The sequence below is a fragment of the Vigna unguiculata genome, chromosome 7 (assembly GCF_037176805.1).
Source record: "Vigna unguiculata cultivar grain cowpea cultivar isolate G323 ecotype 2 chromosome 7, ASM3717680v1, whole genome shotgun sequence".
NCBI classification, from domain to species: Eukaryota; Viridiplantae; Streptophyta; class Magnoliopsida; order Fabales; family Fabaceae; genus Vigna; species Vigna unguiculata.
In genome coordinates, this window is record NC_140798.1 from 36,588,734 (window position 1) to 36,712,934 (window position 124,201).

The 124,201-nt window shown below is 30.2% G+C and overlaps 11 protein-coding genes across 17 annotated transcripts; 7 read left to right on the forward strand and 4 right to left on the reverse strand.

Annotated features, from left to right (window-relative positions):
• The first annotated feature begins 11,162 nt into the window (after positions 1-11,162).
• Positions 11,163-15,279, forward strand: LOC114189516 (uncharacterized). Of its 4 annotated transcripts, XM_085665121.1 has the most exons (5): positions 11,206-11,352; positions 11,657-11,762; positions 12,215-12,705; positions 12,925-13,095; positions 13,378-15,279. In XM_085665121.1, the coding sequence occupies exons 3-5, from the start codon at positions 12,231-12,233 to the stop codon at positions 14,880-14,882; spliced, it is 2,151 nt and encodes a 716-aa protein (XP_085521247.1). In that variant the 5' UTR covers positions 11,206-11,352; positions 11,657-11,762; positions 12,215-12,230; the 3' UTR covers positions 14,883-15,279. The 4 variants fall into 4 exon arrangements, with proteins under 4 accessions (XP_027933901.1, XP_085521247.1, XP_027933902.1 ...); XM_028078100.2 differs by lacking the exon at positions 11,657-11,762 and having other exon boundaries at positions 11,163-11,352; XM_028078101.2 differs by lacking the exon at positions 11,206-11,352 and having other exon boundaries at positions 11,382-11,808.
• Positions 15,280-25,376: 10,097 nt separating this feature from the next.
• Positions 25,377-30,156, forward strand: LOC114192240 (calmodulin calcium-dependent NAD kinase-like). 2 transcript variants are annotated; one of them, XM_028081893.2, is made up of 9 exons: positions 25,377-25,629; positions 25,728-25,901; positions 27,345-27,562; positions 27,875-27,936; positions 28,080-28,289; positions 28,610-28,739; positions 28,947-29,260; positions 29,349-29,493; positions 29,592-30,156. In XM_028081893.2, the coding sequence occupies exons 1-9, from the start codon at positions 25,617-25,619 to the stop codon at positions 29,832-29,834; spliced, it is 1,509 nt and encodes a 502-aa protein (XP_027937694.1). In that variant the 5' UTR covers positions 25,377-25,616; the 3' UTR covers positions 29,835-30,156. The 2 variants fall into 2 exon arrangements, with proteins under 2 accessions (XP_027937694.1, XP_027937695.1); XM_028081894.2 differs by lacking the exon at positions 25,377-25,629 and having other exon boundaries at positions 25,728-25,897.
• Positions 30,157-35,581: 5,425 nt separating this feature from the next.
• On the forward strand, positions 35,582-40,542 carry LOC114192213 (calmodulin calcium-dependent NAD kinase-like). The gene is made up of 9 exons (XM_028081857.2): positions 35,582-35,707; positions 35,833-36,045; positions 37,579-37,808; positions 38,391-38,452; positions 38,650-38,859; positions 39,161-39,290; positions 39,517-39,857; positions 39,945-40,089; positions 40,193-40,542. Exons 1-9 carry the CDS (start codon positions 35,698-35,700, stop codon positions 40,427-40,429), a joined length of 1,578 nt encoding a protein of 525 aa, XP_027937658.2. The 5' UTR covers positions 35,582-35,697; the 3' UTR covers positions 40,430-40,542.
• A 92-nt stretch (positions 40,543-40,634) lies between these two features.
• On the reverse strand, positions 40,635-47,889 carry CFM3A (CRM family member 3A). The gene is made up of 9 exons (XM_028081856.2): positions 46,921-47,889; positions 45,452-45,941; positions 45,245-45,375; positions 43,280-43,630; positions 42,264-42,420; positions 41,708-42,000; positions 41,339-41,398; positions 41,124-41,213; positions 40,635-41,036 (listed from the first exon to the last, which is right to left on the reverse strand). The coding sequence occupies exons 1-9, from the start codon at positions 47,731-47,733 to the stop codon at positions 40,926-40,928; spliced, it is 2,496 nt and encodes an 831-aa protein (XP_027937657.2). The 5' UTR covers positions 47,734-47,889; the 3' UTR covers positions 40,635-40,925.
• Positions 47,890-56,648: 8,759 nt separating this feature from the next.
• On the reverse strand, positions 56,649-59,842 carry LOC114189737 (protein SIEVE ELEMENT OCCLUSION B-like). Its single transcript, XM_028078407.2, has 7 exons — positions 59,581-59,842; positions 59,383-59,460; positions 58,753-59,162; positions 58,538-58,626; positions 58,309-58,442; positions 57,622-58,104; positions 56,649-57,490 (listed from the first exon to the last, which is right to left on the reverse strand). Exons 1-7 carry the CDS (start codon positions 59,755-59,757, stop codon positions 56,897-56,899), a joined length of 1,965 nt encoding a protein of 654 aa, XP_027934208.1. The 5' UTR covers positions 59,758-59,842; the 3' UTR covers positions 56,649-56,896.
• Positions 59,843-63,683: 3,841 nt separating this feature from the next.
• Positions 63,684-66,845, reverse strand: LOC114189897 (protein SIEVE ELEMENT OCCLUSION B-like). The gene is made up of 7 exons (XM_028078621.2): positions 66,519-66,845; positions 66,347-66,403; positions 65,835-66,250; positions 65,525-65,613; positions 65,284-65,432; positions 64,607-65,092; positions 63,684-64,457 (listed from the first exon to the last, which is right to left on the reverse strand). Exons 1-7 carry the CDS (start codon positions 66,729-66,731, stop codon positions 63,870-63,872), a joined length of 1,998 nt encoding a protein of 665 aa, XP_027934422.2. The 5' UTR covers positions 66,732-66,845; the 3' UTR covers positions 63,684-63,869.
• Positions 66,846-74,538: 7,693 nt separating this feature from the next.
• On the forward strand, positions 74,539-80,473 carry LOC146884849 (uncharacterized). Its single transcript, XM_085675632.1, has one exon. It carries the CDS (start codon positions 74,652-74,654, stop codon positions 80,028-80,030), a length of 5,379 nt encoding a protein of 1,792 aa, XP_085531758.1. The 5' UTR covers positions 74,539-74,651; the 3' UTR covers positions 80,031-80,473.
• A 242-nt stretch (positions 80,474-80,715) lies between these two features.
• Positions 80,716-84,467, forward strand: LOC146884850 (uncharacterized). Its single transcript, XM_085675633.1, has 2 exons — positions 80,716-80,835; positions 81,275-84,467. Exon 2 carries the CDS (start codon positions 81,275-81,277, stop codon positions 82,583-82,585), a length of 1,311 nt encoding a protein of 436 aa, XP_085531759.1. The 5' UTR covers positions 80,716-80,835; the 3' UTR covers positions 82,586-84,467.
• A 12,920-nt stretch (positions 84,468-97,387) lies between these two features.
• Positions 97,388-100,432, reverse strand: LOC114192797 (protein SIEVE ELEMENT OCCLUSION B-like). The gene is made up of 7 exons (XM_028082615.2): positions 100,140-100,432; positions 99,857-99,925; positions 99,354-99,763; positions 99,163-99,251; positions 98,917-99,059; positions 98,309-98,791; positions 97,388-98,229 (listed from the first exon to the last, which is right to left on the reverse strand). The coding sequence occupies exons 1-7, from the start codon at positions 100,341-100,343 to the stop codon at positions 97,630-97,632; spliced, it is 1,998 nt and encodes a 665-aa protein (XP_027938416.1). The 5' UTR covers positions 100,344-100,432; the 3' UTR covers positions 97,388-97,629.
• Positions 100,433-109,906: 9,474 nt separating this feature from the next.
• NRPE7 (RNA polymerase Rpb7-like, N-terminal domain-containing protein) lies at positions 109,907-112,016 on the forward strand. 2 transcript variants are annotated; one of them, XM_028078991.2, is made up of 2 exons: positions 109,907-110,080; positions 111,286-112,016. In XM_028078991.2, exon 2 carries the CDS (start codon positions 111,308-111,310, stop codon positions 111,848-111,850), a length of 543 nt encoding a protein of 180 aa, XP_027934792.1. In that variant the 5' UTR covers positions 109,907-110,080; positions 111,286-111,307; the 3' UTR covers positions 111,851-112,016. The 2 variants fall into 2 exon arrangements, with proteins under 2 accessions (XP_027934792.1, XP_027934793.1); XM_028078992.2 differs by having other exon boundaries at positions 111,289-112,016.
• Positions 112,017-115,123: 3,107 nt separating this feature from the next.
• Positions 115,124-118,621, forward strand: LOC114190216 (Thioredoxin superfamily protein). 2 transcript variants are annotated; one of them, XM_028079013.2, is made up of 3 exons: positions 115,124-115,588; positions 117,844-118,012; positions 118,148-118,621. In XM_028079013.2, the coding sequence occupies exons 1-2, from the start codon at positions 115,190-115,192 to the stop codon at positions 117,994-117,996; spliced, it is 552 nt and encodes a 183-aa protein (XP_027934814.1). In that variant the 5' UTR covers positions 115,124-115,189; the 3' UTR covers positions 117,997-118,012; positions 118,148-118,621. The 2 variants fall into 2 exon arrangements, with proteins under 2 accessions (XP_027934814.1, XP_085531557.1); XM_085675431.1 differs by having other exon boundaries at positions 117,844-118,458.
• Positions 118,622-124,201: the final 5,580 nt, after the last annotated feature.

The following is a 124,201-nucleotide window of genomic DNA, read 5'->3' on the forward strand; positions in this document are numbered from 1 at the left end:
ATTCTTTTTAATTAGTCATGTCATGTACAACACGATATATGCACAGTTTAGTTAACTTATATCTGATCTGCTTATAAGTTTATACCATTAAAATAAAAATTATCTGGCAAAAGAATTAATCTCAGGAGTGACACAGTTTCTAAACTTACAATTTATTATAATTTTTTTACTTTTAATTTTTTTTATAAGTTCTTCTTAAAGCTCACTTCATATTTTTATTAAAAAAAATAATTACTAAGCTGCTAATTCACCTATCTATATTAAGATGACGATACAAAAAACGAGTCATAATAATAACCGGCTTTAGATCTTTCCTATATAACCTCCACATGAGTCATTGACAAGACAAACTAACCCGAAAAAAAAAATTATATTTTATTTAGATAAAACTCTTTTATTTTATTTTGTTATTCCTTCCCTATATACTTAAATTCCTAAATTAGTTCTATTGCGTACGTTTAACATCAACTAATTGCTATAGTTTTTTAATAGTTTAGACAATAATTTATTTTTATATGAATTCTCAACCTTATGCTTACTTAGTTCATTTTGATTTTATATACTCATGGAGAGTAACAAATATGTAAAACATTCAAATAAGATTCTTTGTATAATTTTTTTCTTAAGATTTTTTATTACTTGACTAATTAGGGCCAATCATTATGTGAGGTGAACCAACAAAATTAGCTTATAATTCTTATGTAGGTCCATTTTTTTTTTTGACAAATGCGAGAAAGACCAAAACAAAACAAATTAACTTGCATTTTTGTCTGTAATCTACGTTATACACAATTTTAGTTTTTTGCAACTATTTTTTTGAAAAAACTAAAGTTTTCAAATAACCAATTATTTCTTTTAACTTTTATTATCTTAATAATTATTTTTAATAGTTTTTACTTAACATTTTAGTCTAATGATAATCTTAAGGCTTCAAATGTTAACATGGACATGTTATATATTTGTAAATAAAATATATAAAAATTTATTGGAGGAGAATTTCGTTAGTATTTTATTATGAGGATTTTCTTGAACTCACATTCAAAGATGTTATAGAGATACTAATGACTGTTAATGCGGTATATAAGCTTAAATATATGATAATATGAACATCATCTTTCTAAAAAAACATGTATACTTTGGCGAAATAATTCTCACAAAGATAATTTAGGACTGAACCTACATATAGCTCAAGACTCACTACTAGAGATGTTAATGGGACGAGCAGGGTACGAGTAGTAGTTCCCCGTATCCTATCCGCTGGATAACTATCTATTCCGTATTCGTATCCATATATGTCGGGCATCCGTTATCGGATACTTACATAATTTTTTACTATCCATAGATATCCACGGATACTCACGACTATTTACAAAAAAATATAAATAAATATTTAACAACATATTTTAATTGTAAATTCAAATAAAATACAATACATAACATTCATAAATTTTAAACAAAGTCCAAATAACTCATTTAATTAGTATTGAATGACAGTTTACAAAGAAATGGTTTTTTTTTTTTAAACTAATTGATAAGAAAACAAATCATTCAAAATCAATATGTTAATATTTTAATCATGTTGTTTTTTACATTTTTTATTTAAATTAGAGTATAACGGGTACGAAAACTATGATACCTGTACCGCCCCGTTAAAATGCGGGTATTAAAAATACACGTACCCATTACCTGCGGATATCCATTTATAGTATCTATTTTATACTCGTTGTGAGTTTTATCCACGGATAGTTGTGGGTACGAATTTTTTTGATATCTACCTTTAAAGAGAAGTTAATATTAACTGGTTATAGGTCTATAAATAACTTTCTAGATTAAAAAAAAAAAGGAAATTGAATATTTTAACTTTAAAGTCTCTTAATGTTTTTAATATAAACCAAAATAAATTGCAAATATAAACTAAAAAGGATGATTATATATAATTTTATTAAATTAAAATGTTTTTGTCAGCTCTTGAAAGATATATCATTTATTCATTTAGACAGTTGTGAATTATAGTTCTGAGTCTCTCAACCTAACCTTTGTATCCTGGGGTGTGATATTTCTAAGTCAAGGAATATAAGATGTCTATCCATATCCATGAATATCATGTGAATACTTCATTAGCTGGGTTTAACTACACTTCACATGACTAAATTATTGAGAACTCAAATCTCGAGTGATATTAAAAAGTGGTTTTATTACTTTATAAAATGAAATAAAAGTGTTAGAGAAAAGAATAGTCAAATTCCATTCAATGGAACAAAAATACACCAATCTAGTTCTTTTTTTTTTTTTCACCGACACATACAAAAGGCTCTAGTTTAGAAGAAACACATAAAATATAACGATCAATTGTTTATATAAAATAAAATGGTTTTGATATTAGGCGATGAAGTATGGGGAAGTTTCTTTGATTGGCATTGTGAAGTGTTGTGTTAGATGTTCTGATTTGGTGTCCAGTCTACAATGATGAGTCCGCATAATCTCGGGTATCTACAAGAAAAGGATGGGTGAGAGTGAAAGAACTGAGAGAGTGACCCTTGTTTCATAACAAAGGGTTATTAGCATAACATTTGTAGGGTTGAGAAACTGAGAATGCACATTGCAGAGTATAATCTTAAGCCATGAAAATGTGAAGAAGAAGAAAGCAATTTGATGGTGTTTGAGGGTAGAGGGTCCATCGTCCTTCTCAAGTTCCATGACATGTTGCTATCGTCCTTTCACTCTTACTTTTTGCATGTGAGTTTTATTTCCTTTCATCTTCCCCCGCATCATCAGTTACTCATCTTGTTTCCTTCTCCCTGTTTTTATCGTTTGTTATTCTCCAATTTAACTGTCCCACTCCCAAGAGGACAAACACCTTCATGCTCAAAATATTTTATTCATTCTTTCTTTTTTCCACTGATTGCTTCTATCATTACATTCCCTTACTTCACAACTTTCCTCAGTTTCCTTCCAAATTCTTTCGTTCCTTCCATTCTTTGCTGGACCAGTTTTTGGGTGCTGCTGCAAGTGTGCCATTGCATAATCTCTAAACGTTAATAGTCAACGTAGTGTTTCTGCTTAACTTCTAGGTCAAACTCTCGGTTACATGCTCCTCATCCCTAATCAATTTTGGGATTGTTTCGGTCAATGTGATGATGCTTACTTTGCCTAACTGCATTTTTCTTTCCCTTTTTGCCCCATTAGGACCACACCATGTTTACAACTTGATGGAATTATAAGCTCCAAACATGTCAAGAAATTCAAATCCCAATATAGTATATTTGTGCACATATATCAAATACAGTACTCACGGCACCTACACTTTTTGCCCTCGCTTTTTCAGTAATTTTTATTTATTTTCCCTTCAAAACATGTTCTGTTTTACTGTCCACTGTCCACTTTTTTCCACTTGCCACTACCAATGCTTAAGATTACATAGGAGTGGCACTAACAGTATTTGTTTGTATGTAAAGCTTGGATTGACGCCATTGGGAGTGTCATTCATCAATGAAAGAAGCTATTCACTCTTCATTTGCCCCTTTTTCTAAGTGGAAAGCAAAAGAGAACCCCTTTAAACACTCATCTCAATACCATGATACACAATAATTTGTGTTCTATGCTTAAGTCACTCTGACAACATCAACCCCGTAAGCAAGAAAGAAACTATACGTCTTATTATTTATTTTACAATAATGCATAAAAAGAAAGCAATGACATAATTTAGAAAATGTACAAGTAATTGTACCTAAGTTTTTTGCAAGGAACAGTTTAAGGTAATCTTAAGTTTTTTGCAAGGAACAGTTTAAGGTAATCTGAACTTAGACGGAGCTATTAAGGTCAAATGAAACAGCAAGAGAGGGTTGTGTCGATGGTATTAAGTCTTCCAAGCAATAGGATTATACTGTTGCTAGCCACGTCTGTGATAAGACTTGGCGGTGTTGTTTGGTAAGAGATTGGCAAGGCAGGTAGGACTTAAAGGGAACTTTGCTACTCAGCCTTTAACAGATGCTAAAAGATCTGTTTACTTTTGCATCACTAATCCACCTTAACCTTTATTGATTTGAAACCATTTACCATCACAATAACCAAAATAGACCTCATTTAACTCCTTTTTTCATTTTCCAAGACATAATTAGTATGTTTGAATTTTCAAAGATATCTACGTCAGATGTATAACTTTGGCACTACTATACACATGGAATGAAGAATAACAACGAAAGTGAACAGTCATTTAGGTTGTTAGAACACCAAGAGGGAGGAACGTGAGTAGATATTAAAGCAGAAGGTAAGAAGTAAAAATCTTTTTTTTTCCAAAGGAGGTTATGTTATAGTACTTACATAGATCATTTGAGCTAAAAACCAGGGTAAGATATTGTATAATACACACTTAAAATCTGTGTGAAAAGCTTGACAAGATGGGGGAGCCATGGCATGTGGGACACACCGTTTTCTGACCCACACATTCCCCATCTTCACGTATATAAGGGCCCATGAAAAACAATGCATGGCCAAATCAAAATCAAACAGTCCTCACTGCTTCTGTCTCAAATCACACTTTCTCTCCCACAATTTTTTCCACACAGACGTATGAAGGAGTTGAGGGGAATGGTGTCTGGTTCGAGACCATTCATTCTGAAGCAAAGTTCATCCATTACCTTGAGAATGATCTCGGACCAGGCTTCATTCCCCCTAGCTCAAAGTATCTGCTGTCATCTTCTTATTAACAATCTAATTCATGCTCTTTTCCATGATCTAGCAACTAACCATTTAACATTCATTCTTTCGTCTCCAACAGAATTCAATTGCCTAGTAACGTGTAAGTTAAAATCTCTTTTCTCTAGTCTTTTTCATCGAAGTTCATGCGTTTCTTTCTTGAAATTTGCAGAAAAAATTACATGGATTATGACATAATCTGCTGGATACTCAAAGATTACCTCATTGGTTTCGTTTTAATTCTCTTTAAATTATGTTTGTGCATCATATTGGTCAAACATGAAATTACTATGTTTCGAATAGTCATTATAGTCCTTCTGTTTGTGTTTAGCTCTTAAATGCTAACCAATATCCAATCTGCTTTCATTACTATATATATTAATTGGGAAAATCAGAATGTGGTTAAATAAAACAAAACGGTGATCATTGAGTTTTGTTTGGAATTGGTATGTGAAACACGGTCCTGATTGCCGACCCTTGTGTTGTTTTCACCAAACTCGTTGAAAAACAGAGTTGTTGGTGTGAAATGAAGACTGAAAAGGGAAAATGCAATAGATATGTAAAAAAGTTGAGGCTTATCTTTTTAAAGTTGAATTTTTGTCGATTGGGTTTGCTTGTGGAGAGTTGCAAAGAATATAAGATTTAGAGCTTTCACTTTATTTGTTGCAAGGGTAGGGTAGAAGTTCTTTTAGAGTACCAAACTCATCAAAGTGAAGCTTTGAATTTTAGTCTTTTTTGAAGCTTAAGACTGCCATCATAACCATTGCCTTACTCTTAGCCCATTCCTAACTTTTAATGCCGTGTGGGTCATAGATTGTGCATGAAAACCTCATAATACCATATGGGTCAGACTACTATACATCATTCATCAAACCCTCATAATACCATATGGGTCCGTTCAACTTCATCTTATTCTCAACCCTAACGTAACCCTCTATGCTACAATCCTCACCCCACGTGAATTTCATTCATTCCACCTTTGCTCATACACTCATACTGCACAAATCTCTGCTACAGAGGATACCATTAAATTACCTCAAATAGTCATTCATCAGTAGTAGTACATCTTTTATACAGTAGAAACTATTGCGCAATCTTCATAATTTTCAAGCTTTAAAAAATAAACAAACAAAGAAAATGTAAGATAATATTTTTTATTATTTAATGAGTTTTAAAATAGTGAAATTAAAAAGTACTCTGAAATGACATTTATTCGTAAGAATCTTGTGTGTTTTGTCTGACAAACTACCAGAAAACTGCATTATGCAGCTATTTTTATTTTTATATATAAAATAATCAGACATGGTATGCAACTCAGATTTTTTTGCTATAATTAGTGTGTTCATTGAAGAGATACCTCGTATAACCATGATGAGTGTTATAAATAAATGTCTTTGACTTTGAGTAAGGTAATGTGAATGACATCACCTCATATATAGTACCCAGTGAAACCAAGGCACACCATAGTGGTCAAGGTTTTTGCACCACAATGGTGCACAATTTGTAAAGTAAATTATGAATGTGGGTAAATAATTTTTTTTTTAGTATTTGGATCATGTATACCATACAAATACTGTTTTGAATTTTTCTTTTAAATTTTTAACAGTAATTAATTTTTAATAATGACGGTTTCATTTATATATATATATATATATATATATATATATATATATATATATATATATATATACACACACGTTAATGCATTGAAGAAATCGTGCATAGCAGTTACTATTTCAGTTTTTATTTTCTTAAATTTATTTGAAAACGACTTCATAAAACGACAACTTCTATTTATTATTTACTGTAATTATAGGAAGTCTTTATGGCTGGGACAATTTTTTCTACCCTTAGAAAAAATAATAGTTGTTTATATATAAAAAAAAACACAAATACACCAAGACAACAAAACAGTTAATCTGTAGGTTAATTTCCATAAACAGTGTAATTTTAGTAATGATATATATAAGGTTTTTGTTGTAAAGTATTTAAAGATGATGTTGATGGGAAAAATAAAGAGGAGGTGAAATAGTAGATACGCAGAAGAAAAATGAAAGTGCAGGTTGGGTGCAATGATGATGAAGGAAATAAGATGAATATTGGCACACAAATAAGTGTAATTGGGATTTGAGAGAAGAGGAGTCAAAAGATAAGAGAGACACATTGAGTATGTGATCACAAACACAAAGATAAAGTTGATCCCTATGCTCGATAAAGCCCATTAACATACTAACATAAAGCATTCAACACAACTCTCCAACAACTTTCAAAACCTAACTTCAAACGACTCAAACACAGATTTTGTTGCCAATCACTGTCACACAACTTTTCCCACACTCCAAATCCTTCATTCACTATGTCACTGTTACCTTAATATTCATACCATCTTTATCTTCATATTTTTAATTGTTTCTTCTAATCTTCTATTTCAAATTGATTAAGTTACCTAATTACGGATGTTCAAAACAGTTTAACTTAATTAAATTAGAATTAAATATCTTCTCAGCAAATGTTGCGTGGAATGTTTAACATTAGATGCAAAAAGTTTCACCAGAAATATAACATTTATGTGACTTTGATCAGATGTAAACAAAATAAATATATATTTAGTTCAGGAACAAAATACACCTTTTACAATAATTTTAGATAAAAACATATTTAACTTTTGATTTACGATGCAAAATGAGATAAAAATTAATTTCATATTTTATTTTTAATTGATTTAAATTTATATATAAATTCGTTTATAAGAAATACACTGTCTCATTTTTGTGGTGGAAATCATATATAATAAAATAATGTAAATGGAAATCTTAATAAAGAAGAAATAAACTAATACAAAAGGTAAAATTTCCAGTTCAGTAAACAAAATGCCACCATTATACATTATGGGTGTAAATATTGATTGGACATATTCTTCAATTAAAACAAATTTTAGCGATCAAATTTTACAACTTGAATTTAATTAAGTTAATAAAAATTATATGAAAACTTACATGAAAAACCACTTCAAAAACAAATAATACACAATTATGTGAATAAATTTGTTTTTAAGTGTTTATAATAATTTGAATAGTGCATCAAATAATTATTTTAATTTAGTTTTTTAAAGATAAACTATAAACTAGTTTAATTCAGTTTTTTTTTAAATACGTTAATCATGTTAATCATAGTAGTGTCTTGTTTAATTTTGTATTTTTGTATCCCTCCTCCCATTAGGGATGACAATAGAATAGAGCGGGAACGGATTTCGCTATCCTATACACATCTCCATAAATAAAATTCATCCTTATCTTTATACCTAAACGCAATATATATCAAATTTTTGTCTCAGTCTCATTCCTATCGAGTAATATGTGCGTATCTACTTTCTTACTGCCTCAATATTAATTAACTACTTTTTATAAAATAATAAAAATTATGGTAAAGAAAACATAATATTATCAAATATTCAATATTAAAAAGAAGATATTTTTGTTTCTTCAATATAAAATATTTACAAATTATAATTGTATACATTTTAAATTTAAATACTAAATAAAATTTCATTTGACTCAAAACATTTATTAAATTTGCAAACGTTAATGTTACCTAGTTGATAAAATTTAAAAATATTTTTAAAAAGATATAAAAGGAAAACAAATATTTAAATTAAAAAATACATTAAATTTATTTTTTTTTTAATTTTTTAAATTCTAATGAAATCTATTTTTTTTACACTAATAAAAATTATAATACATCATTTTGATCAAAATCATTCCAAGAACAAAGATTAACTAAAAATAATTCAACGTTAACCTAGATCTTTCATCTTTTGAATTTCAATATATGTTAGATGGTGATAAAAAAAAATCATGAAAATTACACTAAATTATTACATTAAATCACTAGAATTGGCATAGAAAGTGAGAATGATGACATTCTCATATTAAAGTACAAAACTTTTTATGTTAGTTATTAATAAAATCGACATAAAAAATGGATGTAGTGACAATTTAATAACAAAGTAGAGGATTTTCTATGTTGGTTATACTTAGAACTAACATAACAAGTGGATGCAATATATTATTTTAAATTTAAAAAATAGATGTCATGTCAGTTCTAGGTTCTTCATTATAATGGACATAAGATATTTAGTTTTCATCTTCTCTTTCTCCACCTCATGCTACACTTAATTGTTTTGCTTGCACTATTATCCTCCCTCGTAGTGCTCTCCCTCTCGTTGGTGGCTCTCATCTTCTCCCACATGTTGCACTTGGTTGTCACTCTCGTCATCTCCCTCTCATTGGTGGGTACATCCGTTCTTGTAGAGGTTGATCTCGCGCTCTTGCTGGTGTCGCTCTCGCTCGTCTTTGTAGACCCTTAGTGTTCTAGCAATCGCCGACGCTGATGTAGGATTTGGGTATTTCCTATCTTGAAGGCATTCCATAGGTTTTAGTCTTCATCGCAGTGGTCTCGTTATTATCCTTCGTTGTTGTCTTCTACCTCTCCCTTGCTTTATTTCGCTTTTTCTAATTTCTAGTTATGAGATTTATGAGATTAGTTATATGATGTTAAGATATGTCAAATATTGTATTAGCCATAATTTAGGCATTATTATCTCTTTGAGCAAATCTGTGCACTCATTCCTTTAATAGATGAAGAATTATACCACTCTTGTATGTATATATATGATGGTACCCTATTCTTTGAAATAATACATCAGAATTATTCTTTAAATCTTTAAATAATACACCTAGAGGCATGACACTAGGTGTATGTGAACTTTTGTGGATTAAAAATGTGCTATCAGATTTGGACTTTAAACAAAATGAAACTATGAGTTTGTACTGTGATAATACGTCGGCTATAACAATTGCTCATAATCTGATGCAACACGATAGAACAAAGTATGTGGAGACTGATAGACTTTTCACCAAAGAGAAACTTGAAGCTGGAATAATTTCCTTTCCTTTTGTAAGATCAGAATTGTAGTTGGCTGATGTTCTCACTGAAGGAGTGTCAAGTAGAGTGTGTAATGAGTCTCTATTCAAGTTGAGAATGTGTGATATCCATGCACCAACTTGAGTGGGGGTGTTAAGATATGTCAAATATTGTATTAGCTATAATTTAGGCATTATTATCTTTTTGAGCAAATTTGTGCACTCATTCCTTTAATAGATGAGAAATTATAGCACTCTTGTATGTATATATATATGGTACCCTATTCTTTAAAATAATACATCAGAATTATTCTTTAAATATTTTCTATATATGATAGCATTCAACACTTCACTATTTCTATATCTATTGATTTATGAAATCATGTGTCAAATACAATAATGAAGAGTTGCGGGAAGAGGAGTAGGGAGTGAAGGGCATTGGCGATGTTGAGAGTTTAAAGATACCGAAAAATGATGGAATTATAATTTCATGAAAATTTTGAGATTGAAACTTTTTATGTGGGTTGTGTCTAGAATTGACATGAAAAATTGAAATTTTCTATACCAGTTGTATATATGCCTATTCCAAAATCGATATAAAAAATATTTTTTAACTGGTATATAAAGTTTTTGTTGCATTATCGAGTATTCCATTTTCCTTTATTACACTCAACATTATATGTTAAACATGTATTTAACTACATTCAATGTTAAACATATAGTTAAGTACGTTAAATATTCAAATGATCAATTGAATGTTCATGAATCAATTTTAGAAGACATTCAGTCATGTCCTCAAAATTTACACTATATTAATTTAAGGCATGATATGAGATGAATGAGATATGAAAATTTGATTGTGTGATTACTATATCATTTATTTTAATGGTAACTAAAGGCCAAAAATTAATTGGTGAAGAAAGTTAGATCAACATTAATGATAAGAATGTTGAAAGGGTGATGTTTGACCTAATCAATAAATACTCATTGTCACATCATAATCCTAGCTAAATCTTCCTTCCCAGTGGCGAGACACCATCCCTATTTGTTGTTTGATGTAATGCATAATGAATGCAGGGTTGATATCGCTATCTGCAACTTGTAAAACGGGTCAATTAGGCATTTGAATTCACTGAAATTGCAAAGTGGTCCCTGAATGTCACACCCACCCTCATAATACGGTACATAAAGCATTTATCATATACAAATTAAAAATTAATGATAATTTTCAAATGGTTGATAGAGAAAAGGAGAGTAAAAACTATATAATATGATAATTAGAAAAGGAGAGTAGAAAATAATATGATAATTAGAAAAGGAGATATGTTTAAAAGAGAAAAGGAGAGTAAAAAAAAATCCAAGCTATATAAGATTATACCAGTAAATATTGATAAGTAGAATAAAACGGACCATCCCAACCTTGTATATATGATAAGTATGATAAAACAAGCACTTGTGATAGATCACATTTTTGAAGAAAAAAAGGACTAAAAGCAAATAATGGAAAGTTGGTGAAGGTACACTACACCTACTCTATAGTGTAGAATAACGTAGGGGTGTGAGTGGAATGGCATGTTTCTACGTGGCAGATAGTACACCTCACATGAACATCTTCTGGTGACAGCTAATGCCATTCTAGGATGTTTGGCAACTTCAATTGGATTCTCCTCTTTCTCTAACGGCCACACACACCACCAAACCAAATTTTCTTTTTCCGTTTTCTAATCTACAACAGGTATGTTTCTTTTCAATTCTTTCTTAATTTTCAAAGTACCTTGTTTAATGTTTATCTTCTTGTGTTCTGTTAGATTCATATGTACAAGATGACGGTCTTCTCATATGCAATAGTTATGTTCAGCTTTGTATGATATAAAACGTATAAATTTCCTATTTTGGAAAGTGAATATCTTTTCTATTTCCTTTTTTTTTTCGATTACTTCTTTTCACGTGATTATAGGGTGTGCATGTGCATCACGTTCAATTTTTTATAACTATAAGTTTGTAATATTTGGTCTTATATGCAATGGATATGTATATAGAATTGACTGAATGAGCTTTGAGGCCTTGAACTTGATCACATCTAATCATTCACTTCTTCCCTGAACTTATTGATGTCCACCTGTAACGAAGAGAAGACAACACCAAGTTTGTACCTATCTTTGCTGTTCCTGCATTTTAAGCATTATAAATAGTAAGTTCACTCAAAACAATGTTTTAGAGTGCATAAAATCGTGTTGATAATGCATTCTTTGAGCTCTGCACATCACATAGATGATAACCGGAATTTAAGAGAATAGAAAAAGGAATATATGGGAATTTATTATATTAAAGAGTGAAAACATCAAGAGTTGATTGTATAGTATTTTATTTGGGAGGATTAGATTTTGCAAAAATGTTTGATGGCATCTATCTATATGCATGTGTTCGACATGCCTTGTTAGATGCATCTAAAAAATGACTTGAGTAACCTATAAATCAAGTAATTTGATGGCACACTTAGTGTTAAGGAGCTAGCTGTGTTGCTGTTCATACCCTACATACAATTTTTATTCAGATGATTACTTAAAAGGCGATCTTTGATCATTATAATATTGCAGGACCGTCATCTACTGAATGGTGAAGATGAGTTCAGAAAACAAGAAAATAAAACCAAAGACTGATTTTGAACTCGTTGTAAACTATACTAATCCACGCATTTGGAAAAATTTGAAAAATGATTCCGGTGCAGGTGCAAATGCAGCTTGTAAAATAGACAAGACATTTTCTTCCACCGATCCCTTGTCTGAAATAGTTTGGTCTCCAGATAAAGGTTTCAGTCTCAAATGTGTTGATTCAAGTTACACAAATAAAAAGGCCTCCATGTTTGGGGATTTTGAACCAAGCAGTATGGTTCTTGCTCTGCTCCAAAGCGTTACTGATGGAAGTTCTGCAACGGATAAACCAGTAAATGACGTTTTTGTAGAACCTATTGCAGTCATATGCTCAAACAATGATGTTTCCTCCGCAGATACTTCCTCTAGGCACCCATCAAGTGATTCAGTTTTAGTCATCCCCGACCATAAAACATGTGAAGGTGATAATGGTACAGGTAAAAATAACATCTACTGTGATTACTGTAGTGTAGGGGAAGGTGGATTTACAATAAATCTTTGAGTTCAAGTAAGCTTTAATGAAGGTGGAAAAATCTTGTGATCGTAATTATTTAAATAGTTGATTAATTGGAACTTCTCAATTTGTTTGGTTTACTTATTATCACTTTTTCCTGTAAACTACATTTGCTCAATCCCCCAGAACAATGATCTGGCAGGATTCGGTGATGATAACATGGAGAAAATGAACATTGAAATAGAAACACTTCAGTTGTCAAACGATCAGAAGGAGAATCTGATGAATGATTTGGAGAATAATCTTTGTGCTCAAGCTGACATTGGAACAGCTATAATATCTGAGGGAAAGGGAAATAAATCTACTTTTTCAGGTATGTGCTGTAATCATCACTTCTATGATACTCACAGGACTGGAATTTAGCCATTTTTGGAAACTTTTCTTACTCTTTCTCGGTACATGTTCTGCATTCTTGTTCTTCGTAAACAGATTATATCAATATTCCTGGATCATATAAAACAATTCTCATCATTCTGGCAGTTTTAAGTTTCTTTTGTGTTTAAAGGGTACAAGCTGAAACTTTTTGTTAAAGAAAATGCAAGTTCGTTCTTTTGTGCATCCCTGAAATATCACCTGCATCATGATTTTCCTACAGGTCAGATTGGCGGAAGGCCAATGCATAATTTATTACTTCAAACAGATGAACCTAAATGTGGCTTGGAAGAAAATCCTTCAATGAAACATTGCAATGGAGGCACGGAAACTGGTGTTCTCAACAAGGTAGTTGAAATAGAAGATGGATTATGTACTAGGGTTGAGCATGTAATCGAATGTAATGGTTCCGCTGCTCACGGAACAAGTTTAATATCTTCTGGCGTCAACCCTTTACCAAAACTCGAATCATCTGCGGAGAATGATTTGCAAACTTTCAACTGTGAGTCAAAATCCAATGAGAACAAAAACAAATCCACGGGAAATGAAATGATGGTGCTATGTAGTAAGAACCCTCCAATCATTACTTCTCCATGTAATAGCAGGATTCGTATGACAAGAAATGAAGGTAAGGAGAAGTCACTATCGGATCGAGATTCCAATGTCAGTTTACCAAAGGAGGATGACTTTCATTTGAATGTTGAAAGTTGCCGTAGTTCTGGGTTACTTTTGGCAGGTAAGAAGAGAAGCAACTTTCAGCAAGTGATAATTGGGAGTAAAAAACTAAAAAAGCAAATTCAAGAAACTTCATGTTCTAAATCCTGTGTTCAACCGGATAGCTCATTCATGAACTTGGTTTCAAACATGCTGAAAAGATGCTCACAATCAACTCAAGATGAGAACAAGTCTTTGGCTCTTAACCTCGAAAATCCTCATCACCATCTTCAACAGACCGATCAGAAACTTCTCACATGCAACAGGAGTCAAGATCCGAAGCTAAAAAATGCAGGGTTCAGATCCAATTTTCAGTCGGTGGCTGGTGCAAAATTTAAGAATGTTGGAGCAAGAAAATTTCAAGTAGGAGATGGTTCTAAAGATTTTGAGGTAGGAAATAAGGTACATGGAATAGATGTTGCTCCAATTACCTTCTATGCAGAGAACAATAGCCTTTACAGACAGTATTTTCCATCAAATAAACTTGAAGTATCCGAAAGGAGACTTCATACCAGTCCTATAAATTCTCTCAACAGTCATGAACACTGGGTAAATAACTCATTGGAGAATGAAAATTATTACAAGCTGGGGATAACTAAGGAGAAGGAAGGAATGGCATCACTACCACTACATTCACCCTCAACTGGACAAAAAAGAAATGATAATGAGAATGCTGAATCGAATGAACTGTATGAGAGAAGGGAAATCTGTCATAAAAGTGAAACTGTGGAAGGACTCTGGATAAATCGTTTTTTGCCAAAGTCAACTTCTCCCTCGATAGTTTTTGATCAGCTGAACGAGAGAGGTGATTCTGAAGACCATTCCACCTATAAACATATTTCTCTGACCAATAAAGAGGATTCCACTGTCCTTAAGGATAAGGGAAGTGAATATCAGTTTGCAAAGCATGAGTCGAACTCCATTACACCTTTCCCAGGATTGAGAGATTCAAGACCAATGGTGTCCATGTTTGCAAGAACATTAGGTGCCATCAAACAATGCCATAAAGAGTAATCTACCACAGATAAACATGTCTTTCTTCTGGTTACCAGAGGTCACCAACTTGTGATTTACTAAAGGTTACAGGAAATAATTCATGAACTTATAAAAATAGAAATAGATTTAGGAGAATTGGAGTATCTCATTGTCTATAAATTTCTATGTATTGTTGTTTTAATACTCCTTTTTCTCTTGTTTCTTTGGTGGCAAGTGTGATGAATAATGCTTTTCTCATCATGCTTGAAAATAATGCTACATTTATTAGAATCCCTGTACTTAGAAGAGTAGGGTCTGAAAAGTTTGATTGTGTAAATATCCATACATAGCAGCTTCAAGCAACATTTGGATAATTGTATAATAGCTTACACGGTGATATTGTAATCAAATAATATATTGAAGATTTTAACTTTAAGTCATTATGAACCAATTTTGTAATAATAAATAATTTATAAAATATTTAAGTTATTAATCGTTGGAACGAATAACTACCGTTATTGTATTTGATCATGTGCAAGGGAATATTTTTTTTTTTTCTCTGTGGATTCTAGAGATGTCAAAGGAACTTTTTAAGCAATATATCAAAGCAAATCCTCGGTCAACTCAATTTCTTCGATTGAAATATTGTGTCACGTGAACAAAACAATCGAAGTAAAAAATGAGGAATTGAAACATTAAAACAAGTCCGTGGTCAAGTCAATAATAATTTAATAATGTTTTATAGCTGGTGATGCCGAAGAATACGGTAAGGTCGAGTGAATTCGTAAACTTTCAGTGACTTGCAAAAGAAAATCTTAATGTTTAAAATATTTATTCTTTCACACATCATTTTTATGTGTTCCTAACTATAATGTGAAACTTTTTGTTCTCCACCATCATCATGCGTGGATGAGAACAACAGTAAAGTTAACTTTTGCTTTTTCTCGGCACATTCTGTCAATGGTCGTGTCTCAGAAAGTTCACGACCTAGTGGTGTTGCTTTATTGAGAACCAATTACGATTGTGTTCCTTTGTTTCCACTATTTGATTAGAAAAATTAGTTAATCATATCGTGATTTACATGAGCAGTTAATTCACTTTGCTGAGATTCCAACTGATGAAGATCCAGTGAAAAAAAAAAAAAAGCAAACTAAGGAAATGATAGATATCCGATTTGAAGGGGAATTATTTATAGCATTAAAGTTAAAAGCTGGACTGGAGTTTATTCTATCTTTTGTTGACAAAGTTTGTTTCATTTCTTTCTTATATAATTATAGTTGTGTGTGAAAGGAAGACGCTTAAAGTTAAAGGCGTTTCACCCAACCACCCAACATGGTCATCAAATCCAAGAAATTGCTGTGTTTGAAATGAAATTAAGTAGTGCAATTGTACCTTACTTTGAGCTGAAATTTATAATTTTGTACGTTGCTTGTGAATAAGACACTTTCACGTGGTTTCTTCTATATTGGCATTTCATAAAATATAAACTCAAACTTGCTTTCTAGAATTTTTTTGTTATGTTATGAGTAGTTGCTTGTATATTTGGAGGGAAGTTCCCCGAAGCTATAGTAAAGTCCTTTTAAATTAGTTATGTCATATTATTTATTAGTTTGACTCCTCTAAGTCCTAAAGTTTTTTTTTTTTTTTCTTTTTTTGCTTAGCGACTTGCGTCCAATAGGTTTCTTTTTTTGTTATACGGAACTTTCATAAAAGCACTTGGTTGTTATGCTAACTCTGAAATATTAATAAAGTTTAAAAATTATTTTGGTTTTACATAAGGAATGAGTCTTGATATTAGTTTGTATTATTTATTTTCTGTTTATCATGATTATAAAATTTGAAAGTAGTGTTTTTTCCTATAAAATGAAGAAATATTAGTTTCAATTCTTATGAAAATTAGTTTTCATCCCATTAAAATTTGAACTAACTATATTATTTTTATTTTTAACATTCATTTATAATAAATAAATCATATTTATTTTAGAGACCTAAAATTAACAGCTAAAAGTATATCATTTAAGATTATAACAACCTTCCTTAAGCAATTAACGAGTGCTTTATAATGCTAGGGACTAAAATAATTAATTAATTCATACTAAAATAATTAATTCAGATCCTTTTCACAATAAAAATAAAAAAATTATAAAATCTAAAATTAATATTTCTAATTAATTAAAATTTTAAATATATGTAAGTGTACGACAATGATAATAATATAAAACAATTATAATGTAACATATTTTGTTATCTCATACTCATCTTTAAAGAAAAAAACTCATATTCTTATCCATGTACTCAAATTCAACTATATCAAATCTTTGTTTTAACCTCATCTCCACGAGATAACAAATATATATTCATATTCGCACTCTTATCCATTTTCTCACTATTTTCATATCAATTAATTAAATTATATAAAATAATATAAAAATTACGACAGTGACCATAATATTATCAAATATTCAATATCAAAATGGAATATTCTCGTTTCTTCAATCTCAAACATTTAGAAAACAATTATAATTGTGTATGTTTCAAATTATAATACCAATAAATTTTGATAAGAACCAAAACATTTATTAAACTTTTAAACATTAATGAAACTTAGTTGATAAATTTAAAAATATTTCTAAAAAATATAAACGGGAAAAAAATATTCAACTTGAAAAATATTTTAAATTTCTCTTAAATCAATTTTTAAAATTCTAATGAAATTTCTTTTTTATATACTATTAAAAGTTATAATACATCACTTGATCAAAATCACACAAACAATAAACATTAAACTAATAAAAATTTAAATTTAATATCAATATTTCATCTTTTAAACTTCAATATATGTTGGACGGTATAAAAAATATTCATTCCATTAAATTATTGTGTTATAGTAAATAAAATTTATTCATACAATTATAGTAATAAAATTACATTTATGATAATGAATTATAAATTAAAAATATTTATTAAAAAATATCAAAACAATATTTTATATGATAAATAAACAAGTAAAAAATTATCAAATGTGTGCCTTAAAAACAATTTGATAGACCATATAAATAAATATATAACTAATGGTAAGATAAGATGAGAAACACCTTAGAAATTTAAGAAAACTTTTCAAATATCAATTTAGTTGAACTCTTAGAAAGATAATGAAAATTGTTTTAGCGAAATAAAAGAGTCACTCAAATGAAATAACAAAAATGTTAATACTAAGAGAATAAAGAATATAATTTTTTTTATATTACCTAATAAACGAAAATGTTTATACTATTCAACACTTAAATTAAGAGTTAATCATTCTCACACATGAAAAAAAAACACAATAAATAAAAATATTAAAATGTGAGAAGTAAAAAATATTTAATTGACATATATTATTTGAACTTAATTGCATAACAATCCAAACAAATAGAAAAATAAAAATAAAAAGTGTGTAGTATATATATATATATATATATATATATATATATATTAATAATTCAAATGAAAACGGGATGAATATAGGACGAATATGAGAACTAGAACGGATCGAATATGTACATACTCATCGTCATCTCCATATTCAATTGAAAAAATTGGATATTATTCATATTTATATTCAGTCAATACAAAAAAAAAAAAGACGATTAAGATGATACCCAAAGATACAAATTTATTTATCATCCATACCTCTATTTAGTACGAAAAGTTTATACTTCACCATTTATATTTATGATATCCAACACAATTTATATTTATCCTACTTTTTAAAATTATTTATGCGATTACTATTTCTTATATTTTCTTATTGTTTCTAGTACAATTTTTCACTATTATTACCATTATTTTAAAATAAAAATAATTAATAGAAAATAAGTAATCGATTAAATTTTATAAAAATAAAATTACTTTTAGTTTGAATTTTATAAATAAGGAGAGAAATAAGAAAGAAAACATAATCCAGAAAAAAAGAGATGGTGTGAAAGAGGAGTAGTTCCATCCACGACTTACTTTAAGAAACACTTTGGCTCTTCAGCTTTGAAACTTCTCCTTTTGTTTGTTTAATCTTCCCAATAATTTTTTGGAAATTCTGTTGCATCTATTGTAGTGGTTAGAACAAAAAGAAAGTGTTATCCTCTAAAAAAAAATAAAAGTGAAGAAAGCCACACCATTACCAAATTTATGTCTTGTGCAATGCCACTTATAAAGGAGAATCATAGACAACTATCTCATGAATTGGCCACCAACATCATCGTCATCATCTTATACCGTCACCAATGACATCATCTCACCTAATACACTTCTGCAATTCTATATGGATGTTTACATAATTTTTTAAGACAAATCATATAAAATATAATAAATTTCTCCTTAGGTAAAAAGTGAGTGGATCTCAAAAGATAACCAGTAAAATACTAGTTACTCAAATAACTGAGGGATGATGAATGAAATACAAACAAACATGTAAAGAAGAAGAAAGAATACGATGATGAAAACACTTGTATATCGAAATATTTTTGGATAAAATTTGTGATAAATACTAAATAAATATTTTAATAAATAAGTGTAAGCATTTAATTATTTTTTTATAATGGGACAAATACACATATACTTGTATTTTTTTTAAATAACTATTAATGAATTTTATTTGAATATTCTTTAAAATTCAAACGATTATGATTAAATCATTAGTAAAAAAGTAATAATTATTTAAAATTTGATTTAATATATTTTTTAATCAATAAAATTAAAATTATTTAATAAAAAATTTAACTTTTAAAAATTTATATTTTCATACAGCTCGTTTAAATTTATCAAATTTATATTAATATTTTATAGAGTAATTTAATTTAAATTGTACTTCAATATTAATTTTTTTATCTAAATTTATATTTGAAATATATTTTTTTAATAATTTTAATTAAAACTTAAAAAAGTTAATTACAAAAATATTGATGAATATTAATGGATACCTCGAATATAGAAAATAGTAATATTTTTCACGGATGTTGAATGAATAACAAACGAGTAAGAAAATGAATTATTTTAGATAGGATGAGTTGTGGTTGAACTATTTATATCCAAGTCAATTCATATTGTCATTTTTAAGAAAAAAACATAATTTGATCATATTCTATTTTTGGTCGGGCGTTCATGTTTTTCTCTTTCTTTTTTTCCTACTATTTTGTTCAACTTTCGTCCTCTCTTTACTTTTTTTTTCCGGAATATTTTCCTTTTACATAATCAGATAACTTATTTCACTGAGAAAAAAAAATCTTCATTTTGAAGAAAACCAAACCATTCATCATTTTGGACATGATTGAGTGTTTTTTGTTTAATCACTTTGTTACTCTCTCCTTGTTTAAGCATTTTTGGGTTTGTTTCTGTTGAGTGAGAATCTCGCACTGATCATGTTCTTTTCTATCCAAGACTAACAAACATTTGAAAATGACTCAACACTTTATTGATTTTTATTAACATTATGAATCTTAATAAAAAATTATAATAAAACAAGACTTACAAAAAAAAAAATCTGTTGACTTTTAATAAAATTAAATATTTACGTATCTTTAATATTTTTACAAAATATAAATAGTAGGTGAAATTTTCTTTGTAATAATTTTCTTTTAAGTTATTATTAAATATTAACTGGTTAAGCAAATTTGGCATTTATTAACAAATTTAAAAATAAAATTTAAAGATATATAAATATTGATAAAATAAAATAAAATCTCAGAAACTAAAAAAAATAAGAGAGTGAAAGAATGTAGCAGTAGGATAAAATAAGGTATGTGAGGCACGAGAAAGATACTCTTAGTGCAAATCTTATGTATAGATGTTGCTGGAATTGCATTGTAATATTCTTATGCGTAAATCTTATATTCACTTCTACTTCTTGGGTATTTATTTTTGCTTTCATTCAATTGTTTGTGGTTTAATTTATGATTAATGATGACTTGATCACTCATTTATTTAACGCGTTTGGATTGAGTTGGGAAACCGATCTCAAACTGTGGTTCAATCAAATCATGATACTTGTACTTGTGCTTATTTAAGTAGCCAGATGAGATGCTGGAGGAGAGAGTCTCGCACATTAAAGCCATGATTCATTCTACCAGGAGTTAAAGAATCACACTGGGTTTGAAGTTCTTAGATTCTAGTATATCAGGAATGAACCTAGATCTAAATAGAAAGAGTACTCCCAGGACATTAAATGATTTGTAAAGTAGGTAAACAAAATGGTAGTGGTGTAGTAGAAAAAGATGAGATGAAATCAATTCATAATCCTTAATCCACTCAATCTATCTAATTACTATTATCTATTTTTACTTAAACTTTTTATCACAAACCAAAAACCCAAAAAATAAAACTACCAATATACTTGCTAAATTCTTGTAGATACGAGACTTGTTGAGACCACAATGTATCAGTACAGTTGTTTCGAAATGATTGTTGAGAAACCATCATGAATGCATTTTTTCCATCTTCATCAGAAGTCTTCCTCTTGAAAGAAGAATCAATTCTTTTACTCTTTATCGTAATTTTTCTAATATAAATTTATTACCTCTCACTTATTTAGAAAAAGATAAAATTTATTTTCACAAATCACAGTTATCATGTTGCAAAACATCATAAAACTCATACCACTTTAACTAAATAAGCAACACTATATTCATTAACAAGCAATTTTAGTGACTAAAAGTTGTTAGTCACTACAATGTTTTTAGTCACTAAAATGACCAATTTAGATAGTAATTTACAGAATAAAAAATTATTGATTACTAAAATAGTCACTATTATGAATAAAAAATTATAATTGATTTCTAAATTGGTTTCTAAAATTTAGCTATCAAGGTTTTGACTACAAAAAAAAATTAGTCACTACACATTAGTTACAAAGGATTTGGTTTTTAAATTAGCCTCTAATTAATTAATGACTAATTTAACGAGAAATTATAATTTTTTTATTCATAACTGTGACTATTCTAATAACAAATAATTTTTATAGTGTAAATTGTTAGCTTAATTGTTCACTGTGACTAACAACTTTTAACAATTAAAATTGATTGATAAGGCATGTTCATAGTATTTGTCTCTCTTTCTGCTTTTACACTTTGATGATGACTTAGTGTGTGAAAGAACCTTATAATTAGAGAGAGATAAATAATCAATTTTATTGATCAATGTTTTCATCAAATTAATTTTTATTTTATATTTATTTAATTTTTTTATTATAACTATCCATAAAATAAAATTAATATAAAAAATAAAATAATATATTAATATAATTTTAAAATATGTATAAATATATAAAAAAATAAAATTAAAAGACTTTTGGGGAGTCTTGGCTTCCCTTAATCATAACTATGTTTTGTCCCTGTTTGACACATATTAGTTAATATTGAAGCAGAGATGTGTCAAAAACGTAAACAACTCAAATGTTATCATGAAATAACTAACATTAGAGCAAAAATATATCAAACAGGATAAACAATTCAAATCAAATCAAATCTTATCATAGAACAATTAATCTTGAAGCAGATATGTGTCAAACAATGTAAATATCTTAAATACTTCATGAAACGCATCTTGAAACGTCAACTTAATAAAATTTTGTTAAAATGACTAAATTCATATATTTATAAAATTTAGGGCTAAATTTGGTCAAAATTTTAAAAAATTAAGAGATAAAAACATATTTAACCCTAGAATATAAAATGTATTATATGTATTTATTTTATCTATTGTCCGAAACAAAGAATTTGGCAGAATTTTGTTTTAACTATTCATGCCGAATATTTATAAATACGAAAAAAAGAGTAGATTGCTGAAAGGAATATAAGAAATTAAGAGAAGGTTCCACACAGATAGCAAAGATCATATTCATTAATGAAAAGTTTTTTTGTCATAAGGAGTATTAATGGTAAGTTTATTACTTTCAAACTCCTATTCTTACAATTTTTTTCCAAATTGACAGAATTTATTTTGAGTGGAAGCTATTTCATCTTTCTTTATTTTCGTATTTTCTTTGTAGACAATTCACATTTTTTTTAATTTTTTTTTTCTTATCAGCTGTCGCATATTTTTTATCATTGTGATCTTCCTTCACTTTCACTCTTTTTTTTGTTTACTTTTCCGAACAAAGGGCAAGCACATATATGTGTTTGATTTAAGAAAAATAAATAATGAATTATTTTTTCCTTTCCATATTTTTGTTCTCTACTAAATTCACTCACCTTTTCGTCAAGTATTTTTTCATCTTGTTGCCTATCAACTTTCACGTCCGAAGCCGAAGTAAAGTTTACGAATATTTTCTCCCACTATTTTTTTTTTGATAAATGATAATTGGGGTATCAAAATTTAAATTTGACATTTGAAAAATATGAAATTTTATTTTATTACTAAATAGAAAAAGAGCGTGACATTTATGTCTTTTGTAAAATTATATTGTGAAAAATGATGTTTTTAAGAAAGATAAATTTAACATTAAATTTTAAAATTATTTTGTAATATTATATTTTTAAGAAAGATAAATTTAACATTAAATTTTAAAATTTAGAGGTAAATTTATAATTGTTTTATACTTATAAGCTAAATTAAATTTATCATCATCATTATTAGTTTAAATGTTACTACAGAAAAATTATTAAATAATTACTAATTTTAAAGATAAAAAATATAAAACCAATTTATAAATTAAAAATTATTACTATTTAAAATAGTATCTATTATAAAAAAAAATTATAATTAATTGATCGAACTAAATATCATAAACTAGTTTAAATGACTACTTTAAATTCCCCACCCCAAATAGTTTAACATTGAAACTTAGAAATCCATCAAATACAAACTCTCATTAAATTTTTATCTTGCTTAAGTTGTCAACTCATCTTAATAATAGTTTATTCTCCAAGGCATAAAGATGTCATATCATATATAGCAAAACTAAATAAATTACTCCTAAAACTCTAATCATCTGTAAACATGCAAAATATCAAAAATAAAATATTGATTTTGATGAACATCACCTTCTTATTTCATAAAATTTGTGATATCTCTAAACATTCACATAAAAAACCAGAAAATATTAAAAAAAAATACATGAAGTTGAAATAAAATTTATTTTACCATAAATTTTATATGCTTATAATTGATATTATCACTTTTTTATTTTTTTGTTAATTATAAAATAATTGTTAGGTTTATAGAGCGAGGATGTTTATTGGAGGATACAATACTAGGTATTGACATCACTCTCGACCTAAAATTTCTGTTCTTCTTAAATTTCTATTCTTCTTAAGCTTACCTGGAACCATTTACCAGAAAGACTTTCGATATAGGAACATGTACTCGTTTGAGTCGGTTTTAACCATTGGCTTTGATACCACTTGTTAAGTCTATAGAGCGAGAAAGTTTACTAGGGGATACAATACCAATGAGACCTGAGTTCAACCACATAAGACATTGATACCACTCTCAACCCAAAACCTTAAGGCAATGAATTTATAGGTTTTTATTCTTATATCGTGTTTCACTTCCTCATTTGGATTCCTAATAATAACATGTTTTGTAAACAAAAAACTAATTAATTAAAATTTTAATGTGCTTAATATAATTTAAAATTTTAATTTTTATTAGTTTTTTAAATCATTTCTTCCAAATTGAAAGAAAATTTTCACCTTGTTTTAGAGGATTGAAAAATTGATATAATAATGTACTTACATTTTATCTGATCACTACAACAAAAATGATTTTAAACAACACTAAACGAGACCACGAGTATAAAAATGTGGTCTAAATATAGTAAAGACAACATTTTTGTAGATGTGGCTTAAAAACTATGTTAAACAACATTTATATAAATGTTGCTTGTAAAAGTGTGGGCTAATTCATAAAAATGTGGTGTAAAATACACTAAAAATTAAAGCTTTTAGATTAGAAATATCCCCTCACTCCTTTTTTGACTGAAAATATAAAATTTAGTTTCGAAAACGCAACAATTTAAATTTCTTCCCTCTTTTTGATTTTAGACTAAAAATGTCAAGAGCTCACAATGTTCAAATTGTGAAATTTTAAAAGACACGTACATCAAAATCGTTTCTTTTATGAGGATTTTAAGTAACAATTTTAAAATTTTTGGATATTGAAAACCGTGACTTATTTCTTATAATTACGTTCATCTAGACTACGCGAGTCTAAATAATTGTTCTCTAAATTTTAGTCCTATTATTTTTGTGGTTTAATTCACAATTTTATATTATTGTTGTCTAAAGTAATTTTTGTTACAGTGAATAAAAAAAAAATTAAACTGTGATATTTATAGATGTTCATCGGAATTCGTTTCAGAAACTAATATGTGAATTGTAGAATAAATTCGAACCCATGTTTCTAGAACAATATTAATACAAAATACTTGATTACATAATCTAAAAATATTAAATAAATACAAATTCTTAAAATTGCAATAGAACACAGTCCTGTCCGCACCCGCTAAAATAATAGAATAAGTCGGAAGTACGTGTTTGGTTTACTTTTGAAAAGTTATAGCAAAGACCAAAAACACGCTCGCAATAAGCACGTTAGCAGTGCAATGACTTTTGTTTATCGTTTTCATTTCATTTAAATTCATTTGATGCAATCCTATTTTAGTAACAAGGAGAGATTGATAGAAACAATAAAATAAGGTTGGGTAGCCACGCCATCATTGGCCCCTTCGCTCCACTTCCCTTCACTCTGCTTCTAGCCATCCATCTCTCGTTCATTCCAAATTCAATCTTCAACAACAACAACATGCAGTTGCAAGGTATGTCTTATCATAGTAAAAACCTACCTATGTTTGAATCGTTAAAGCCATACAGATTCATAAACCTAGCTTTCTCTCTGTCTGTTTCTTTGTTTCAGATGGTTCTGTCGGTAAAATGATAAGCTTCATAGCCTCACATGTCGTCACTGCGTCCTTCGCCGGAATAATTTCTGAGCAGTCAAGGGAGGTCGTAGACCACAACATCATTCCCCACCTACGCACATCAGATTCTGGCCGTCTCATCAAGATTGAGAAGTTCTCTCACTATGTCGGTAATTACTACTTAATTATCTCTTAATTAATTCTCATGCTATTCTTTCAAATCAATCCTTCCATATTCTTGAAACCCAACTCCTGATAACATCAATGGATGCCAAACACTCCCACCTAAAAGTAAGAGAACGGTTTGGATAAGAAATAAGTGATCAATGTTTTTTATGAAAGTGAAATTATTCACCTTTTTCTTCAAAAACCGCAGAATAATTGTGCCAAAGCAGGAGAATAAATTTTATTTTGTAATTTTTTTTTTCTAAATTAGACATGTTTTATATTTTAGTATAAGATTATGTTGGGAAATACATTAGAACTTATCTTATTTAATTTAAATTAATTTTAAGCCCCGGTGAATGGAATGACTCATTTCTCCTTCAATTTCCTTTCATGTTCACGTATCGTCTCAATTTCTCGGCACGAGAGAGTCTTTTTTCCAGCATTTGTCGTTTCAATTAGGCAGTAATCTCTTCGAAAATAAATGTTTTTGCAATAACTCGTGTTTCATAAGTTTTTAGTTTAAAGTTAATTTTGATAGAATTATATGTATTACAAAGAAATAATAACCAAGCGCGTGTTTGATTTCATGTTCTAAAACATTACACCCACGTTCAATTCAAAGCTACTATACATATTTTTAATATTTTTGAATTGGTTGGATATGGGAAAGTTCAAAATTAAGCGTGTTAAGGACGTTAATCAAACACATTAAGAAGAAATTTACACCCACTCTCTCTGATATTTAGTTTGCTCCCTTCATTTCTTGTTTTTCAGGGGTTAACAGCGAACTAGCCTTGTCCGTTTCTCATTATTACATAAACTTTATCGGCAAAGATTACATCAACTTTATTGCACAATAAAGCGATTAACCTACTGTTTTAGAGCTTAAACTTAATGATAGTTTATACATGTTGAGATAACGAAAGGAAGAGTACACATTAAAAATACTTTTTCTTTGAATTTATTTGATCCAATTTTTTTTTCTTTTACTAAAAGGGAAAATTAGTATTAAACTGGTTGGAGTCATCTAATTTATACACATAGATAACCACTCAAATCAGTTTTCATTTTCCTTCTTTTCCCGAAAAAAAGAGAGAGAGAGAGAAAAGAATGAGACGTGAGCTTAGGGCGGTCACGAACTATTACTACAGTATATATCGTTTTCAACGGGACATTAAAGTCCGATGCGGTCATAATTTTTACAATATTAAAAGAAGGAAGTGCTGCTGAAATTTGTCGTGTATGCACACCCCGTTTGAAATTCTATATCATGCTTTGACTTTTTCTTTCTGTGGAGAATTATTTTTACTACAATTCAAACCATGTGATTTTGTTGATTATAATTAAAAAAAAAAGGAAAGAAAAACAAGTATAATTAAAAAAAAAAAAAACAGAAACATAGATGATGAGTTTGTTGAAGGGTGAATGTGTGCTTTGCATTGCAGCTAGGCAAATGGGATTGGAAGAGAGCGAGGTTCCAGCACTGTGCAGATTGGCAGATGAATATCTGATAAAGTGGAAGGAATGTGAGGAAAGTGTTGTTGAATATTTTGCTGATCAAAAGGACCCCACTTTATCAGGAAAATTGATCGATGAGTTTGAGCGATGCATCCTCAGTTATCTTGCATTTCATTGGGACCACGCTTCTTATGTCATTAGTCAGGTATATTTTCATTATCTCTACTTTTGTTATCCCATTATTTACTATATGTAATGTGAGATATATCGAATAGGATTTTAAGGTATTAATTAAAATCCATATATTCAACGTATCTAATTAAATATAAAAATAAATGTTAAATGTTTTCTGAAATGCTGAATATAAAATTATTACGAAGAGTTATGATGAGGTAGTGGTGGGAACAGTGCTCAGTGACAGAGTTACATAAAGTGCAGAGGCATAAGTATATACTGCAATATTATAACATTCTTTTGTGAAAGATACTTATGTTTAATTTCCTGGTCTCAATTGCAGGTATTGAACGCCGAGTCACCGCAGAAAATAGAGCTAAAAAAGTATGTATTGGCGGCTACAAGGTAAATTTAGTAGACTTATATATAATCTATTTAACGACAAAAAAGTTGTTAATAATAATAACATTGAAATGTATAAATTGGGATATTAATGAATTATATAGATTAAATTAGTTGAAATAATGGTGGTGGTTGTCCGTGTACAGAGAACAGAGGTTTGAGAGAGTGAGCAGAAATCTGAAAGTGACAAGAGTGTTTGCTACTTTAGTCGAAGAAATGAAAGCAATAAATGTCGATTCACAAAAGACGAATGACACAACCTCCGGCGTCCAGAATGAGAGAAGTCCGGTGCTTTTATTCATGGGAGGTGGCATGGGAGCTGGAAAAAGCACAGTTCTTAAAAACATTCTTAAAGAGTAATCAACATCTTAACCCTACTATTTCAGTATTATCATTATTCAAATTTACCACATGTCTTTGGGAAAAAACTCACAATATGAAAAATGAATAACTAAAGGATATTTCTCATCAAATTTATGGTTTTGTAAGTTATGCAAATACAAAGCTAAAAGTGTAATGTTACCTATATAAATTCAACAATGTACGAAAAGATCTACAGAAAGATATATATGTCAGTAACAATATCCTAAATGTATGAATGTCTCTGGATAAGATAATTCAAGGTTACAAACATGATTAAATTGGCCTAACTTTGCAAATTTACATGGTTTCACAGGTCATTTTGGTCGGGAACAGCTTCAAATCCTGTGGTAGTCGAGGCAGATGCGTTTAAGGAGCGTGACGTCATATTCAAAGCCCTTAGTTCTAGAGGTCATCATGATGACATGCTCCAAACTGCCGAACTTGTATGCTTCTGTTTGAAAACTCTTTCTACTTGTATTACTATCATTTTTGACTCCAAATTTCACCATTTTATATGAAGTATGCATGTTGAAGCTATCTACAAATAAAAAATAAACTAGAAAAATGGTAATTTAGTTATGACTAAAGATTACATATCCTTGACCCTTATAAGCTACTTTTAACTAACAGTTGCTTTGAAATCTGAATAGGTGCATCAATCATCCACTGATGCTGCATCGTCTCTGCTGGTGACAGCTTTAAATGAAGGTCGAGATGTTATTATGGATGGTACCTTATCATGGGAACCATTTGTGGAGCAAACTATTGCTATGACAAGAAATGTTCACAAATATAAATATCGAATGGGAGTAGGGTATAAAGTATCAGAAGACGGCACGATAATTGCTGAAAATTACTGGGAGCAAGTAAACGAGGGACATCAACCACACACACGAAAGCCTTATAGAATTGAGCTAGTTGGTGTGGTTTGTGATGGATATCTTGCCGTTGTTAGGGGGATTAGGTATATACGTTTGTGAGTTCTAACATAATACTAGTTTGGGAATTAGTTTGTGGATGTGAGTTCTAAACATTTCCTATTATTTTGACAGGAGAGCTATCATGACAAGGAGGGCAGTGAGGGTCAATTCACAGTTGAAATCTCACCAAAGATTTGCCAATGCATTTCCTAAATATTGCAAACTTGTGGATGATGCCAGGCTTTATTGCACAAATGCTATTGGTGGTCCACCAAAGGTAAATTCAAACATTTTTGGAAACTCTTGTGATTAATTATATACTTTAGTAGAATAAGCGTAGTGTCAAAAAGCTAACAAGCTAGTAACACATTACAGCTCATATGGTGGAAGGATGTTGATCATGATGCGCCAGATGTCAACGAAATAGATTGCTTGAAAATGATGGACAGAGTCAATGTTGAAGCTGATTCCATCTACGAACTTTACAAGGAACCGAGTCTTATAATGAGACCGGGTTCTGTTTGGAAAGACATTGTTCTTTCGCCTTCAAGGTCTAATGATCAAAAGAAATTAAGGAAATCCATTCAGAAAACAGAAAAATCCATCAGAAAACAATAACTAATGTTGTTGCATCATATGTTCCCCAAAACCAAATTTTGGAGTATCAAACGAAGTTTGGGGTATCAACTTGTCTTATATTGTCATTCCTATGGTTTAGCGGGCGAAGAAAACAAGTGAGAAGAATGAGTGAGTACTGCAATGAAATCGTTTTGTCGTCATCAATATATGGTCATTAAAGTTTGTTAATGTACATATGTGTAAACCTTTGAAACATGCTGACTTCATTGGAGGATTTTTAGCTGTATATAATACTCTGATAAATCGAAGCCTGGCGTTGTAACCTAAACAAAAATAAACAAAGCAAGTTGTTCTCAATAAATATGTTCATGAATCCATAGGTTGCCTGCGTGCAGAGCCACTAGAAGAAGGTTCAATCAAGGGTTCAGGACATGTTATCAAAGACTATATAGGGAGATACGACACTGTAAGAGTCTTTCACCTACATCTTTTCATTTCAATGTGTCTTCCATATCTTAAGAGAGACCCTTAAGTCTATCTAACCGAGTTACTTCCCATTCAAACTAACCTCTCCACTTCACATCTCCATCTTCCAAAATTCACTATTGCACCAGATTTGTCAATGGAGTTGGCGTATAATCTTGGAAAAGGTTGCTCCAGAATACATATATCATCCCAGAGTTTAATTTTGTCCCCTTTTCCCCTTTCCCCTTTCCCCTTCATTTGTAGCTTTCTTAATAGCCTGCCACCACAAAGATTTGTGACTTTTGTGAATCCCTTTGTTAGGATTTTTCCATTTTTCATATTTTGATTACAGAATTACTTTCCATAAACCTTTCTTTTTCTTGCTAACCTCCAACTCCATTTTCATTATATTTTCCTAGTAAAGCAATGTTGAACATGTTTAAATCTTTACTGCCTAATCCTCCCTCTTCTTTTGCTTACAACTAATATCCCATTTTACTCAAATTATCTTCCTACCTTCGCTGGTTCAACCCAAAGGAACTTTCTCTAAATTTTCTTGATATCTCTTTCCACCTTTGTGGGAGTTTTGAAGAAAAGACACAAAATAAGGGTAATGCAATTTAGCACCGATTTTAGCATACATGTCCTTCTTGCAAGCAAAGGACATTTTTCTTTCCATTTAGCCAAGTCAAACGTTTCCTAACCTTCTCCACTACCCCCTTTCCACATGTTATAACTTCTAGAGTTGTCTTCTATGATCATTCCCAAGTAAAAGGAAGATTCGTGATTTTACAGTTTAGCAACTATGCATATCTAAATACCATATTTGCATCTAAACCCACTCCTCTTATAGAAAAGTTAACCTTGAGTACGACGACTAGTTCAAAACACCTCAAAATGCTCTTACATAATATTTTTTTGTGTTTGTAAATAAGGTATAATCGCAAATTAGGGGCATATTCACTAACACTTCTCTATCCCGTACCTTAACTTCATGTAGTAATTTTTTTTTTTTGCTGTTATCCTAACCATTCCAACCAATCTTTCTGTCACAATAAGGAACAAAAAAGGGGCTAAAAGGTCTTTGATGTTTTGTAAGGCTCCCCCATTAACTAAGACTCTGATCGTGGAGGACTTCAAATTAGGGATGACAATGTGGACTTGGTTTGGTGGGGTCGACCTATCAAGAGAAGACAGGGCAGACTTAGATATTGAGCCTATTGGTCTGCAAAAGTCCAACCCATATAACCTGTAGCCTGCGCAGGCTAGCCTGCGTTCTGCATAAAAAAAAAAAAAAAAACTTGAACTTATGTATATTAGTTATTTCCTTCTAAACTTCTGCCTGAACGTTTCAAACTCTTGTATAAATGAAAAAAAAAAAGCAAGTATTATATATTTTTTAATGTGCTAAAATTTGAAAAATACATTGTTATGTCAAAATATGAATATGAATACGATAAAAATATTAAATTATCAATTTATCATTTAACTCCCCAAAGTCTTTGTTTAATTTTTGTGAATTTGTAAAATTTCTAAATTTGTTGAACATGGAAAGCTTTATCATAAAAAATTTGAAAAATAAAAAAATGGATCAGCTTGTTGGCTAGAACTTATACAAGGCGGACCAGACTTTTCAGTCCACATTTTTAACATGGGACCGGTCAACTTGACCTACAATTTATGGCCCAAATGCGAAGTAGACTTGAATAGGTTGGATCAACTCACATTGTCACCCCTAATCAAACACATGCCTTTATACGATTAATCTATATATATATATATATATCTTTTCTATCGTATAAAATAGAAATTTTCATCTAATAAAGTCAAAAGCTTTCTAGTACTCAATCTTAACAAATAAACATTTTTTTCTCTTCTTTTAATTCCATCTATAATCTACTTGCAACCACCACAATATCAAGCATAGATTTGCCTTCCAAAAAAAAGATTGGGAATAATTTGTAATTTTATGTAGAACTCTTTTCAACTTAAAGATAAGATCTTGGATATAATCTTTTAAACACAACCTAGTAAATAAAGAAATGGGCCTATACTTCCCTAAATTTTGTGGGTTGTAACCGTTAAGATTGAAGCATTTCCACCTCTACCATTTTCCATAAAATTGAAACCATTCAATCTCAAACACTTTCATAATTCCACACGCACACCTAACTTCCTCTTGAATAATCTCTTTAACTAATTTCAATTATCCTCTTCATCTATTTGGTAGAACTAAACATCATTGAGATTCATAATATAATAATAAAATAAATAAATAAATAAAATTGGTGAAGAAACATCTCAATATATAATAAAATATGAAACAAAAACATTTTTTTTGTAAATTCAAAATTGATTAATTATATGTAACAGGGAATCGATTGCTTTCTCAGTATATTATATTTTTATATAACTAATTATTATTAATTCATTAATATATATATATATATATATATATATATATATATATATATATATATATATATGTAATAAAATAAATATAATTAGTAGAATAGAATTATATATCGAAAATAATTAAATAGAAATCATTATAATAATAATAATAATAATAATAATAATAATAATATATTAGCAAAGATTTAGAAATAAAAAGTTAAGAATAAATGGGGAAAATAATAATAATAATAATAATAATAATAATAATAATAATGTGATAATTTAAAAGATTTAAAGTCTGTTTTTATTATGCAAAAACGTTTTTTATTATAAAAGTAATATATTTTCTATTTTTTTCAGTTTATTTTTTTTGTAATATATTTTAGTATTTTTAAATTTTATCATTTTAATGTTTTGTTTTCTTAAATTAATTTTACTTTATTTAATTTAATAGTTTAATTATTTAGCCGAAATTGAATGTTGAGAAAGAAAACGACATAGGTAGATTTGAATAGATAACATTTGGGGTGATATTATGAACATGACGATTATTTTTTTGTAAATAGTTCTCCATCCACTATCATATAGATCATGACTCTTGTTATGTTTTATCGGACAAGTCACTGATTAGTCAACATTGAGAGTATTTGGGTGTCGTACTTGACCCACTGGATTATAATCAATTATCTAAAATCTTGACAGTGAATCTTAAAGAATAATTTAAATTTTAACTTATAAGTTAATTCTAATTTTTTTTATAAAAAAAATATTTTAAATTTCAATAATTTGTAATTTATATAATAATATGTAATTTAGTGGCAAACTATTTTAATGGGAAGGAGGGCATTCACAAATAGGCTAATTTACATTTATATTTATATTTATATATATATATATATATATATATATATATATATATATATATAAATAAATAAATAAATGTAAATTAGCCTATGTTATCTTTTTTCTTTTTTCTTCACGTATTCATTGCTCCAAACTGTAGGTCAAGTTGTACACTAATTTAAGTTAAAATATTATCTTTGTGATCTTCATTATTATAATTACCTTCAATTGAACATATTATTATAGGTTCATAATGTCTTCCCATCATCAGAATGAATCCCTTTAAACTAAAATTGTTTGTTTCCATACCCACAATTTTGAAAAGAAAAAAAATACAAACCAAATTCATACTAATATGCACAACTTAAAAAAAAGAAAAAGAAACTCATAAATCCAAACACGACTCTAAAAAAAAGTAAAAAAAAAAAAAAAGAGTAGAAATCGCAATTCAGAACACCCACTTAATAATTTGATCAAGAGCAAAGTCACGTTTAAAATAAAAATGTATTCATCATTTTAAAACCGTGGTTCTAAACATAGTTTACAGATTTTAATAAAAGTTTTAAAATTTTCTTATTATATTAAATTTCATAAATTGATTATTTAATTTTAATTTTATAAAGATATATGATTTTCGGTTTCTTAAAAAAGTAGTAAAATGAAGCTTCAATTTAAGTTTTCGATTTTCCCGTAAAAGTTGAAAAAAAAAAAATGATGGTGAGAATTTAACGTAGAGAATAAAAATATTTGGAACCAAATTTTATTCTACTAACTTTGCTGGCAAATATGCCATGTGGGAAAAAATATCTCAGGAGATCATGCTTCAAAGAAACAAGAATTTATTCAAATTATTAATTATATTATTAATTCCTACCCATCATTGTGGTCATGCTTCACGTTTTTGTTTTTAAAAACAACAGGGCATATTAAAATCAATCATAAGTTGGGATTGATGTTACTTATTTAATATAAAATGAATAAATTATTAAAAATATTATTTTGAAATCAAACAAAAATAATATTTAAAGGCATACACCTACCTCTTTTATGATTTTATTATAACATGTGTGGCTTGAGAGGGAAGAATATTTTAAAGGATAATCATAAACAAGCTTCGTGGCTGAGATCTGGAAATCGTCAAATTTAGAATTTTATAAGAAAGAAAATTAAGAAAAACATTTGCCGTTGGATTTTAACTGCAACAAGATATAAGTAAAGCTGCAAGACTGACAGAGTCTTTGTCAGTTTTGTCCCCATCTCTCCAGCATTTATTAAACCTAAACCTACCAGTGGCTAAGATTGGAATTTAAAAAAAAAAAACATGTGGCCATGTAGATTAAATTAAAATAAATTATACCTCTTTGCTTTAAGTTCTTATTATGTATATAAATTATTAAACAAAGTCTTCAGTACAAAATAAGATATTTAAGATATGAAAAACGTACAAATATTTTAAGATGTATTAAAATATTAAACAGCACATTCTCTAAAAAAGTGTAGAACCTTTTAAAAAAACTCAGAATATTAAAATTTTATGGTGATAGTTGATTATTTTAAAAAAATGATAAGTGTGACCATTATGTTTTCTCACTTTGAAGTATTTAATCCAACATTTTAATACTATGCTAAATTTAAATACTTAAATTTGTTAATATCTTTAATATTATATTTTTATCATTTTCTTTTCACTATACTTATTAATTTAAAGTATTTATCAGGAAACAAATTATAAAATGCTTAAGAAAATATAAACTTGAACTAAAAGAGAAAAAATAATTTAGGATTAAATATATTTTGAGTTTACACGAAATTATAATTCTTTTTGTTTTAAAATTTAATATATTTTGTTCATAAAATCTTAAAATAAATTAATATAATACTTTTAACTTAATTAAGTTAAACTTTTTAATTTGTCAAAATTTGTCATGATAGCTTGTTTGATACGATATAGTCTGAATGTTAACTAAAAGGTGTATTTAATATATTAATAAAATCTAATGTAATTTAATTAAAAATAATATATTATTAAAATCTAACCACACAACAGCATGGTAAAAGTTAATGTTTTGGACATGCTCCATGTTTATTTTCTAGACAGTTTTATTTTTATTGTACTGTTGTATCCATTTAAGTCAATATTTAAGCATGTGATGACTTACAAGAAGCAGTCCTTTCTCATTCTGAAAACCCAATAAACATGGAGCAAGGTCAGTGTCTCTCTCTGCTGCTCTTTCCTCGGTTTTCCTTTACAATTTCTTCATTTCATTCATGCATAAGTTTATGACATCTATGTCATTTTTTGGCAAATAAATACTACAACAAAAATTTTCAGACAGTTGTATCGGAAAAGTAATGAAGTTGTCACATGTTCTTGCTGTCTCGACGGCGGGTTTAATTGCCGCCGTCACTGCCACGGCCTTCAGCCACTACTGGTGGAGGGAGAGGGTAAGAGGAGAACATAGGAAGAACAACAAGGTGATTCCACTACTGCAAAGGACCGAATCTGGTCGTCTTGGAGAGATCGAAAAGTTCTCCCACTATTTTGGTAAGACCTTTGCTTTGGGGCTTTCAATTCTCTACTCTCTCTCTTCCATTCTTATGCCCTAAATTCAAATCCACACCTCCTTTTCCAGAGCTAGAAATTTTCGATTCTTGTTGATTTTTATTTTTAAAATAAATAATCTCAAACTAGTATAATATTCCACGTCAAACTCCTTCTAGGTTCTTCTACTGAGAAACCAATAGTCCACACATTTAACATGGAACAAAAAATCAGACAACAGAATGGGGTGGGAGAATGTCTTTATCTCCTTGTATTTTTTTTTTCAGTGTTTGAAAGACCATTTCTGTAAATATTTTAAAAACTTAAAGAGATTGTGATTTTGCCTCCGAAATGTTCAATTATTTAATAAAATCGTTTTCAAAACTGTGTCAAAAAGAAAAGTAAGCCATCTTCTAAGATGAAACTTGTTTTAATAATTTAAAAACAATAACTACTACAATAGCCATTTATTGACTTAAAATGACACGTTATACTATTTATGTTGAAATTAACAGGTTTTTTAGGTGTTTTAAAAGTTATTTGACAAGTCAATCAATGAGCAACCCATTCTTCCTCGGGACATTTGAGTAAAAAACCAGTTTTTATTTTAAATTTTGGAATCTATTTTTGAATTGCTCTTATTTTTTTATTTTAAGAATTAGTTTAGTTATTCTAAAATTAAAAAATAAAATATAATAGAAAAATGAGTTTTTGTTTATTTAAAAATATTTGGTATTGAAATTAAGGGTCCATTTATAAAATTAAAATAGATAATTATTTGGAATTAAAAAAATAAATACTTTTAATGTAATAAAAAAATTTTAGACCACCTCCATCTCGACTGTTATACGAAAAGATCTTGAACGATGAGTCATTTCTAATAATGTTTAAATCAAGAACTATTTAAAGTTCAGTATATGTCGTTATTAGTCTTAAATGCTTACTTCATCAAATAATTATATATATATATATATATATATATATATATATATATATATATATATATTCCAACATGTATATGAAATGAATATAATAGATGTGACGATGGTTGAACATATTTACAAGCAATAATAACATCCAAACAAGACACTTATAGTTTCTAAAATATTTGTCCTTATTTATAATAAAAAATAGTTTATTTTATTTGTAGACATATATCTAATTTTCTTAATCACCTGTTTATTAATTAATTTCAATAATTTTTAAAAAAAATCTTAATAATGAAAAATAAAACTTATTTTACAATCTTTATATATTTATTTATCATAAAACTTAATTCTACAAAAGTAAATATTTATCACATATAAATAGAGAGACTAAAATATCATTTTATTTTCAAGGAAATCATCCCGGATGGACATCAGTGATTAGAAGACCTACTAATGTAATAGCATAAAAAGGGTTTTCTTTTATTGATATGGTTGTAATAATTGAAATGAAAACGCTTATATCGCTAACAAACATAAATAACTAAGTTTGTGCGTAATATATGTTTGGTAATGTTTTTAATACGCGATATAATTGATCTGGTTGTAGCAAGACAAATGGGATTTGAAGATCCTAGTGAGGTTCCTGAACTATGCATATTGGCCCAGGAGTATTTGAGAAAGTCCAAAGAATATGATGAAAACATCTATGAATATATTTCCCAGATCAATGATGACGACACTGATTCTCTGTATATGAAATTGGTTGACGAGTTTGAGCGATGCATTCTCAGTTATTTAGCATTTCACTGGAACCAAGCTACATCTCTTATTAGTCTGGTATATATCTTAACTCTTCTTGTCCATTCATCTTTTTTTTTTGCTTTAAAAAAATATTTTAATAAAAATATAGAGATAGCTTAATATTACAAATATCTATAAACTTCATCAATCAATTTCAAACAAATATTCATTAAAATATAAAATTAGCACTCAAAGAATTTCCATTCACAAATTGAATAATAATTACAAGCACACTCACATGCTCATGGTTATATTAATATTAAGCAGAATGTTGGTGGGACTCTTGCTTTCGGTGGAGAGTGCTTCATTTATTTGATAAAATACGTGCTAAAACAAAACCTTAATCACATGTGAAATTAATAAAGAAAACATATGTCCATGATGGTTGTTAGCTAGTTACAATCAATTGTACCAAATTTTAATATAAGGTTGGTTTGAAATTTTGTCATAAGTGGGGTTTGAGTTGCTATAATACAATAAATAATAACAATAAAAGTTCATATTAGCTTCTTCAAAGTGGTAAAACATTATCCTTTTTTCCCTTGCTTTGCTAATGGTGCTTTTTCTTTTTAACTAATTTTATATTAATCATTAAATTTTTATTGGTTTGATTTATAGGCTTTAAGTGTCGAGTCTCGACACAAAAAGAAACTCAAAGAAATTTTATTGGCAGCTTCAAGGTAAAATTTTATTTTCTTTCCTCTATACAAATTCCTTTTAAAATAGTACAAATTAATGTCACAATATTGTAATGAAACTAAAGGTTTTCAAAGTTTTGATAACATATTTTGCTTCTAAGTAGTTGAGGAATGACCTATGGAAGTAAATATACATGTATTAAATATTTGTTATAGCCAACATGATGCTATGTTTGCAGGAAACAGAGGTTTGCAAGAGTAAGCAAGAATTTGCAGGTGACAAGAGTGTTTTCTACTTTGGTGGATGAGATGAAAGCAATAAACGGTGACTTGCAACATTCAGACGTGATGGTGCCCATGGCCTTGAGTGAGAGGAGTCCAGTTTTGTTATTCATGGGAGGTGGTATGGGAGCTGGAAAGAGCACTGTGCTTAAAGACATTCTTAAAGAGTATTATCACTCAACCTAATTCTAATCTTGCATTATTATCATTTTTCTAATACTAATAGTTTATAAAATTTGTCTCAACGCAAAATAATAAGAATGTGTACTAAAGGTAAGAATAACGAGTAAATGATGATGAACAACCAAATTTCAAAAAATATTACTAATAACACTGGTCTAACTATTTTTTACTAGTAAATGTGATGATTTGACTTACTAGAATTCATTATTCAATGTTCAAGTGTGAAAGGAATTCTTCATACGGAATTAAGTAAGATTATTTATACATATCAAATGGCTTTGGCAGGCCATTTTGGTCTGGGGCAGCTTCAAATGCTGTGGTGGTTGAGGCAGATGCATTTAAGGAGAGTGACGTCATATATAGGGCTCTTAGCTCCAGAGGTCATCATGATGACATGCTCCAAACGGCTGAATTGGTAAACTCAATCATGTTGTTATTCTCACTTTTCCTTTAAACTCAATCATTATTATATGTGCAACATGTTACGAATGATACATAAAACAATCCAAAATAAATGATAAGAACTTTCGCAATTACATAAAGTATTCCTTTATAATTTAGATATGACGAAATGGTTTTGTTAGATCCTTATTAGTTATTTTTAACGAATGACAGCTTTATATTTATCAAATTCCATACAGGTGCATCAATCTTCCACTGATGCTGCATCATCTCTGTTGGTGACAGCTCTTAATGAGGGAAGAGATGTAATCATGGATGGTACCTTATCATGGGAGCCATTTGTGGAACAGACTATTGACATGGCAAGAAATGTTCATAAGTACAGATACAGAATGGGAGTAGGATATAAAGTAGAAGAAGATGGAACAATCACTGAAAATTACTGGGAGCAAGTAGATAACACAGAAGAAGATCAATCAAAGGAAATGTCTAATGGAGAATCACACACGCGGAAGCCTTACAGAATTGAGCTAGTTGGTGTGGTTTGTGATGGCTATCTTGCTGTTGTTAGAGCCATTAGGTATCAATGTTAGTTCTACCAAATGACTAGTTAGGTAATTGGTTTTGTGGATTTGACAGCGAACATTTCACATTGAAATTTTGACAGGAGAGCTATCATGACGGGAAGGGCAGTAAGAGTTAATTCCCAGTTGAAATCTCACAAAAGATTTGCTAATGCATTTCCAGGATACTGCAAACTTGTTGATAATGCCAGACTCTATTCCACAAATGTTGTTGGTGGTCCACCAAAGGTCAATTTCAACAATCTTACACATGGTCAAAGTTTGATTTTAGTGCCAATATTAAAATGTCATGAAAATAATTTTTTCATTTTTTTTTTGTAATACATTACAGCTTATAGGGTGGAAGGATGGTGATCACAATCTACTTATAGATCCTGAAGAATTCAAATGCTTGGAAACATTACGCAATTTGAATCCTGAAGCTGATTCCATCCACGAACTTCATAAAGAACCCAATCTCATAATGAAACCTGGTTCTGTTTGGGGTGATATCATTCTGTCACCTTCAAGGACAGCTGTTCAAAAAGAATTGAGGGAATCCATTAAGAAAATAGAAAAACCATCCTAAATATTTTTAACCAAATTGTTGCATGATACATTGGAACAATGTTAAACTATCACTTTTGAGTTTTGAAGTTTAGTTTTTATATCTATTAATAGTATAGTTTTATCAAGACAGAAGATTACTGTGCCGTTTTCGTGCTGAAATCTAGTAGTAAATTACCCGATGCAACTTATAAACTCCATGAAACAAAATTCTAAAACTCAGCAGATATTAACAGACCCGTGGAATTAATTCAATTCCAGAGAATATCGTACGAACAAATGTATATACATACATCTCACGGAAACTTCAATGCTTCCTATTAGATTCAGGACCGTATCTAATTGTGTGCCCTATAACAATATCATTGAATCTAGCATGTTCTTCTCGGTGGTTCGATCTGAAGCTGTAATATTCTTTCTCGATCAGCATGTGGTCCAGTGAATTAATGATTCACACAAGCGATTGGAGTCTCCTCAAATCGCATGATTATTGGCTTCGACTTCGTGAGGCAAATTCCTCAGATTGGAGAATACATATTATCATTTTCAACTTCACTTTGAATTTCACTGTCATTTTCGCTATTATAGGTCTCGAGATATGCCTCATCTTCGTCCTCACCATCCTCCACCTATAGATTAAACAATCAACACACCAAACCATAATGAAAAACAGTTTCATAAGATTTTTGGTGGGAGTTATTATGGCAGAGAGTAACCTCAGAGTTCTCATCATCAGTAGCATAGGCAGAATCCAATTTGTCATACAAGGCTTCATCTCCTTCGTCCTTTACCTTCTCCATTTGTTCCTATGAAAAGTGATTTAAGCCATATGAAAAGTGATTCAAGCCAAATAACAGGAAACCGGTGTTCCATAAAACATACGACTTGGCTTGAAAGAAATACTAAAAATCTCAAGATCAGTAAAACATACTATTTCGGATCTTAGCTTCCGCACTTTAGCTTGAATAGTTGTCATATGTTTCAAGATTGCCTGTTTGTCAACATAAAGAGTTAATTCATCATTTGGCTCAACAAGTATGAATGTGCATACAGGTCTGCATGGAGGGAGAGACAGATAAACCAACTAGACTGACATTAAAACCTTATTTTATTTTACTCCTATTGATGTTAAAAACAGAATATCCATTATTTTGGTCTCCATAATCCAGTGGCTATGTGGGCTGATATTGTTGCAAATTGTTGTTTGAGGCACAGTGAAACGTAGAACTGTCTGCTGCAAATGTTTATCTCCAGATCTAAATGGAAAATAATATCATAGAGTATGAGTTTGTATACATACCTCATGTCGTTGGAGCTCAATTGAACGTGCCAAAGCCTTTCTCTTTGTCAAAAGATTTTTGGGTCTCAATGTTGAAGGACGCTGATAATTCTTACCCCGAAAAACAATTATAGAGTATCCTTTTGAAATTTTGTCAACTGAGACCAGAACACCTCCACTCTCTGCTTCAAGTGCTAGTGCAATTTTCTTTACTTGTTCAAAGCTTTTAGCCTTTAAAATTATCTTGACCAGTTCCCGGTACTTCCAGTGCAAGTGCATGTTCTCAATAGTACCATCAAAAACTTCACGTCTACCTGAATCCATAAATTATTATTAGATTTGTATATGCAACACAGTAACCTGAGAAATGGAATGATCGAGAAATTTGTGTATATAAACTTTTAAGAATGGATTCTCAACTTTTAGAGTTGCAATATTATTATTTAGGTAACATTACCACCATGGATTAGATTTATAAGATCAACCTTTTTCTATCTGATTTCTTCCAACCAACTCAGTTAAGTGTGCCAAATGGTCCTAAAATATGTAAGCAAATTAATTTAGAATAGAGTTCTACCAAGAAGTAAGAAGGCTTTCATCTTCAATCCTAATTTGCGAAACATAAATCTCTCTTCATCAGTTATACTATCAGGATCTGCTTTGTATTCTGAAGGCTTCAAAGACAACTCCACCTTCGATAAGGCCTTTTCAGCTCTCATTAACTTTCTTTCAGCCTGTAAGCAAAATCCAGTGATTACAATCAAGAAAATTCTAACTCAAAGAATAATCCTAGAGTGAAGTTAGATACACAAAGAGACAATAAAGATTATCAAGACCTACAGGAATCAAACATGGTGTAATGATATTTAAAACCATCGATTGTCTAGGGTTTATGCGAGAGCCTAATTAAACACATTAGAAAATTAAACAAGTGTACTAGCTGTAACAAAAGTTTTACCCTCGTTAATAATGTGAAGAAAGTTTCTGTTCTATTAATCATTAGCCCATTTCCTACTATGATCTTTACTTCATTCTCTTCAATATCATTGGCTGATTGGCCATGTCATCATTTAAGGAGACAAATATGATTCTTCACCTTTTATATAGCAAGTTTCACGTAGTTGCATTATTATTACTTCCGAATCTAAGTAGAAAGAAGAAAACTTGAAAGTAGGGAAAGTCCCCCGGTGAATAAATTTGGGAACAGGGGCGTTCACAAATAATTGTTAAAGTTACATCTATACTAAAGAAACTGATACCAGCCCAATGAAGTTAATTTTCAAAATAACAGCCACTGATAATGCAATATTGCCTATACTGCAATGCAACCTCCACCAATATTGATAACTATTTCAAGAACAGATAATGAAACTTCACTTAAAAAATTTTCCCTACTAATTTTATTAAAAATTCACCAAAATATTATGAAATGGTTCAGCCAGTAGTCAAACTCCAGCTAAAATAGCAATTCTATTTAAGTTTGAAAAAGAACCTTAGAGGAAAAATCATTACAATCACACAGGATGATGAGAGATTAAATGCAACAGCCATTAGCACAATAATTAGAGGCTTCCCGGAAATTAAAGTACTTACCAAGGAAAGGTTCTGTTCTAATTTTTTAACAAGGTTGGCATGCCGTAGTTGTTCTACTTCTCTCATTATTTTTTGCTTGTGCCGCTCATCTAATGTTTTTCCCCACTTTGCATCTGCATCCAAAGTCTCACCAAGTGTCCCTGCCTCGGCTAACAGTTCTGATGTATTATTACTTGGTATGAGTAGTGATGATGCTCTCAATCTCGCTTGCTCCTCCTCATCTTGCATTATTTTTGCAGTTCTTTCCCTCTCCAGCAAGGCTTGAGTGACATCTGCTGATAGAAAATTCTTTCCTCGAAAGAAGACCAAGAAGTTTTTATTTCTTGACAGTAGTATACCACCAGTCAATTTCTGTAGCCAGAAACAAACCAAGATTGATCAACAAATTGCAAGGACCATAATTTTTTAAATATTAAATTAAGTTTATACAAATATATAGTTTGTCATTAATTAATAGAAATATTGGGAGGTTACACAAATCATCCACTATATGTACTTAAAAATGCATATAACAAACTACCCAAAGTTTATTTCAGTACATGATAATAATAAGTAACTCGATATTCATATCTGATATGTTGGCACACACTAGCAGCAAAAACTTTCGTCCAACACCATGCCAATATATGCATTAATCTACATTATTTATTCATCATAATATTCACATTGATATGAATCTATATCAATATGGATAGTGGTCGACATTTTACTAGAGCCTCTGCAACCAAGTATTAAATAATTCTTCCTCCTCATTCATTCTTGAACATTAAAATTCCAGAACAAGCTACTGTGAGTATGTGCTTTGTCCACACTTCAATACCCAAGATTTTTCATATAAGATAATAGTGTTAGATATATCTCAGAATTTACAATTCAAGGCAGTGAGAGACCAGTACACCTTATCAAGTAAATAAAGAAAAAGCCAAAAGTAAAGTAAAAGGTACCATATTATAGCATGCAACAAGAACGTTTCAAAGGATTAGGAATACATAACTAAGTAAATAATAAACAAAGCTAACAGTTTCGTTTGTCAACAACAATGATTTTATTTACACAAAATATAAGCACTACTTTTCTCACAATTTTACAGTCAGTAACCCAACAAGCTTTAATTTTTCTATTACTCCATATATCACAGATATTAGTGACTTTGGGACATTTCAAAGTAGCAAAAACATGTGATAACAAAGGAATTAAGGCTTCATCAACAGATTTTTAATAAAACACAAACAGAAAATGGGACAGTGAGAGAGCATTGCCAGGTCAGATGTGAGTGTCATGAAATCCGTGCCAAGGTTTATTAACTGATTCCCCAAGACCAAAGTTCAAAACTTAGAGAATTACAAATTTACATTATGAACTGCTTTCAATTTCTTACCATTTAGGGGGTGTTTGGTACTAGAATTATTTTACATACCTAAGAATCTGAATTCTGGGGATTATGATTCCTAGAAATGATTAAATTTTGTTTGATTGGTGAAAAATATTGTTGGGAATATTTATATAGATTTTCTAGACATCAAAGAGCAATGTGCTATTTTTATTAAAATCTTTAATTCCTAACCACATTAAATGATCTAATAAGGATAACATTATATATTTTTTTCATACATTTTTTATTTTTACCCAGGAAAGTTAGGTTCTCACCTCTTCCTGTAGGAAAATTGATCAAACACCATCCTGGGAAACATTATTTCCAAGGAATGTTAATTTTTAAAAGGTAAACCAAGCATGGAAAACATACTTTCTAAAGTCCAGGTTACTGAGAAACTACAAACCCTTTCTACCAAATGCCCACCTAAATGGATGCCGATAAAACACAAATTATGAACATTTTCACACATAAAAGGAAAGATTATGCATTAGGAAATGGAAAACCAACTCTGGAACAATGAAAAGTCAAAATCACAAAAAACAGAGTCAATAGTTTTCACTAGTTGAATAGGGAAGTGCATGATTAATCACCTTGATCTCTTCTGCCATTCTCTCACTGGTAGTTAGCTGTACACCTCGTTTGAGGGCAACCTTTGCAATAGAACTTACTTCCCACAATTTAATCATTGCTACAGCTAATCCTTGAAGTTGTCTGTTTCTACCTACATATCATCATTAATTTAGTATAGTCAGAATAAAATTCAAAACTACACATGCACAAGGGAAACAATGTCAAACCTAATGCAAAATGTGGAGGAAGAGTCCTTGCAATCCGTCGTAGAGCAGTTGCCTCCCTTAAGCCAAGTGTTGATCTGACACCAAAAGGAAGAACTCTAAAGGGAGGTTGGTAACCAGGAACAGTTGCAGGAAGCATATCCGCATCAACAGGCAATGGATCACATCCAGACCAATCTGTGTATCTAGGGCCAAGCCCATCCAATAACTTGTCTACTTCAAGTTCATAACTGACTTTGGGAAGATCGTCTCTTTCTTTCTGGTCATTTGTAGATTCCAAATTTGCCAATGGTTCACTTGTCCCAGAATTAGAAGCAATGTTGGGAGAATTCCTCACAGGATTATAAGAAGGTGTTGGCAAAAGCATAGAAGAGTTCTCACTTTTCTTATACATTTGTTTATTCTGATGTACTGAAGGAACTTCATAGCTCACACCCCTGTATAAGGAAACAGAGTTGCCAGATCTCCAAATTACAAGACCACCAGTTTTTCTCTGAATGTGGTTTTAAGAATAAACAAGAATACAACAATAGTTATTGATAGTCAAAGTAGTAAACGTATAATGAAAAATTGGAAATATACACATTCTAATCAATGGCACACAGCAAGCAGTGTTGGCAATATACACATTCTACAGATAGTGTTCAAATCAATCCCTAGGATAATCTCATCTCTCTGACAAATGTTAGGTTGAAGAAGAAAAGTATTACCAAACTCAAACACGCTTAGTTCTCGACTCAGTTATTTATCAGTACACAGGAAAATTTGTAAAGATAGGTGTCACGGCCAAAGAAAAAAATTACAGACATCAGAAAAAGGTCACGAAAACATCTTACGAAAAACCTGTTTGATATTATAAAATTCATAATATGGTTGTCCAGCTCCAATCCCAGGAAAGGGAAAGTCTTCGACGAGCATGAATTAATCATAGCAATTAAGGATTAAATCCTAAAGAAATTTGTATATATATCAACAATTCACTGGCTATTCTGTCAGTCGTATTTCCCACGTTGAGTTTGACATGTCTAAAGCAGAAAAAAAAATAATTGGATGGGCAATTGGGCATCCATCTGGCGCTAAATAAATGACAGAAACCAGCACAAGAAGGTAAAAAAATGGGGGAAGCTCATTGAAATACAATTCACAATGCTATTGTGTTACTGATGGCATATCCACGAGCTTGTCCCATCAGTTACTGGTGTAAAAGACTACTTCCATACACAGAAGACATGACAAAGACATTGTTTGTATACCTACTATAGAGAATTTGACGAAGCTCTCAAGTTGCATGGACATGAGCAATTTTACAACTCTTCTAATTATCCAAAACAAGTTCATACACACTTCACAAAGGGGTTTCAACCTTCACTTTAATAAAACATACACTTCTCATTCCCACCATGGACCCTACAAGTTTAGCAACAAAAGCAATACTTTCTAAACACACAAGAAGGCAGAGATAAACAGCAAACCTCCAGTATCTCATGCATCCTTCGCATGTTGAGCGCGGCCTCGCCTTCGAACTTGAGCCTCACAATCTCTGCCGTCTTCCACCTCTCATGAATCTTGTCCACAACAGCTTGAGTAACTCCACTGCCCCCAATTCTTGTCTTGTGCTTCTTCTCAAAAGTCAACCTGAGAAGTCTCTTCAATTCTGACTCGGGAAGGGTCAATTCCGCCAGAGAGGTCTTACTTCTCTTTCTTATGTCTTTCCTCTCTTCTAACTCTTCAGCCTCTGGCTTCTCCCACGGAAACCTCGCTTCCCCATCATCCCTTCCAAATCTTCCAAACCCTAATGGAGACTCTGGAGAAAACCCACCTCGTGCATTCGGCAACATTCCTTCTTCCACGTAAAATATATCCTCCACTGACCCTTTTTCTATCACTCTCTCCTTATTCTCAATCCCATCACTGGCGTATCCAATTTTCTTCAATTTTTCCACAATCCTATCCATAGTACTTTCACGGCTGTTACCACCACCCTCCTCGTCAGAGCTCGAAAAACCTGATTTTGACGCGTGCCCATTTCCGGAACCCTGGTAATCCAGAACCGCGCGTGGCGGTTTGGGACGGGAGTATTGGTTGGCAGGGTGGCTCCACCGTTTCAACCAATTGTTTTCGGAGGAAAATCTTTTGGCGGGATTGCAGCGAAAGATGATGAGTGATTTGGGACGGAGGAAAGTGGAATTGGGAGAGGGTGTGAGGGAGTGGCGGAAGAGAGAGTTGCAGAAGAACGGTGAAGAGTGAAATGAGTCGAAAAATGGTCGAGTGGGTACAACAGCCATAATCACATTGGTATTGGTGAAGGAAGATAAAGAAAATGATGATGTTGTTAGGTGTAATGGAAGTAGCTCCTTCTGCTTCTGCTCTGTTTGGGGTGTGTTGTGCTTCTTACTTACCTTGCGGTGCGGAAAAACATATCCATGCTGATTTTTGTTTGGCCAAAACGACGGTGGATAGGGGGCTGGATGGACTACTACTTCCCACTCACGAATCATCTTACACCGAACAATTTTATTTTATTTCTTGTTCTTTTTTGTTAAAATACTTTTTTGTTTCAATTTTTGTCAAGTTTTTTTAAATAAGTCTTAATTTTGGTTTTGTGTTCAAATAGGTCTCAATTTTTGTCAATTTTATTCAATTGAGTCATTTTTGCTAACACCGTTTAAATCATTAACGGCCATGAACAGTGACTACCACGTGTCACTTCGGGGTTTTTTTGAATTTTTCTTTTTTTTTTTTAATTTTTAAAAAAAAATTAAATTTTTTTAAAATTTCTTTTAAAATGTATACGTGTCAACCCAGGAGTGTGCCACGTGTCACTTCGTGGTTTTTTTTTTGAATTTTTTTTTGAATTTTTTTGAATTTTTTTATTTATTTTTTTTAAATGTCCACGTGTCAACCCAGTAGTATGCCACGTGTCAAATTCAATGTTCTAAATTTAATTTGGTCCCTATATTTATTATTTTTGTTCAATTAGGTCCCAATTTTTGTTAACATTAACCAATTTGGTCCCTCTCCAAATTAAAACCAAATTTAATTTTTATATTAAAATTCACATTTTTTATTAAATATTTTTATATAATATATTAAAATTCACATCATTATAACTTTGATATAAAAATTAAATTTGGTCACATCTTCGATAGGGACCGAATTGGTTAATGTTAACAAAAATTGGGACCTAATTGAACAAAAATAACAAATATAAGGACCAAATTGAATATAGAATATTGACTTTGACATGTGACACACTACTGGGTTGACACGTGGACATTTAAAAAAAATTCAAAAAAACCACGAAATGACACGTGACACGCTCCTGTGTTGACACGTGTACATTTAAAAAAAAATTAAAAAAATTTTAAAAAAATTTTAAAAAAATAAAAATAAAAATAAAAATAAATTCAAGAAAACCACGAAATGACACGTGGCAGTCAGTGTTCATGGCCGCTAATGATTTAAACGGTGTTAGCAAAAAAGGACCCAATTGAACAAAATTGACGAAAATTGGGACCTATTTGAATACAAAACCAAAATTATGACTTATTTAAAAAAACTTGACGAAAATTGGGACCAAAAGGATATTTTAACCTTCTTTTTTCGCAGTTATCTAAATTCTTAAATAGAAGAAAAAAATTATATTAACAAAAAATGAATATTACATATAAAAATAATTTTTTATTTAAAATAGAAAGCTCTATTTGAAGATATTATATTTTTAAATCAAGGAATTTTTGAAAACACGTCGACTTACAATAATATGTGAAAATTAAAATATTTAAAAATGGTTAATTTTAACATGAAACATGCAATAATAAGTTTTTGGAAGGATGTTAAATAAACTTTTACAACTACTTCCATCATGAAGACAAAGTATTTGTTGAAAGTATTTCTAAGTCACTTGTAATATATTGTGACAATAGTGTTTTTATGCATTTCTCTTAAAACAATCAAAGTTCTAATTGTTCAAAGCATTTTTATATAAAATTTCTGTTTGTTAGAAAAAAAGTTCTGGATTTTCAAACTCGAATCAAGAATACTACTTTAGAAAATATGCTAGCAGATCCACTAACTAAAGACTTATCTATTGAACCTTTTCAAAATCATGTAACTCATATGGGTGTAGTTGAGCTTTTTGATGTACGGAGTTAATGGGAGTCTGAAATTTATACTTTATATTATTATAGTTTTCATGAGATGTAGATTTATCAATGACGTCATTTTCATTACATCTCTTTTAGCGTATAAAAATGTATATGAACCATTTTGAAATCACATCTTTATTGTGTTTTATTTTTTATTTATTATCCATTATTTATGGAATCTAGACATATGACATGTATATTGTAACATCCCTATTTTTAATAAACTGTATTATTTATTTTAAATAAAACACTTAGAAAAATTCTATTTTTTTTTACTAATGCTTTATATTTTAGTTTAAACATTAAAAATATATTTTATCATAATGTAGTTTTTACTTATTGAAAATAACAATAAAAACAAAACAAAACAAATTATATATATATATATATATATATATATATATTAGGAAAAATTATTGTAATTAAATAGGTGTGTATAAAAAAAAATATATGAAGAATCTTTTAAAAGAAAAAAAAATATAGAAAAAAAAAGAAGAAGAAGAAGAAGAAGAGATAAGAAGATAAAAAGAAAAGATAAGAAGAAAAGAAAAAAAAAGAAAAAAGAAGATAAGATAAGATAAGATAAGAAGAAAAAAAAAATCTAAAGAGATAAACATTATCTCTTAATTAATGAATGCAATGATTACTTAAAAGGATAAGCACATGGATGTTATATATACATAGAATGAAGGTTAGGTGAGAAAGTGAGAAAGAAAGAAGGAAAGAAAGAAAGAAAGAAAAGGGGAGAGAGAAAGAAAGAAAGAAGAGAGAGAAAGAGAAAGAGAAATAGAAAGAAGAGAGAGAAAGTTTAAAGCAAAGATTCAAAAAGATCCTAGTCCTCTACAAATATTATTAGTGTGCTCTTCAATCAATAAGGTAAGGGGGAGTGAGGTTAAGCTCTTATATATTAATCTTGATAAGCTCATGGGTTTTATATTAATCTTTTATTTATTTTGACTCATATATTATTCTTTTTACTTTCATTTAACTTATTTTCATTTATTATCCTCTTATATTTATTTTATTTAATCTCCAATTATATACTGATCCTGTTTATTTATTTATTTTATTTAATCTCCAAATATGTATTGATCCTATTTATTTATTTTATTTTATTTATCTCCAGTTACGCACTAGTCCTATTTATTTATTTTATTTTTTATTTATCTCCAGTTACGCACTGGTCCTGTTTATTTATTTTATTTTATTTATCTCCAGTTACGCACTGGTCCTGTTTATTTAGTTTATTTTATTTATCTCCAGTTACGCACTGGTCCTATTTATTTATTTTAGTTTATTTTTATCTCCAGTTACGCACTGGTCCTATTTATTTATTTTATTTTTTTATTTATCTCCAGTTACGCACTGGTCCTGTTTGTTTATTTTATTTTATTTATCTCCAGTTACGCACGGGTCCTGTTTATTTAGTTTATTTTATTTATCTTCAGTTACGCACTGGTCCTATTTATTTATTTTATTTTATTTTTATCTCCAGTTACGCACTGGTCCTATTTATTTATTTTATTTTATTTACCTCTAGTTACGCACTGGTCCTATTTATTTATTTTATTTTATTTACCTCCAGTTACGTACTGGTCCTATTTATTTACTTTATTTTATTTGCCTCCAGTTACGCACTGGTCCTATTTATTTATTTATTTTATTTTATTTACCTCCAGTTACGCACTGGTCCTATTTATTTATTTTATTTTATTTACCTCCAGTTACGCACTGGTCCTATTTATTTATTTTATTTTTATCTCCAGTTATGCACTGGTCCTGTTTATTTATTTCAATTAATATATCTCAAGTTATGCACTGGTCCCGTTTAATTTATATTTTTATATTTAATTATAATGTTCTAATCCTTATCTAATTATTTACTTAAAGTTCTTGCTTTGATTCTTATTTTATCATTATTTTATAATTAAAAATAAAAATAAATGTGAAGTGAAAGTAAATATTATTTTATTTAGTGAGCTTGGATAGAAGAAAATTGCATATCCATTTTATCGTTGTTTTATATTCTTTGTATATTGTTTATACAATGACATGAATTGATAGTCATCACATTTAATGACCTTTGAAAATATCCAAGAGTATGTCAGTTAAGTAAGAGTTAAGTCTGGTTTCAATAAGTTGAGATTAAACCAGTGTCAAAGTGTTTGTATTTGGGAAGTCACAGTTTGGTACACTGCGGGATGAAAGGCAGGGACCATGGTGGGGTCTAAGGAAGTTTTACCAAGTAGGTGAATATCTGGATAGTTCAGAATAGCGCCCTGGACTAGGATATTCATAGGCCAAACTTGGGACTATCCGATACCTGCTCGGCATCGCCAAGGTTAGGTAGTGAGTATATATCTCTTTTGTGAGCCGATGAATGGCTAATATTCTCGAGAAAGAAATAATTATGATTGTACCAATATTTTATGAGAAATACTCAACTACCTAATCACTTCCCAAAGTAACTTTTGATGTTCAGATTGGATCATCAGAAGTGGAATATGGATCCATATGTCTGGTAAAACAAGATCAAGTTTTGTGGTTGTAGGTCCAAATCTAGGCCCCCAGTGTCTGTATTGTTTGTTGAGTTTATTAAGATTGATATTTAAGGCTTATAAAGACCTAACTCCTTTCATATTTTTCTTTCATATGTACCTGTTGCATGAACAGAAGATGAACCTGCTCAGTGAGAGTTATTCGGGATATTGTTGGTGGATCTTCTGAAGATTAACTCATGGATAATTTCTATTAATATCTTTAGGAGATATTAAAAATATAGATAAATCTTCTATTTTGATGTAAGACTCTTAATATTATACAAATATATACTTTTGTAATATTTCATGAACAATTACAGAGATGTAAACCATATATATGAATATGATGTTATGTTATTATTAATGTTCTCTCAAGAATAATCTTATAAAAAAAAATTATTTCCATATCTTTTTATCAGATAATAATTATTTAGTATAATAGTCGGGGTGTCACATATATCTATCAGATATTATCGTTGTGTTTCATGCTTATATTTCTTAATTCCTATTTGTACTTGTATTGTAATTGATATAATTTATTTATTTATTAAGGGCTCGTGTTGTAATTTATACAATTGATTATTATTATTATAGGAGATTGTTGTATTTATATGATTTTATTATATAAAGTTATTATTCTCTATTTTGTTATTATAATAGATTAACATTAATCAATAAATTATATTATTTGTTAGGCTTAAATACCTTTTTGGTCTTCATTTTCGTAGTGTTTGTTGCGGATGGTCCTCATTTTCACATAATGTTTAAAATGGTCCTCATTTTTACCAAATGTTTAGAATGGTCCTCATTTTCGCAATTCGTTGGTCCTTTTCTGTAACGCCGTTTAAATCATTAACGGAACATTGTACATGTGGCACGATTTGTATTAGGGTGTGTTACGTGTACTGTACAGGTGGCTTAATTAGATATTTGGGGATAAATAAGTGAGCTAGGGTTTTGGTAGGGATACAACACGATTGCCTCCAACGATTACAACCAGGGGTAAAGGAAGAAGATTGGAACCGTAACATACCTATATAATGAGATTGCAGGAGGAAGAAGATTGCAGCAATACCAATTGGGAATGGAGGAACAAGATTGCCAAAACTCACCAACTACCCAAACATTCCCTACCAAAACCCTAGCTCACTTATTTATCCCCAAATATCTAATTAAGCCACTTGTACAGTACACATAATACACCCTAATACAAATCGTGTCACATGTACAATGCTCCGTTAATGATTTAAACGGCGTTACAAAAAAGGACCAAATAAAACACGAATTGCGAAAATGAGGACCATTCTAAACATTCGGTAAAAATGAGGACCATTTTAAACATTCTGTGAAAATGAAGACCATTCGCAACAAACACTACGAAAATGAGGACCAAAAAGGTATTTAAGCCTATTTGTTAGTATCAATTATATTGCACAATGTTATTGATTTTATAGATAATACATGATTTTGGGCTTATGATGAATGGTCTGTGATGGGTTGGACGGTTCAGTAAATGATTTTTGATAAACTTGATTGTTTAGTAACATGGTGAGATGTGACTAGTATTTGCTGGTAAGGATATAAAATCGATGCCTCATTAATCAGTTTTAGATAGAGAAATAAGATAAATAGTCATATACATTTTTTGTTTGAGCATTCAGTCTTTTGGCATATCCTACCAGAAAGATAGCACTATGGTCTCACATGAACAACAGACAGATAAATCTTTCATTGATACCGGGTACACAATTCTTTCTAAACACATATTTGATTATAATATGTTAGATTCATTTTTCTAACATCATTTATATATGTATAAATAATAAAATATTTAACATATAAAAATAATAACATTTTAAATTTATGTAGGTAAAAGCATTAATTAATTAATTAAATATTTAAAAGCATGTATATAATTAATTATATTTTTAGTATAAATGTATATTAAAATAAAACTAATTTGGAAAATCAAAATTAAAAAAATGGTACAACAAAATAAGACTTGAACTAAAAGTGACCGATGTGATAGTGTTTATTCCAAAATATCAATATGAATAACCTATAAACGTCCCAAATAGATACTTAGAAACTAAACCGATGAAATTTAATGAAATTATAAAAAATTATACTGAAAATTGAAAATAAAAATTCATTGAATTGTGATTCCATATGGTAAAATCTTAAATATGATATGTCGTAATAAATAAATGGTTAAATATGTTTTTGTTATTTAAATTTTAGTAAAAGTTTGAATTAATTTATCTCAAATTTTGGTCTAATTTAGTCCTTAACTTAAATACGTTGATTTAGTCCTTTTAACAAAATTTGGTAAGTTTATTTGATGTTTTGTATATATTTCATGATAATATTTGAGTTGTTTGCACCATTTGACACATTTTTATTTCAATGAATCGTCAAATAAACTTTTTAACAAAATTTGATTAAAATAACTAAATTCATGAATTTCTAAAGTTGGAGGTGTAAATCGAGACATATATTCGAAAAGAGACTGATTCCAATTTTCATTAAAAGTAACCAAAGGACAAAAAAAATGTTTAACCCTTAAATCAATTCCATTATATTTTTTTATTATATTAAATATATTTAATGTAAATATAAGTAGCTTTTAGTTCTTATAAATTTAGAGAGTTTTTTATTTTGACTTAATGAACGTATGGCAAGTGAACAAATTGTTAACGTAGTAATAAAATATCGTTCATCCTCTGGGATTGATTTGTTGAATACTAGATTCCTAATTTACGTAATTTTGAGCAAATACGAATCAATGGAATTGCAAACATAAAATTTATAACAAAAACTTTCATCAATAGAAGAATTGTTACAGGATTGATTTCGTACTTTTTCCTATAGAATTCTACTCCTTTTCAATTGATGCAAGCAATGTAATCATCCACTTAAGTTTAATGAGAGCTATTGTACCCCTAATCCCTTAGTAGGTAAAATCTATTTATTGAATTCGAACCCCCAATTCCTTATATTAGTTTACAAAAATTCAATAAAATCATGAAAAATCAATAATCATCTATATTGCAAACTAATTAGATATGTCCAATTTCCCAATTGTGACATAATCTAATCTGTCTTGTTTATAATCGCAAACAATCGTCAATTTCCTGGTTGTGAAATTGGTCATAAATAAACGATAAAACCATAAACAAAGCACTGAGATGAAGAACATTAATAAAACATCAAATGTAAAGAGTAGAACCTATAATCCAAAGTTTTACATCAATCCTCCAACAGAAATAGATTAGTTCTGCATAATGAAAAAGAAAAAACCAAACGGTAGCCAAAGCAACAGAAGAAAATAAAGAGGAAGAAGAAGAAGTTTTTTTTTTTTCGTGAACGCCTTCCTTTTATCTTTTCCCACGTTCTCTCCTTCGTTGAGGTGATTTTCTCTCTTCTCTAACTGTTTCCCCCTATCTCTCCTCTTTATATATATTTTTTCTTTTAAATCTTTGTCAGTCCACGTAATCTTTAAATTTCTCGTTGGAAAATCCACAAACCACCAGTGGAACACGTTGTTTTGCGCATGATCTTCTGAAGCAAACTCCACAAGTCGTGGAAAAACCCACCAGGCACTTGTGAAACAAATTATCTTGAAACTCGCATCTTTTAAGTCAAATCCACAAGTCGTAGAAGACTCCACCTAGCACTTGTGGAACATGTTGTTTTGTGTCTAACTTGCTCCCTTCAGATCTGTTTACACAAACAACGCACCAATCCAAATGTATGATTTGAAACTAAATAATGCATGATGAAATGAGTCCAATAATGCACAAATGAATAAAAATCCCCTAAACTAATGCATGAATATACCTATATATTATATGCTCCTCATGACCTAATAAACTTTTTGTTTTTTATTTTTTTTTAATTTTAAAGTAATTATTTTTAATCTTTATAAAATGTATGAATTCGAATTTTAAAAATAGTTTTCTTTCATCTTAATTCCTATAAAATTATAATAACTATTTTTAGTATTTAATATTTATTTTATGATAAAGTATAATTTATTTTATGAATCTTAAAATGTTTTTTTTCAAAACTGTGGGTTGATATTATATCATAATATTAATACACGTCCAGTTGTTCTTACTTGACATATGTTCATGCTAGAAAAAATAAAAATATTTTTTAGGAATCAAAATAAAGATTTACTTATACGATTAAAAATATATTTAACTCATTAACATGTTGAAATACTTTATAATTTAAAATTAATTTAAATTATTATATCTCATTTCTTTTGCTATTTTATGCATTGCACTTTATTTATAAAAAAATATTTTTTACTGAGTAATCATGTTATAATGAAATGTGGGAACAGTTGACTTAATCTCTTGGTGCGAGGAGTTTGTATGAGTAGTAACCAAAGTCATTCATGTTCACACTTATATAAGAAAATATAACACATCAATATCAGAAGCTAAAAAAGTGAGCTCCAAAAACAAAGGTGACGGAAGAGCACCACAGAAGAGAACGGCTAAATTTATGAAAATGCAGAGCTAAGTTTATTCAATTTTATAGTTGACAATGGACAAAAAGATGAAGCAAGGCCATTATTCATTTTCCCATTCACCACCATGGGCAAATCAAGTGGCTACAAAGCTTTCATCTTGACACAAAAGACATGCATAGATAGTAACTCGACACAGCAAAAAGAAACCCAAATACAAAGTTTTGCCAAAGAAACTCGTGGAGGCTAAGAATTAACCTCTTTCTCCTCCCCTTCACATTCAGATGTTGCCACTGTTTGGAGCATCACGATGGCAGCACTTGTAATTAACAGAAGTCACCTCCATCACGCGTCCACATGTGGGATTTGGGCATGTTATAGTCACAAGGACATCTGCATTATTTTTAACTATGGCGCATTGTTGACGAGCGTATAACTCGTTAAGCTTAATCTTGTAGTATTCATCGAAGGCCACGTCAAAGCCTTCTTTTTGAAACACTTTGTCTTTCCATGCATCAAACTCAACCAAAGTTTGACGCATAGGCTCACCGTGACCCAGAACCCTCACGTTAGAGCCTTTGGTTAGAATGGCCCATCCTTGTTGGTCTTGTTTAAGGCAAAGCAAAGTCCTCACAATCTTTTGAATCTCACAGTCCACCACATCCTTATGCTTCTTCAGTCTCTTCCTTTCTATTTCGATCCAGAAACGAGGAACAACCCTGGGGTCATCCTTTCCCAGCTCATAATGATCTATTATAGTATCTGTGTTCAAGATAGCTGCATGCCCTTTTGTTTTCTCCACCGCCACTGCGAAGTCTTGGATCCACTTTTTGTCAGCACCGCCATAGATGAAAATATACCTGTCTCCGGTGACCTAATTCACGTTGAAAACAAAGGTACATAATTAGATAAATTTCATATCAATCTCTATGATTATCCCTAAAAAATAGTGAACTATTAGTATTATATCTCACTGAGGTGGTTAGATAACAGCAGTGAATTTACCTGCTGTATTCCAAGATTTGCTTTCTTTGTTGCATCCCAGAACCACTTCCATTTTAGAGTAAGGTCAATACCATCAGATTTCCTAAAGGGGAACGCGTCGATCCCCCATTGGAAAATCAAGTCCATAGCATCTTCATTCAAGGTGTCAGCAAGAGGGGTGAGCACCGGGATAATAGGTTTACCCCTGTAATTAAATTTCTCTTTTATTAGGTCAGTTCCTGGTAGCTCAGTGAAGAACTCCACTGCGTACCATTTGATGGTATCCTTCAACGCATTGAATTTGAGTCTTTGCTTGTCGTCCCAGAAAGTCACAATGGGAATCCACAAAATCTTGAAATCCTCTTTCTTGTAGTTTTTTATTATTTCACTTGGATTTTCCTGCAGTCTGTCGTAGAGTGAATTCAAAAGTGAAATCTCATCTTCAATCTTGTCGAGGCTTGAAATGAACAACAAGACATATTTCTGGTCGAAGATTTCAATATCCTGTTTCAAAAAGAAAAAAGACATCATCATTAGTTTTGTCTTTAAGATGATTGCAATTGGCAAAATAACAAAGTGAAAAATGGCTAGATTAATGCTTTTTCATAAAAATATGTTGACATAGTCGTCAACTTTTCGAAAGATTAATCGTTCCATCTTAATATCATATCAAGAGACACGAGGAGTCTAAATGTCTTAGAGACTAACCGTGGTGGTTTTGATGCTGCCATCATATATTTGGACCTTAGATCCATTATGTTGGATCAGAAGCCTTAAGAGTTCTACAATATCTTTGGGATTAGAAAATGCCTTCTTGCGCTTGTAGTATTCATCTGCATAACCTGCAAAAAATAGATATTCCTTTTTAGTATCTGATCAGTTTCCTCATACTTATTAGCTTCCAATAAAATTAAACACAATAGAAACATAGCGCAACCTTTTTGCTCTCGGCTCAATTTCAGATGTTCCTGGAATCGAGAAGCAGAAGAAGAAAGCCTTTCCACAAAATGTGATAATACATAGTCCCTGAGATATACATTAATAAAGAATTTCAGTTATAATATATATATATATATATATATATATATATATATATGACGTCAACATACACCAGTGGATTATATCAGTATAACAGTTGAGAAGAAAACTTACGATACACCAACGAGGTTGCCAGTGGCAGCAATAAGGGAAGCAATAATCCAATATACAACAACAGGAACCTCTTGCAGGGCATCAGACAAAGATGGCACATCCAGGATGTCGTAACCAAAAGAAGACAATCTTGTCCACTCTTGGATGTCGTTAAGCACTTTCATCACCAATGCCACCAAAATGGTGGCAGGGTCCTTTCTGATTTGGATTTGATTCAGTTGTTTCAAGGAGTTTGTAAGTAGGTTATCTGGTGTTGCAACATCACTGAGGTGCAGAAGATTCCCATACTCCAAAGCGAAAGCAGCTAGAGTCACTAGTGCCTTCGCATCCCACGAGTAGTTTCTGAGGTGATGAAGAATGCACATGGTCGCTTGGTGCACGTAACGTTCACCACGGGGTGTGGTTATCATCTGTTATCATATCATTCTATCACTTGTTTAAAATATTCTTGAAGCATATTAAATTTGTGCTTTTGCCAACGCGAGATCATAATCATAATCATAATCATAATATAATACAAACGAAACTCACCCTTTTTGAATGAACAAAAATAAAGTACGACATATCATTTTAATAATATATTTGCAAATAAAGTAAGGAATAATAATAATGATTGTGCCATGAGATAACCTGACAGGAAATCAGCTTCATTGTACGAAACTCTGGTTGGAAAACGGTCTGATAAGCTTTGCTTTCAGTTAACCTTGTCTGTCACTCACGATATAACCAATTGCATTAATTAGGTTTAAATGATAATTAAACATGCCTAGTGTGAATTTATAGGAAGATTTGCATTTGTAAAGAGGGAGAATGACATAAACATCGTACCTTAAGTACAACACTGGAGACAACATCAAAAAGGACATCTACATCGCACTTGTCATCATCATGAAGGTGGGTGACATAAACTTTCTCAAGGATCTCAGAGTCGATGAGATCAAAGGGGTTGGGAAGCTGGGGTTTCTGCTGCTTGGAAGTAGCATCAGCTCCATTGGACAGTGACATGGTGAATAAGGCTTTGTGGGTGGCAAAGCAAGTATTGTTGAACAATTGTAAGCTCCGAAAGCAAAGGATGCCTTGTGGGGTTTGGTTGGTTCATCCACGTATATATATAAGCTGAAGAGGCCACAAGAGTGTAGATTTGGTATTATTACTTTATTGGTAAATCAAGAGTTTCGAAAAAAGACAATATACGAAGTAGCTTCTGCTGGGGCCTTTCAAGGCGTGAAATGTGCCTTCTAGTGTGATTTTCATAACCTACCCCTTATGGGGTTAATGGGAAATGTGGGATGACAAAGGATATCATAGGCAATTTGTTGCAAGTTCGCAAAACTTTAGAAAAAGATGATCTTGTCCCGCTTCCCAAATAGGATCAGAAAAATGTTTCGGCTTCAAGGAAAGAACAAAAGTACTAACGTAATTTTACTCATCAACAAAGATGCTTCTAGACACAATTATCTTAGAAGATGGACATATGAGAGTACTTATGTGAAATTAAATAATCAACATTAGCTTTACTCAAGCTTTAAAATGTTATATCTGTACTCGAGAAATCATGTTTCGTCATCTACAATATGCACTTTAAATAAATAAATATGTAATATAATGTCAAGGTGAAACTACTACCTTTATATATATATATATATATATATATATATATATATATATATATATAGATATATATATATATATATATATATATATATATTTTGGAATTTAGAGAACCAAAGGGAGCTAAATATGGTAAGTGAAAACAGCTGAAGAAAAGGAGTTGAGTTTTAAAGGATGTTGCGGGTAAAAAAATAGTATATCATTCAAAATTTTAAAATTATATACAGCATCTTTTCTGTACAACGTAATTATCACGTATGCTCTTTAATAGTTATAATTTCACTTTTTTCCTGAATTATACTTTTTGAGTCAAGTCCACAAGGAATGTATCATACAACATTATGAAGTATGACTTATATGTGTGTGTAAATAATATCAAACTCTTAATTATAACCATCTGATTATAAGTTGATCGTTATACCATTTCGTTCGGTCCAAAATAATACAATATCTAGTACTCTCATATTAATATATTTTTGTATTAATAAAAAATAGGTAAATAGTTGAACAATAGATAAAGAAAGAATATGAAAGCATCCATTTTTGCCGATTAAAGATTACTCTACTTGTAAATTCCTATAACAGAATATATCACCAGTAGTTTAAATAACTATCATTGGGTTATGTATCATTAGGAATGACTATCTTTAATGTTTCTCTTTAGAAAGACCCAACAAAACATAACTTTCTTTCTCTGGCCCTTGTTCTTTTCTTTGATCTCAAAAACAGTAGCTCATGCATTTGCTTGCCTTGGCCCAGATGCTTTACATTACACTTTGTTGAGAGCAACATATGTTTAGGAATATGGTTTAAGGAAAAGCAAAGCTCTCCAAAATGCTTGAATCTCAATCCATGCCCTGCTGTTTCTTTAGCTTCCCACTTTCTATGCCAATCCAAAACAAATGAGCAATGATTAGAGTCATTTTTTGTGACGTGAAAGTGTTAGAGTAGGGAAGTGCGTCAGATCAAAGACGAGTAGGGCCAGTTGGCCCATGCATTATGCGCTTACCACTTATGGGTGGCCTATTTTTTTTAGGGAGATTTCTTTCTGCACCTCCAATATTTCTTCTGCACCCAAGTACTTTTAAAAATCCAAAATTGCCCTTTGACCACCTTCTGCATTAAATGTGAAATTTTGAATGTCTCCTTCTCTTTCTTATTTAATGAAAACAAATTTTCACTCTCTTGTTAACTTATTGTCGTCTTCACCTCCAAAAGTTTTGTCTCACTCCTTCCTTGCACCTCACTCGTTTCTATCCTTTGTGGTCTCTCCTCTTCTTGTCTCCCACATTCTTTTACATTATCCGGTAATATTGATCTACCTTCATCATATTTTTTCCTTCTTTGTAACTGATGCCAAGTTTGCCATGCATGTATAGATAGTTATAGGCATAATTTAGTTTGATCGAGTGACACGTGGGGACTAAATTGAAACAATAAGGTATATATGAGTACTAAATTGAAATTACTACAATGACATTTGTTACATATGACATTATCCTGTCACGTGGCACTAACATTGTCATGTGTCATAGAAAGGACTTGACACGTGACAACAACAAAATTTTGCAAAAAAATAAAATTAAAAAAAATAAAAAAATAAAACTAGAGAGTGACATGTTGTGTGTCGTTAACGGCATTAATTATTTTTTTTTCTAAAAAGGACCTAATTGAGACACTTTTTTCAAAAGTGAGCACAATTGACACTTTTTTTTCCGTGAGTACCAAATTGACACACTCCTACCAAAATGAATACCATCCGAGTAATTGAACCTTTAAAATGTAGTCTATCCTTATTCAACTACTTCTAAATTCACGATCCCCTGAAGCAACATTTTACTTTTTATAAAAAAAAAATTAATATTTTTTAGGACTAAAGTATTAATAGCAATAAGTGATGGTCTAAACTAGTTTTTGGGAAAAATAATTTGATAAAAACATATTTAAATAGAAGGTTGAGTTTTAGATTACTTAAAAACTTATTAGACCTAACAAACTAACTTTTTAGTTAAACACAAATAATACACTTCAGTATTACTGTATTATTTTTATAGTATTAAAATCATAATTTTATCTTTAAGTTTAATTACTCGGATTTTAAACGAGATTCAAATAAGTTATCATAAATGATATGTTAGATTTTAAAAAGACTTGTGAATTTACCCGTATAATTTTATTTGAAAGTTATTGAAATGAAACAATTTTCTAAAACATTAGGTATTTAAAGTGTTATTTTAAAAAATATTAAATATGTTTTTGTTATTAACTTTAAATGAAATTTGAAATTAGTTTCTTTTTCTTTGATGTCATTTTTGTCTTCCAAATTCATAAATTCGTGAATTTAGTTTTTTTAACAAAATTTTATTAACTTTATTTAACGCTATAAACACATTTTATGATAACATTTAAATTGTTTACATCGTTTGGTACAACTCGACTTCAACGTTATTATGAAACGTGTTTGAAACGTCAATAAACATAAATAAAGTTTAATAAAAAATTAAATTCATGTATTTTTAAAAACGATGAACTAAATTGGTACAAAATTTTGAAAAGAAATTAACTTCAATTTTTACTAAAAATTAAAATCAAAAATATATTTATCTTTTATAAAAAAGAAAATACGCTTGTTCTAACATAACTTTTTATCGTAGATCGATCTTTGTCCAACACAACTTCTATATATAAGCGTGCAAATTATATGAATCAAACGCAACTTTCATTAATATATTTTTATTTTATTTTATTCTTTCTATTTTTATTGAAGTATAGTATTGGCATGATTTAGACTTAAATAAATATTGAAATTGTGAGCACAAACTCTTTTAATTTGGACAATTATATTTTGATATATTTTAAATTATTATGAAAGATAGAAAAATAAAAAAAATAAAAAACACTTAAAAAATTGTCACCTCAAATATAAAAAAGTTATCAAAACATAATTCACAAAATATCATTTCTTTTTAGTCTCCCAAATTACCCTCTAGCTCAACAACAAACCCCTAACTCGCCCTTCGCTTCTTCCTCTGGACCAAATTTAAATCCATTTAAGCCATGAACTCACGCTGACCTTGCGTTTTTTCCTCACTGAGCTTTCTAACGCAACTGTTTTCATATTATACACAGTTCCAAAACCTCCATCTCCAATTATATTTGTCTTGCTAAAGTTTTATATGTTGCTTCAAAGACGTACAAATAAGAAACGCAAGTTGAATTTTTCTTAGTACATCACTAAACTAGAATAGAAGAAAGTTAGTTGTAATTCCCAAATAGAATTAATGAATCAAAATTGACTCAAAATATTAAGAGTTACAATATAATATAATATTAATACTACTTTTATTCAATGAAATAAAGTACAATACACACAAAAAAAGCCATTATTTAGTTTCAACCCATTGAAGGGCGAACAAAGTGGCTACAGGACGATGCATACGAAGTAAACAAGGAAAGTTACAGTGAAACTCCATATTTAAAACCATTGTTGTTGGCCTGTGGTGAAATCAGACATTGCAACTGTTTGCACTACCATGGCAGCACCTATACTGAATTGATGTCAGCTCCATGACTCGTCCACAAGAGCTATTCGGGCAAGTTATGGTGGCTAGAACACTTGAAGTATGATCATATGGGCGACTACCATATCTCTCTTTCACCACATCGTAATGTTCATTGAAGGCTACATCAAAGGTTTCTTTCTCGAGCACTGTGTTTTTCCATTTCTCAAATTCAAGCACAGTTTGATACATAGGCTCACCATGACCCAGTAGCTTTAAGTTACGCCCTCTGCTAAGAACAACCCATCCCAGTGGATCTTGTTTAAGGCAAAGCAAGGTCCTCACAACTTCCTGAATTTCACAGTCCACTCTTCCCTTGCACTCCTTGTTCTTCTTCTTCCCATCAAGACCGATCCAAAATGAGGGTACATGGTCAGGGTTATGCTCCCCCAACTGATACCGCTCTATGTTAACGTCCACATTGTTGATCTCGTGCTTCTCGATCTTTCCAATTGCGTTCTTCATGTTTTGGACCCAATTACTGTCGTTACCTCCATAGATGAAGACGCAACTTGTATTATCCCTTCCCAACAGCTTAAGTGCAGTAACAAATTAGTTAGAAAACGATAAACTAAACCAAATGCAAACCATTTGATTCATGGATATAACTGTATGTTCGAATTAATGATTCTTGTAAGAAAAAATTTCCATGTTACATGCAATAATTGTATATTTGCGCTTACCTTTGCTTTGTCATCTGTTTTCTCCAATAAATTCCAAAACCATTTCCATTTTTTGTTGAGATCATCGGCGTCAATTTGCCTAAAAGGAAACGCTTCGATTTCCCATTCGAAAATAATCTGCAATGCGTTCTCATTCATTATCTGACCTTGAGGGTTGACCACGGTCACTATAGGCTTGCCATCGTATTTAAGTTTCTCCACTATGATCTCGTATCCTGGTAACTTTTCAAAGTACTCCAACACGTGCCATTTCATGTTTTTCTTCAAATTATAAAACTTCTCCCTCCTGATGTTGTCGGTGTTCCAATCATCCACAATGGGGATCCATAAGATTCTGAAATCACCTTTCTTGAAACCTTTTATTTCTTCTCCTGCGTGCTCTTGCAATCTCCTGTATATGGAACTCAAAAGCAAAATCTCATCTCCAATGCTGTCGAGGCCCGAAATGAACAACATCACGTATTTCTGCTTGAACACTTCAATGCCCTGTTTGGTAACCAATACGTTTATTAGTTTATTTTAAATGAAAAATCTCTTTTTTGAGAACTTTTTTAAATTAAAGACTAATTTTCAAATATCTAAAATAAATTAAAGGGTAAAACTTGTCACAAAATTGATAAAAATAATAATTATTACTCTAAGTTAAATCTAATGCAAGTGTGTGGTTTAGCACTAACATTTTTAATTTGGACGCCGACTTCAAATATTTTGGGTATGGAAGTTCCGCTGTCAGAAGCAGGAATGATCAGAATGTCCAACAGATCCACAACATCTTTAATTTTAGGATATCTAATATCGATACGGATTTTGTAATCTTGTATCCTCCCTGCAACAGATTAATGAAGACAATATCCTATCAGTATTTGAGATCAAATTCCAAAGATTGGATAAACAGAAAGCCTTTAAACTCAAATATACCTATTTCCCATCTGCCATTTTCCATATGGGTCTTCAACTTGATCACAATCTTATTAAGCCTGTCTTTAAAGTTTGATAATTTATGCTCCCTGAAACCAAAAAAAAAAAAAGTTAAACTCAATTGCTTTTATATTCTGCAAGAGTGAACCTTGTCTTGTTAAAGTGAAACAAGGCGAGATTCTTTAAATAAATCTTAAAGTTCTGTATACTGATAATATAATTAAAAAATCATTCTATCAGAGTCAGATTTTTACTTCATTCTCTGCTATCTCCAGATTATGTAAATTAGTTTGCAATGAAAAGGACTTACGATATACCGACGAGGTTGCCAACGGAAGCAACAATGGAGGCAATTGTCCAGTAGACAGCAAGAGGGATCTCTTGCATGGCAGCTAACAATGAAGGCACTGCCTCTGTGTCGTAATCCATAGAAGACCATTTTGCCCACAGATTGATGTAATTTAGCACTTCCCCTAAAACTGTGACCAGATCAGTCATGTCTGCAGGGACCTTTCTGCTAATTTGAACTTGGTTAAGCTGCTTCAAAGAGTTCCCGAATTGATCTGCAACTTGAACCCGATCAAGCCGCCAAAATTCCCCATATTCCAAAGAGAATGCAGCTAGAGCTATCACCGCCTTCGCACCCCACGAGAACCCACTCAGTTGCTGAAGAATCTTCAGTGTTGTCTGGTGTGCACATTCTGGAGTCCCACGTGTGGTTATCATCTATTGCTCGTTTACCATAATCAATTATTAGCACCAAAAAAAAAAAATTTCAAAAACTCCATAAAGTAAACTCAAAATATGATATATACTAATAACCTGACAGGAAAGCCGCTTCAGTGTAGGGAAGTCTGGTTTGAAACTTGTGACAGAAACCTGTGGCATATCACCACCCATGTGTTATTTGTTTAGACATGATGATGCCATGTGCATGATAAAGTTAAGGTGTAACAACGAACGAATTATAGATAAACTTTTAAACGCTAATTACTGCAGTTGCTGAAACTTGAGCTGAGGTGGAGTTGAGAATGTTGGAGACAAGGTTGAAAAGGACATCCCCGTCGTACTCTTTGTCGTCATTGACGTGAGTGAGATAAACCTTGTAGCGGATCTGAGAGTCTTGAAGCTCAAAAGGATTGGGGAGTTGGTCTTTCTGCTGTGGAGTGATAGCACTTGCAGATGAGTTGAGCAATGCCAATGCCATGGTGATTACTAATTTTGTATCTTCTGAGGAAGTTTGTGTTTGAGAGTAGAGGAAACCTTGTCTTGTGATGAAGATGCTATTGCTCCCATATTTATATACACAGTTTAGCGGGATAAAACAAAACACTATGTTGCCTCTGAAGTGGGCTAGGATATGAGCGTGAAACATGTGGAATGATGGGGATTTTCGGATATAGCCTCCACTGATTAGGATTATTGAGGAATGTGAGGCAAATTATGAGGGGGTATACTTTCTCTTTTAGATGAATTATTATTATTTACTAGAAAAAGACATATAAAAGCCCCATAATACGACACTCAAATATATTTACAGGAAGAAAAAAAAAAAAAAAATATATATATATATATATATATATATATATATAGATAGATAGATAGATAGGTTTCTAAATGTGCATATAACTTTACTCTTCAAGCTCTATTTTTTTGTTTGCATCTTTCGTTGGTTTGCTTTCTTTCCTTTTTTTAAGGAGTGTGAATTTGAAGGTCAAGAGACTTTCGCTTTTAATACTTTCATTAATTTTATTATAATTTATTTTTAAATTTTAGGTAATTTAGGTAAAGCTTAATCTGATTTAAAACTTGAATAGAGCTGCTAATGGATTATAAAAGGTGTACATGCCTTTTTTATTACTTTTTATTAGTGATTATATGACTTCATTAGTAATTTAAGTTTATGATTTACTTATGTTTTTACTCAATTAAGTTTTTTTTAGTATTCTATTAAATTAATATTAAAGTTGTTTATAAAGTCTTATATATAAAAAACTGGATTCATTGGTTGGAATTGAATGTATTTGTTCACAATTTGATTATTACTTATTTAAAATTAGAGGTCATCTATTTGAAATCTGAGCTTCATGACGGATGCGCTTTGAGATGTTTGAATAGATTTTTGTTGTATTTAAGATGACGAAATGAGATAGGATAATTTCTACTTAATGATGGTATTTCACCTACAATTAGATGGGACAAATTCTCACAATTAGATCAAATAAACTTACACCGAAAAAATTAGTGGTGACTTAAATTCTCATTATTGCAACCCTGCCCTTTTGAAATTTCTAATCATTTTATGAATTTCAAATCTGTTTTGGGTACTTTTAATATATTTCAAATTTATTTTTGCTTTTTTATACAAAATATCCAACTTATTTTGTCATCTAGTGGAAAATGACAAGGATTGTGTATAACAATTTATTTCGACTTTACAAAATCATATGTTCCTAACAAGAACTGTGTATAATAAGTAAATGAGAATATGCTGTAAAAAAAAGTAAAAGGGGGTTATTAATTCATTCAGTAATAAATACACTTAACCAAAATTTAATATTTTATTTTTAAAAGTAGAAGGGTAATAACATAAAGTGTATTTATAAATTATATGTGCAATGGATAAACAAGTTTGCTAACAACCTCAAACTTTGGTACCATTGGTTTTTTTTTTTTTTTCTTGATTAAGCTCAGGCTTGCTTTGGCATTGTATAAATTCATTGATTCTCTAATGTCTCAAAGTATAAGAAAGGTTAAAAAAGAAATTAATTCGTTATAAGGAAGCTTCGCTCTTTTTCTTTATTAAGAACCCTTTTCTTTATGGACCAGTTAGCAATTGAAGTATTCTATAACAAGTGTGTGCGTTTTCTCTTTTGTATTATCCGTGTTCTTCAAGTTTGTTTGCATAATTTTCCAGTTATATAAATATATGTTTGTGTGCAGTTGAGGTGAGACACTTTGTTTCATCCATATAAATGCTACAGTCGTATGAAAAATTAAAAAGAAAAATGAATAGTTCGGAATCTATTGATGTCTCTTCGACTGAAGAAGGATTACAAAGGAGAAACTGTCGCAACATTCTATTGGATCGAACTACAAAGGATTAAGGGGTAATGATGATGGATTTTTGTCATTCTGATTAACGATATTTTCTTAATGTCAAACTATAATTAGAAAACAAAAGCCCAAAATTTAAAAAAGTTAATGTTAACTTTAAATTATGAAACATCATCTATCAAATTAAAAAAAGTTAATGATATTAACTTAAAAAATTTTAAATTTGGAATTAAAATATTTTCCATTTTGGACTAAAAACATATTTAATTTTATTTTTATTTATAAATAATATTTACAAAAAAAATTCATCTTGTTTAGAAATACTTATATTAACTAAACAAAAAACTTAAAAAATACCAAGTAAAAATAATAAAAAACATATATATATATATATATATATATATATATATGCATAAAAAATAATAAATAATACAAACAGTTTTCATATGAAAAGATTCACACATTTATCATTATTGCTGATTATGTTTTTTTTTTCAGTTTCTTTTTTCAATTAAAGAAGTAAAATAACTCCAGCATATATTTATTTTATCACTGATTTTCGTTACTTCACAAATAAATTGTGGATCAGAATAATATGGATTTAATTAAGTTTACTAAGTCGATTTTTTAATTCACAAAACGTAGTAATAAAAAAAAAGTCAATAGATGTATGTTGTGTTACTAATATAGTTGGGGTACAAAATTTTGATTCAATTATTTTTTTTTATCTATTTTTTCTTACAAAAATGTCAAGTTGGTTATCTAGGATTTTTTAGTTTCAATTATGTCCCGATTGTTTTAAAATTGATGCAATTTGATCTTTTTCGTTAAATTCCTTGAAGCGAAGCAAGAATTTTTCATCAAAATTGACCTGAGGATTATGTCAATTACACCAACAAAACAAACTATCCTTATTTATTCACAACTTCATTTTTGATGAAAAAATCTTGACCCAATTCAAGAAATTAATGAGAAAAGGACAAAACTGCATCATTTTTTTAAAAATTGGAACCAAATTAAAACTAGAAAATCGACTTAATATTTTTGAACGAAAGGAGAAATCAAAAGAGTAATTTCAAAATTTTTATAAAAATTAGTAAAAATATTTTATTTACTTCTTATAATAATTAAAAATAAAAATAACAATTATGTTATTATTATAATTATAAAATTAAATATAAATAACTTTTATAATTTTACTATAATTAATTTTCATTTATAGTGATTAAATTTAAAACAATAATTAAATAAAAAATAATTAAATTAAACAAATAATCATTTAAAAGATAATATTAATAAAATAACTATTTTTATTAAAAAAATGTTTAAAAGTTAAAATTAAAAAAGTTAAAACTAAAAATGGACAACAAAAAGAAAAAAAATTCCTTATATATACATAAAAATATATAAAAATTTATTAAAATATCAAATATATAAAATATATTAAAAATATTAATTTTTAAAAGATATATCAAAAATTATATAATAAATATATAAATATAAAAAAAAAGAGGGTGGGGGCATGGCCCCCTTAGTCTCTCTTAAGGTCCGACAATGTTTGATCAAAACTTGAAATTCGTTTTTGTCCGAAACTTCGATACACTTTGGTTCCTAAACTTTAAAAATAAATGAATATAATCATTTAAACTCAATTACGTTAACTTTTTTTTAGGTGTCAAACGCATTTCTCAACAGATATTGAACTGGAAATGTGTCAAATAGTGTAAATAATTCCAATACTAACATGAAAAACATTCGACGCATCAACAAAAAATTAACGTAATTGGGTTAAAAGAACTATATTCATTTATTTTTAAAATATAGGGACCAAAATGTATCGAAATTTTAAACAAGGATGAATTCCAATTTTGAATCAAAGTTCTGAGATTTAAAACATGTTTAACCCAAAAATAAATTATACTTCTATGCTATGGAGGTGCTCTTTATTTTTAGTGAGAACTTGAAATGCTATACAACCTTTTTTTTAAGCTGGTATAAACTGGTTTCTTCCTTTTCCATTCCCTCTCCAATTAAGAGTTTCACAACCTCTTAGACGTAATTATGGACCAAGAATTTCCAAATTCAGTGATATTGCACAATCCTTAAATTTTCGATTTAGGTAGGAGTCATACACATAAGCGACAAAAACAATCAATATAAAGTGTTATTAGTAGAGTTGTTAAAACGGATAATTCGATTCAGTTTGGTTTGGTCCACCACGGGTTGATCACTTAGTGAGTCAACCTAATCTGACTTACTTATTAGTGAGCCAAAAAAAATTTAAATCCAGTCCGGCTCATCACGGGTTGGTGGGTTAAACGGGTCGGTTTACGAGTTCACTTAATTAAAAAAAATACAATTTTTTTTTCAGTCTAAACTAAATTATAATTCTAATCAAAATCCAAATAAACTTTAATACAAACCAAAATCACAAAAAATACAAATTATCTATATATTGGCTAAAAAAAAACCTAACCTGACCCAAATGCAATGTCTAATTTAAACAAAAAGCACTTGTGTGATCCTTTATTTGTGGGTTGGAAAGGTAAACCGAGTCACCATGGGTTCAACCTAGGTGAGTCGGGACAAAAATCAACCCGTATTAAAATTTGTAAGAAAATTTCAATCCAATTCGGCTTGAACCCGTGGTGAACCGGATTGACTCGCGAGTTTCAACCAATTTTAACAATTCTAGTTATTAGTTAATAAATAAAAAAAATATACAATTTCTTATCATATTAATCCAAAAGTTCTTGAGGTTAAAGGATGTTAAATTCCTTCACTTAAATCAACCCTTGGTAAGTTTTCAATATCTAGACTAAATATTTAACGACACTGATATACATAAAGTACGGTTTGTAAAAACCAGAATTTTCTGATTTAGAACAATAAAAAGAATGATAAATGTTAAAATTTCAATTTATACTTTAACATAAACAATAATTTTAAGTATTTATTTATTTGTAAAATTTATTATGTTAAAAAAATATAAAATTTTGAAGTCATCTATCTTTTTTTTTTTTTGAGAGTCTAGTTGCTAGAAGGTGATTCATCAATTAAAATTCACTTTGAAGTTTTTCTTACATATATTAAATCATTTTTGAATTTCGTGAATTTTCAATATTTTATTATCTTATTATTATTATTAAGATAACGTATTATTGAACTAAAATATCTTCAAACTATTTTGAAATATTTCTATTGACTTTGAAATTGATTGTTAATTTTTGAATGGTTGAATTTTGAGATTTGTTATAAATTCAAACCATGTGTTGTCTTATTTCTGTTTGATTATTGATTTGTTTTTAGGTGTTATAATAAATAAATGTTTTGATTCATAAGTACAATAGACTTTTGCTTTGCATTCCATCTAAATTCGTATTTGAAAGAGAAAATTTTCACATCAATAATTTTGTAATTTTATTTAAAAAAAAAATCACGTAAAGTGATTTGACGGTTATTTTCGATTTGTTTACATGTAATTGTTGATTAACCATTTTGGTAAAATGGGAAAAAGGGTCAAAAGCGCACTTAGAGCTTAACTGATCCGATGATAAATAAGAAAAATCTTTCAACTCGCTCAGATTGACATCAAAGTTGATAACACTTTCTAATGATTTGAAAATAACATTGTGTTGATCAAGTTCAACTTTGTCCATACTAAGGCGATCTAATTCATTATTTGTTCGATCTCTTATAAATTTATTATATGACTCATTGTTAAAAATATTTACTTAATTATTTTCTATTTAAATTAGATTTTTGAAAATATACATATTTTTAAAAATATTTTTTAATTTTAAAAATTAGTAATTATTTTAGAATTGATAAATCAAGATTGAGATAATATAAATATATTATATTTTGTTACATTTTGGTTATATATATATATATATATATATATATATATATATATATAATTAATGGATCATCTATTTTGCATTTTTAAAGCGAGGACAAGTCTACAATGATTTTTTTTTTTTATTTTCAACAGGATCTTTAATAATTCCTTTAATGTTTTTAATAATTTATTATTTTAAAGTTTGGTGGGAGATACTTTACTAAAAATCTTACGGTATTAAATATAAAAACTGCTAATTATAAAAGTTTACGACTTAAAAAAGAATACTATCAATGTCAATCATTGAAATCCATACTATCACACTAACATAAATATATTTTTTTATAAATATGAAATTCGTTTCGAATTACAGAGAAATTTATTTTCGAAATTTAGAACATAAAAGAAATCCATTTAAATTAAAATGCACGAATTTCGAAATCTGATTAGAGAACTTACCGAATTTAAAAATGTGGTTAAAGGAGATTTTAAAAATATCAAACGAATTTCAAAGTATATATATATATATATATATATATATATATATATATATATATATAAATTTTGAAATATGTTTAATATTTAGGATTTTGAAAATCCAGTAAATTCCTCGATTAGAATTAGAAATTTGGTAATTTCTTAAATTGGATTTCGAAATGGGTAAAATTTAATTTAGAAAGAGTTTCCCTTTTCTTTATTGGATTTCAAAATTCATTTCTTTCTAAAACGAATTTCAATTTAATTTAGTAACGAATTTACTATTTGTCAACCGGATTTACTAACTAACAACCGATTCCATTAACTATCACACATTATAATTGTTTCTTATTTTTTATTTGATACACTCATTTAATAGAAGATTTTTTTTTCTATAAATACTCCCCTTTTCATGTGGGATCTAATTCTCAAGGTGAAATTTAGGAAAGAATTGTGAAACCTTAAAAGCTAACTTTCAACTATTGATAAGTATGAAAAATACTTATTATTCTTATTTTATTGGACTCCTTAATTGTACTTAATCATGTGTTTTGTGGGTAGTTTTAGGTTGTTTTTAGGTTCTTTTAGGTTAGATATATTTTGTGTTATTTTTGAGATTATTGTATAGGAAAGTGAAGGATTGGAGAAGAAGTGAAGTTATTCTGTCAGGACTCAGTCGCCCAGCGAAATGGGTCAGTCGCCCAGCGAGTGTTTTCCTTCGCCCAGCGAGTGATCACTGGTCGCCCAGCGAGTAAGTCATCTCGCCCAGCGAGAAGACGGTTTTCTGAAGTGGTTATAGTTTCGAAAACTTACACGAAACGGGGGTGCTGGTGTGTGGGAACGCGACAGGACCAGAAAGGAGACGAAAAAGCGCCATTCTAGGACAAGGAGACCTCACAACAATTCATCCATTCCATCAAAATCATCCATACTTTGTTCTAGATGCTTAGGAGTGACTAAACTCCTCATTCATTGGGGTTGGATGTAATGAACCTATACTCTTTGTAATTTTCCTATGCAATGTAATCTCTTTCGTTGTTCATATGTTTTATCTCAATTATAAATGTGCTTGATGGAAATCTTTGCTATTTGGTTGTATCTAATTATTGGAAAATGAATTAGAACTTAACCTTGGATAGAACAACCATGAGATTGGGTTCTAGGAATAGACGTAATCTCTAGGTCATTCTATACATTAAATCTTAATGCAAGTCATGTGTTAAAATAGTTAAGGAATTAATATTTTGACATATTTGACTTAAAACTTACTTCTAAGGAATCAGTGGTTAGTAAGCTTATGATGAGGATGTTTGAGCACGATAGAGAAATTGTGTAGGAAATATTGCGTTAGTATGGTTCATGAAATCCAACCTTGATGAAGCGTTTCTTAAATCCTTTTATAACTTTAGTGTTTATAAATTCTGCACATGTTGTTCTTAAATTAAATCAATCTTTTACTTTGACGTTATTGCTAAAATTAGTAAATAATCACACTTAGACAAACGAACACAAATCCCTTGGGAAAACGATACTTGGACTTCCATTTTTACTACTTGTAACGAATTGGTACACTTGCCAAAGAGTTAACAAGTTTTTGGCGCCGTTGCCGGGGATTTGATTGTTTTTGATTTGTTTGCTTGTGTTATTTACCAATTTAGGCTGCTACATCATTTGTACATTCATTTTAGTTTATAGTTTGTATATATTTAGTTTGTATATGCTTATTTGTCTTTTCTAGTGTTGTTGTTCTGTATGAGAAGCAGGATTCGAGCTGATAATCTACTATTTGATCCTGAAATTGAAAGAACAGCTCGTAGGAACAACAGTAGAAGACGAAGAAGAGGGCAAATTCAGAGGCTTAAAGAAGAGATAGAGGCAGCATCTACATCTGACCAAGCTATCTTCTCCTCAACTGATCCAGAGGAGGAAGAAATGGCTGGTGAAGGACATGGTGACAGGCATGTTCGCCGTACTCTGGAGGATTATGCTTCATTCTCCACCCCTCTTAATTTCAGCAGCATCGCACGACCTGTGGTGAATGCTGCCAACATGGAGATGAAGCCAGCTTTGATTCATTTAGTCCAGAGTAACCAGTTTCATGGCCATTCACATGAGAATCCATACACCCATTTGGCTACTTTCTTGGAGATCTGTAACACAGTGAAGATTCACCAAGTGCCAGATGAGGCCATCAGATTGAGTCTTTTTCCTTTCTCTTTGGCTGGGAATGCTAAGGTTTGGTTGAACTCCTTTCCTGAGAATAGTTTGACTGACTGGGAGGATGTTGTAGCCAAATTCTTGAACAAGTATTTTCCACAGTCAAAGGTCAATAAAGGGAAGCAAGAAATCTCATCCTTTCAACAAGAAGATTCTGAGTCATTGAGCCAAACATGGGATAGGTTCAAAGGCTTGTTACGAAAAACCCCTACTCATGGTTTTGACATGCCTATGCAACTTACTCTATTCCTTGGTGGATTGCAATCTCATACTAAATTGATGTTGGATGCCTCAGCTGGAGGCAATATCAAGTGGAAGACACCTGAGGAAGCCCATGAAATGATTGAGAACATGGCATCTAATGATAATGAAATGCAGAATGCGAGGGCCACTTCACAGAAGAAAGGAGGTATGCTAGAGCTTCAGTCTCAGGATGCAATATTGGCTCAGAACAAAATAATGACTCAACAGCTTGAATCAGTAATGAAGAAGCTTTCTCAATTGCCTAAGGAACTTCAGAATGTCTCACAGGCTCAGCACCACCAAGCTGTGCAAGGATGTGAGTTATGTGGTGGAGATCATCCAAATGGGCAGTGTGTTATGACGACCAATTCTCAGGAAGAGGTTAACTACATGGGAAATCAGGGCCGTCAGGGTAATTATGGTAACTACAACCAAGGTTGGAAGCCTCACCCAAGCATGGGCCAGCCTGGACCTTCTAACAGACCTCCACCTCAATCCCAACCATCTTTGAATGAAAGGACCACTAAACTTGAGGAAGCAATGCAACAGTTTGTGCAAGTGTCTATTTCCAATCAAAAGAGCACGGAGGCATCTCTCCGTAACTTGGAAATGCAAATTGGGCAACTTGCTAAGAAGTTGGAAGACAAGCCAGAGAAGAACTTTGGGGCTAATACTGAGGTTAACCCCAAGGAGCAGTGTAAAGCTATTGTTACAAGAAGTGGTAAGGTGTTAGTGGAGAGAGATGAGATCAAAAAAAAGAGTGAGAAAGAAAAAGGAGAGACGAGTGGAGAGAAAAGTGAGAATGATGAAAAAGTTGAGGGAGAAGAAGAGAAAGAAGTGGAGAGAAAAAACAGTGAGAAAAAAGAGATTGTGAAACCACTTCCTTATCCCAAAACCCACTCTAGAAAAGAAAAGGAGAAGCAATTCTCTAGGTTTTTGGATATCTTCAAAAAGTTAGAGATTACCATTCCCTTTTCTGAAGCTCTCCAACAGATGCCTTCTTATGCCAAGTTTATGAAGGAGTTGCTCACCAAAAAGAGGAAGTACATTGAGGAGGAGACAATTGAAGTGCAAGGCAATTGTAGTGCAATTATTCAAAAGATCTTGCCTCCCAAATTCAAAGATCCAGGTAGTTTTACTATACCATGTACCATTGGGAAATTACCCATTGGAAAGGCATTAATTGATTTGGGAGCAAGTATAAATTTGATGCCTCTTTCCATGATGAGAAGAATTGGAGATCTGGAGGTGAAACCCACGAGGATGACACTTCAATTGGCTGATCGATCTATTAAGTGTCCATATGGTGTTATAGAAGATGTATTGGTGAAAGTTGATAAATTCACTTTTCCAGTGGATTTTGTCATCTTGGATATGGAGGAGGATACTGAGGTCCCTCTCATATTGGGGCGCCCATTCATGAAGACTGCCAGGGTGATTATTGATGTGGATGATGGTCATCTAAAAGTTCGTGTGCAAGATGAAACTGTGACTTTTAATGTCGTAGAGGCCATGCAACATCCAAGTGATAGTGGCAATTGTTTCAGAGTGGAGGTCCTTGATGAAGTGATTGACAGAGCTAAGAGTCAGATGCATGTAAAATCCTCTCTTGAGAGAGTTTTGACTGATTCTTGTGATGATTTGACTTTGGAGGAGGAAGCAGAAGTGGAAGAGGTTACTATGCAGTTGGAAAAGACTAGAGAAGTATCTTCCACTCATGCTAAAGTGGAGAATTTGACAAAGGAGAAATCTGATGATCAAGACAAACTTGAGTTGAAAGTATTGCCAGATCATCTCAAGTATGCCTTCTTAGAAGAAGATTGTAAGAAACCGGTGATAATTAGCAGTGCACTTTCACAGTTTGAAGAGCAGAGGCTTTTGGAGGTTCTCAAGGCAAATCAAGGGGCTATAGGTTGGCATATTTCTGACTTGAAGGGGATAAGCCCAACTTATTGCATGCACAAGATCATGTTGGAGAAGGACTACAAACCCATTGCACAACCCCAAAGACGTTTGAATCCCACTTTGAAAGAGGTGGTGAGGAAGGAGGTGCTGAAATTGTTGGAAGCAGGGATGATATATCCTATTTCAGACAGTTCTTGGGTAAGTCCTGTGCACGTTGTGCCAAAAAAAGGGGGAATGACTGTTGTCAAGAATGAGAAAAATGAGTTAATTCCAACTCGCACAGTTACTGGGTGGAGGATGTGCATTGATTATAGGAAGTTGAATCAAGCCACTCGGAAGGATCATTTTCCACTCCCTTTTATGGACCAAATGTTGGAACGGTTGGCTGGGCAAGCTTTCTACTGTTTCCTGGATGGTTATTCAGGATATAATCAGATAGTTGTTAATCCAGAGGATCAGGAGAAGACTGCTTTCACGTGTCCTTATGGTGTATTTGCTTATAGGCGAATGCCTTTTGGCCTTTGCAATGCACCGGCCACCTTTCAAAGATGCATGCTAGCCATTTTTGCTGATTTGGTTGAGAAGAGTATTGAGGTATTCATGGATGATTTCTCAGTTTTTGGTCCATCTTTTGATTCATGCCTTGAGAACTTGGATGTGGTTTTGAAAAGATGCATTGACACAAACCTTGTGCTGAATTGGGAGAAATGCCATTTTATGGTGAGAGAAGGTATTGTGTTGGGCCATAGAGTTTCTTCCAGGGGAATTGGTGTTGATCATGCTAAGGTGGATGTCATTGAGAAATTACCACCTCCATCAAATGTCAAAGGGGTTAGAAGTTTTCTTGGTCATGCAGGTTTCTATAGAAGATTCATTAAAGATTTCTCCAAGATTGCTAAACCCCTGTGCAATCTCCTTGTTAAAGATGCTCCTTTTGAGTTTGATGGTGAGTGTTTGCAAGCTTTTAATAGCTTGAAGGAGAAACTAGTTTCTGCCCCAGTGATAATTGCACCAAATTGGACTCAAGAATTTGAGTTGATGTGCGATGCTAGCGATTATGCCATTGGGGCGGTTCTTGGCCAGAGAAAAGAGAAAGTCTTTCATGCTATTTATTATGCCAGCAAGGTCTTAAATGGTGCTCAGCTTCATTATGCTACAACTGAGAAGGAGTTTTTGGCCATTGTCTATGCATTGGAGAAGTTTAGACCTTACCTTATTGGGTCTAAAGTGATCATATATACAGACCATGCTGCCATAAAGTATTTGTTGTCCAAGCCTGACTCCAAGCCACGGTTGATCAGATGGGTTCTCTTATTACAGGAGTTTGATTTGGAGATTAGGGACAAGAAAGGGAGTGAGAATGTAATTGCAGATCATCTCTCTCGGTTGGTAAATGATGAAGTTACATGCAAAGAGAGGGAGATTTGTGAGACTTTTTGTGATGAAAGCTTGATGCTCATTCAACAAAGGCCATGGTTTGCAGATATGGCTAATTTCAAAGCTGCAGGTGTTCTCCCTGAAGATCTTTCATGGCAGCAGAAGAAAAAGTTTTTACATGATGCAAAACAGTACCTTTGGGATGACCCTTTCTTGTTCAAGCTTGGTGCTGACAATCTTTTGAGGCGGTGTGTCACTGCAGAGGAAGCTGCAGGTATCCTATGGCATTGTCATAATTCGCCATATGGTGGACATTTTAATGGAGAAAGGACAGCCGCCAAGGTGCTCCAATCTGGTTTCTACTGGCCCACTTTATTCAAGGATGCTCATGTTCATGCTAGGAGTTGTGATAAGTGCCAGAGGATTGGAAGCATTTCAAGAAGAAATGAGATGCCACTGCAAGCAATTTTAGAAGTGGAGGTGTTTGACTGTTGGGGCATTGATTTTGTTGGTCCCCTACCTTCATCGTACAGTAATGAGTATATATTGGTTGCAGTGGATTATGTCAGCAAATGGGTGGAAGCAACTGCTTGCCAAAAGAATGATGCCAAGACAGTTATTAAGTTCTTGAAGAAACAAATTTTCTCACGGTTTGGAGTTCCTAGGGTCCTCATAAGTGATGGTGGATCCCATTTTTGTAATGCTCAGTTAGCCAAGGTGTTGAAGCATTATGAGGTTAGGCACAAAATAGCCTCTCCTTATCATCCTCAAACCAATGGCCAAGCTGAAGTGTCCAACCGAGAGATAAAGAGAATTCTTGAGAAGACTGTGGCATCATCCAGAAAGGATTGGTCGGTGAAGCTTGACGATGCTCTTTGGGCATATAGGACAGCCATGAAAACACCTGTGGGGCTGTCACCGTTCCAATTAGTATATGGCAAATCTTGTCACCTGCCGGTGGAGATGGAGCATAAGGCTTACTGGGCCTTGAAATTTCTTAACTTTGATTCATCTTTGTCTGCAGAGAAAAGAAAGTTGCAGTTGCAGGAACTTGAAGAAATGAGATTGACAGCATATGACAACTCCAAGAGATACAAGGAAAAGGTAAAGCTCTATCATGATAAGAAGCTTTTGAAGAGAGAGTTTCACCCAGGCCAGCAAGTGCTACTTTTCAATTCAAGATTCAAGCTCTTTCCTGGCAAGTTGAAATCAAAGTGGTCAGGGCCATTCACCATCAAGGATGTCAAACCATATGGCGCAGTTGAACTAATGGATCCTTCTTCTAGTGATCCAAATAGAAGTTGGATAGTAAATGGTCAGCGCTTGAAGCATTATTTGGGAGGTGAGGTTGAACGCCTCACCACTATCATTCACTTTTCTGATCCATGAACTGTTACCCGTCAAGCTAGTGACGTTAAAGAAGCGCTAACTGGGAGGCAACCCAGGGTTGTTGTTTGCTATTGTTTTTAGAATAGGTTTGCTTCAGTTTGTATTTGCTTCTGTACTGTTTTGTTCGCCCAGCGAGTGGTGTCGCCCAGCGAGTCTGTTTCTGCAGAATCTGGTTTTCAAAAAAATTATGCAGACTCGCCCAGCGACCACCACTCGCCCAGCGAATAATTGCGTAAATTCGCCTCTGGAGCAGTAGCTGGGCGAGCCACTCTCGCCCAGCGAGTGTGGCTAATTCTGAATTCAAAAAAATTTTACACACTCGCCCAGCTAGCACGCACCGCCCAGCGAATAATTGAAACATTTTTTGCTCTGGAACAGTAGCTGGGCGACGCCACTCGCCCAGCGACCAAGCTTCGAAAAAAAAAATAAAAAAAAATAAAAAATAAATAAAAAATAACAAAAACATAAAAAAATTTTGAATTTGAAAATTGGAGGGATCTGGGACTCTCGCCCAGCGAGCTGCGTCAGTCGCCCAGCGACTGCGACAGACTTTAATGCTGTCAGGAGGTCGTTGGGTCAACTCTGACTTTTCTGTGAACGAGGCTGCTCGCCCAGCGAGTAGTGTCACTCGCCCAGCGAGTGCGTCTCGCTGGCCCTAAAAACCAGATTTCCCCTCTTTTTCTTTTTCTTTCTCTTTCAAAGAAAACCCTAGTCGTTTTCTCTTCTCTCTTGAGTGTGAGTTGCGCAGCTACTTTGTGCTTCCTCCTTGCCATTCCACCTTCTTCTTGCACTCATCGTCATCAAGGTAAGTATTTCTCATCTTCTTCTTCCTTTTTCTTTCAATAATTTAGGGTTTTCTTTAGGATTTCTCATTGTTGATTGTGAATCTATGGAAGTTTGTGTAACTTAGTGTTGTTCGAGTATTGCATATTGAGCATTGTGTGTGAGTACTGTGTTTGCAATTTTGATTGAGTCGCGTTCGCCTAGCGAGCTTGCTCGCGATCGTTCCGCGACATTGTGAATCTGCTGCAGGTTTCATCACTCGCCCAGCGAGTCGCTCGCCTAGCGAGTCTGTTACAGCAGCTTCTGTTGTTGCTGCTCGCCCAGCGAGTTGCTCGCCTAGCGAGTGAACCTCTGCGGTACTGTTTTCTTTTGTTATGTTTTGTGTGTTGATATTGGCATTGTTGTCTAACCTTGTTTTGTGGAACAATCTCTGTGCTGCTTTTGTGATGTTAATTGTGCAGATGGCTCCTCCTAAGGCATCTCGGGATTCTAAGAAGCGGAAAGTTACTCGAGGGTCTTCGTCCCGTGCTCCTCCCATTGATTCCATGGACGAAGACGCCGAGTTTGAGTATGATCAGCATAAGTTTACATCTGAAGCTGCTGCAAGGAGATTTCTGGAGATCATGCATGTCGGTATCTTACCAGAGAGACATGTGAACCTGAAGGTGGGGGAGTTTGATGATTTCAGATTGGAGCTGGAGAGACGACAGTGGCATAGAGTGCTGGGAAACCTTCCAAATGAGGTTGATGAGGTCCTTGTTAAGGAGTTTTATGCTAATGCCTACAATTCGGATGGTTCTTTGCCACGCCAAGCCAAGGTCCGAGGCAAAATGATTAAGTTTGATCGCAAGGCATTGAACACCTTCTTGAAGACTCCTATTTTTCCTACTGATAGGAACACGCCTTATGGAGATTTTCTGAATGAAGGTAAGGACTTTGAGGCTATTGCAGCAAGATTGTGCCTTCCTGGCGAGTCCTATGTGATAGGTGTTTCTGGCACTCCTGTTCGCATCCTGCGCAAGCATCTGAACTCCTTGGCACAAATGTGGAGTGTTTTCTCATATAACAACATATCTCCTAACACTCACACCTCCGATATCAATCTTGAGCGATCGTACTTGGTTTTTGCGATCATGACCGGAATTGAAATTGATATTGGAGCTGTGATATCACAGGAGATTGCCCTCATTGCGAGTAATGCTACCAAGCTCGGGTTTCCAGCACTCATCACGGCCTTATGCAAGGCAAAAGGTGTTGTTTCAGACACGCCAGTATTGCTTCGTCTCCAACCCCCTATCAATAGTCGGTTCATCTCTAAACATTGTATGAACCCAGCAGTTGATCATGTTCCTGCACCTAGGCCGGTTCCTCGCCCTCGTCCACCGAGTGTACCTCGTGCCTCATCTTCTGTTTCTGAAGCTACTTTCCAGGCAGCCATGAGTAAAATGTTTGCTAGGCAGGAGGACATTTGGGATAGCCAGCAAGCAGTTCGGCGTGGCACACGATGTATCATGGACAACTTGCATAAGTTGTCTTTGGCTGTTCCAGACACTTCCGATGATTATTTGATGACTGGTGCTCAGTTTGATGAGTACATTTCTTGGCCTCAGGGCAGGCCAGAATCTCAGTGGGGGGGTGGTACTGCTGCTGACTCTGATGATGGTGATGATGGTGATGATGGTGCGGATGATGCTGGTGATGATGGTGCAGATGATGCTGATGAAGCTGAGAATGCTGTTGAGGAGGAGGTTCCTCCTGATGATGATGCCTGAGATGTGTTGTGTTTAGATGTGTTGTGTTTAAGACTCTGTTTAGTTGTTTAGTGATGTGTAGTTTTGTTATGGGTTTAGTACTTTGTTTTGTCTAGACTTTATTGTTTAGTTGTGGAGTTTATGTTCGTACTTATGTTTGTATTGACATTGTGATCTCTGTTCATATAGCCTTGCATGATCTTTGGTTATTTGCTTGCAACTTTGAATGATTGATGAAGTGTTGATGTGGTTGCAATGTGATTCAGTCCTTATCCAGAGTGAAATTTGGCTCAATGAATGAGATAGTTGAGTGTTGACATATGTGCTTGGTGAGAATGCTAGGAAGCTATCATTGCTATGAAGTTAATTTTTGCATGATTCTTTGAATGCAATCACACACACTTGGTTAGGGATGAAAAAGGCAATTGTTTGTTGTTATGTAATGAAGCTACTTGGCCAAATAGCTAACCTTTGTGCATAATGTGAAACCATTTTTGAACCCTTTTTGAGCCTTGTTGTATTGTTTCTCTACCCTAAGCCTTGTAAAATTTTATCTTACCTTACACCATGGAAGAAGAGAACAAGTTTTATGTTGTGAACATGGGTATGAGTGGAGATTAAGTTTGGGGGAAAGATGTGATTGAGAAATGAGAAATTGTGATGATTGAAAAAAAAAAAAAAAAAAAAAAAAAAAAAAACTCAACACTCTCAATTAAAAAAAAAAAAAAAAAAAAAAGAGAATAAGCAAAGGCAAAGTAATGAAAAGGGTGCATGAAATGAAATTGTGAGGTTGAGTTATGAAAAGATTATGGTGGATTGCATTGTTTGTATTTGGGGAGTGAGGATATTCATGAATGTTTGCTTATGCATATAATTGTTCTCCTCTTCCAAGGTGATTTGATTCCATGAAAAACCATAATTTTTTGTAGCCAAGCCAAGTTTCAAGCCTAGAAAGACCTTTTGATCTAATTCAATGTGTGTGAAGTGTGTGAATGAGATGATGTGCAAAACTTTGATGGATTGGATTTATGGTATGCTAGTTGTGAGATTGTGTGGCTAAAACATGTGTGAGGAAACACTGACTTTTGTGTGATTTAGTGATTCTCATTGTTGATAGTCATATTTAATTTTGGATTGAGGAATTGATTTTCATGGAAGCACCACATCATATCTTCTTGAATTTGAGAAATGCAAGTGAATGGTTTTTGATATGTGTAAAGGGGATTATGTTATGAGATCATATGTCTTTGGTTCATTGTTAAGTAGAGTGTTTTGTTTATGTGTTTGTACAGTTAGGTTTTCTTTTCATGAGGACATGAAAAAGTACAAGTTTGGGGGAGTTTGATAAGTATGAAAAATACTTATTATTCTTATTTTATTGGACTCCTTAATTGTACTTAATCATGTGTTTTGTGGGTAGTTTTAGGTTGTTTTTAGGTTCTTTTAGGTTAGATATATTTTGTGTTATTTTTGAGATTATTGTATAGGAAAGTGAAGGATTGGAGAAGAAGTGAAGTTATTCTGTCAGGACTCAGTCGCCCAGCGAAATGGGTCAGTCGCCCAGCGAGTGTTTTCCTTCGCCCAGCGAGTGATCACTGGTCGCCCAGCGAGTAAGTCATCTCGCCCAGCGAGAAGACGGTTTTCTGAAGTGGTTATAGTTTCGAAAACTTACACGAAACGGGGGTGCTGGTGTGTGGGAACGCGACAGGACCAGAAAGGAGACGAAAAAGCGCCATTCTAGGACAAGGAGACCTCACAACAATTCATCCATTCCATCAAAATCATCCATACTTTGTTCTAGATGCTTAGGAGTGACTAAACTCCTCATTCATTGGGGTTGGATGTAATGAACCTATACTCTTTGTAATTTTCCTATGCAATGTAATCTCTTTCGTTGTTCATATGTTTTATCTCAATTATAAATGTGCTTGATGGAAATCTTTGCTATTTGGTTGTATCTAATTATTGGAAAATGAATTAGAACTTAACCTTGGATAGAACAACCATGAGATTGGGTTCTAGGAATAGACGTAATCTCTAGGTCATTCTATACATTAAATCTTAATGCAAGTCATGTGTTAAAATAGTTAAGGAATTAATATTTTGACATATTTGACTTAAAACTTACTTCTAAGGAATCAGTGGTTAGTAAGCTTATGATGAGGATGTTTGAGCACGATAGAGAAATTGTGTAGGAAATATTGCGTTAGTATGGTTCATGAAATCCAACCTTGATGAAGCGTTTCTTAAATCCTTTTATAACTTTAGTGTTTATAAATTCTGCACATGTTGTTCTTAAATTAAATCAATCTTTTACTTTGACGTTATTGCTAAAATTAGTAAATAATCACACTTAGACAAACGAACACAAATCCCTTGGGAAAACGATACTTGGACTTCCATTTTTACTACTTGTAACGAATTGGTACACTTGCCAAAGAGTTAACAACTATTCTCGCATGATGGAAGTTGTTGCCATTTGAGCAACAGTTCCACATTTCCCTAAGCATTTTGTTTGATGCTTAAGACAATTTCTAGAAATATTTGGAGCTTCCTATCTTTATTAGAGCATTTTGTAAATTTTGTTCTGTTGATAAACCTCACAACATGCCACATAGTTCTTAATATCATTTTTATACTCATCTATTATATTTCATTCATCACTCTTTTGTAAGTCAAAAATAAAACAAAAATGTCATAGTATTCACAAATCATATAATTTCTACAGAATTATAGGAATTTGACCATGCTTATTATAAAAATTTTGAACTTAAAAAAAACCACTAATATCAATTCTTGAATTTATACTCTTCAGATCAAAATAAATGTGATATTCTTATAAATATAAAATTTGTTTTCCAATTAAAGTAATATTCATTTTTGAAGTTTGATGCATAAAGATGGAATCCGTTTTCAATTAAAATTCACCGAATTTTGATATCCGATTAAGGAAACTTTCGGATTTAAAAATCTCGTTAAGATGATTTTAAAATTTTCAAATGAATTATATATATATATATATATATATATATATATATATATATATATATATATATATACTTTTGAAAAAGTTAGAAGAAAAAATTGAAATAAAAATAAAGAAAATAATAATGGATTAAGAAAATTTAAAATAAAAAGTATTAAAAAAATTAAAGGGTAATTAACTATATATATATATATATGAATTTCAAAATATGTTTAATACTTAAACAAAATTTTGAAATACGTAAGTTTCGCTTATCCATTTTGAAATCCAGTAACTTCATTTAAGGGAATTTGATATTCGGTAATTTCTTTAATTTAATTTTGAAATCGGTGAATTTTAATTTAAAATGAGTTTCATTGTTATTTATAGTATTCCAAAATCCGTTTCTTTTTAAAAAAGTATTTCAGTTTAATTTAGTAACGAATATCGTATTTGTTGTCCAAAATATGAACTAACAACTGACTCCACTAACTATTACACATTATAATTTTTTATATTTTTTATTTCATACACACATTTAATAAAAGATTTTCTTGTTCTGTCAATACTTCCCCTTTCTTGCGGGATCTGGTCCTCAAGGTGGAAATGAGGAAACAATTGTGGAACCTCAAATGCTAACATCCAACTATTCTCACATGGTGTAAGTTGTTACCATTTGAACAACATTTCTACATCTCCCTGAGCATTTTGTTTGCTACTTAATACAACTTATAGAAAAATTTGAAATCAGTGAATTTTAATTTAAAATCAGTTTCATTGTTATTTATCGTATTTCAAATCCGTTTCTTTTTAAAAAAGTATTCCAGTTTAATTTAGTAACGAATTTCGTATTTGTCATCTGAAATACTAACTAATAACTGACTCCACTAACTATTACACATTATAATTTTTCTTACTTTTTATTTGATACACACATTTAATAGAAGATTTTCTTGTTCTGTCAATACTCTCCCTTTCTTGTGGGATCTAGTTCTCAAGGTAGAATTGATGAAACAATTGTGGAACCTCAGATGCTAACTTCCAACTATTCTCACATGGTGGACGTTCTTACCATTTGAGCAACATTTCTACATCTCCCTAAGCATTTTGTTTGCTACTTAATACAACTTATAGAAACAATTGAAGCTCCCTATCTTCAGTTATAACATTATGTAAATCTTGTTTTGTTGACAAACCTCACAACATACCACATTGTTCTTAATATCATTTTTATACTCATCCATTATATTTCATTCACCACTTTTTTGTAAGTAAAAAATAAAACAATAATGTCCCACTATTGGAGAATCATGTAATTTCTGCAAAATGATAGAAATTTGACCAGGCTTACTATAAAAATTTTGAACTTAAAAAAAATAATTAATGTCAATTCTTGAATTTCATACTCTCAGATCAACATAACTGTGATATTCTTATAAATATGAAATATGTTTCCCAAATAATGTGAAATACATTTTCGAAATTTGATACATAAAAGTAAAATCCATTTTAAATTAAAATTCACCGAATTTCGAAATCCGATTAGGGAACTTACTGGATTTTAAAATCTGGCTAAGGAGATTTTAAGAGATTTTAAAAATTTCAAACGGATTTCAAAATTCATATATATATATATATATATATATATATATATATATATGAATTTTAAATATGTTTAATACTTAAACAAGATTTTGAAATCTGGTAAGTTTCTCTTAACGGATTTTGAAATCTGGTAACTTCATTGACTGGAAATTAATATTCGGTAATTTCTTTAATTTGATTTCGAAATCGGTGAGTTTTAATTTAAAATGAATTTGATTTTTATTTACCATATTTCGAAAACCGTTTCTTTTTAAAATCGTATTTTAGTTTAATTTAGTAATGAATTTCGTATTTGTCGTCTGAAATACTAACTAATAATTGACTCCATTAACTATTACACATTATAATTTTTCTTATTTTTTATTTGATACACACATTTAATAGAAGATTTTCTTGTTCTATCAATACTCCCCCTTTCATGTGGGATCTAGTCCTCAAGGTGTAATTGATGAAACAATTGTGGAACTTCAGATGCTAACTTCCAACTATTCTCACATGGTGGAAGTTGTTACCATTTGAGCAACATTTCTATATCTCCCTGAACATTTTATTTGCTACTTAAGACAACTTATAGAAACATTTGAAGCTCCTTATCTTCAGATAGAGCATTATGTAAATCTTGTTCTGTTGACAAACCTCACAACATGTCACATAGTTCTTAATATCATTTTTATACTCATCCATTATATTTCATTCACCACTATTTTATAAGTCAAAAATAAAACTATAATGTCCCAATATTGGAGAATCATGTAATTTCTGCAGAATGATAGAAATTTGACCATGCTTACTGTAAAAAATTTGAACTTAAAAAAAAATCATTAATATAAATTCTTGAATTTCATACTCTTAGATCAACATAAATGTGATATTCTTATAACTATGAAATATTTTTCCCAAGTAATATGAAATGCATTTTCGAAATTTTGATACATAAAAGTGAAATCCGTTTTAAATTAAAATTCACCAAATTTTGAAATCCGATTAATGAACTTACTAGAATTAAAAATATGGCTAAGAAGATTTTAAGAATTTCAAACGGATTTCGAAATTCATATATATATATATATATATATATATGAATTTCAAAATATGTTTAATACTTAAATAAGATTTTGAAATCTGGTAAGTTTCCCTTATCAGATTTTGAAATCTGGTCACATCTTTGACTGGAATTTGATGTTCGGTAATTTCTTTAATTTGATTTCGAAATCGTTGAATTTTAATTTAAAATGAATTTCATTTTTATTTACCGTATTTCGAAATCCGTTTCTTTTAAAAATCGTATATTAGTTTAATTTAGTAACGAATTTTGTATTTGTCGTCTGAAATACTAACTAACAACTCACTCCACTAATTATTACACATTATAATTTTTCTTATTTTTTATTTGATACACACATTTAATAGAAGATTTTCTTGTTCTATCAATACTCCCCCTTTCATGTGGGATCTAGTCCTCAAGGTGTAATTGATGAAACAATTGTGGAACCTCAAATGCTAACTTCCAACTATTCTCACATGGTGGAAGTTGTTACCATTTGAGTAGCATTTCTACATCTCCCTGAACATTTTGTTTGCTACTTAAGACAACTTATAGAAACATTTGAAGCTCCTTATCTTCAGTTAGAGCATTATGTAAATCTTGTTCTCTTGACAAACCTCACAACATGTCACATAGTTCTTAATATCATTTTTATACTCATCAATTATATTTCATTCACCACTTTTTTGTAAGTCAAAAATAAAACAATAATGTCCCAATATTGGAGAATCATGTAATTTCTGCATAATGATAGAAATTTGACCATGCTTACTATAAAAATGTTGAACTTTAAAAAAAAAAAATCATTAATGTAAATTCTTGAATTTCATACTCTCATATCAACATAAATGTGATATTCTTATAAATATGAAATATGTTTCCCAAGTAATGTGAAATACATTTTCGAAATTTTGATACATAAAAGTGAAATCCATTTTAAATTAAAATTCACCGAATTTTGAAATTCGATTAATGAACTTACCAGATTTAAAAATATGGCTAAGAAGAGTTTAAAAATTTAAAGTGGATTTCAAAATTCATATATATATATATATATATATATGAATTTTGAAATATGTTTAATACTTAAACAACATTTTGAAATTTGGTAAATTTCCCTTATCGGATTTTGAAATCTGGTAACTTCATTCACCGAAATTTGATATTCGGTAATTTCCTTAATTTGATTTCAAAATCGGTGAATTTTAATTTAAAATGAATTTCATTTTTATTTAGCGTATTTCGAAATCCGTTTCTTTTTAAAATCGTATTTCAGTTTAACTTAATAACGAATTTCGTATTTGTAGTCCGAAATACTAACTAATAATTGACTCCATTAACTATTACACATTATAATTTTTCTTATTTTTTATTTGATACACACATTTAATAGAAAATTTTCTTGTTCTATCAATACTCTCCCTTTCATGTGGGATCTAGTCCTCAATGTGGAATTGATAAAACAATTGTGGAACCTCAAATGCTAACTTCCAACTATTCTCACATGGTGGAAGTTGTTACCATTTGAGCAACATTTTTACATCTCCTTGAGCATTTTGTTTGCTACTTAATACAACTTATAAAACATTTGAAGCTCCCTATCTTCAATTATAGCATAATGTAAATTTTGTTTTGTTGACAAACCTCACAACATACCACACAGTTCTTAATATCCTTTTTATACTCATCCATTATTTTTCATTCACCACTTTTTCGTAAGTAAAAAATAAAACAATAATGTACCAATATTGAAGAATCATATAATTTTTGCAGAATGATAGAAATTTGACCTTGCTTACTATAAAAATTTAAACTTAAAAAAAAACCATTAATGTCAATTCTTGAATTTCATACTCTCAGATCAACATGAATGTAATATTCTTATAAATATGAAATATGTTTCCCAAGTAATGTGAAATACATTTTCGAAATTTTGATACATTAAAGTGAAATCCATTTTAAATTAAACTGACCAAATTTCGAAATCCGAATAAGAAACTTACCAGATTTAAATATCTGGCTAAGAAGATTTTAAAAATTTCAAACGGATTTCAAAATTCATATATATATATATATATATATATATATATATATATATATATATATATATATATATATATGAATTTCGAAATATGTTTAATACTTAAACAAAATTTTGAAATCTGGTAAGTTTTCCTTACCGGATTTTGAAATCTGGGAACTTCATTGACTGAAATTTGATATTCGGCAATTTCCTTAATTTGATTTCGAAATCGATGAATTTTAGTTTAAAATGAATTTCATTTTTATTTACCGTATTTCGAAATTCGTTTCTTTTTAAAATCGTATTTCAGTTTAATTTAGTAACGAATTTTGTATTTGTCGTCCAAAATATTAACTAACCACTCACTTCACTAACTATTACACATTATAATTTTTCTTATTTTTTATTTGAGACACACATTTAATAGAAGATTTTCTTGTTCTATCAATACTCCCCCTTTCACGTGGGATCTAGTCCTTAAGGTGGAATTGATGAAACAATTGTGGAACCTCAGATGCTAACTTCCAACTAGTCTCACATGGTGGAAGTTGTTATCATTTGAGCAATATTTCTACATCTCCCTGAGCATTTATAGAAACATTTGAAGCTCTCTATCTTCAGTTAGAGCATTATGTAAATCTTGTTCTGTTGACAAACCTCACAACATGTCATATAGTTTTTAATATCATTTTTATACTCATCCATTATATTTCATTCACCACTTTTTTGTAAGTCAAAAATAAAACAATAATGTCCCATTATTGGAGAATCATGTAATTTCTGCAGAATGATAGAAATTTGACCATGCTTACTATAAACATTATGAACTTAAAAAAAAACCATTAATGTCAATACTTGAACCGCATACTCTCAGATCAACATAAATGTGATATTCTTATAAACATGAAATATGTTTCCATATGTTTCCAAAGTAATGTGAAATTCATTTTCGAAATTCGATACATAAAAGTGGAATCTGTGTTAAATGAAAATGCATCGAATTTCAAAATCCTATTAAAAAACTTACCGAATTGAAAAATCTTGTTAAGGAGATTTTAAAAATTTCATACGGATTTCAAAATTTATACATATATATATATATATATATATATATATATATATATTAATTAGTCTCTTTTTATTGAGTTTTGAAAAAGTTAAAAGAGAACAAATTTAAATATTAACAAAGAAAATAATAGTGGATTAAAAAAAATTAAAATAAAAAGTAATTAGAAATATGGAAGGGTAGTTAAATATATATACGAATTTCGAAATATGTTTAATACTTTATGGATTTTGAAATATGTTTCTTAGTAACGAATTTCATATTTGTCGACCAAATTTACTATGAGTCCACTAACTACTATGCATTATAATTTTTTTCTTATTTTTTATTTGATACACACATTAAATGGAAGGTTTTCCTCTTCTATCAATACTCTCCCTTTGAAGTGGGATTTCGTCCTCAAGGTGAAATTGAGGAAACAAGTGTTGAATCTCACATGCACATGCTAACTCCCAACTATTCTCACATGGTGGAAGTTGTTGCCATTTGAGAAGCACTTCTACATCTCTATGAGCATTTTGTAGAAGATAACTTCTGGAAATATTTGGAGCTCCCTGTCTTTGGTCAGAGCAGCATGTAAACCTTGTTTCTTGACAAACCTTATAATCTGTCATATAGTTCTTAATATCATTTTTATACCTATCCAGGCATTCACCACTAAAATCAAAATGTTCTCCTATTAGATGATAATATAATTTCTATAATTTCTTACAAGGAAGCACCAACTATCCTTTAAATTATAGCTAATACTGAAAATCTTATGATAGTAACTAGTAACTACAAAAATTGCTTATTATAAAAATTTTGAGCTTAAAAAAATCATTAATTTCAATTCTTGAAATTCATACTCTTAGATCAACATAAATGTGATATTCTTATAAATATGAAAATCGTTTTCTAATTAAAATAAAATTCATTAAAATTCGATATGTAAAAGCAAAATCCATTATAAATTAAAATGTACCAGATTTCGAAATCCAATTAAGGAACTTACTGAATTTCAAAATCTAGTTAAGGAGATTTCAAAAATTTCAAACGGATTTCGAAATTCATATTTCAAACGGATTTCGAAATTCATATATATATATATATATATATATACACACGAATTTTGAAATATGTTTAATACTTAAACAAGATTTGAAAATTCGTTAAGTTTCCCTTAACTGAATTTTGAAATCTCGTAACTTTCTTTATCAAAATTTGATATTCCATAATTTATTTAATTGAATTTCGAAATCGGTGTATTTTCATTTAAAATGGGTTTCACTTTTCTAATCGAATTTCGAAATATGATACTTTCTAAAAATAAATTTTAGTTAATTAAGTAACGAATTTCATATTTGTTGACCAGATTTATTAACTGACAACTGACTCCACTAACTATTACACATTATAATTTTTTATTTGATACACATTTAATTGAAGATTTTCTTGTTATATCAATACTCCCCTTTTCAAGTAGGATCTAGTCCTTAAGGTGGAATTGCGGAAACAATTGTTGAATCTCAAATGCTAACTGCCAACTATTCTCACATGGTAGAAGTTGTTTCCATTAGAGCAACACTTCTACATCTCCGTGAGCATTTTGTTTACTATTGAAGACAACTTATGGAAACATTTGGAACTCTCTATCTTCACTTAGAGCAGCAGGTAAACCTTGTTGTTGACAAACCTCACAACATGCCACATAGTTCTTAATATCATTTTTATACCCATCCAATATATTGCATTCACCATTCTTTTCTAAGTAAAAAAAAAAAAAAACAGAATGTCCTCCTATTAGAGAATGATAGGAATTTGACCACACTTACAGGGAAACACCCGCTTTCCTTTAAATTATAGCTAATTTTTTCTTAAGTCATAAACAATTTGATTCTCACTCTTTGTTACTAAATCTTATTGACATGTAGATCTTGAGTAAATTTAGATTCACATTCAGGGCATTTTTTCACCATGCACTAGTGATGTGGTCACTAAAATAAATTGTATGGAAGGAGCATCAAGGACTATTCCCTTCTCGATCTATATTGAACATTAAAGTCATATTTAAGTAATTTAGTAGTCCATTTAAATTGTTTGTTAATTCGTGTTGTCCTCTGATAAGATATTGTTGCCACAACTGAGTTGCCATAAGTTCCTATTCATAGACTATTTCAATTACTCCCTCCCTCTAAGAGCTTTACTCCAAAAAATAATAGGTCACTTCTCTTGTAATAACACATTGTCTAACCCAATACTTGAAGTTTGTTTGTGTCCTTGATAAACTGCTTGGAAAAAATCCTGAACAACTAAAACAAGTAGTGAGGTCATGACAAATTTGAACTTCTCAAATGTTGTCCGAACAACTACATTCCATTAAAAAACATTTCTTCAAAAATGCAAACAAGGATTAAGTTATTGCTCCATAGTTCTCAACAAATTTTCTATAATAGTCCACTAACCCCAAAAATCCTCTTAAACATTTTACGTCTTAATGGGTAGTTAACAAAGTCATAACAGCAAAATGTCACAAGTATGGCCTTAATACCTCATTCATTAAGGATGAAAAAGTAGATGGGGCATTAGTCGATCTGAAAGGCATAATAAGAAACTCACAGTGATTCTCATGTGTTCTGAAAGAGGTCTTCTTAGTATCCTCATCTCTCAGCATGAAATTGATGGTAACCCGCCTTCAAGACGATTTTCAGCATAGTCAGGGTCAAAATTCAGTCGAATTCAATTAAGTCGACCCAGGTCAAAATTTGGCCGAGTCAACCCTGACCCAAATTTGATCGTATTTAGCTTAGATGACCTCAAATGAAATTTGGTTATATTCAGCCAAGTTGGTTGTGATCAGAATTTGGTCGTATTTAGTTGAGTCGACCCCAATTGACTAATTCAGTCTAGTCAACCTCGATCAAAATTTGACAAAGTAGGCCCTGGCCCAAATGTGACCATATTTGGCCAAATCGGCTTTGGCCAAAAAATTTTCCTTATTAGGAAAAATAGGCCTTGATCGAAATTTGATCGAATCTAGTCATGTTGATCTCAACCAAAATTTTGCTTAGTCAGCCTTGACCCAAATTCGATCATATTCGGCCACATCATCCGCTGCCGAAATTCGGTCGTTTGTAGCCAAATTTTACCGAGTCGTTCCTGATCGAAATTTGTATATACTCGTCCGAGTCAGCCCTGACCGAAATTCGTTTGAATTTGGCCGAGTCGATTCCAGCCAAAGTTTGGCTGAATTCGACCAAGTCGGCCTCGACCAAAATTCTACCGCCTCGACCAAAATTTGGTTGAGTCAGTCACGACCGAAAGTCAGTTGAGTCCATCCCATGTTGAAATTCGGCCAAGTTGGCCCTAACAAAAAAAAATGTCAAATTCGATGGTGTCAGCCTTAAGGACACGATTTTTAGAAAATTCAATTTAAATTTTTTTTTTATAAAAAATGGATTCTAGATTTTGAACTTGATCCAAATATTTGGATCTAGATTTAAATCTCAATCAAAATATTTGGATATGGATTTTAAAAAATTCAATCTAGTTCTACTGAAAAATGGATTTGGATCGAAAATCTAATCTAATTATTTGGATCTAAAATGGATGTGGATTGAATTATTAAAAATCCAATCTATGATCACCTTATCACTCACCATTTTTTCAATTTGTTCTTTTTGGTAATGAGGACATTTATATGGGCCACGAATTATAGACATTGGCATCATATAAATAGAGAGATGGCAATATTTTTAAATTATTGTTAACTTTTTTGTTATAATTATTTTCTGCTTCTAATTAGATAGATTCACAATATGATATTTTTAAATACTAAAATATTGTTCAATAATATTTGAAATAATTTGAAAGTTTAATTTATTTGTTTGTCAAGTTATATACGTTGATATTTTAATCTTTAATTATCATCTTTATAATAATATTTCGATAATCATGTGAACATTTTGAATAAAAAATAAATCTAGTCAATTCACTTCTATTGTAATGCTATAGATATATAAAATAAATTGTAAAAAACAAAAAACATTTGTAAGTGAGTCAATGAGTCAACTTATCAATTCATAGTAAATCGAGTTAAGTTGCAAAATTTCTATTTAATCAAAAAGTGAATCAAATTAAACTAATTTTTTTAACTCAGCCATTCACCTTATAGTTCGGAGAAATCTTATTATTAATAAAAGCTTGAGACAGAGCGGTTCTTGCTTCAAAATTCTTGGGTGTGTTACACATCCATTATTTTACATATATATATATATATATATATATATATATATATATATATATATATATATATATATATATATATTACTTTGAACATCAAAATGATCATTTGATGACAGTTATTATAGAAAATTATTGAAGTCTTCCCTCAATCATTTAGACAATAAATTTTGTCATTCAAGTTGTGACTTGAAGTTTGTTCATAAAAATAAGGCTTAAATAATGATTTAGTCCTAGTTTTTGTTTGATTTTTTCAATGTGGTTCTACTTTTGTTTTTTTCTTCAATTTGGTTCTAATATTCGTCAATTTTATTCAATTTGGTCCTTTCTCTAACACCGTTAAAATAGTTAGCGGAATGTGAATAGTAACCACCAAGTTTCATTTTTTTTTTCTTTTAATTTTTTTTAAATGTACACGTGTCAAGCTCATATCATGTCATGTGTCATTTTGTGATTTTTTAATATTCTTTTAATTAAAAAAAATTCCACGTGTCAAGCCAATATCATGCCACGTGTCAAGGTCAATTTTTAATATTCAATTTGGTCCTAATATTCGCTATTTGTTTTCAATTTGGTCCTAATGTTTTTTTTAAAATTTAGCATTTTTTTTCCTCTCCAAACTGAGACAAAATTTAATTTATATATAAATGTTATATGGATATTCTTATTAAAATGTATATTTTTATTAAATATTTTTAATTTAGAATTATAGTTAGTTTAAAATTAAAACGAAAAAAGTAATAATACCATTAATTTAAAATTTTAAGAGGTTAAAAATATTTAATTTTAAACCAACTCTAATTATAAATTAAAAATATTTAATAAAAATATGCATTTTAATAAGAACATCCATATAACATTTATATACAAATTATATTTTGTCTCAATTTGGAGAGAAACAAAAATGTTAAATTTTTAAAAAAAAATTAGGACCAAATTGAAAACAAATAACGAATATTAGGACCAAATTGAAAACTGACTCTGACACGTGGCATGATATTGGTTTGACACATGATTTTTTTTTAAATAAAGAAATAAATTTTAAAAAGTTAAATTTAAAAAAAAATAAAAAAATTAAAAATCACAAAATGACATGTGGCATGATATGAGTTTGACACGTGTATATTTTTTTAAAAATTAAAAAATTAAAAAATCACAAAATGACATGTGTTAGTTACTGTTCACATTCCGTTAACTATTTTAATGATGTTAACAAAAATGACCAAATTAAATAAAATTGACGAATATTATGATCAAATTAAAAAAAAAGTAGGATCACGTTAAAAAAATCGAACAAAAATTAGAACCAAACCATTATTTAAGCTAAAAATGAAACAATTATCTATTTTTAAATACTCATTTCGTTCAAATGATGTGAAGTCTCTTGCGATGAGAGCTTGTGATTAGAAGAAGTTTGTAGCATGAATAATTAGTCTCATTGCTTTAAGTGCAAGGTTCAATGTTTGGGAGAGAATTTCAATATTTACTTTCTTTCTAATGAAATAATATAATTTAAGTGCTAGTTTTGTCACTTAAGAGATATATTTTCACTGAAACATATTACCCGAACTTAAGTGAGAATTTTTCTCCATTCAATTTAGTCTAGTTGTATTTCCAACCAATCTAGTTAGTTTTTTCCATCAATAAAAAACTAAAACCAGTATAAATTAAGCATTGGATCTAATATTTTGCGAAAAGATAATAATATTTTAATTTATTTTTAACCTATTACTTCAATTATTTTTTAATTATTTATTTTAATTTTTTTAATGATATAATACGATAATTTAAAAATAATTAAAAAAAAACAATTAAAATACATTATCCTTTATAAACACCGAAAAATAACAAGGAACAAATTAAATAGAAATGTAAATCTGGATAATACGAAATACATGTGCAGATGCGTAATTCATAACTTTATTCAAAAAAGAAATGCGACTACAGATGGACAAAGAAAAGAGAAAGTCTTATTCTGGCTTTGTCTGCCCATTAAAGGGGTAAACCAGGTGGGCCTATAGTATAGTATAGTATATCACACGATGCATAGTAAGCAAAGCAAAATGGGAGCAGAACTTCAAAGATGAAGAAAGAAGAAAAACGAAACCGAGACACTTCTTCTTCTTCGTCCAGTTGAAATTCAACAATTCAAAGCATCATCACGATGGCAGCACTTGTAGTTAACAGAAGACACCTCCATGACACGGCCACACGTGGGGTTGGGGCATGTGATGGTGGCTATGACACTTGAAGTTGAAGTGTAATCCTCGCATGGTTGAATGGCAGATATTTCTTTTTCCTTCGCATCGTAGTACTCCTTGAATGCAATGTCAAATCCTTCTCTCTCAAACACTTTCCCTTTCCAGTTTTGAAACTCCGCCACTGTCTGGTATACAGCCTGCCCATGACAAAGGTGCTTAATGTTATGCCCTTTGCTCAGAATGGCCCATCCTTGTGGGTCTCGTTTCAGGCAGAATAAGCACTTCACAATTTTTTGAATCTCGCAGTCCACAGCCTCTTGGTGTTTCTTGTTTTGCTTCTTCCTTTCCACGCCAATCCAGAAACTCGGAACACTGTTGTTGGGTTCACTCTTCCCCTTCCCCAGTTGATAGTACTCTATTATAATATCCGCACGCTGGATGCTCTCGTTCATTTTTATCCTTGACAGTTCGTGTGTGAAGTTTTGGATCCATGCACTGTTGCTACCTCCATAGATAAATATGTATCTGTTCTCCTTAACCTGATTCACATAGTAAACTTAATTACAACAAATGCTTCTTTAATCCCATTTTACTGACAAAATGAAAAATGTAGTGTACCTGCAGTCCAGGTGTTGCTTTTAAGATTAAATCCCAAAGCCACTTCCATTTTAGAGTGAGTTCTTCACCATCAATTTTTCTGAAAGGGAAGGCCTCTATCCCCCATTCAAAGATCACTTCCAGGGCGTTTTCATTCATAATGGCACCTCTCGGGCTCAACAACGGTGCAATTGGCTGGATCTCAAAATTCAACCTTTCTCTATCTTTTATTATCTTCAACCCTGGTAACTCGTTGAAGTATTCCACCGCGTAAAATTTGATGCCACTCTTCAAAGCTTTGAAGTGTTCCCTACTTCCCTCGTTCCACTCCTCCACAATGGGGATCCACAAAATCTTAAAATCTTCTTTCTTGAAACCTTTCGCTTCTTTTGGATCCTCTTGCAGTCTGTCGTACATTGAATTCAAAAGCGAAATCTCATCTTCAACGCTGTCTAAACCCGATATGAAGAGCAACACGTGTTTCAGCCTGAACACTTCAATGCCCTGTTTGTGGCATAAAAGAAATAAAAAACATAACATAATCATTCAACTAGGTCTCTCTCCATCCATGATTAGATTGCAACAAAACCCAGTTAATACTTTTATTGCAGCAAAAGTAACGAACTAACCTTTGTAACTAGGTTGCTCCCTTGAAATATCTTGGGATTCTCGGGCCCCTTTTGTTGAGGGTAGATCAGAGCCTTCAAAAAGTCTACAATATCTTTAGGCCTGTCATAGATGTTCCTGATGATAACGTAATCTCGTACATTGCCTGAACAAATAAAGACAAACTCTTATCTATACCGTTATAACAACCTTAATCAGTCTCCAAACTCCAAGGGATTTAAAGAACCGGAAACAAATAATTTATCAACCTATTTGCACACTGCAATTTCCAAGATGTGTTGTCAATTTTTCAACAGCAGCGGAAAGCCTGAATCTGTATTCTGATAACTTATAGCTCCTGATAAAAACAAACAATATAAGTTATATAATAAGATCAATGTTTTTCAGTTCGAGTCTCGAGTTAAAAACTTGGATATGAGATGAAAAGATGAAAACTTACGATACACCGACAAGGTTGCCTGTGGAAGAAACAGTGGCAGCAATTGTCCAGTATACAACAACAAGGATGGCTTGAAAGGCTTCTGTCAAGTCAGGTACGTCTTCTGGATCATAACCATCAGCAGCATACCTTGCCCACTCTTTGATTTGCTGAAACACTGTTACTGTGTACGAGACAAGTTCGGCAACAGCAGACACATTCCTGCTCTGAACTTGATTCAGCTGTCTCAACGAGTTTACAAGCACATCGTTTGTTTGAAACTGAGAAAGGTGCACGAAACTCCCGTACTCCAAAGACAGAGCAGCTATTGCTATCAGCGCTTTCGCATCCCAGGAGTAACATTTCAGATGTTGAAGTATCCACATTGTTGTCTGGTGTACGCAGTGCGCAGCAGCACGTGTGGATATCATCTGTGTCACCGCTTGTATGTAAGTGTCAAATTAAATGCTAACCACACCTATTAGATTTAGATGATCCAACATAACATATGCATAGAAGTTAACCTGGCAAGAAATCAGCTTCAGTGTAACGAATTCTGGTTTTAAACTGCTTGCGGAAATCAGAGATTGACTCTGTAAAACAATTAGAAATTTGAAAGTTAGCTGCTTCATCTATATTACTATTTTGTACAACTTCCTACAGTGCATTATGTTCTAAAAAAACATAAGGGACATTAAATTAAAAGATTTGTAATAATCAATCAACGACGCTATTTGTATTATCGAAAAAACTGAACATGATGAACGTTAGAAATAAAAAATGGTCGACAAAATGGATGGGAATTACCCGAAGGGCAATGTTGGAGACAAGGTTGTAAAGATTGTCTGTGTCGCAAATTTCATCGTCATTGAGGTGGGCTAGATAAACAATGTCGAGGATCTGATCGTCAGTAAGATCAAATGGATTGGGCAAAGAGGCACGATGTTGGATGGAAGCCGTGCCGCTTTGAGGAATCAAAGCGGTAGTTGAAGTTCCATTAGACAATGCCATGGTGATTCAATGTGAGAGTAGTATCCTCTTGTGTTGGTTTGTATTTGAAAGCAAATTATGCTTTGCCCTGGCATTGGTGGTGATGATGCTCAACTTATATATAAGGTGGAGTGCGTGTGAGTTTAAACTTAGCACAGTTGCTTAAGCACAGAGATATCTCAACTCAAGAAAAGAAAAGAAAAGGGACAGAAACAGAGACAGAGAGACAGAATAATATGTAAAGTAGCTTATGATACGGTGGTTTCTAAACGTGAAGCATGCTGCAGCAATGTGAAGTTCACAACATGTCCCTGCAGCTTTCTGAAGCTATCTCGATTAAAAGTGAGATCACAAGACTAAGGATATAATTGGGATTTTGTAGAAACCGCAGGGAATTTATTTATTTTTCTTGTGTCTCACGGCCAAACTTTTGCTTTTGGGAAAGATACACGATGATATGCCAAAAAAGAAAAGTGTTATATATTTCCAGCTATGATAAGATGTTATGTCCATTTTATATTGTTGCTTACTTCCGATAAAAAAAAAAAAAAAGTACGTATTCAAGAATGTATAAGGTGTTTATGTGACATTCTTATTAGTTCACATGTGATTTTTACAGGGAACAATGTTGTTTGATTTATACTCGTCATTTTAAAAATTTTATAACACTTTTCATAGCAAACTATAGATTACAAATTTATTATTTCGCTATATGTTTCTTTTTGTGATAGCTATTATCATTCTCATCATAAACAAAAATGGTGAAAAAAATATTGATACATAGTTATGTTTTTTTTACAGGAATCAGCATATAACTATTAGAAAAATATAAATTGGAAAAGAATATAAAATATTAGGTTGGATAGGAAAATTCTAAAATATAGTTTAAAAATATAAATATATTTTTTAATTATTTTTACAATTATTTTATCAGAAGTATAACTTTATTTCTGTAACATCAATTATATGGCATCAATTATTGCAAAATTTAATGTTATACATCTTTAAAATGAAACTCCAAATAAAATAAATTAATTATGTGATGAAATATTAAAGTAATTGTATTTATTATAATCAAATCATTACAAGAAATAAATTTTAGTTATAAAAAATAATTAATTATTATAAAGACTAATTTAAACACTAATTTATAAATTAAAAATTATTGATAATTAAAATAATTTCTAAAAATTATAATTGATATCTAAATTAGTAACTAAAATAATTTTTATTATAAATGAGTTACTTAGATTAACTACTAAGGTTTTAATTACAAAATTAATCGATCTTTAACTAAGAATTTGAATATTTTTAATCACTAAATTATTATTTAAAAGTTTTCTTGTACTTCGGTAATATGAAATAATAATGAAAATTCTATTTATTAAGTGGATCTATATCCTCTTTTATTCTTAACAACAAAATATCATAGGTTTTAAAGAATAACATGGTCACAAAGTCTAATACAATAATATCATGCGTTGCAAAGAATAACATAGTTAAAAGTCTAATAACTAATTAGGTTCGTTAAAAAAATCCTTTTTAAATTATTAGTTTATATATTAATTTCTTATGGTGAATTTTTATTGGATGTTATATTGTTAGTTAGTTCAAACTCCTATTGATCTAACAAGGGACCGAGTATTGGGGTTGATATGCTAATTATTTATATTTCATTTAATAAAATTACCTAGAATCTTAGCCCAAAAAAAGAAATAAGCTACTTACGACGAGAGTACAGAAAAAACTAGTCGAAGTCCATAAAATGTATTGAGCTACTTTTAACTAGAACATATCTAAAACTTTGACAAGTTTAAATATTGAAGATTAAATTTAATTTAAATTATAGACATATTTTATATGTAGGATTTAAAATAATTTTATGTATTTTTCAGATGTATAACTAAGTGAATTTCATTTATCTCTCGACAATTTTTTCTTTTATAAATTCAATTAGAAAATTGAGGAAGACGATATTCTTTTGAGTGTATTTTTTTATTTATTTAAAAGAAATCAAATTAGGTTTTAATCTGACAAATTGTTTTTCTTAATTCCTTCAATGAATTTAAAATTACTTTTTTTGGCGTATCTTCTGACGGTTTCTAATGTCATTCAATTTTAGTCATTACTACTTTGAAAATTAAAAAAAAAATAAAAATTAGAGACATGGAAATAAGACCAAAAAAATTACTGAAAAAAATTCAATTAAAAATTTAGAAAAAGGAAATGCTTTTATCCAACCTAGCTATCTACCTAACAGAACTTTTGGATCAATTGGTTACCAAGAATATTAGTAGAAAGCATAGCAGGGGTAAAAAAGTAAAGGTACCAATGGTCCCATACAAAATAGAAGCATAGACAAAGAGAATGCTTTGCCAAAAACAATAACGGTTACAGACATGAGAGTTGGAAATAAAAGCTTAAACGTTACATGCAAGATTTATTTTTGTTTCTTTCTCATCAACTTTCTCTCTCTTTGTTATAAGTCGGTCAAACATTAATATTTCTATAACAAGTTTTTCTTTAACGTTATTCAGTGTTCTTTAAGTTTGTTTCTTGCTTTTCTACTTTGTTTCTTTCGTATATTCTGTGTAGTTGTTAATCTTTGTGAAAAATATACATCACATTACCAAACATATAATAGGACTAACTTGCTATATTGTAATGTCACAAAGTTAAAGAGTACTCAATGGCTAGAATTGTGAGAGATTCGTAGCCAATGTGAAATCATAATCATCTTATTAAAGCATGTTGAAATGATTTGGTAAATGGATCTTGAGTTGCTTCTTGAAGAAAAAGCTATACCATGCTGTCGGTATCCTCTAATTTCACTTTCTTTATGTATAAATTTGGTAAGTTTGATTTTGAGTATGTACAAATTTTGAGTCAGTAATCCAAAAATAATCATATAAACATGAAGTTATTGTCTAATTTTATATTCAATTAATAATAATGTTTTATAATGTTTCCTCTTTTTTTCAAAATTTCAATAACTGATTTTTTTTTTTAATTTCTTTACTTTTATGTGGAGATTCAAAATTATTTTTTTTATCTGTTTGTTAGTGTTATACCAATAAAAAAATGTTTTTCTTCTTTGTAACTACTTCTTTTGTATAAGACGTGTCACTAATTTTTTATTATGCAGTTTACTTACAAGTAAATTGCTTTATATAGCTATTTCCTTTGGTAGAGAATTTTTGTGACGGATATGGATTTAATTATAGACGATATTTGATTTTTTTTAATTGGTACCAGAATAATAGACAAATAAATATCCTTTTGTCTTATTTTCATACATGTTTTAATATCTATTATTCACTCGTTTAAATTTATTGAAATATTCATATTTTTATTAAATAATCGAGAAAATTTATTTTATTAAAATTCATATTTTTATTAAATAATTGAGAAAATTTATTTTATTAAGTATATATTTTTTTATTATTTTTTAACTGTTTGACTTGTTTTATATCTACCAAATTCATCTACACAGTATTTTTTTTCCTTATCACAACTTAATTACACTTTTTTTTCTGTATGTTCAAATTATATATTATTAATTCAAATAATCAAATAGATTTTAGGTCTCATATTTATTTATTTTTACTTCTTCTTAATATTTAATTTATTGAATATTATTTTGAATTAGGTAATCATATATTAGATAATATAAAAATTTATCTTTTTTATTTTTTTATCCTTTTGTTTCATTTAAGAAACCTTTCGCTAAAACAATTTATATTATTTTTCAATGATTTAACTAATTTGATATTTGAATTTTTTTTTCTAAGATATTTTTTATTTTATTATACTTTTAATTATACATTTACTTATTTCTGCGATTTCGCTTAGTGATATATATTTATTAAACATATATTACAGTGTAAAATACATTTTTTTTATAAATTTTTTTATAATCATTTTTTCTCTAACTTATGATATATTTTTACTATTGCGGTATATAAAGAGATTTGATTGACTATAATTTAATATTCTAACATTATTGTGATAAAGATTGTTTTCACCATTTAACATAGATTCAAGTTAAAAAAAATGAGAATATATGTTTAATTTTGAATTATTATTAATTTAATATATATTTTTGTGTGATTTTTAAACATGTCAAAATGAGCTAACTAGACTCACACGGGTTGGTTCACCACGAGTCAAGTTAAAAATGAGTGAATCTAACCCGATTCACTTTATGGTGAGTCAGAAATTTTGCAATCCGTCTCAACCCACAACAAGTTGGTGGGTTAAGTGGGTTGACTCACCAACCTACACAATTTTTTTTATTTATTAATTTTTAAGTATTCAAATATTTAAATAAGTTTTTAAGCAACACATGAGATGACAATCACAGTAAAATCAAAAACCAACATCTTCATCATGTTCACCACCAATATATGATGAATTTTTTTTCAAGAAAGTATCCATGTAGTCCAAGAAAACATGACTAATATTACACATTTTCTGTCATGCTATTCAACAAAATATAAATGAAAAAATTACATATTTTTGTCATGCTAATTTAGAAAATTTTGTTTAAAAGACAGTGCTTAGTAATTTACTATAAAAATTATAATTAAAGATTAAAGTATCAATATATAACTTAACAATCAAATTAATTAAACATTAAAACTATTAAAATATTATTGAGCAATATTATAGTATTTAAAAATATGAAATTGTGAACCTATATAATTTGGAGTAGTAAATAATTATAAAAAATATATAAAAAATTATAAAAAAAAGTTTGTGCTTTAAGTGGGTCAACTCACCTTTAACCTAGCTCGAACCCATTTAACTCGTGGGTTAAGTAAGCTAAGTTGAGTTCAACTTACTTTTAAAAAAACTGAATTTTTTTCAATCCAACCCGACTCTAACCCATGGTGAGTCAGGTTGACATATAGGTTAGAACCCATTTTGACATCTCTGATTTAACTATAATACTTACTAGTATATAAAAAAAAAATCTCACTAGAATTGAGAGAAAAGAAACAAAGAGACGTTTAAAATATTTTTATCGTGTCTTTTTTATAATTTATTTTGATTTTGATGAGATTTTATTTATGTATAATTGTGTGATATTATACATTACTCTTTTGCATTTATCTAATTATTATTGTATTTGAAATTTATATTATTATAATTGATTTTTAAATATTTTATATTAAGTAAATGAGAATATGTCTTTTTGATATTGGTTATTTTATAATATTATTTTTATTATAATTTTGTTTTTTTTTTAAATTAATTATTTGATATTGAAACAATAATTACAAGTATATATTTGTTTCCCACTAAAATTGAAGATAATAAATAAATTTTATATCATTAAATATGGGATGATATATATATATATATTGAAAACGTAATGAAACTTGTTTTTGCTTTTTCCGGTCCTAGAGCTATAATTTGAACTCCTAACTTATGGGCTGATCCTGAACCACTTTAGAAATAAGTTTTATTTTTTTTCCCACTCAACTGGGACTTTTCTAAAGCCCTGTGTGAATTGAGTTGGAATAAAATGACTAGGGTGGGCTGAGCCCATAAAACTAATTGGCGTAAATTATTTGTTCCTTTGCCTCTGTGAACTATTGGAATTTTTAGTGGCATGTTTATTTGCTCCAAGCACTTGCAAATTAAGCAACTTACACACCTTCCATCTTTATTTAAACACCAACGTGGATTATCTTTTGTTTCCATTTGCACCCACATTTTGAGGTGCTGCGCCTCTTCCAAAAATGACAGAATCATAGTACTTCTTATTAAATTGCAGGAACTTTATTTTCATCATTTTACAACGTGTTACATTCATTTTACAACGTGTTACATTAATCTTCAAAGGTATGTGTAACTGTGTGCTTTACACGTTAATATATATATACAACGCCGTTAGTCAATGTGTCACGTGTTAGTCTGTGGTTTTTTTTTATTTTTTTAATTTTTTGAACTTTTTTTTTAAATTTAAAAAAATTTAAAAATGCCACGTGTCAGGTCTCTGAGTGTGACACGTGACATTGTCAGTGCCACGTGACATTGTAATGCCACGTGTCAGTGTCACTATCAGATACCATTGTGTTGATTTTGATTTAGTCCTTATATATGTCTTTTTGTTTCAATTTGGTACCCACTTATGTATATCTGATTCAATTTTGTCCCAATTTTTTTAATAAGTAAAATATATTTGTAATTCATTTTTTTAAGATTAAAACTAATTAAGTATAAATATTATTTGTATAAAATGTTTTACTAATATTTTTTATTAAAAATGACTTTTTAACATATTACTTTATTAATTATTATTTTTATTAAGTACTCATGTTTTGTTAATTATTATTTTTTTAACCCAAAATAGAACAATATTGTCTCTTACTAATTTTAAACCAAAATTTCTATTTGTTTGAATGTTATACTAATTTTTTATTTATTAAAAATGACTTAATAAAATGACTTTTACCACTAAATTTTAATGTAAATATCAAATACTTAATTTTTGTAAAAATTTTATGTTTAATTACTTTTAATTTTATAAAAAATGGATTTTGATTATTAAAAAAAAAATAGGTCAAGATTGAATCAGATATACATAAGTGGGTACCAAATTGAAACAAAAGGACATATATGAGGACTAAATCGAAATCAACACAATGACATATGATAATGACACTGGCACGTGGCATTGCAATGCCACGTGGCACTAACAATGCCACGTGTCACATACATAGACCTGACACATGGCATTTTTTTTTTCAAAAAATACAAAAAAAAATCAAAAACTGACACGTGGCACGTTGACTAATGACGTTAGTCAACTCCGTCTGAAAAGGACCTAATTGAAGCACTTTTTCAAAAGTTGAGATGCAATTGACACTTTTTTAAAAGCGGGTACCAGATTGACACATTTGTACCAAAGTGGGTACCATCCGAGTAATTAAACATTTATATAACTATTTCATGTTATTGTACACTAAGTACAAATTCTTTGTATACAATTTGTTTCAAACAACATAAATATATATATGAACTTTAAACAATATTTATGTTTTTTTTTTCTTTTAAATTATTATTATTAATTATAAATCCTCACCATATTTATATTCATGGACATATATAATTTATGTGAGAATCCCAAATTGTAACTCATTATCTCTCATAAAGTCCCTTCTTCTTCTCTCTAGTCCTATTTTCTCTCTCAAGAAAAATCTTTTTTTCCTACTATAAAATTATGATTCAATTGTAGTCCTTTTTGAAGATTTACTACTCTAGAGTGATATGTAAAAAGAGCTCTAACAAAAGCCCCATTCAATTTCTCTTGACGATGAGTTCAAAATTTTGCGCATTCTTTACATGTAACGATCTATTTTCTCTTACATCCAAGCTTCCTTTTACTTTGCATGTTGCTTTCATTCGTAATTTTCTTTGGTTAAGACCCTAATGTTGTGTCTTGATCGTCATTCGGGCCTTTTGTTGTGTAGATAAAGTGTTTTAATGTGTGGAGCTGTTTAGCTAGAAACCATCAATGCTAGGTCAAGACTATAAGGTAAAGGAAGTTATTTTCTTTGCAAATTTAATGCTTTACTGTTGAAGTATAAAATAGAACTTGATTTTGGTGTGTGAATGTTGATAAAGCTTACAAAATCTTCCAAGAGAAACGAAATTATAATTAATGAATGATGTTTGCAGTGGTGATGATTTTCTTTTTGTGTGAAGAAAGTTAAGATTGTTGTAAGAGAAAAAGAATTTGATTTGTGATTTGTAATTATTAAGTGTGAGTGAAATTAGTGGATGAAATGTTGCTATTATAAAATTTGTAGAACTAATGTTGGAAAAGTTGTTATAATAGAAATTTTGGGAAAGGAATATGACTTTTGTAAATTGTATGATTCAATGGTTCTTGTGGGTCTCTTTGCTTGAATGACTTTGATATAGTAAGGTAAATTTACTTGTGACATTTATCTTGTATAAAAGAAGGAGTTGCATATTTTTAAATAGTTTTTCTTGTATACTTCTTGTGTGATTATGAATTACCATATGTTTGACAATGCATGTACGTGTATAAATTTTTTTAGTGTTGTTGGGTTGTCAATTTAGTTATTTCCAATGGAAAATGCTAATATAGGATGAGTCCAAATATATTGAAGTAGACTTGTGATATGAAACTATCCTACCTCTACTAATATCTGACTCATATGATAATCAGATGGTGAGAGTTCAAAGAAACTTCAACGGTATAATATTGAAATAGATTATTTAAATTTGGATTATTTAATAATCAAAACTTACATTATAGATGTTGCATAAGTGTAGTTATATAATTAATTATATTTAATTATATAAGATTAAAATTATTCATGCATAAGTCATAAATGATTATGTTTTTAGTATAATTGATTATGTAGACTATTTTTTATAAGATGTAAGTTTAAAAAAAAATCACATTTGTGTAATGCATATTTAAATTTACAAAAAAAGGGTACAAGAGTAATTTAAATTTTGTAAATAAATACTTACACCTTTTTCTTCATTCTAACCAAATGAATTATATGCATTTAAAAACATTTGTACTTTATTTATACTAATTCAAATTATTATACCTTTACTTTTCTTGTTGTTTTCTTTTTCTTTTTTCACTCTCCCACTTTTATTTATCACTTTGATAAAAAAAAATAGCTTATGTTCGGATCAATTTTGGAAATATTCGGATATCTGTTTTTCAGACACATGTTTTGTTAATGCATTTTCACAATTTAGAACTAAGATGTCTACTTCAAGTTTTGAAATGTTATTAAATATGATAAATATGATGGAGAAAAACATGTAATTTATTTATTTTTGTGGAGAGCTGATGATGAGTGATTCCATTATAGTTATGCCTTTTCATCCGTTCAAAGCTTCTTAAAAAATAAATAAATTAATTAACCATTTTATTTTACTTCGTATTTCTTTTTTAATTTCACCAATTCAAAAATAATATTTTAATTTCTTCTTTACTTTATTTTTATCTTCTTTGTTTATTTTTTTAATTGTATCGTTTATCAAGAAAATGTTAGATGATCTTGTAACTTTTCATTCTTCTCAAATATATATTTTTAAAAATTTTAAATTAATTGAAAATTTTAAAATTATTTTTTGAAATATGTATTGTCTTCTATTTTTAACATATTAAATTTAAAATTATATCTTTTTTACCGTTTTAAATCATGTTAAAAAATAATAAATAACTTTTTTATTTAATTTAAATTAAATTATAATTACTTTAGTTTATGCACAAAAGTGAGAACATCCTATCAAATTATAAATTCACATGAACAAAATACAAAGTTAAAACGTTACGGTTTAAAAATAAAAATAATTATTAATTATAAAAATAATACAGTTTAACTTAAATAATAAAATGTATTAATATATAAATAAAATTGTATAACTAAACAATTTTATATATATATATATATATATATATATATATATATATATATATATATATATATAGGTGAAAATAGTAATTTTTAGATGGTGTGTCAAGTATAAAGTTTGACCTTTGACTGGCTGTGGTAGAAATTGGGCATAAAAGAGGGACTTAGTAATTTGGGTGCAAATAGGGATTTGAAATTTTCATGTTTCTTTAACAAAAACAACCATCTTCATCCCGCTTCAATTCTCCTTCCTCCTCTCCTACTCCCAAACTTACAACACCTTTGTCTCTTACAAGCTAAGAGATAGTGCAGAGTATCAAACGAGAGTTTTTGTCTTGGGTAAGTTCCTTCTTCACCATTCTTTCTTAAATCTCTATCTCTTCCTCTATGGAGTCATGCATGGCTTGAGATTTGTTGGGTGTAGAGAGTTTTTGAGTGTGAGTTTAGTTATGGGGTGTTTTATGGCTAGGATCTGAATCTTTGAGGTGATTAATTAGTTTAATGGTGTTTTGCTTCATCCTCTTAAATTTTTGCTATCTTCAAAATATAGGAAAACCTAAGTTGTGGGAAATTAGGTTTGTTTTAAATTTTTTGGAGTAGCTAGGAATTTAGGAAGAGTTTTGGTATTTGTTGGGTCTTTTAATTTAAATATGTGGGTGCAAAAACATTAAGGGTTAAACCCTTCGATGACAAGGGTTTTTGGGAAGTCATCTCTTGTAAATGGTTGTGGTTAGAAAGAAGAAGAAAAGGCAAATAAACACTCAACTCTGTTGTCGTCTCAACTTTCAACTTTGCAGATGCAAATTGTTGTAGTTAGCAATAAAACTGAGACATGTCACAATTCAACTGTATTCTTGATAGTGTGTGTCATGTAGACAGCATATTTTGTTTTAGTAAGCCATCATTTTGATCTTCGAAATATTATTCTCTCTGATCAAATATTCCTTAAAAATAACATTAGTTATAGCAGTAGTAGAATCGTGCTAAGTATTTCTTTAGTTATTGGAAAATCTCTTAGATTAGTCCTGAACTTCACTGAATTACATCAAGGATGTGTTTTTGTGCACTAAGAGAGCTTCCAGCAACACTGCATATGGTAATTATTTGGATCCCAGTTCACTTCTCCTCGAGTCACTGTATCCTCATTATTGAAGCTGTAGTTGTGGTTACAAGTTAACAGCTCTGATAATATATATTTAAAGCAGATAAAATCTGGTTATGTACCTTACTGGATAAAATTTGTATGAAAATTATAAAATGTTGTGTCTAGCAACATATTATGAAGTGAGTAAGAATATGTGTCTGTATTTGAGAAGTTGTAAACTGGAAAAGTTATATGTTGATCTATGTATGAATGATTGTTAGTGTCACAACCCTGATTTCCTAGTACAGAGTGACTTTGGTGACATTAACACTGGTCTCGGAAGATCAAATTTTAGTACCCATCAACTTAATTGTTACAATGTACTGCTAACTTAAGTTGAAAAATACTTGTGCTTTTGAAATTTGAATGAGGTACTAATTTTTTTTTTATTCGATGACAGAAGAACTAGGAAGAAATAAACAATGTTTCTCAAAGTTCAGCTGTCTTGGAATGTCATCATTGCTCCAGAAAATCTGCAACAACAGGGTCTGATGCTTCAGAGGGCAATCATCATCCGCCTGCTGGGTGACTTTGCTATGAAGAAAGCAACCAAAGATCTGGGATACTTTCTTGCTGTGACCACACTGGAGAAAATAGGGGAAGGAAAGGTCAGACAGCATACTGGGGATGTGCTCTTCCCTGTTGTTTTTAATGCCATTACCTTCAAGATCTTTAGGGGAGAGATATTGGAGGGTGTTGTCCACAAGGTTCTAAAGCATGGAGTTTTCATGAGATGTGGTCCAATTGAGAATGTCTATCTCTCGCATTTGAAGATGCCTGATTACGAATATGTTCCTGGTGAAAACGCATGCTTCATGAATGACAAATTGTCAAAAATTGGAAAAGATGTCACAGTCCGCTTTTCAGTGATAGGCACTAAGTGGATGGAAGCTGATAGGGAATTTCAAGCATTGGTCAGTTTGGAAGGAGATTATCTGGGACCAGTCTCGACTTCCGATATTTAGCTATATTTTCTTTTAGGTGATGTTGTTAACTGTTGTTATCTTTTTGAGACCAAACTCATTTTGTTGTGGGTCTTACTCTTTTCAGCTTCCTGGTAGAAATTCTGGAACCTATTAACCAAATTAATGATTTGGAGATTAGTTTGTGAATAGCATAGCTTTTGGATAATGTTTGTTTCTTTTTGTTGCATAATATCCTTTTGATAAAGCGCTAAATTTCTTTAGCTTTTATTCCTAGACCAAAGAACTTTATTACGATTGTTCTGCAATAGATGATTTTTTTTTTATGTAGTGAAGTTCAGGTTCCATTAGCATATTGATTAAAATATGTATAAAACTAAATTAGTGGAATCAGTTCTTGTAATTAACTATAGTTGTGTATATGGCTTGTATACTGCATAAACCAGTGAAATCCATGTATTGTATGCACTTTCTCTGAGACTAATAAGTAGCAAATTGAATTTTGAACTTTTTAGTGGGTAATAGGAAGCTTAGGAGGATTTGAATTTTGAACTTGATTAAGTGGTTGATAGGGAGCTTAGGAGGGTTGCATAGTACAAATTGCAAACTGTAAACCATTATGTTTATGTTTAAGCTTATGAATTATGATACAAGAGAAGAATTAGCCTTTTTCTTGTTGCTTGCTGTTATATTTATCTGCTTTTACTGCTGAATTATGGATACCCTTTATCTCAATTTTGAAAGACAAAAAATGTCACCAAACAGCATTCCAGCAGATTAGATAATGGTGATAGAGGTAGGTATGTGAAAAATTCCAGGGATGACAATCATCTAAGAGACCACGAATTACCCGGTTTAATGATTAAATTGTTTAGAGTGTAATGTAATTTAATAATAAATTGTCAAAGACAACAGTACATATGTAGTTGTTGACACTTGTATGTTAAATATGAATCACCAACTTAGTTTAATAGCAACATTTGTTATTTTGTGTTATTATTATTTAATAATTTTAAAACTGAAATAATTCTTTTAATAAAAATATTGATTAATTATTTATTTATTTTTATAGTATTTATATTTTAAGTCTTAAATAATATAATAATATTTACTTAAAATTAATTATTTATTTGATTTCATTAAGTTTTTTAATTTAATAAGTAAATATTAATTTATTTCAAATAGATCAAAGGTGTGTACAAGTTCAGCACAAAGTTAATTATATATTAATAAATTAATGCATTAATTAAGGTACGCATTAATATTCTTCAATATTGAAATAACATAAAATATATTATTTTTATGAATTTGTGGGTAAAGAAGTTTTTAAACAAATTAAAATAAATAAATATTTGTGAAATAGAATGACGTTATATTTATGAATTTATTTATAAAGATGTTATTATGTAAATTAATTAAATAAATTTATAAAATAGAATAACTTGAGGATAAATTTTAAAAACTACAATTTTACTTTGATGAAAAAATAAGTATAATTAGTACTTTTTATAATCGAGCATATTAAACTCAAATAGTGAATAATAAAAAATAAAGTGAGGAAGAACTGAAGTTTTGGGAACAACTAATTTAGTAATTTTTAGTCGAGCTCATGCATTAAGGATAAATAATAATAAAAAAGAAAAGGCACAGGTGAAAGAAATAAAGAAAGTATCACCAAACATAAGAAGAAACAACGTTTATAATTTTAGATTAACAGGAGAATTACTTATTTTCTTTTATTTGAATTTTAAATTTTAACTTTTTTTCCTGTTCAAATTGTAAACTTTTAAAAGACTAAGATTATATTTTCATTTCATTCTAGATACACATTTGAGTTTGCTGGTAGGTATAGTTGGAGTGGTACATATGATTAGGTAATAACTCTTAGTTCTTCTTCTAATGAATTTTTTCATGATATTGAAAGAGGGTTTAAAACAGTAAAGTATTTCTATAATATTTTTGAAAATTAAAGAATTATATTTTACTTTAATCTTAACTTGGATTATAAACCACTCAGTGCAACACTTATCTTAAAACATTCGTAAGTGAGACTAATTTCTTAAGTTAATTTATAAGTTTTTTTTCTCTTTATTTTTCTTCTTTATCAATTTATATTGTTTTTTTTTTCTTTTTTCATGTTTGATTCATTTTCTAATTACATGTATATATTACTATTCTTAAAAGTAAAATTCACACTTTAATAACTTTATAAATTAATTTCACATTCGGTAAAGTTTCTAAAAAATCTACTTATATACTTGTTACTGTGCTCAAATTTCAAATTCATATTCTTATTTCATGTATATGATCCTTATAGGTTAAAGCCGCATCTTGTTGTAAATACTTCTTAATTTCATATTGTTTAATCTTTAACTCAACAAGTTAAAAACATATTCAAATTATTTTTGTTAATAAAACCCTAAAACATTACTCTTACTTCCATTCTACTTTCAAGAATTATTAAAATAAATAATACAATATTTTATTTTACCATTAAATGCTTTAAATTGATTCTAGAACATGTATAAATATGAAACTTCAATAAATTAAATTATCATTAAATATTTTCTATTTTTCTTGATTCGAGTTAATGAATATCTAATAATCATTTTTTAGTCCGAAGTATATATATATATATATATATATATATATATATATATATATATATATATATATATATATATTATATTCATTCAACTAGTAACTAGTATTCTGAAGTGTCAGGTTTCTAGAATTAAAGTATATAAAAATAATTTTATATTAACAAATATTTATTTACTTTTAAAATTTTCTTATTAACATTTCAAAGTAATATTATAAATTAAAATATTTCATTTGAGATACATCAATTATTATATTCATATATTTATTATTTATAATATTTATTGAATAAATATTCTTGGACATCAGTGAAAATACAGCACCGCCTGTGTGTTCTAAATTTTAAAAAAGATTTGAATTAAGATAAATAAAAAGTACATAATTAATTTTTAAAATACTTATTAAATATAAAATAAAAAAAGATAAAAAGTTAAAAAAAAGATGTTTTCAAAATAAAGATAGAAGAAATTTTTAAAATAATAATTAATAACAAATAATTTTTAAAATAAAAATTAAGAGTAAAATTAGAATAAAAAAAAATATATATATAAAAAAGAACATCTCTTTATTATAGATATATTAATTTATTTAAATCATTATCTATATTATTATTATTATTATTATTATTATTATTATTATTATTATTTTATTCATAATTAAGAATAAAACACATTAAAATTATAAAAGGTTCATCATACTTATGGAAGGATTTTTTCATTTCTTGAACATATCTATCCTACTTCCTATTTGACTATTGTTTGTAGTCTCTGATGCAGCAAAATGGATTCCATTCCTGTTCCCAGTCCTAAACCTAAACAAATATTTTGCCTGAAATGGCCATGGAATGAAGCAAACCCTAACTCTAGCCCTAGTCCCTGCAAGTTCGAGGGTCCTTGGCCATTGAAGTCTCTCCAAAACCTTGGTATAATTGCTTTCAACTTTGCCAACTCTGTTTCAGGTTGGAAGAAGAAAACGACTCTCACACAGTCAGAGGCAGAGCATAGAGCATTTGCTTCGGCTCTGGCAAGCGCCAAGGACGCGACTTTGGTGGAATTCTACTCACCCAAGTGCAGGCTCTGTAATTCCCTGCTCAAATTTGTTTCCGAAGTCGAAGCCAGGAACTCTCACTGGCTCAATATTGTCATGGCGGATGCTGAGAATCCCAATTGGCTACCTGAGGTATCTTCTTTTGCATAAAAGCGCCACCACATTAGTTTTGAGATTGTATATTATGAAATTCTTCCTTAATCTTTCACTTTGCAAAACATCGTTTATGGTTTGAGTGAATAACTTGAATGTGCTTTTATAGGTCATGAAAATGAAATAAACCTTTTCACAAACTAAAATGCGTATATAAACTAAACTTGTAAAAGTTTTCCATATTATTTATTCTAGAAGCTTGTTTGTTAATTTCTGTGTAATATAAACCGTTCTAAACTCTGAATTATGTTTTGCATAGTGAGGGACTGAGGTGACCAACCCTTGTAGTCTCAGATAATAGAGTAAGGGTATACTCTTAAGTATGAACAACATCTGAATGCGACTGACCTAAACCATATGTTGTTGATTGAATACTACTTTGAGAAATAAAAGCATTGTTCATTAAGTTTACATATTCAGTTTGAACATGTAGGTCATGTGGAATAACTATATTTTTCAATGTTCATCCCCTATAGAAAAATCCCATCAATTGGTAATTTTCATTGTTGTGCTCCAAAAGAACTAATGCATGATCTACTCGAAAACCTAAGGCGCCCAAATAAAAACTGGGTTAGCATGTGTTAGTTGCATTGCATCAGTTAGTTAGATAAGCTTAGAGATGATTGGATATAAAAAGAAATAAAAGGAAAAGATATCACTCTTAGATTTTGGAGTGGAAATTGGGAGAGAAACAGTGGTTTATATCATGAAGTTGTCTTTCATTTGTACCAATCAGATAGGTTTTTCATTGAAATAAAGATTGTTTTCTTATACCATTTTCTCAGTTCTTTTTTTAATGATTTCAGATCTGCCTTAATTCTTCAAATATTATCTTGAGAAACATCATTGGCTGGTGGAGAAATATAATTTAATAGTACCTTCAGGAAGTTCTGGTTGATTGTTACTGATTTCAGCAAACCTTTAGTAGTAAGAAAGAAAAAAAAAACTCTGTATTTGCTTAGTGGGTTTCAGAAGCAGAATGTTGTTTGGCTTGTGCTCGCCTTTGAGAATCCCCACGTGGGATCAAACTTGATCTCAGCAAAGGTTTATGTTCGGTTTCGTAAATTGCATAAACATTCTGTGTATATATTTCTTGGGCTTGGATAAATCCAACTGACATTTTTGCATACAAGAGTTCATGATGCTCTGAGTGTTATTGATTATCTTTGTTTCTGTTACCGGATTGTTGTAGAATAATAATGGTCACTTAGTATAACAGAAGAGACAGAAAAAATGAACAAGTAAATCTGCTGAACCGCGTTTGGTCAGACCTGACTAAGCCATTGGGTTGACGTTCTGTGACTCTTTCTCCTGCTCCAAGCCATGTTTTTTACCTCTGCAAGATGCAGACCTGTTTGTCAATTTTGTTTTCTTCAAATGTGATTGTCGTCAATATACCCCTTTGAAGAAGTATTGTATTGTTGACTCTTCATCTCTGTAACTTTATTCATTCTTACAGAATGACCTCTACATGCGATCAAACCATGCAAATTTTATTTGCACTTCTGCTGCTGCTTAAATTAGCCTTAACCCAGTATCTTGTCTTGGATTATGTACAGCATGCACTGATGCAGCTTCCATGTTTAACCTTACCTTTCAACTGTAACAAGTGCTGCTTCCTTGGAGATCTCAATTATCACCATACACTAATAAAAATTGATGAATGGGCAATGCCCAAATTTATCCAAACAGAGACACCATCCTAGGATCACATTACAGCCTAAAATTTCAAAACCTTATTTTCTATATCCATTTTCATATATGTCTTCGGTGTATATAGTTTTTAATGAAATGTGATTCATTTCTGCCCTTGTGAAACTTGAGATGAATGGTTCTGGTTAGGAACATCAGTTTTTTGGAACAATCTGGAATTTAATTAACAAGAAAAATACATTTTCAATTGAGATACTTGAGGCGTTTATCATTTTCTTGATGGAAACAGTAGAATTTCAAGTTTAGGAGGCACTTGGAAGTTTTGTTTACATACCTCAGCTTGCTATTCGTAGAAATTAAGTTGAACTTGAAATCTATTTACTTGAATTTCCTTTGGAAATAATTCAAGCTCTCAATGCTATTGCATTACCTTCATTTTGGTGTTTTTGCTATCTTCTGATACCTAAAGGATAATGTTGTATATAAATAATAGAACATGCTATTTATTTGTTTAATATTAGGAGAATCCATTTTGTTTTTATTACTTTTTGCTGACTTGCTTTTGAATGTCCCTATTGCAGCTCCTTAATTATGATGTTAGCTATGTTCCTTGTTTTGTACTTCTTGACCACAATGGCAAGGCCCTGGCAAAGACCGGTGTCCCGAGTAGTCGTTTACACGTTATTGCAGGACTCTCTCATCTTCTCAAAATGAAGCGCCCTCAACCAAAATGAAAATGATGGATTATGAGTAAGTGCACGGAAACCCAGTTTTGTTGATGTAGATGTCTTCAATTGCATTTTATACGAACAGTTTTTATCCTTCTTCCTTCCCCATTTCCTAATGTCATTGTTTATTTCCTCTGTCCATGTTTCTGGCGCATAGTTTCACTGTTTTGTATGTGTGAATGGTGTGATTGGGTCTCCATGAATTGGCTTAAGGTGGACAAAATGGAGATAGGGAGTTTTGGGGTGGGAGGAGAAGCATCGGTGGGGGAGGAAGGAGAAGAAGCCTGTGAAAACTCAAAAGAAGGAAACGAATACTTTTCAGAATACCCGATCCAAATTTTTTGTTTTAATATATTTTAGAATGCATATACTTCTAAAACATATTTCTGGATTCAAAAATGTTTTTTAAAATGTGTATTTTAGAATATTCTTTTTTTTGAAATACATATTTTAAAATGTGTTTTCAAATTCAAAAAATAGTTTTTAGATTGTATAACTTAAAATATTTTTATTTTAAAATACATTTTAGATCATGTATATTGTACAGGATTAAGTCATCCCGAAATCGACCCAAATTACCTATTTGTCCGAATACATGTCGTTTTATTAATCCCACATAGTCCAATATGTATCTAATCATTCCTTCTTCTTTTTATCAGCAAAGAGTATAAATATATATATACAAAGTCATTGTAGGTGTGCTCAACCCCTATACATTGAATTTCTTAGATAATCTAAAAACATCCTAACGGATGTGTAAATCAAAAAATTAAAAGCAAACAAAGGTTCTTACATATTTAAAGTGCAACTAAAAAAAGTTACTACCTTAAGAATTTTCACTTATAAGTACTTATTTAAGTTGGTAGTCATTGGCCGTTCCTGGATTCATTCCCATCAGACCAATGTTAGATTCAAATTTGTTTATAAGTTATTTTGAGAGCTTTCTAATCAACAAAAAAACATGTGTAACATTTTGTTCTTTGACCCTATTACTCAAAACTAAACACTAAAGTGTCGTGCGTCCAGTAAAATACTACATCTTAGAAGACTTTTCCTGTGAAATTCAACTCTAAGTTTTGGTTAAACCATTTTCCTTCCTCTCCTTCATCACATACATCACATAAGTCTTTCCACCACCTTGATGTATAATGTTTTATATTATGTCTTTTTAGACCTCTCCAATATCCATATTTTGATTTTAAGATATCCTTCCATAATCTTTCTTCCTCCATGTCTAGTCTCCACTTCCATTTGGCTAATTGAGCTTTATTAAACAAATGGATATCTTATCCAAGCAATCTTTCTATCCTCATGTTCTCAGCTCAAGAGAAAATTTCTTTGAAGGTTCTTAATAATCTTACAAACATCTATCGGTGCTTTATAAAAGGGAAAAATAGTAAAGGGGCAGGACTGTGATGACTGATTTTATTAAACAAATTTGTCCTGCAAATGATAAGTATCTACCTTTCCATGTGGACAATTATAATTTTTGTAATCACTGGTTGCAAAAAAAAAAAAAAATGCTTTGTTGAGTTTCCTCTTAGAACCATACCTAAATATTTGAATGGTATTTGCATTGTATTACAATGTAAAACGTGTAAGTATCTCGTTAAAGTATTTTTGTCTACACTTAAGGCTCCAATTTTTCTTTTATAAAAATTAACTTTTGTGTCATGAAGTCATCTCACACCACCTAAGTATACTTTTAACGACTAAGATGTTCTGACAGTTTGCTTCACATATAAATAAAGTATCATTTGCAAATTATAGGAGGTTAAACTTGACTTTATTTTCTTCTACATATATGTATGCCTGTATACAAATTTTCTTTATAGCCTGGTTTACCATTCCAAATAGGCCTTATGCCATTATTAAGAACAAAAAGGGTGCAATAGGGTTCCCTTTTCTTAACCCTCTTGTTGGATTGAATTGTTTAGTTGGGCTACCATTTACTAGAACTAAAATCGTGGCAAATTTTAAACATTTCTTAATTCAACTTATCCATTGTCTGCAAAATTCTAGTCTCTCCATCATGTAATAAAGAAACTCCCAACATACAGAATTATATGCTCTTTTGTAGTCTATGTTAACTACCAACCCACATTTCTTTTTTTATTTTGTCTTCAACTGTCTCATTAGTTAGCCATTAAGATGCTATCCAGTAACTCTTCCAGATATAAAAGTAGACTGGGACCTATCAATTATCTTAGGCAAGACCTTTTTCATTCTATTAGATAGGACTTTAGATATTTGTATGTGCATCGAAATAGGTCTGTATTCATCTAATGTGACCAGATTTTCCAGTTTAGGCACTAGATTAATAAAGGATGCATTGCAACCCCTATATATGTTGCCAAATTTGTAGAAATGTTCAACTGCGTGTAAGATATATTTGTTAATGATGTTCCAAAATTTCTTTATGAAGCTAAAGTTAAAACCATCTAGTTCTCGACTCTTATAACTTCCACACACACACCCCCACAACCTCCTTAATTTCAATTGCATCAAAAGACTTAGTCAACCTATTATTATCCTCTACCGAAAGCTGTTGTTTCAATTCAATCAAACAACTCTAATTTTATTTTTCTCATCTCTCCCCTATTTAACTTTTATTCTTCTCTTCCACTTTCCACAAATCCAAATAATGGCTCATTGTTTTCTACGTATAACACTAGGTTGTCAAAATGAGTGTTATATAGAAGAGTCTAAAATCATATTAATTACACTGAAATATTACTTATGTATATACAAATAAATTATATATTTATAAATATAAAACATTATATTTACAAATAACATTATAAAAATAGTTAATTTCTTGATAAACTGCATGCATCTGAAGAAAAATAGTTTAACAGCCAATTTTGTTCTCGCATCATATATTAACAACTCTATGTTGAACACGAAATACTAAATTAGAACATAAATTAAATTTTTCAATAAAAATTAATACAAACAACTATAAAATGGTTTTGCACAACAATAAGGTGGTAAACATATCATAGCGCTTAGTCTTAATAAAACCACGGCCCTTCTTTTTTTTTAATTTCTTATGATAACATTTTTAATGTTGTAACAAATTGAAATTTTTTAACAAGTTCATAAAATTAAGCAAAGAATTTGCGGAGTTAAATAATAAATTAATAATCTAACCTTTTCATCTTATACATACTTTGACATGTAAATGAATTCTTTAAATTTTAGCACATTCAAACATATACAACACTTATTATTTTCACTCATACAAGAATTTGGACCATATTTTAATTTGGAACATTATGCGATAGGGGCTTTTGTGGACCAATTGAGTCAATATCTCGGCCCACCCTACATTTTTTTAGGGTCTGCGGTACTGTCCGACTAGGGATGATAATGAGTCAGGTCGGGCACAAATAGTGCTTACCTGTAACCAGATCCGCAACAAAAAAATTCATTTGCTACCCGTGCAGATATTCATTTAAAAAATACTTGTGGGTACATGTGGATACTCGCAAATATTTAAAAATATATTTTTAAAATTAAATTTAAATAAAATACAAAAAAATGTAAAATAAAATCTAAATCTAAATTAAATCTAAGTTAAATTTAATCTAATAAAATATAAATTAAAAATTAATTTTAATTTTAATTAAATTTAATTTAATAGAACATAAATTTAATTTTAATTTTAACTTTTTGCGGGTAATGGGTATCTGTCGGTATAGAAAATATGATATCCGCATCTGACCTGTTTATAAACGAGTATTAAAATACATATTACCCACTATCAATGAGTAATAAATACTCACCTTTATAAACGAGTATTTACATACTATCCACTATCAATGGGTAATAAATACTTATCGATACCAACTATTCGTCGTGAATTTTATACAAAGATACTCATAGACACACATATTTTTGTCATCCCAAGATTCAGCGGCCAAGCCGACATTGTTACCCCAATGTAAGCTTCCTATGGATTATGGTAACACTAAAATACTAAATGTTATAAGGGTGTAAGTGAAAGTCCAAATCAATTTTACCTACTTTAAGGTTGGTCTCGCTAAAAGAAAACGGAAAGTTTTCCTTATGTCATTCAAATATGAAAGTTTTTAATTGTTTGAGAGATTGTGAGATGACCTCCCTCAAACTATGTGTATTTGATGATTTTCTTATATATACAATTTAATATCTAATATATATATATATATATATATATATATTATATTATATTATATGTGAACATATATATATATATATATATATATTATATTATATTATATGTGAACATGTTTAAGATAATTTTAAAATATATAAGTAGGGTGCAAATCTCACCTTACCAGCCAAATTTGTGGGGTTGAGTTAAATTTAAATTTTAGTTCTAATTTCAATTATGTTTCTCTTATATAAAATATTTTAAATTTATTTACTAGTTTATTGATTAGGAAAATGTTTACCCTCTTATAATATTTTTATTGACCTTTATATAACTAATTAAATTTAATAAAATTGTTTAGAACATGGATGATAATCCTTAAATAAGAATAAATTTTATATTTTTCTTAAGTTTTATTATTTTATATATATATATATATATATATATATATATATATATATATATATATATATATATATTATAATATTTTTATTGACCTTTATATAACTAATTAAATTTAATAAAATTGTTTAGAACATGGATGATAATCCTTAAATAAGAATAAATTTTATATTTTTCTTAAGTTTTATTATTTTATATATATATATATATATATATATATATATATATATATATATATATATATATATATATATATATATATATATACCATTGATGTGAATGAAAAAAAAGGAGTACATATTTTTAAAATATTTTTTTTTCTCAAAAATTAAAACTAAAAACCAAAATAAATTAATGTTATTAATTCCAAAAAGTTATTTTTATGATTCTCGTACTTTTTCATTATTTTTTCCTATAAATTGTTGCACTTAGTTTTATCAGTCCACTCCAAATATAGATAATCTAAATTCTCACGTTCTTTATTTCAAGACAGTAATATTTATTTTATGATTAAACAAATGTACAATCCTAATTCAATATTTAGACATGATGATTTCTAGACTATTTTTCCTTTTTTTTCTTTCCGTAACATATAGGAGGTGGTTTGTGACAAATAATTATCAAAAGATCACGGATTTAAGATTTTAAATCAATAGGAATAATTTTATTTAAATTACGTGATATATTTGTAAACTTTTAATTACACACAACTTTATTATGAAACAACGAGCTACCAGTAAATTTAAATATATAAAATTAAGAAAATAAAATAATTTTTTTAAATATTTAATAATAACTTTAACAAAATCATAAGTATACTTGTACTTATACTCTACTCTATTATATATATATATATATATATATATATATATATATATATATATATATATATATATATATATATATATATATATAAAAGTCCGTAACAAATTAGAAAAACAAAAAATGTGAATAAAAAGCTAAAACAGTTTTGTAGCTAGTTTTAAGATCCTTTTTCAGAAATAAATCCACGTGTAAAAATTCCTAAAATAAACACTTTGCATGATTAAATCATCATACTTTGACCCATTTAATAATTTTTTATACCCAATATTAATTATTTTTTCGTTTTACAAATACAAAATTTATTTGTTTTGAAAGTTATGAAATGGTTAACAGTTTTGTCGCTAGTTTTAAGATTCTTTTCCAGGAATAAATCCACGTGTAAAAAAATTGGTAAAAGGAAACACTTTGCATAATTACATCATCATACTTTACCGCATTTAATGATTTTTTATACCCAGTTTATATTAATTATTTTTGCTTTAATTTTTTTCTTTTACAAATAGAGGATTTACTTTTTTTTTTTTTTTTTTTTGAAAGTTATGAAATGGTTGATAAGAAAGAAATATTTCTCTTCCATAATAGCCACAAACCTGATCTGTCCTTTTAACAGGTAAGAATTCTTTTTAACCGTAAAAACTCACTTTCCAAATAAGTTTATTCTCAAAGTACTTTTAGGTTTTCTTTTGATATTTTAAATACTTTAAAAAAATTAAAAAAAACTTTATGTATATATATAAATACATATCATTATAAATAATTATATATTTATAAATATATAACATATTTATGAATAACATTCTAAAAATACTTAATTTCTTGATAAACTGCATGCATCAGAAGAAAACT

What these genes read in the sequence shown, in the direction of transcription:
- LOC114189737 (XM_028078407.2), bottom strand. Translation starts at nt 59,757, where the DNA reads ATGTCACTGTCCAATGGAGCTGATGCTACTTCCAAGCAGCAGAAACCC. An exon ending in TCTCCAGTGTTGTACTTAAG is followed by an intron (nt 59,461 to 59,580) that starts GTACGATGTTTA and finishes CGTGAGTGACAG; the next exon opens with ACAAGGTTAACTGAAAGCAA. An exon ending in GCAGCATCAAAACCACCACG is followed by an intron (nt 58,105 to 58,308) that starts GTTAGTCTCTAA and finishes TTTTTGAAACAG; the next exon opens with GATATTGAAATCTTCGACCA.
- LOC114192240 (XM_028081893.2), top strand. An exon ending in TATGTATTGGCGGCTACAAG is followed by an intron (nt 27,937 to 28,079) that starts GTAAATTTAGTA and finishes GTCCGTGTACAG; the next exon opens with AGAACAGAGGTTTGAGAGAG. An exon ending in GCCGTTGTTAGGGGGATTAG is followed by an intron (nt 29,261 to 29,348) that starts GTATATACGTTT and finishes TTATTTTGACAG; the next exon opens with GAGAGCTATCATGACAAGGA.
- LOC114192797 (XM_028082615.2), bottom strand. Translation starts at nt 100,343, where the DNA reads ATGGCATTGTCTAATGGAACTTCAACTACCGCTTTGATTCCTCAAAGC. An exon ending in GGCAACCTTGTCGGTGTATC is followed by an intron (nt 99,252 to 99,353) that starts GTAAGTTTTCAT and finishes TGTTTTTATCAG; the next exon opens with GAGCTATAAGTTATCAGAAT. An exon ending in AAGCAACACCTGGACTGCAG is followed by an intron (nt 98,230 to 98,308) that starts GTACACTACATT and finishes TATGTGAATCAG; the next exon opens with GTTAAGGAGAACAGATACAT.
- LOC114189897 (XM_028078621.2), bottom strand. Translation starts at nt 66,731, where the DNA reads ATGGCATTGGCATTGCTCAACTCATCTGCAAGTGCTATCACTCCACAG. An exon ending in AAATGGCAGATGGGAAATAG is followed by an intron (nt 65,433 to 65,524) that starts GTATATTTGAGT and finishes AATCTGTTGCAG; the next exon opens with GGAGGATACAAGATTACAAA. An exon ending in AAACAGATGACAAAGCAAAG is followed by an intron (nt 64,458 to 64,606) that starts GTAAGCGCAAAT and finishes ACTGCACTTAAG; the next exon opens with CTGTTGGGAAGGGATAATAC.
- LOC114189516 (XM_028078100.2), top strand. Translation starts at nt 12,231, where the DNA reads ATGGTGAAGATGAGTTCAGAAAACAAGAAAATAAAACCAAAGACTGAT. An exon ending in TGAAGGTGATAATGGTACAG is followed by an intron (nt 12,706 to 12,924) that starts GTAAAAATAACA and finishes ATGATCTGGCAG; the next exon opens with GATTCGGTGATGATAACATG. An exon ending in AAATAAATCTACTTTTTCAG is followed by an intron (nt 13,096 to 13,377) that starts GTATGTGCTGTA and finishes ATTTTCCTACAG; the next exon opens with GTCAGATTGGCGGAAGGCCA.
- LOC146884849 (XM_085675632.1), top strand. Translation starts at nt 74,652, where the DNA reads ATGAGAAGCAGGATTCGAGCTGATAATCTACTATTTGATCCTGAAATT.
- LOC146884850 (XM_085675633.1), top strand. Translation starts at nt 81,275, where the DNA reads ATGGCTCCTCCTAAGGCATCTCGGGATTCTAAGAAGCGGAAAGTTACT.
- LOC114192213 (XM_028081857.2), top strand. An exon ending in TGCTCCAAACGGCTGAATTG is followed by an intron (nt 39,291 to 39,516) that starts GTAAACTCAATC and finishes AATTCCATACAG; the next exon opens with GTGCATCAATCTTCCACTGA. An exon ending in TTGTTGGTGGTCCACCAAAG is followed by an intron (nt 40,090 to 40,192) that starts GTCAATTTCAAC and finishes AATACATTACAG; the next exon opens with CTTATAGGGTGGAAGGATGG.
- CFM3A (XM_028081856.2), bottom strand. Translation starts at nt 47,733, where the DNA reads ATGGCTGTTGTACCCACTCGACCATTTTTCGACTCATTTCACTCTTCA. An exon ending in TCCTCCACATTTTGCATTAG is followed by an intron (nt 45,376 to 45,451) that starts GTTTGACATTGT and finishes GATGATATGTAG; the next exon opens with GTAGAAACAGACAACTTCAA. An exon ending in CTGATGATGAGAACTCTGAG is followed by an intron (nt 41,037 to 41,123) that starts GTTACTCTCTGC and finishes TTTAATCTATAG; the next exon opens with GTGGAGGATGGTGAGGACGA.
- NRPE7 (XM_028078991.2), top strand. Translation starts at nt 111,308, where the DNA reads ATGTTTCTCAAAGTTCAGCTGTCTTGGAATGTCATCATTGCTCCAGAA.
- LOC114190216 (XM_028079013.2), top strand. Translation starts at nt 115,190, where the DNA reads ATGGATTCCATTCCTGTTCCCAGTCCTAAACCTAAACAAATATTTTGC. An exon ending in ATCCCAATTGGCTACCTGAG is followed by an intron (nt 115,589 to 117,843) that starts GTATCTTCTTTT and finishes TCCCTATTGCAG; the next exon opens with CTCCTTAATTATGATGTTAG.